We start from the raw sequence: 144,179 nt of genomic DNA on the forward strand, positions 1-144,179 counted from the left end.
CCCGGACAGTTTTTTAAATCATGAATTGGTGAACTTCCTAGCCAGCAATTATTTTGGACTAGTTAACCTAATGTAGTAGGCATTAAAAAAAACACCCGCACAGAGTTCCCACATCCGGTTTTCAGTAGTGATGTGCAGTTCGCGAATGATTTGTTCTTTTTGAAAAACGATTTTCACTGATTCGGGAGTCAAGATGAGTTTTTCTGAGTGACTCGTTCATTTTATTAGTTCATTTGACCTGCTAGTACTGCCTGCCAGTGGTGCAAAAATATTTAAGTAAAAATAGTTTAAAGTACTACTTAAGTAATTTTTGGGGTAACTTTACTCATTCTATTTTGACAACTTTTACTTTTACCTCACTAAAGGAAATAATCAACTTTTTACTCCATACATTTTCCCTGCAACCAAAAGTACTCATTACATTTTGAATGCTTAGCAGGACAGGAAAATTGTCAAATTTAGGCACTTATCAAGAGAACATGTGGTCTGGCAGACTCACTAAACACAAATGCATCTTTCGTAAATAATGTCTTGAGTGTTGGAGTGTGCCCCTGGCTGTTCGTACATATTTTAAACAAGAAAATGGTGCCATCTGCTTTTAAATGATTTATAATTGTACTTTTACTTTTGATACTTAAGTATATTTTAGCAATTACATGTACTTTTGATACTTAGGTATATTTAAAACCAAATACTTTTAGACTTTTACTCAAGTAGTATTTTATTGGCTGACTACAATTTCCAAAAGCTAACCAAACAGAAACACCATTACTTTTACGAGATGTGTTTGTGCTGTCATATGCATTAGTAGCACCATTTATAATTTATTTACATTCATTTTTACTTGCACTTGTATTTTGACTTCTCCATATTGACGTTGAGATTTTAAGTTTTGGCTGACTTTTTGCAGATTTACAATCGTCGTGAATTGAATCATGGGGCGTTTCAGGGCCCGAAGTGAACATAATTGTACACTCGCAATCTCGATTAAAAACGAGGGCTGAGGGGCTTACGTTGCAAACTTCCCTTGTTTGGCTAATCGTTTGGACCGACGTCCAAGATGGTGATGGGGATTCCCCCAAGGGCATAAGATGAGGGTAAGTGGACGAGGCAGGCCCCCCCCCCCCAACTGTCTGTCATATGTGCACAGTAAAATAGATCATGAGCATAGAGAACAAACAGTTTAGAACTGATCATTTATCACATAGTACAAAACTGACAGTAATTAATTTTTTTTTAATGTTATGATTGACACAGCTTTGTAGAACGAAAACACAGTATACACAGCCTCTGCTCAACAAACTCAAGAACGAATGGTTGGGGGGGGGGGCCTGCAGCTCGCGAACGGATGTGCTTATCACCTCCACCACAGTCAAGCAAATACATTCCGGCAAGAGTCGTTCACAATCTAGTCTACAATCTACTCCGACCTCGTTTAAAATGTATCACTAAATACTAAACCAACGAAAGTACGGTATATTGTTTAATGCACATGTTTCAGTCACAAATGACCACTCCAATAAGCCCTCTGTGGTGAACGACATGTGAACGAGAGTCTCAGAATCATGACTCTTTCGAGTTTTCAGTTCATCGGTCGCCGGTAGGGGGTCCTGCATGCTCTGGGCATTAGTAAGTAACTCAAATGAAAGAAATGAGAAGAAAGATTCATTCTTTTGACTGAGCGAGCCGAACTTCCCATCACTAGTTTTCAGCGGAAAAGGAAGCTAGGTTGAAGATAGCTGTATCCCTGAAAACCCGGATATGCTTCCCAGTCGAAAGAGTTTCCTCGTATTATTATGACATTGTGAAGTTTTGCTTTGTTTTGGATTTCGGTAGTTTTTTGGGGGCTGTTCGTATACACAAAATGTTCTCTTAAGGCAAGTTTGAAGATTGGTAGCCAAAGTCTAAGCCCCTTCATCGGTGATTGGTCAACAGGAATACTCCTAGTAGAAGTGGAAACATTAAGTGTTTGCTGTCATTCAACGAGAGATGACTAGTTTTCATACACATTTTTTCACTTACGAAATATTGCACCAAACATCTTAGCTACAGTGACTTCCGAAAGTATTCATACCCCTTGAATTATTTCACGTTGTTGAGTTACATCCTGAATTCAAAATGGATTACATTGATTACATTTCTCACCCATCTATACACAATATCCGATAATGACAAAGTGAAAACATGTATTTAGAAGTTTTTGCAAATGTATTGAAAATGAAATACAGAAATATCTCATTTACATAATGATAGGTGAGAATTGTCTGTTAATTGAAAGATTAGAATATTCCGCCCTGAAACATAGAATTGTATGGAATGGATTAGAATGTATGAAATCATAATCAATAAATGTGTAGTCCTAGTCAGAATTAGGGTAAAACAATATGCCTTTATGGTATTTTAAACACAGACTGTCTGAGCTTGGTGCCGACCTGACTAGAGATTTGGGAGAGAACGGGGAGTACGTCTCAAGGACAAAGTCACTATCTCTGTCGGCTGGGAAGTGAGACAGACAGTGTGTGCGTAGCAGGACATGTATGTACGTCTGTTTGTGTGTGTGTGTGCGTGTGTGTGTGTGTGTGTGTGTGTGTGTGTGTGTGTGTGTGTGTGTGTGTGTGTGTGTGTGTGTGTGTGTGTGTGTGTGTGTGTGTGTGCGTATGGCTGTGTGTATGTGTGGGCGTGAGAAGTCAGTATAAAATGAATTGATTTGTATTCTTGACTTCAGAACGTTCTCTGAATAAACTGTACTAACCTTTTGTATAAGCTGAGTCTTTGACTAATTATTATTATACCCATGGTCTTACAAACCTTGGGAATTGGTCAGAGCTATTGATTGATTGTTATTATCATTGGGATTGGAAATTCTCTTATCACATAAGTATTCACACCCCTGAGCCAACATATGTTAGAATCACCTTTGGCAGCGATCAACAATTACAGCTGTGAGTTTCTCTGGGTATGTCTCTAAGAGCTTTGCACATCTGAATTGTACAATTTGCACATTATTCTTCAAGCTCTGTCAAGTTGGTTGTTGATCATTACTAGACAGACATTTTCAAGCCTTGCCATAGATTTTCAAGCCGATTGAAGTTAAAACTGTAACTAAGCCACTCCGGAACATTCAATGTCGTCTTGGTAAGAAACTCCAGTGTATATTTGGCCTTGTGTTTTAGGTTATTGTCCTGCTGAAAGGTGAATTTACATTTACATTTACATTTACATTTAAGTCATTTAGCAGACGCTCTTATCCAGAGCGACTTACAAATTGGTGCGTTCACCTTAAGACATCCAGTGGAACAGCCACTTTACAATAGTGCATCTAAATCTTTTAAGGGGGGGTGAGAAGGATTACTTTATCCTATCCTAGGTATTCCTGAAAGAGGTGGGGTTTCAGGTGTCTCCGGAAGGTGGTGATTGACTCCGCTGTCCTGGCGTTGTGAGGGAGTTTGTTCCACCATTGGGGGGCCAGAGCAGCGAACAGTTTTGACTGGGCTGCGCGGGAACTGTACTTCCTCAGTGGTAGGGCGGCGAGCAGGCCAGAGGTGGATGAACGCAGTGCCCTTGTTTGGGTGTAGGGCCTGATCAGAGCCTGGAGGTACTGAGGTGCCGTTCCCCTCACAGCTCCGTAGGCAAGCACCATGGTCTTGTAGCGGATGCGAGCTTCAACTGGAAGCCAGTGGAGAGAGCGGAGGAGCGGGGTGACGTGAGAGAACTTGGGAAGGTTGAACACCAGACGGGCAGCGGCGTTCTGGATGAGTTGTAGGGGTTTAATGGCACAGGCAGGGAGCCCAGCCAACAGCGAGTTGCAGTAATCCAGACGGGAGATGACAAGTGCCTGGATTAGGACCTGCGCTGCTTCCTGTGTGAGGCAGGGTCGTACTCTGCGGATGTTGTAGAGCATGAACCTACAAGAACGGGCCACCGCCTTGATGTTAGTTGAGAACGACAGGGTGTTGTCCAGGATCACGCCAAGGTTCTTAGCGCTCTGGGAGGAGGACACAATGGAGTTGTCAACCGTGATGGCGAGATCATGGAATGGGCAGTCCTTCCCGGGAGGAAGAGCAGCTCCGTCTTGCCGAGGTTCAGCTTGAGGTGGTGATCCGTCATCCACACTGATATGTCTGCCAGACATGCAGAGATGCGATTCGCCACCTGGTCATCAGAAGGGGGAAAGGAGAAGATTAATTGTGTGTCGTCTGCATAGCAATGATAGGAGAGACCATGTGAGGTTATGACAGAGCCAAGTGACTTGGTGTATAGCGAGAATAGGAGAGGGCCTAGAACAGAGCCCTGGGGGACGCCAGTGGTGAGAGCGCGTGGTGAGGAGACAGATTCTCGCCACGCCACCTGGTAGGAGCGACCTGTCAGGTAGGACGCAATCCAAGCGTGGGCCGCGCCGGAGATGCCCAACTCGGAGAGGGTGGAGAGGAGGATCTGATGGTTCACAGTATCGAAGGCAGCCGATAGGTCTAGAAGGATGAGAGCAGAGGAGAGAGAGTTAGCTTTAGCAGTGCGGAGGGCCTCCGTGATACAGAGAAGAGCAGTCTCAGTTGAATGACTAGTCTTGAAACCTGACTGATTTGGATCAAGAAGGTCATTCTAATTTGTCTCCTAGTGTCTGTTGCAGAACACACTGAATCAGGTTTTCCTCAAGGATTTTGCCTGTGCTTAGCTCTATTCCGTTTATTTTAATTTTATGATGACAATCATACCCATAACATGATGCAGCCACCAATAACATGCTTGAAAATATGAAGAGTGGTTCTCAGTGATGTGCCGTGTTGGATTTGCCACAAACATAACGCTTTGTATTCAGGACATGAAGTTAATTTCTTTGCCATATTTGTTTATCAAACACAGTACAGAATGAAGATAGACACTTCCTCGTCAATATAAATCCTGATCATGCTTGTAGGCAAAGTTGGCTAGCTAAGCTCATGCGTAGAAACACATCATCGGGTCTAACAAACTGCGCATGTGCAGGCCGTCGAATCAAAGGCACTCCTTTGTTTTTGACAAAAAATGAAAACATGTCAGTTTGTAACTTTCACGAGGTTGGAGTAATAACATGTTCAAGTACTTAACTAGTTGCTCCTACCCTCTACTTTTTTGAACATTTTGTTAAAAATCGCGCAACATTTCAGCGCCCTGCTACTCATGCCAGGAATATAGTACGTTCATATGGTTAGAATGTGTGTATAGGAAACCCTCGGACGTTTTTAAAACTGGTTAAATCACGACTGTGGCTATTACATAACGTGCGTTACATCGGAAAGCGCAGGAAAACCTGATCACAGAAAATGGAAATAAATATCCTTGCGCCACTTCCAGCAATTGTTAACAGTGAGCCGAATTAGATAAGACCGAGCATTCAACTCCCACAGCATCCCCATGTAGTCGAGTATCTTGTGAATTTAATCATCTTTGATTCTTGGTTGAACCGAAAGAGGGGCACCGCTTACCTCCGGTCTCCGCCCAGATCATTCCGGAAGAGCTCTCTCCTGAAATTTTTTCCAAGACGACAGCTAATGATATATACATCGCCTACGGATGATTTTTATCGCTTATTAACGTTTACTAATACCTAAAGTAGCATTACAAACGTATTTCGAAGTGTTTTGTGAAAGTTTATCGTCTACTTTTTTGAATTTTAAAAATGACGTTACGTTGTGAAATCGCTGTTTTTTTCGTTTATCACACAGTCTACATATAACGATATCTTGGCTTTATATGGCCCGATTTAATCGAAATAAAGACCCAATAGTGTTTATGGGACATCTAGGAGTGCCAACAAAGAAGATGGTGAAAGGTAATGACTGTTTTCTATTTTATTGTGCGGTTTGTGTAACGCCGAAATGCTAATTATTTTGTTTACGTCCCCTGCTGTGCTTTTCTGTTGTAGTGTATTGGTGCATGCTATCAGATAATAGCTTCTCATGCTGTCGCCGAAAAGCATTTTAAAAATCGGACTTGTTGCCTGGATTCACAACGAGTGTAGCTTTAATTTGATACCCTGCATGTGTATTTTAATGAACTTTTGAGTTTTAACTAATACTATTAGCATTTAGCGTAGCGCATTTGCATTTCCAGAGCTCTAGTTGGGACGCAAGCGTCCCAGGTAGAGGTAAGAGGTTAAGACATTGTCTTGAATATAGGTTGTAGCTTTAGATTTGGAGAACATTTGTGAAGATTTATTCACTTCTCTTCTTGACTTATTAAACCCCAAACCCTGGCCTGGTCTGCTTGGTCTGGGTTTATTTTAGTGCCTTATTTCAAACAGGATACATGCTGGGGCGCAGCAATAACAACTATTTCAGGGATACAGCTATCGTCAACCTAGCTTCCTTTTCCGTTAAACTCTTCCAAATATCAGAGACCCTCCAGGCACTTATTGATTCCCTCCAACCACGGCCCAATCCTAACCCAGGAGGAGCCAATGCCCAAAACTCATCGCCCAGTGCTACAGTCGTTGCCGTAGAACCCAAGATCCCAGCCCCGGAGCGGTATGACGGCCACCCGGGAGGATGTAAGGGTTTCCTCACTCAGTGCTCTCTGGGGTTCGAGCTACAGTCCTCCTCATTCCACACCGATCGGGCCATGTTCATCTACATCATCTCTCTAGTCTCGGGCAAGGCCCTGGCGTGGGCAACGACGGTGTGGGAGCAGCAGCCACCATCCTGCAGCTCCAAATAAGCCTTCACTGTAGAGCTGCGACAAGTCTTCAACCACACAGTTGGCGGACAAGAAGTGGGTAGCCGACTGTTCAACCTCCACCATGGGGCCAGACCAGCGTCTAACTTCATCAAGAATTAACTGGCCACTCGGGAACTTGGAGAGGACCTCGAGTCCCTGATAACACTGGCTAGAGTTGACAAGAAACACTGCAACATCAGAATTGACGTTACACCCCGCAACCCTCCATTGGGACAACCGTCAGCACCACATTCAAGCCTTCCTGGACTCCGGGGCCGCAGATAATTTAATTGACCAAGACTTCGCCAGAGAATTACAAATCCCCTGCGTGAAATGTCCCATCCCTCTGCAGATTCAAGCCCTCGATGGATGTCCTATCAGCTCCGGCCAGGTGGAATATCAGACCAAGCCCATTCTACTGCAGGTTGGGGTGAACCACTCAGAGACCCTTAGTTCTCTTTTGATCACTGCTCCCGAGAATCCACTTATCCTAGGGTACCCCTGGCTAGTGCTACATAACTCACTATTCTCCTGGTCCACATAAGACCTACTAGACTCGGGTAAGAACTGCCAGACGAAATGCCAAAGACCTCCACCAAGAGCCTTGCTGTGTTCTCCAGGCATCCATTGAAGACCAAGACATTTCCGCTCTCCTTCCTGAGTACTTCGACCTCCGGGAGGCCTTCAGTAAGAGGAAATCCGCCACCCTCCCTCCTCATCATCCATACGACTGCGCCATAGAACTCCTTCCCGGCTCCACCCCTCCCTGGGGCCGTCTGTACTCCCTTTCGACCCCTGAAGCAGCAGTCAATTACAATTACATTCGGGAGTCGCAGGAGGCAGGTTTTATTCGCTTCTCTACATCCCCAGCTGGTGCAGGCTTCCTCTCTGTGGGGAAAAAGGATGGAGGTCTGCTTTCCTGCATCAATTACAGAGGGCTGAACAGGATTGCGATTAAGAATCGTTACCCCCTACCCCTGATGTCCGTCGCCTTGGAGTTGGCCCATGTGGCACAATTCTCCACCAAACTGGACCTCCACAATGCTTACAATCTGGTGAGAATCAGGGAGGGAGATGAATGGAAGACTGCCATTAACACCCAGAGTGGCCGTAGCCATGAAATGCTTTGAAAGGCTGGTCATGGCTCACATCACCACCATTATCCCAGAAACACTAGACCCTCTCCAATTTGCGTACCGCCCCAACAGATCCACAGATGATGCAATCTCTAATGCACTCCACACTGCCCTTTCCCACCTGGACAAAAGGAACACCTACGTGAGAATGCTATTAATTGACTACAGCTCAGCGTTCAACACCATAGTGCCCTCAAAGCTCATCACAAAGCTAAGGATCCTGGGACTGAACACCTCCCTCTGCAACTGGATCCTGGACTTCCTGACGGGCTGCCCCCAGGTGGTGAGGGTAGGTAGCAACACATCTGCCATGCTGATCCTCAACACTGGAGCCCCTCAGGGGTGCGTGCTCAGGCCCCTCCTGTACTCCTTGTTCACCCACGACTGCATGGCCAGGCACGACTCCAACACCATCATTAAGTTTGCAGACGAAACAACAGTGGTAGGCCTGATCACCAACAACGCGGAGAAAGCCTATAGGGAGGAGGTCAGAGACTGGGTCAGGTGGTGCCATAATAACAACCTATCCCTCAACGTAATCAAGACAAAGGAGATGATTGTGGACTACAGGAAAAGGAGGACCGAGCACGCCCCCATCCTCATCGACGGGGCTGTAGTGGAGCAGGTTGAGATATTCAAGATCCTTGGTGTCCACAAATCTAACAAACTAGAATGGTCTCAATACACCAAGACAGTCTTGTAGAAGGCACGACAAAACCTAATTGTCAAAGACCCCAGCCACGCAAGTCATAGACTGTTCTCTCTGCTCTATCGCATGGCAAGAGGTACCGGAGCGCCAAGCCATAAGACTCCTGAACGGGTAAACAAATGGCTACCCGGACTATTTTCATTATGTCCCGCCACTCATACCCCCCCACTGCCAACCCCTCTTTTACCCTGCTTCTACTCTCTGTTTATCATCTATGCATAGTCACTTTAACTACACCTACATGTACATATTACCTCAATTAGCCCAATTAACCGGTGTCCCCACACATTGGCTACCGGATATTTATATTGTGTCCCACCACCCCCCCACGCGCCATCCCCCTCTTTTACGCTGCTGCCACTCTCTGTTTCTGATCTATGCATTGTCACTTTAACTATACCTACAGTTGAAGTCGGAAGCCTACATAAACCTTAGCCAAATACATTTAAACTCAGTTTTTCACAATTCCTGACATTTAATCCTTGTAAAAATTCCCTGTCTTAGGTCAGTTAGCGTCACCTCTTTATTTTAAGAATGTCAAATGTCAGAATAATAGTAGAGAGAATGATTTATTTCAGGTTTTATTTCTTTCATCACATTCCCAGTGGGTCGGAAGTTTACATACACTCAATTAGTATTTGGTAGCATTGCCTTTAAATTGTTTAACTTGGGTCAAACATTTCGGTAGCCTTCCACAAGCTTGCCACAATAAGTTGGGTGAATTTTGCCCCATTCCTCCTGACAGAGCTGGTGTAACTGAGTCAGGTTTGTAGGCCTCCTTGCTCACCCACACATTTTCTATTAGATTGAGGTCAAGGCCTTGTGATAGCCACTCCAATACCTTGATTTTGTTGTCCTTAAGCCATTTTGCCACAACTTTGGAAGTAAGCTTGGGATCTTGTCCATTTGGAAGACCCATTGGTGACCAAGCTTTAACTTCCTGACTGATGTCTTGAGATGTTGCTTCAATATATCAACATAATTTTCCCTCCTCTTGATGACATCCATTTTGTGAAGTGCACCAGTCCTTCCTGCAGCAAAGCACCCCCACAACATGATGCTGCCACCCCCGTGCATCACGGTTGGGATGGTGTCTTCAGCTTGCAAGCCTCACCCTTTTTCCTCCAAACATTATTTTTGTTTCATCATTTCTACAAAAAGTATGCTCTTTGCCCCCATGTGCAGTTGCAAACCGTAGTCTGGCTTTTTTATGGCAGTTTTGGAGCAGTGGCTCCTCCTTGCCGAGCGGCCTTTCAGGTTATGTCGATATAGGACTCGTTTTACTGTGAATATAGATACTTTTGGCTCAGAACAGGGCAGTACGGCTTGCCCTTGGACGTACACAAAGAGCTAATATTAATAATATGCATGTCAATCTCTCCTGGCTGAAAGTGGAGGAGAGATTGACTTCATCACTACTTTTATTTATGATAGGTATTGACATGTTGAATGCAGCACTACATAGAGCCATGACTACATGGAACTCTATTCCACATCAAGTAACTGACGCAAGCAGTGAAATTAGATGTAAAAAACAGATTAAAAAAATACCTTATGGAACAGCGGGGACTGTGAGGCAACACACACATTGGCACAGACAGACAGACAGACACACACACACACACACACACACACACACACACACACACACACACACACACACACACACACACACACACTATACATACACATGGATTTAGTGCTGTAGTGGTGGAGTAGGGGCCTGAGGGCACACAGTGTGTTGTGAAATCTGTGAATGTATTGTAATGTTTTTAAAATTGTATAAACTGCCTTAATTTTGCTGGACCCCAGGAAGAGTAGCTGCTGCTTTGGCAGCAGCTAATGGGAATCCATAATAAATACAAATACAAATACCTCGAGACTTCGCACACTAGCTGTTATTGACAAATAGACACACACACAAACACCTCGTCTTACCAGACATAACAGTTCTGTCCTGCCAATACACAGAAAATCCAGCGAGCTGTATATTATCCATGTCGTCATTCAGCCACGACTCGGTGAAACATAAGATATAACAGTTTTTAATGTCCCGTTGGTAGCATTGTCTCGAACGGGGATCATCCAGTTTATTCTCTAGAGATTGCACGTTGGCCAATAGAACGGATGGTAGAGGTGGGACACCCACTCGCCGACAAATTCTCCCAAGGCACCCTGATCTCAGCCCCCTGTATTTCCGTCTGTTCTTCACGGGAATGACGAGGATTTGTGCCTGGTCTCGGAGAAGCAGCACATCCTTTGCGTCGAACTCATAAAAAAAGAATCTTCATCCAGTTCAAGGTGAGTAATCACTGTTCTGAAAAACACACAAAATAGCACAGTTGGTTAGGATCTCCTATAACGGCCGCCATCTCCTCCTGCTCCATTATACATTACGAGTTGCATTTATATTTTTGTTTAGTGTAGTTAACTTGGTTTTATATTCAGTGACATCTTGGACATCAGTGTCATTTAATAATGTGCACGGGTGTGAGTTGAGTGAATCTCAATGCAAGTATACTCATTAGAAAAAAACATTAGCAACCCTAATGCAATATTATCTTCACTGTGAAGCACAAGGGTAGAGCAGCAGACCAAACAATATGAGACCCTATACCTTCGGACAACTATTACTGGTCAGTGTCAACTTAATTCATTAACAGGTACTGAGGAGATTAATTCTGATACTTGTTATTTGTGTCAGATATTTCCATTTTGGGATAGTTGTTCACTGAAATGCTAGCACTAGTTGCTCACATTGGCTACAATGCAAACAAACGTCTATTGCTCTCTGTGGAATGCGAATGGATTGCGTTATCACGTGATGTTGCCTTTGAATCCTGTCTCAAATGGCAGTTACCTACTGGGAAGGTGCTAGCTACTGACTAAGGTAACTGCCTTTGGAGGCAGGTAGGCAGCGAGCAACTGCCTTTGGATTGGGACACAGTCTCTATCATACAGTAGGTGGACATTATATGACAGCCATGACAGCACAGGAGGGACCTGGGGGCTTTCATGTGCAGCAGATGTGTGACGACGTGGCCGTAAGTGTGTCGTGATGGTGTTGATGAGGGGGAGGAGGAGGGGGATTTGGAGATGGAGGATATTTGGGCTGCTATGGTAGGTGACCCCTTTGATCAGGTCCACCCGCCCCGAGGCGAGCACACACGGATACCCGCCCAGCAAGCAGGCACACACACACACCACAGACACACACACACACTGGAAAGACAGGAACATTATGAAGGTAGTCCTAACCACATACCATCTGCCCTTTCTCTCATTGATTTCACTGATGTGTGTGTGTGTGTGTGTGTGTATGAGTGAGTGAGTGTGTGTGTGTTTAGACTATATAAGGTAAGTGTGTGTGAAGTGGATTGAGGTGAGAGTTGGGGCAGATGAGGAAAGGGTGGAGTAAAACAAATTGGTAGTCAGAGGTCTTAGCTGGCATTTTGTTCTCTCCCTCCAGTACTTCCCCGTCCTCCAGCACTCTAGTCATGCCCATAGGAGGATCTGGCATGGAGCAGACAGGCTGCTACACTCCTAGTCACCAATCACATAGATAGAACACATCAATAATTCACTAATTCAGGGGAGGGTGTTTTTCCCTTACGTTACAATCTGACACACACACGCATTCATGCACACATGCGCATGCACACACAGACACACAGGCGTGCGCACACACACACCCTCACACGTCCAAAAAGCTATTTGATTGCTTTTGCAATTTTAGTACATTCGAAAGTTTCCGTGGAATCCTTTTTCCAGACATGAATAATTTTGGGATTCTAAGACTATCCATTTTCAAGGTTTGATGCAGTACGTGGGATACGCTGCCGTTCAGCGACGGATGGTTAGTAAATTATTCCATTCAATTATCGGAGACTTTTCCCAATAAAAATACCATCTGGGTGCTTAAAATAGATGAATTTAAAGCCATACTAAATGATTAAACCATTCCCGGTGAACGAGTCCCCGTCCCCCTTTAAAAGAGGCAGACTTATGAAGTGTGTTACAAAGCTGGGAACACAGACGTACCTGACGTCAGAGCCCATGCCCCTCTGGAACACTGCGACAGGACTCCCACCATGGAGAGAGGGGGGAGGATCACCTGTCTGACCCCCCCCACACCATCCTCCCAGCCCAAATGGTTTATTCATATGCCAGCCTTACAGCATGAGAACAGACAAAGGGCAGGGTAACTTTTGAGGTACTGGTACACGTTTAAAAAAACGAGGGTTCCTCAAGAGTTCTTTAGGAAGGGTGAAGGTTCTATGTGAAACCTTACGGACCCAAATAAACATTTGAGCCCTTCATTGGTTCTTTGTAGTTCAAAGAAAGGGTTATTTCCTCTTTTAGTGGTAATTGAAATGTAGGGGCGGTAGCTATTTAGAATATTTGGCGGCGTGGTTTGTGAACAGCTCTTTTTGTGCAACTGTGAGTGAGAGTGTAATTACAGTTGATCTAATCTGTTGTGTATTGCTATTACATGTTATACAGTATATGACTATGGCAAGTGAGGTGTATTGTGAAAGTCACGTATGGCCTTGTGTCAATTGAAAATGTTTGACTACGTCAGTAGTTCTCAATTCTCTCCTCGGGGACGCCCAGCCGTTCCAGAGCCAGCACACCTGATTCAACTTGTTAATAAATGGAATGGAATTTAAACAATATAATATGGCTATTATATCAGAATAATCAAAACATGTATGGTTCTACGAATAACCTTTTGAGAAAGGTTTTTTTATAGAACCTTTCTCAATCTCCATAAAGGTTCTACAAAGAACCATTAAAAAGGGTTAAAACCACAGTGGAACTTTTATAGTGCTATATAGAAACAAATGTTTATGGTTCTTTATAGAACCTTAGGAAATTGTTCTTTATAGCACAAATCCTCACACACAGGTAGACCTATCAAAACAGCAAAGTATTTCTCATACTATCGACACACAGCACAAATCCAGGAATGTATGGCTGCATCTCATTCAGCAGACACTGCTCACCTCCAAACACAGTACTTTAGGGGCTACCACACATGCAGACACACACACACACACACATAGACGCTGTGCCTGTGCCAAAACTCTGGTAGATTTCATCATATAGCTTGTTCTCCATCTTATTTTTAATTAGTGAGCAAACACGTTTTCTAGCACTTTTATTTCAATGACTGATCAAAAAGAATTATAATATGCACCTCTCTTGTCTCTATCGCTCTCTCTTGATAGACTGATACCTGCAGACAGACAGACAGACAGACAGACAGACAGACAGACAGACAGACAGACAGACAGACAGACAGACAGACAGACAGACAGACAGACAGACAGACAGACAGACAGACAGACAGACAGACAGACAGACAGACAGACAGACCGCTTCCTCGAAGCCCCTCTGGAGTGACAACGAGCTCTATGTTTAGGAATCATCCCAGAGGTTTAGTCAGTGAGTACAGCTCTCATGTCACACACCTCTCAGCTGTAGCAGGCTCTGAACTGCAGGCTCCACGGCTGCAGGCTCAGGTGTCCCTGAACATGGCTACTCTACTAGAGGATCCTTCATTCATCTTCGTCTGCAGAGCGTGGAAATGACACACAAAAAAAACAAAGTACTTTTACCAGCTTCTCAGATTCAGGGGTCGAGACATCAAACAGATCATCAAAACACACTTTGAGAAGAAAAATTACTTTCTTTGTCTTTCGGGCAGATGATGACAACCATTTTTCAAATACTTAGTATAATGGAATTTATGAAAAGGCAATTTCACCCTTGGGTAGAAATGAGGCAGCCCAGTGAGGGGTATGTTTTTTTTTTTGTAGTGTTGATTTCCTGATCGTAAACACAGTGCTAGGGACTACAGTACATTGACATTACGCTGCGTCTCTAGTGTGTGTATGGCAATGTTTGCTGCAAGAATTTTTCTAAAGTTTAACTACTACCACAACTAGCGTGCGTGTGTGTGTGCATGTGTGTTCTTGTGTGTTTGTGAGTGTGCATTTGTGTGAGGTTGATACAACGGTAGGATTTTAACAGAAGTCAGACAAACTTTAGTTTATTTTCTTAATTGCAAAGTGACGATAGTAAGATGTATAAGCAGTCGGTGTTCCAAATAAGCAGTCGGTGTTCCAATTCATCCCAAAGGTGTTCGATGGAGATGAGTTCAGGGCTCTGTGCAGGCCGGTCAAGTTCTTCCACACCAATCTCGACAAACCGTTTCTGTGCACCGGGGCATTGTCATGTTGAAACAGGAAAGGACCTTACCCGAACTGTTGCCACAAAGTTGGAAGCACAGAATTGTCTAGAATGTCATTGTATGCTGTAGCGTTAAGATTTCCATTCACTGGAACTAAGGGGCCTAGCCCGAACCATGAAAAACAGCCCCAGACCATTATTCCTCCTCCACCAAACTTTACAGTTGGCACTATGCATTGGGGCAGGTAGCGTACTCCTGGCATCCGCCAAACCCAGATTAATCCGCCGGACTGCCAGATGGTGAAGTGTCATTCATCACTTCAGAGAAGGCGTTTCTCCCTGCTCCAATCCAATGATGGCGAGCTTTATACCAATCCAGCCGACATTTGGCATTACGACTAGTAACCTTAGGCTTGTGTGCAACTGCTCGGCCATGGAAACCCATTTCATGAAGCTCCCGACGAACAGTTATTGTGCCGTCTTTGCTTCCAAACACAGTCTGGAACTCAGTAATGAGTGTTGCAACCGAGGACATGCGATTTTGTTTACGCGCTACTTGCTTCAGCACTCATTGGTACCGTTCTGTGAGCTTGTGTGGCCTACCACTTCACAGATGAGCCATTGTTGCTCCTAGACGTTTCCAATTCACAATAACAACACATACAGTTCACTAGGAGCAGCCCTAGCAGGGCAGAAATGTGATGAAATGACTTGCTGGAAAGGTGGCATCCTATGACGGTGCCACGTTGAATGTCACTGAGTAAGGTCATTCTACTGCCAATGTTTGTCTATGGAGAATGCATGGTTGTGTGCTCGATTTTATACACCTGTCATCAACGGGTGTGAATGAAATAGCCAAATCCACTAATTTGGGGTGTCCACATTCTTTTTTATATATAGTGTAACTGCGTTTGTCCAATATAAACTCTTGTTTTCATTGAAAAACATTTTCTGTTTGGAGTAAACGTTTTTTGTTTAAAAACATTTCTCAACAGACAAAACGTTTTACAACAGAATTGGCCTAATGAATACATCACAGGCACCTCTTAGCGCACGGATCCCGTTACAGGGATTAAAATCGATAACATCCGGTGAAGCTGACAAAATTGTAATATTAAACATTCATGAACTTACAAGTGTCTTACATCATTTTAAAGCTTAACTTCTTGTTAATCCAACCATGTCGTCAGATTTCAAAAAGGCTTGGTGGCGAAAGCATACCATGCGATTATCTGAGGACAGCGCCCCGCATACACCAGCATTAAAAACATTTTCCAAACCAGCAGAGGCGTCACAAAAATCATAAATAGCGATAAAATAAATCACTTACCTTTGAAGATCTTCCTCTGTTTGCAATCCCAAGGGTACCAGCTACACAACAAATGGTTGTTTTGTTCGATAAAGTGCCTTCTTTATATCCCAAAAAAGTCAGTTTAGTTGGCACGTTTGATTCAGTAATCCACCCATTCCACTCGTTCAACATGCAGACTAAGGAATCCGAAAAGTTACCAATAAACTTCATCCAAACATGTCAAACAATGTTTCTAAACAATCCTCAGGTACCCTAATATGTAAATAAACTATAAAATTTAAGACGGAATGTAGTATGTTCAATATCGGAGATAAATAACGAGGTGCACGCCCTCATCCACGCAAGACCATAGTCAAAATGAGAGCCACCGTGAAAAACTACAAATACTAATTCATTTTTCAAAAACAAGCCTGAAACCCTTTCTAAACACTGTTGACATCTAGTGGAAGCCATAGGAATTTCAATCTGAGAGCTATTTGTTTGTATATCCCATAGACAAGCATTGGACTGTGACCTAAAAAAACCCATTCTGGATGGATTTTTTCCTTGGGTTGTCGCCTGCCATATCAGTTCTGTTATACTCACATACATTATTTTAACAGTTTTAGAAACGTAAGAGTGTTCTCTATCCATTGCTACCAATTATATGCATATCCTAGCTTCTGGGCCTGAGTAACAGGCAGTTTACTTTGGGCAAGTCAGTCATCCGAACTTCCAAATACCGCCCCCTAGCCTTAAGAAGTTTTAAGGGCTTGTAAGTAAGCATTTCACGACAAGGTCTACGTACACCTGTTCTGTTGTATTCGGCGCATGTTGTACTTCACACATGTCCCCTCTCACCCTCAGACACACTCAGAGAGTGGGGTCACAGCCATTATTGATGGCGACCCTGGAGCAATTAGGATTTTTTATCTAAATGACTCAGGGATTTGAACCAGCGATCTTTCAAGGTACTGGCCCAATGCTCTCAACCACCCTGGAATGTGGGGTTGGTTGTCACTATTAACATTGACACTGCTAGTATACAATACATTCCTAAGCTCTTTTGTGCTTGTGCCATAAAGAGCTCCCTTCGTTGCCTCTCTCTCACACAAACACGCATACACACACATTTACTCAAAATGTCATATGTTATTATCAAGGCATAAAATGCTGACATTTGTTAGGAAGAGGGGTGGCAGAGTAGGCAGGGTAGCCTAGTGGTTAGAGCGTTGGACTAGTAACCGGAAGGTTGCAAGTTCAAACCCCCGAGCTGACAAGGTACAAATCTGTCGTTCTGCCCCTGAACAGGCAGTTAACCCACTGTTCCTAGGCCGTCATTGAAAATAAGAATTTGTTCTTAACTGACTTGCCTGGTTAAATAAAGGTAAAAAAAACAAACATGCAATAGTTGTCACAAGTGGACAGAGTGTGTATGATGGCTAATTAACTCAATTTTGGCAATAAAATATGAGGATTAAAAGGGACCCCATTTCAACCTAATACCTTGGTCTTTCTCCTAATACTGAAAAGAGTCTTGTAGACTTGGACGGTGTCCAGATTGTCATGCCTTCAGACCAACCTTGTGCCATACCGGGATATTTGGTGATACCGGCACAGAACACAAGAGGAGCTGTTGTCAAACCCAACTGATACTCTGCAATCCGAAGGTTAGCAATGATAAGAAGTACATGTAAAATCCTATAGAGAATGATAACTAAATGCAAACATTTTGTACAGTTTCTGACCTAAACTATACAAGTATACAAGTAACTAAAGAATGCTAGCCACATTTTGCTGCATGCACAAAACAAATATTAGTCAGCGAGGTTCTTGATCCAGGAGGGGATTCTCTGCTGTTACCAAGCTAATGCTTGATTTTGGAAGAAGCTAACCACTTAGCTAGATAGCTAACTAGCTACTAAATTAGCAAACTAAATGCACAACTTCAGAGCATTCAACACCTTTCAGACAGTTAACTTAATATTTATAAGATATCTAGCTGGCAAACATTTAATTGTGAATTCTAAACCTTAACTACCGGGCATGCTACACGACAGTGAATGACTCACAAGGCTCTCGTCATTGTGTGCTTGTAAACAAACACAAACATGACAATGAATGGGGACTACAGATTGCTTCATAATAATGTGATTTCTAAAATGAAGAATGCAATGTTATTTACTTAAAAAGTAGCTATAACAAATGTATTAACAAACGTCAAATAAATAGTTTCAATCCCTTGGTCTCCTCTATACATGATCACGCACGACTTCAGACTATACCGGAGTGGAGCGCCAAGTCTAAGTCCAAAAGGCTCATTAACAGCTTCTACCCCAAAGCTGTAATACTGCTGAGCAATTAATAAAATGGTTGCCCGGACTATTTGCATTGACCTCCCGTTTTGTTTACGCTGCTGCTATTCGCTGCTTATTATCTATGTCTAGTCACTTTACCCCTACCTACATGTACATATTATCTAATTACCTTGACTAACCTGTAACCCCACACATTGACTCGGTACCGGCACACCCTGTATATAACCTTGTGAATGTTATTTTATTGTGTTCATTCTTTATTTAGTAAATATTTTCTTAACTATTATTTTTATAAAAACTGCATTGTTAGTTCATTCTTAAGCCTATGCATCCCGCTGGTGGGACAACTTCCGATGAAACTGGAGAGCGCGCAATTCAAATAAATAATCCTAAAAATTATGCTTAAACGCTTAAATGATTGTTAATCAAACTGCACTGCACTATTTTCAGTAGATATTACAGCGAAAACATGCCATGCGATAGTTTGAGGACGGCGCCCCACATCACAATATTTTAAAACCGGCACAGGTTTTATAAATTCACAAATAGCGATTAAATATTCACTTACTTTTTGAAAATCTTCCTCTGATTTGTCATCCAAAGGGTCCCAGCTATAACCCGTAGTGTTGTTTTGTTAGATAAAATCCTTCTTTATATCCCAAAAAGTCAGTTTAGTTGGCGCCATCAATTTGAGTAAGCCACTCGTTCAACCTGCAGAAAAAGGAATCCGAACCCCTAAACTTTGTTTCAACAAGTCAAAATATATTTTCTATTTACTCCTACGATACCCTAAAATGTAATCAAACTGTAATATTTCTTACAGAAAGAACTATGTTCAATAGGAAATTTTAGCAGGTGCATCCTGTCTTCATGGCTCGCACAAACACAAATTTCCAAGACTGTGTCCCTGTACTAAAACCAATATTTCTTATTCGTTTTTGAAGTTACAAGCCTGAATCCTTGAACATAGACTGCTGACACTCTGTGGAGGCCATAGGAATTGCATCCAGGGAGCTAATTCTCAGTAGGACCTTATACTTGCCATTCTAAGAGGATGGTCTCTCAAAAAAGAAAACATTCTGGATGGTTTTTCTTTGGATTTTCTCCTACATTACTTTAACATTTCTACAATCTCAAAGTGTTTTCTTTCCAATGGGACCAATTATATGCCTATCCTGGCTTCATGGCCTGAGCAACAGGCAGTTTACTTTGGGCACGTCATTCAGACAGGAAGTGGAGAAAAAAGGGACCTAGCCCTAAGAAGTTTTTAAGGGCTTGTAAGTAAGCATTTCACAGTAAAATCTACACCAGTTGTATTCGGCGCATGTGACACATAACATTTGATTTGATTAGATTGGACAATGTGATGGAGGACATATGATGGTCATCAAAGCTATCAATGCTAAGTCAAACGACACCGCTGGTTCTGCTCACACTGCCCTACCCTGTGCTCTGACCTCTTTCTCCCCTCTCTCTCCAGATAAAATCTCGCGTCTTGTGACGGCCGGCCGCCCAACAACCTGCCCGCTTGACCCTATTCCCTCCTCTCTTCTCCAGACCATTTCCGGAGACCTTCTCCCTTACCTCACCTCGCTCATCAACTCATCCCTGACCGCTGGCTACGTCCCTTCTGTCTTCAAGAGAGGGAGAGTTGCACCCCTTCTGAAAAAACCTACACTCGATCCCTCCGATGTCAACAACTACAGACCAGTATCCCTTCTTTCTTTTCTCTCCAAAACTCTTGAACGTGCCATCCTTGGCCAGCTCTCCCGCTATCTCTCTCAGAATGACCTTCTTGATCCAAATCAGTCAGGTTTCAAGACTAGTCATTCAACTGAGACTGCTCTTCTCTGTATCACGGAGGCCCTCCGCACTGCTAAAGCTAACTCTCTCTCCTCTGCTCTCATCCTTCTAGACCTATCGGCTGCCTTCGATACTGTGAACCATCAGATCCTCCTCTCCACCCTCTCCGAGTTGGGCATCTCCGGCGCGGCCCACGCTTGGATTGTGTCCTACCTGACAGGTCGCTCCTACCAGGTGGCGTGGCGAGAATCTGTCTCCTCACCACGCGCTCTCACCACTGGCGTCCCCCAGGGCTCTGTTCTAGGCCCTCTCCTATTCTCGCTATACACCAAGTTACTTGGCTCTGTCATAACCTCACATGGTCTCTCCTATCATTGCTATGCAGACGACACACAATTAATCTTCTCCTTTCCCCCTTCTGATGACCAGGTGGCGAATCGCTTCTCTGCATGTCTGGCAGACATATCAGTGTGGATGACGGATCACCACCTCAAGCTGAACCTCGGCAAGACGGAGCTGCTCTTCCTCCCGGGGAAGGACTGCCCGTTCCATGATCTCGCCATCACGGTTGACAACTCCATTGTGTCCTCCTCCCAGAGCGCTAAGAACCTTGGCGTGATCCTGGACAACACCCTGTCGTTCTCAACTAACATCAAGGCGGTGGCCCGTTCTTGTAGGTTCATGCTCTACAACATCCGCAGAGTACGACCCTGCCTCACACAGGAAGCAGCGCAGGTCCTAATCCAGGCACTTGTCATCTCCCGTCTGGATTACTGCAACTCGCTGTTGGCTGGGCTCCCTGCCTGTGCCATTAAACCCCTACAACTCATCCAGAACGCCGCAGCCCGTCTGGTGTTCAACCTTCCCAAGTTCTCTCACGTCACCCCGCTCCTCCGCTCTCTCCACTGGCTTCCAGTTGAAGCTCGCATCCGCTACAAGACCATGGTGCTTGCCTACGGAGCTGTGAGGGGAACGGCACCTCAGTACCTCCAGGCTCTGATCAGGCCCTACACCCAAACAAGGGCACTGCGTTCATCCACCTCTGGCCTGCTCGCCTCCCTACCACTGAGGAAGTACAGTTCCCGCGCAGCCCAGTCAAAACTGTTCGCTGCTCTGGCCCCCCAATGGTGGAACAAACTCCCTCACGACGCCAGGACAGCGGAGTCAATCACCACCTTCCGGAGACACCTGAAACCCCACCTCTTTCAGGAATACCTAGGATAGGATAAAGTAATCCTTCTCATCCCCCCTTAAAATATTTAGATGCACTATTGTAAAGTGGCTGTTCCACTGGATGTCTTAAGGTGAACGCACCAATTTGTAAGTCGCTCTGGATAAGAGCGTCTGCTAAATGACTTAAATGTAAATGTAAATGTAAATCAAAGTGTATCACCTACATAGCTATTCACTGACTGCACAGAGAAAGGATTAGTCATGCTGTGCTGGATCCATAGATTTGCATGTCTTTAGACTTAGGACCTTGACACAATAATAAAGAAAAGCTTCCCCTTGTCCTACCTGCTAGATATTTTTTTTCTACTTCTTACATAATTCAGAGGAGGCCTCGATTTCCCCCACTCAGTGTTCATGGGCACAGAGGTTGTAGAAATCAATGGTTGATCATTATGTCTCTGCCCTTCAATAGTTTATTCAAAATACCTGAATAAACTATGATTGGAGAGACAGCATCTAAAATGGAACATTAATTGAATTATATGAGTTTTTCATCCAGCCATTTATAAGCGAGCGCATCTCCATGGATCGAGATGAAAAGCCTTGTAGTGAAGGACAATATTGACAATATTCATTTCCGCCCCTGTTGCATTTCAAGTCGTTGCGTTCTTACATGGACATGCTTAATGCAATCCTAAACTCATTTAATGTCTTCTGTTCAATCAATGTCACCCCTGCATAAAGACACTGTGGCAGAATCTGGCGTAATAGTTACTCTTTCCAATGGCGGGGGTTGAGGCCCGTTTCAGCCACTTTCCTGTCTGTGCCCCTCTACTGTCTACCTCCCCTCTACATTTTCCCACAGTTCTTTCAAAAAAATACACTAATTAGATCGGATCTCCTATCTCCTTAAAAAAAACATGCCAGGAGGAATTACTCATCTCTTTCTGTTATTTATGTACAAAAATGAGGTCATGGCCACTCATTCCAAAAACACTGAGTTTAAACTGCTCCTACGTCCTTCAACTGTAAAACAGCATGGGAATATATAACTCAAACCGTATTGACGAGTTGTGTAGGCCTACAGTGTTACAAGGGTTATTAGCAGAAATAAGAGTTTGAAGTTGCATTCAAATTTAACCTGCCCAAAACCTTCACATTTCATAATTTGAACTCCGTAAACTCTTGGTGAGTTTTTCATCATTGATATTTTACACTCTCTTGCAAATGGGTTTCATAATCAGTTGCCTGGCTATATGTTTTCACAGGGAGAAGTGGGTTGTGGCTGAATACAAAGTAAACATTTTTTATTTGGCAGGGTTCCATTGTGCTACATAGCTTCATATCCTATTGATTCATAACACACTGATCATTACAAACAAACTCACTTACACCCAGGGTTGGGTAGGTTACTTTTTAAATGTAATCCGTTACTAGTTACCTGTCTAAAATTGTAATCAGTAACGTAACTTTTGGATTACCTAAACTCATTAACGTAATCTGATTACTTTGGGATTACTTCACCCGTAAAACACATAAGAAGAAAAATGGATTATTACCAGTTTAACAACATTTATTGCAGGATGTTTGGGTGTCACGTTGAATAATACAGACACTTATTTGGGTTGAAAACACATTTGACCAGCAGGAAAACTGCAGTGTAGCTTTATTGGTTTGGGCAGCATGTTACTCTGAAAGCTAGCTAGCTAACTAAGTTAGCAACAACCCTGACAGTGAGCATTTGTTTTGTTGGGTTACAGAGTGCAATTATCTTTCAATTGTTTTTTTAAAACTGTGGATTCAGCTTGCTAGCAAGGCTATTTAGCCCAGTGAATTTTATCCAACTATCTACAAATGATTTATCTTAGTTAAAATAGATTTCATTAGCAAAATTGTTAACAAATTAGCACAATATCATACTTGCTATGATATCTTGCTAACTATAGTAGCTAGCAAATGACAGAACAACCTTAAGTGAGCAGCATACCACATAGCGTAGGAGAGTTGGCAAGCAAACTAAACAGGCTAGCAAGCTAGCATTCTGACTAACTAGCTAGCTAGTACTCTCTGAAATCTCCGGTCTATGCTGGAACATTGGTAAAATTGTGAAGACAATTTGTCTGTCTCAATTTGTCTGTCGAGAGAGACTAGCTAGTTAAGCAAGCTAATGCGCCACACCTGCCAATCGTCATCTTTACCTCAAAGTGTTTCTTCAGGTTCAAAGTTGAGCCTCTGCATGTCGACAGCAGCTTTACCGTGGGCAAACATAGTTTCCATGGAACTGTTACATTCCCGCTCTTTTCAACAGAACACAAATTGTTACTTGAAAAGCCATCCAAAAAATGCACTGTGTTGGTGCGCTTTACCTTTTTCTTTTGTGCATGTTGCACAGGCAGGAAGATCAAAGTAGCATTTTTTCGGTTAATGACTGACATTAATATAAAAGGTAATTATTGTTTCATGGACATTTCTTTTCTGCAAACATCCCTTCTAAATATGAAAGTAATCCTCGAAGTAATTGTCTACTTTTTCAACAGTATCGGTAATCTGATTACAATATTTTTGCTGGTAACGTAACTGATTACAGTTACAGTTTTTTTTATAATCCATTACATGTAACGGATTACACTCCCCAACTGTGGTTACACCATGATAAAATGTGGTACGAGCTAAACTGGCAAGCCATGCCAGCAGCAACTTCTCAAGTTTGTAACTGTGCCATGATTGGATATCCCTCAAATGTAATGTTCTTTTTTTTCTTAGTATGCAAAATATATTATTTCACCCTCTTGTTTGCCTGAATGATTTATGATATATACCAATGATGAATAGGGATAGTTGAACTTGAGTCAAATGTGACTGCAGTATGGTCACCCCAATCTGCAGGTGTCCCAACCTTAAATTGAGAACACATGGTTTGAATATGAACAAGAAACTTCACCCTGAAGAAGTTTGAAATATCCCGCATAAACTCACTCGGGCTAGAACTGTGTGTATGAATGTCTTGACACATATTGCAGCTAGCTCCGAGTTATGCATAGCGTTGTGTGTTTGCTACACTTGATTACTTTACTAATAGAATGAGGATGTCTATGGATGACGTGGCTGTCAGTCTTTCTCACCAGCTATATCCTACGTCTCCAATTCCTGTATTACACTATGCTTAACTTATTGGATATGCCGAGGAAAACCCACATTGTAGGAGTTGATTGGGTGAGCTTATGGTGTTCTGTTAGATAAGCCAACCAATGGGGTTAGGTAGACTTTCCAAGGGTAAGCATTGTTTAGTTATCTTCTATGACGAGGTAAGGATAAGTGGGCTTATTCTTCAAATGGGTTTGTTTACATCATGTTTAGAGTAAAACGAGCCAGATTGGGTAAGTGGAATTAATCAAGTTCAAATGAGGTCGGTCTGACAAGCCTGTGGGTTGATAAAGTCTAAACTCAGGTCAGTTACATTTAAGCAATGAAGATTGGACCATCATATGTCTGAGGGTTAGAGCGAAACAAAACTGAAGCTGGTGGCCCATCTGTGAGGCTGAACTGAGGTCAGTTACTGTTAGTAGTAGACCGTGCGCCATCTCTCTCCAGGAGTCTGTGGACCACCTCAGGGCGCGTCAGATCCCCTCTAGCCCTCTCTGTTCTGGCAGAGGAGAGGAGAAGGGTCAGCGCTTAGTGCTCCACTGGGGCAGTAATCTACTGAGACCAGACCCCAGTTGCAACCACTCACACACACATATACACACACGCGCACATGCACGCCCACACACACATTCAGAAAGTAAAGAGAATGAGAGAAGAAGGGGAAGAATAGAGGAGGATAGGATAAGGATGTTAGAACAGGTCATAAAAAAGAGAGTGATGACATTGGAGGCTGAATGAAATCATAAGACATGAGTAGAGATCATCGGAGAGGTGGGAATAGTTGAGGTGAGAAGAGAGAAAACACTAAAACAAGAGTTGAATCCAAAACGCTATATATCCAGTTTCAGAAATGTTGGTAAATTAGCTTTCATTGTTTATAGAACTCATGAAAGAGATTGGTGTGTTTTTTTAACTATCTAGTCATGGCATGGGGTTGTTCAGTGAAATACATGTATTTGTTTGAAATCTATCACTTAATGTTTTCATTTCAGAGAGTCAAACAATAATGTTGCCAAACGCTACATATCTACCTTACTTTTAGAGAAATAAGTAGTACTGCTGGGTTTTACACAGTCAAATGTAACAAATAACTATAGTACCAGTCAAAAGTTTGGACACACCTACACATTAAAGGGTTTTTCTTTATTTGTACTATTTTCTACATTGTAGACTAATAGTGAAGACATCAAAACTTTGAAATAACACATATGGAATCATTTAGTAAACAGAAAAGTGTTAAACAAATCAAAATATATCTTATATTTGAGCTTCTTAAAAGTAGCCACCCTTTGTCTTGATGACAGCTTTGCACACTCTGGTATTCGCTCAACCAGCTTCATGAGGTAGTCACCTGGAATGAATTTCAATTAACAGGTGTGACTTGTTAAAAGTTCATTTGTGGAATTTCTTTCCTTCCTAATGCGTTTGAGCATTTCAGTTGTGTTGTGACAAGGTAGGGTTGGTATACAGAAGATAGCCCTATTTGGTAAAAGACAAAGTCCATTTTATGGCAAGAACAGCTCAAATAAGCAAAGAGAAACAAGAGTCCATCATTACTTTAAGACATGCAGGTCAGTCAATCTGGAACATTTCAAGAACTTTGCAGTTGCAAAAACCATCAAGAGCTATGATGAAACTGGCTCTCACGAGGACCGCCATAGGAAAGGAAGCCCCAGAGTTACCTCTGCTGCAGAGGATAAGTTCATTACAGTTAACTGCACCTCAGATTGCAGCCCAAATAAATTATTCACAGAGTTCAAGTAACAGACGCATCTCAACATAAATTGTTTAGAGGAGACTGCGTGAATCAGGCCTTCATGATCAAATTGCTGCAAAGAAACCACTACCGAAGGACACCAAAAATAAGAAGAGACTTGCTTGGGCCAAGAAACACGAGCAATGGACATTAGACCGATGGAAATCTATCCTTTAGTCTAAATCCAAATTTGAGGTTTTCGGGTTCCAACCGCCGTGTCTTTGTGAGATACGGAGTAGGTGAACGGATGATCTCTGCATGTGTGGTGTTGTGAAGGATGGAGGAAGAGATGTGTTGTTGTGGGGATGCTTTGCTGGTGACACTGTCTGTGATTTATTTAGAATTCAAGGCATACTTAACCAGCATGGCTGCCACAGCATTCTGCATCAATACGCCATCCCATCTGGTTTGTACTAAGTTGGACTATCATTTGTTTTTCAACAGGACAATGACCACAAACACACCTCCAGGCTATGTAAGGACTATTTGACCAAAGAGAGTGATGGAGTGCTGCATCAGATGACCTGGCCTCCACAATCGCCCGACCTCAACCCAATTGAGATGGTTGGAATTAGTTGGATCGCAGAGCGAAGGAAAATCAGCCAACAAGTCCTAAGCATATGTGGGAATTCCTTCAAGACTGTTGGAAAAACATTCCTCATGAAGCTGGTTGAGAGAATGTCAAGAGAGTGCAAAGCTGTCATCAAGATGGGGGCTGTAGTGAATCAATGTTTGTGGTCAGAGAATGCCTGGTCAGCTGTTAGAGACCACTTGAATGGAACCTTGGGAGAGGTGAGTGCTGAGAGGGGGAAACGTCCCAGGAAACGTTACAGCTGCACTCTGGATGTGGGTTGCCAATCCACCACCGCTCTCACCAATCCACCACCGCTCTCACCTTGTATGGATCCATCTGTATATGTCCTGCAGCAATGACGTATCCTAGGAAGGAGTTGGTGGAGTAATGGAATTCACACTTCTCCACTTTAACGAAAAGCTGGTTCTCCAGGAGACGCTGAAGGACCTATTGGATGTGGAGGACGTGCTCTTGAGCTGAACAGGAAAAGACAAGGATGTCGCCAAGGTAGACAAACATGAACCGGTTCAGCATGTCCTGTAGCACATTGTTGACCAGGGCCTGGAACGCTGCAAGAGCATTGGTCAGTTCGAATTGCATCACCAAGTACTCATAGTGCCCGCCAGCTGTGTTAAAGGCTGTCTTCCACTCGTCTCCTTCCCGTATCTGAACTAAATGGTAGGCGTTCTGAAGGTCCAACTTTGAAAAGATGGTCGCTCCCTGAAGGGTTTGAAAGCCGAGGAGATGAGTGGTAGAGGGTAACGTTTTCATTAAGGCCCCTATAGTCGATACATGGGTTTTGTCCTTTTTCTCCACAAAGAAGAACCGGGAGAGGAAGATGGATGAACACTCCCTGCATTGAGAGAGTCCTCCATGGCCTTGATTTCTGGACCCGACAGGGAGTAAAGCCACCCCCGAGGTGGTGTAGTGCACAGTCAATGGCACAGTCATAGGGTTAATGCGGAGGGAGAGACATAGTGCAAAGACCTCTTGGAGGGCCAGGTACTCTGCGGGAATGGCGGAGAGATCCGAGGCTTCTCCCAAGCCTGCAGGAAGATGTCACTGGCAAGCTGTGCCGATTTAAGACACTATGCATGGGAGAACGGGAGGAGGCCCAAGCTACTAACCTCAGATTTTCTCGGTAAGGTGAAATTTGGGAACTTCCGTGATTCCTCGGAGGTGGGAGCAGTGAACAAGCGAGTGTGACAGGGAACATACCTCCTCTCCCTTCTACGTTACAGTAGCTGTCCATCGATCTGTACGATCAAGGCTGTTTAGGGAGCCGAGGTCCATGGGAAGCTCATTCCCCTTAAACAATGGATATACTGTATAGCATTCTGCAAAAAAAATACACATAGAAAATTAATGATATGAATGATGCATCTGAGAACAGTAATATTTTACACACACATGAAGGTACCCCAAAAGCAATAATTTCTATAAAAAAAAAAAAAAAATGTCAAAAATTGGTGTATATAGCATTTTGGAAATAAACTCTTCAATATCAACAAGCTGGGCTATTGCACCCAATCCAGACCGCCCACGTTGCATGTGCAAGTGTTGCAAAATAAATGTACAAGTACATGTTATTCAATTGTTTTCAGGAGCATACAAACCAACGTGTGTATTCGAAAGACGAATGAGGAAAGATGAATCATAGATAACTCATTTTAATCTAACTAGGTTTCTCCTTTTATAGTTTCTCCCTTTCTAGAAGCACCGAGAGAATCATTTTAAGGTCACATGAATTGAACATTTGAATAACTCTGCCATTTTTGTGTAGTTTAGAGTGTGTAGTCTTAGAGTGGTTATCTTAATTTACCGAGGTTAGCTAGCCAGCTATTTGCTATTTATTTCCTTAACGTAGGAGACACTGCTAGCTAGCCAACAGCTAGCCAACGTCTACCGAATAGAACTTCCTCACTCAACAACCCGGTCGCATTCCGCTTCGCTCCACAGGTAGTATCACATTTTCATTTCATTTCATTACAGTACAACGGTTTGATTTGTTTGATCGTAGCTAGCTACATAGCTAGCTACATAGCCGTCTTTGTATCAAAGATAATTGTGTAGTCTAGAGCGATTTTCTAGGTTAGCTAGCCAGCTATTGTCGTTCTTTTAACGCAACGTAACGTAATCAACACTGCTAGCTAGCCAGCTAGCCCCCGAATAGCAGCACTGTAGAAACTATCACACTCAACGGAACGACTTGATTAGTGTAGTGTCAACAACGCAGCCACTGCCAGCTAGCCTACAAAGTCAACAACGCAGCCACTGCCAGCTAGCCTACTTCAGCAGTACTGTATCATTTTAATCATTTTAGTCAATAAGATTCTTGCTACGTAAGCTTAACTTTCTGAACATTCGAGACGTGTAGTCCACTTGTCATTCCAATCTTCTTTGCATTAGCGTAGCCTCTTCTGTAGCCTGTCAACTATGTGTCTGTCTATCCCTGTTCTCTCCTCTCTGCACAGACCATACAAACGCTCCACACCACGTGGCCGCGGCCACCCTAATCTGGTGGTCCCAGCGCGCACGACCCACGTGGAGTTCCAGGTCTCCGGTAGCCTCTGGAACTGCCGATCTGCGGCCAACAAGGCAGAGTTCATCTCAGCCTATGCCTCCCTCCAGTCCCTCGACTTCTTGGCACTGACGGAAACATGGATCACCACAGATAACACTGCTACTCCTACTGCTCTCTCTTCGTCCGCCCACGTGTTCTCGCACACCCCGAGAGCTTCTGGTCAGCGGGGTGGTGGCACCGGGATCCTCATCTCTCCCAAGTGGTCATTCTCTCTTTCTCCCCTTACTCATCTGTCTATCGCCTCCTTTGAATTCCATGCTGTCACAGTTACCAGCCCTTTCAAGCTTAACATCCTTATCATTTATCGCCCTCCAGGTTCCTCGGAGAGTTCATCAATGAGCTTGATGCCTTGATAAGCTCCTTTCCTGAGGACGGCTCACCTCTCACAGTTCTGGGCGACTTTAACCTCCCCACGTCTACCTTTGACTCATTCCTCTCTGCCTCCTTCTTTCCACTCCTCTCCTCTTTTGACCTCACCCTCTCACCTTCCCCCCACTCACAAGGCAGGCAATATGCTCGACCTCATCTTTACTAGATGCTGTTCTTCCACTAACCTCACTGCAACTCCCCTCCAAGTCTCCGACCACTACCTTGTATCCTTTTCCCTCTCGCTCTCATCCAACACTTCCCACACTGCCCCTACTTGGATGGTATCGCGCCGTCCCAACCTTCGCTCTCTCTCCCCCGCTACTCTCTCCTCTTCCATCCTATCATCTCTTCCCTCTGCTCAAACCTTCTCCAACCTATCTCCTGATTCTGCCTCCTCAACCCTCCTCTCCTCCCTTTCTGCATCCTTTGACTCTCTATGTCCCCTATCCTCCAGGTCGGCTCGGTCCTCCCCTCCCGCTCCGTGGCTCGACGACTCATTGCGAGCTCACAGAACAGGGCTCCGGGCAGCCGAGCGGAAATGGAGGAAAACTCGCCTCCCTGTGGACCTGGCATCCTTTCACTCCCTCCTCTCTACATTTTCCTCTTCTGTCTCTGCTGCTAAAGCCACTTTCTACCACTCTAAATTCCAAGCATCTGCCTCTAACCCTAGGAAGCTCTTTGCCACCTTCTCCTCCCTCCTGAATCCTCCTCCCCCTCCCCCCTCCTCCCTCTCTGCAGATGACTTCGTCAACCATTTTGAAAAGAAGGTCGACGACATCCGATCCTCGTTTGCTAAGTCAAACGACACCGCTGGTTCTGCTCACACTGCCCTACCCTGTGCTCTGACCTCTTTCTCCCCTCTCTCTCCAGATGAAATCTCGCGTCTTGTGACGGCCGGCCGCCCAACAACCTGCCCGCTTGACCCTATCCCCTCCTCTCTTCTCCAGACCATTTCCGGAGACCTTCTCCCTTACCTCACCTCGCTCATCAACTCATCCCTGACCGCTGGCTACGTCCCTTCCGTCTTCAAGAGAGCGAGAGTTGCACCCTTCTGAAAAAACCTACACTCGATCCCTCCGATGTCAACAACTACAGACCAGTATCCCTTCTTTCTTTTCTCTCCAAAACTCTTGAACGTGCCATCCTTGGCCAGCTCTCCCGCTATCTCTCTCAGAATGACCTTCTTGATCCAAATCAGTCAGGTTTCAAGACTAGTCATTCAACTGAGACTGCTCTTCTCTGTATCACGGAGGCGCTCCGCACTGCTAAAGCTAACTCTCTCTCCTCTGCTCTCATCCTTCTAGACCTATCGGCTGCCTTCGATACTGTGAACCATCAGATCCTCCTCTCCACCCTCTCCGAGTTGGGCATCTCCGGCGCGGCCCACGCTTGGATTGCGTCCTACCTGACAGGTCGCTCCTACCAGGTGGCGTGGCGAGAATCTGTCTCCTCACCACGCGCTCTCACCACTGGCGTCCCCCAGGGCTCTGTTCTAGGCCCTCTCCTATTCTCGCTATACACCAAGTCACTTGGCTCTGTCATAACCTCACATGGTCTCTCCTATCATTGCTATGCAGACGACACACAATTAATCTTCTCCTTTCCCCCTTCTGATGACCAGGTGGCGAATCGCATCTCTGCATGTCTGGCAGACATATCAGTGTGGATGACGGATCACCACCTCAAGCTGAACCTCGGCAAGACGGAGCTGCTCTTCCTCCCGGGGAAGGACTGCCCGTTCCATGATCTCGCCATCACGGTTGACAACTCCATCGTGTCCTCCTCCCAGAGCGCTAAGAACCTTGGCGTGATCCTGGACAACAACCTGTCGTTCTCAACTAACATCAAGGCGGTGGCCCGTTCCTGTAGGTTCATGCTCTACAACATCCGCAAAGTACGACCCTGCCTCACACAGGAAGCGGCGCAGGTCCTAATCCAGGCACTTGTCATCTCCCGTCTGGATTACTGCAACTCGCTGTTGGCTGGGCTCCCTGCCTGTGCCATTAAACCCCTACAACTCATCCAGAACGCCGCAGCCCGTCTGGTGTTCAACCTTCCCAAGTTCTCTCACGTCACCCCGCTCCTCCGCTCCCTCCACTGGCTTCCAGTTGAAGCTCGCATCCGCTACAAGACCATGGTGCTTGCCTACGGAGCTGTGAGGGGAACGGCACCTCAGTACCTCCAGGCTCTGATCAGGCCCTACACCCAAACAAGGGCACTGCGTTCATCCACCTCTGGCCTGCTCGCCTCCCTACCACTGAGGAAGTACAGTTCCCGCTCAGCCCAGTCAAAACTGTTCGCTGCTCTGGCCCCCCAATGGTGGAACAAACTCCCTCACGACGCCAGGACAGCGGAGTCAATCACCACCTTCCGGAGACACCTGAAACCCCACCTCTTTAAGGAATACTTAGGATAGGATAAAGTAATCCTTCTCACCCCCCCCCTTAAAAGATTTAGATGCACTATTGTAAAGTGGCTGTTCCACTGGATGTCATAAGGTGAACGCACCAATTTGTAAGTCGCTCTGGATAAGAGCGTTTGCTAAATGACTTAAATGTAAATGTAAATGTAAATTTTCAAAGTCATAAATACGTCTATTCAACCCACTGTCATTGTTAGAATTTCGATATCACAGTTTTAAGCAGTTTTAAGCAGTTTTAGGACATTGCATGGTTTACCTCCTGCCTTTCCTTCACCAGTTGGCCGCCATCTGACAATGGCCCATCGAAACTACACCTAAAGTATAGCCAAACAAGTTTCACATATGTGTTTATAATAAGAGATGTAGCCTGAAGACAAGATTACATTGACTGATGGGTGACGATATTATCAATCGGCTTGTGAATGAAGAAACTGCAGCGATGCATGTAATTGACAGAGCTTTACCAAAAAGCAATTTTGTTCAAATCATCCTTCATGCAGGTAAGACGTTTAGATTTCATAACCTATTGGAAAGAGCAGGTTCTAATGTTTCTGAAACACATACATATACCTAACAGGTCTTCAAATTAGGGCACGGGCTCTATTTAAGAATATCACTTTTTTGAAGAATACTATAGCCGCTACTCCATGCGTTCTACACTTGCTTGTTTTGTGGGTTTTCATTTTTACATATAGCCTACAGTCACAAACTAATGAATTGTAGTTTTTTTGTAATATTACCTAAGACATTTATAAACACAACCAAATTATACTTTTTTTGCAATAGCATATATGCCATTCGTTTATTAGACTGTTAAAATGCATTGGCTCAGAACAATGTCAGCTTTTCCAGTGTTAATAGTCGGAGTAGAGAAACACAATTTTGTATGACATAAAATTCCACCAAGATGCAGTTAAAAAAAGAGCATATACAGCTGAAATAACAACACAACATCTCCCGGGACAAATTAGCTAGGAAGGGCAAGCTAGCTTAATGTCCATGAATGATTCATGTGTGTTTCGACATGCCCCCAAATTGATAGAGTTGGTTCACATATTTTAACCTGCGTGTCATGATCGCATCTGGTGTGGGATGGACAAAATCAACATACACATGATGGCGCACGCGGTTGCATGCGCGTGACCAGTGTGGCCAGCATGTTGTTTTAACAATTGGTTTTGTCCTGAACTCAAGATGGACCACAGCAATAACAACCCAAAAAACAACTGAAGAAAACACAAACGCTGTGTGTGTGTTTGAATGTGTATGTGTGTGTTTGCATGCACGTGACCTAGCATGTCAGTATGCCTTTCGGGGCTCTATGAGTGTCTGAGTGCATTATGTTTTCTTGTAATGTACACCATACACTCCCTGAGTCAATATGTCACTGTGTAGACAGCCACTCCACTCTCTCATACATCTGAGGCTGGGCTACACTTAGCTGAAAATAGAAGGAGAAATGCAGAGTCGTTTGTTGAGATGAAACTCAAGTGTTGGCTACATGCATTGCTTATTGCTTTTTAATATGGCGGAGGCTGAATAGATAAAACATAAATCCGCCTGTCTGTAAAATAAACAGTCTGTTTCATAATGGCAGCTGTACACGTTTACACATACAAACTACAAAAAAGTGTAATACACAAAACTGCGGGGTTAATAATTAATTGACAAAATACATAAATAGAGAATCAGGATTTATTAATGAACAGAGGCTCAGTGTTAGATAAACAAATACATGGGATCCAGTGGATTGGTTTTACATGGACAGAGTTTTGGAGTGAGCGAGAGAGGGTGAGAGAGAGGGAGAGAGAGAGAGATCGAGAGGGGGAGGGATGGGGGGGTGTGGTACATGACAAGAAAGATATTAGATTGAGTTTATTCATAGATGTATTTGACTCGAGGAAAGTTTAGCGTTACACACAAGGCATGATATGTCTGTGGTTAGGCCCACATATTTCATAATAGTCCCTATTGTCCTGTAGTCTACATCTCTCAACGCTGAGGTATTGCTTTTTGTTGTGAATGTCATGACGCTTTTGTTGTTGTCTGAAATGAAAAATGACAATGTCTCGGTGTTCAACTATACAGCTGTCCTTCGATATAGCATCCATTCCTAAGGTGTTAATGACTGTGCTGTTTGAGATAATAAAAATGTATTGGCTGGCGAACTGGAGCACACCTCAACTCGATAAACATACAAAAGGAGAGATGGAGCGAAAGCGGGACTCAATTCCTGACAGAAAGAAAAACGAACAGGTCTGTGAGAGCTGGAATTCTTAATTGTTGGTAGGTGATCAAATACTTATGTCATGCAATAAAATGCAAATGAATTACTTAAAAATCATACAATGTGATTTTCTGGATTTTTGTTTTAGATTCCGTCTCTCACAGTTGAAGTGTACCTATGATAAAAAATTATAGACCTCTACATGCTTTGTAAGTAGGAAAACCTGCAAAATCAGCAGTGTATCAAATACTTGTTCTCCCCACTGTATATCCCTTGCTTGCTAGCAGTCAGGTCAAACAGTGAAGCTATAATAACAGCAATGAGGCTGCATTTGCATTTGTTTAAGCTGTTTTGGATACATCCATAACAATGAGCACTACCACGCAGCCGCGTCAACCCTCTGTCGGTGGCTGAGGCCAAGGCCATGGAGGAGTACATTCAGGAGGCTCTCCAGCAGGGTTTTGTCCGTTCATCCATCTTTTCTGCATAGGCAGGCTTCTTCTTCGTGACCAAGAAGAATGGGGGTCTGCGTCCCTGTATCGATTACAGAGGTCTCAATTCCATTACCTCTAAGTACCGCTACCCCCTTCCGATACAGGCCACCATCGAACAGCTCCGATGGGCCCGCTTTTTTATGAAGCTGGACTTGCGGAGTGCCTACAATCTTATTCGCATCCGAGAGGGGTATGAGTGGAGAACGGCCTTCAGCATGTCGCCTGGGCACTACGAGTACTTGGTGATGCCTTATGGACTATCCAATGCTCCATCAGTGTTTCAGGCGTTCGTGAACGAGGTGTTCCGGGACATGATCGGGTGCCAGGTGGCCGTGTATATCGACAACATCCTGGTCTATTCGGCCAAATTGGAAGATCGCATCGCTCACGTCCGAGTAGTCCTTAGACACCTCCTGGAGAAACAACTTTATGTTAATAAAGCTGAGAAGTGCCAGTTCCATCAGGTCAAGGTCTTCTTCTTGGGGTACCGGATCAGCCCACAGGTCATGGCCAGTCCCAACCACCATAAAGGATTTCCAATGGTTTTGGGGTTTGCCAACTTCTACTGCCGCTTCATCAAGATCTTCAGCTCCATCACCTCTCCCCTCACCTCAAGGGTGGTCCAAGTAAGTTGGTGTGGAGTCCTGCAGTGGATGAAGCCTTCCGCCAACTGAAGGGTCGTTTCACCTCCGCCCCATTGCTGTGACACCCAGATCATACACTACCCTTTGTGGTGGAGGTGGACGCCTCAGAAGTGGGTGTGGGAGCCACCCTGTCCCAATGTCAAGGTAACCCACAGAAATGGTATCTATGTGCATACTTATAATACTTATCAAAAAAAATGTCCCCTGTAGAGAGGAAATATGACGACTGCGACCGGGAGCTCCTGGCAGTAAAATTGGCATTAGAGGAGTGGATACACTGGCTGGAGGGCGCCAATGAGCCATTCCTTATTCTCACCGACTATCGGAACCTAGAGCACAAACAGAGAGCGAGGCGACTGAACCTGCGCCAAGCAAGGTGGGTCCTTATCTTCACCAGATTCCACTTCACCCAGACGTGGACATCCGCCAGGCTCTGAAGAGAGAACCCACGCCTGCTACCTGCACTCCAGAGCGCATCTACGTTCCCACGGAGGTAAGGGATCGCCTGTTGACACGCCTGCTACCTGCCCTCGCCGCTGGACAACCAGGTATCATCCACACTATCCAATCCCTCTCCGATAAAGTACCGGTGGCCCACCTTGGCACAGGATGTCTCCCGCTATATCAACTCCTGCTCGGTATGTGCCGAAACTAAATCTCCCCGGCATGCTCCAGCAGGGAAACTCCTTCCCCTTCCGGTGCCTCAGCGGCCTTGGTCACATCTGTCCATAGACTTTGTAACTAATCTCCCCCTTTCTGATGGTTTTGCCATTATTATGGCTGCTGTTGACATTATCTATATCCTGCTGTTTAATCTCTCTCCCGTCTACCTACCGCTCTTCAGGTTGCTGAGGCACTATTCCAGCAGATCTTCCGGCACTATGGCCTTCTGAAGGACATCGTTTCTGACTGTGGTTCCCAATTCACATTGTTGGTATGGAAAGCCTTTATGGAGAAGCTGGAGGCCATAGTCAGTGTCACATCTGGGTACCGGCCTCAGTCCAACGGGCATATGGAGAGGATCACCCAGGACCTGGGGAGGTTCCTAGGGAGTCACTGCCAGGACCAACAGGGGGAGAGGGCCCAATTCCTTCCCTGGGCGGAGTATGCCCAGAACTTACTTTGGCACTCCTCCACAGGGCTGGGCTGACTCCCTTCCAGTGTGTCCTGGGATACCAGGTGACCCTGGCTCCGTGGACTCCGAGCCAGACTGAGGCCCCTGCAGTGGACGAGTGGTTCTGGCTCGCAGAGGAGGTATGGAACGCCACCCACATGAGGTTCCAGCACGCTCCCATGTTCCATCCTAGTGATCACGTCTGGCTCTCCATCAGGAATCTCCCGCTCCACCTGCCTGAGTCCCCGGTTTGTGGGGCCATTCAAGGTCCTCCGGAGGGTCAATGAATTCCCAACGTTGTGGGGGTCGGCTCCAGTACGTGGTGGACTGGGAGGGGTACGATCCTGACGACCGCTCTTGGGTCCCATTGGCGGACATCCAGCCCGCTCCTCACCCTTGGACCGTCTTCCTGGCCGGTGTCGTCCTGCAGCTGGAATCGCGAGTCATGGGGGGGGTACTGTCACGCCTACTCCCTCTATCCAGCGCTCGACGTTGCCAGTCTACTAACCACCGGCCGTGGCAAACAATCATTACGCACACATCTGGTCATCATTATCTCCTTGATTACTCCCCCTTTATTTAGCCCTCAGTAGACAGCAGTCGCTAGGTGGTATTGTTTTCACTTTATGTCCACTTCTCATGTTATGTTCTTCTGCGTTGATTATTTTTTTAACTCATCTTCTGCACCTGCTTCCCAACTGCCGGGGTATTATGTTACAACAGTGGAGATCAAGTTAATTAATTGGCTGGCTGAGCTGATGGGACACTAGATGCACAGGCATTTCTCAAATGGAACAGAAAACAAGAGGCCAGTTTTTGCATCATAGGCTTACTCGTGCTAAGCAAGTTTTCTGTATGGCTTAGAATGCGTCTCAACCAATGACCATGCTTGTTTTGACCAACCCGTTGTAGAATACTCCATATCTAAGGGTCGCCTGTAGATTATTCTCATAAACTTACATTCTCCAGTCTCCACATTGTTGACATAGTGTATTACAAAGGTTACCGACTTCCTCACCTCTGAGGTCATTAGCCTAGGACTAACTGTAAAAACACCCCATCCCTTCAATTCAACCACACAGTGTTCACTGTAGGCTAAGCAACTAGGGCCCGTACTCATAATGCGTATCAGAGTAACAGCGCTGATCTAGAATATGAGGAATAAGATGACATGGACAACGGGGACCTGATCATAGATCAGCACTCCCACTCCGAGACACTTTATGAATATGGGCTCAGGTGTTATACGTCCAGAAACTCTGACCGAAGTAATGCATGTCTGTCCGATGGTTGTGCAGCTCATTGTGAGGAAACAGGCCTGAGATGGAAAGAATAGAAAACAGTGTAATACATGTGAGTATCCGTCAGTGGAATTAGAACTCAGTGGGAGATTACTCTGATCAGACCCCGGGGGGGGCTAAAGAAGGAACATAAAGCAGACTCATTCGCCTTTGGTTCAAAATTCCATTTCTCTCCGACTAAAGGACCGCTCATACCAGTGCTTAATCTAATGCATGGGAACCAATAGCGCAGTAGTAGATGACATGCCGTGAGCAAACTAGCCAAGTCCAACCACTCTTCGCTGTTCGATGGGGTCCTCTGAGGTTTAATTTGGCCATGTGAGAAACAGGTCCTGCTGTAACCCCTACATGAACTATAACCATTTAGTCACTTAACTTTTATCATTCCTTACAGATAGGCTGAAATGCTGAAAATTGACTGAGCCAGGAGAGTAATTTCCGTTCCGAAGTTTCCCCTGTCCCCTATATCACCTTCCAGGTATAGATCTGAGATATTGACAGTGCTGTAATTGCTGCTGTATATCTTCGGTTGGAATTTGACTACAGGGTTTAACTGTTCCTTCTCTCATGATGCACATTCTCAATCACAGACATTCGGCAGGAGAGAGAGATAGGCATAGAAAAGCAACTGAGGGGGAGAGAAAAGATGATGGAGGAGACATGAAAGCAGAGAGGTGATGCTTTAGAGGTGAAGAAAAAGGGAAAGAAATGCAGAGAAGCAAAGTCCAGCCTCCACAACACACACACACACACACAGAGAGAGAGAGAGAGAGAGAGAGAGAGAGAGAGAGAGAGAGAGAGAGAGAGAGAGATGGTGAGGATAGAGACCGAGGAAGGGTGGTGGACAGAAACAGAGAGACAGCGTCTTGAAAACACACAGAGATAAAATAGACCCATCCAACCCACACATATCATTATGCTTTCTATTCATCTACAGAGTAACAATTAGGTACTCTATTCAAGACACATGTACCACCTTCACGGTGACGTCAATAGATAATGCTCAAACACAAACAAAGAAGACATGATGATCTGGAAACAGGGTTGGAACCAGGCATTTATTTAAAACCAGGAAGTCTCATTGAGGTCAGAATACCTCTGTCTCAAGGGAGCATTGGCAGCTCAGGGCAGTTCACTAACTCCCCACTTATTCGACTAAAGTCCAAAAAACACATTCAAATCTGGGACCAGGCTAGGTAGAGTAGACTAAACAGACATGGCGGCTACAATATGTCCATTATGATCTGTACAGAGACCCAAGAGACAGAGAGACAGACGTATCCAGCCTGGATCCCTGCAGGGCCGTGTAAATCTGACCTGGTGTCAGGTGTTCACAGACGCTTTGTCTCTTTTGGTCATTGAGGCACTCTACAGACATACGCTTCTGCCATCTGCTGCAGGCCTGCCACTGCCCAAGGTTAAACCAAGTCTGTTTCTCACATTGTACTGCAGAATGACCGGAAAATAAAAGATATGAGAGAAAAGAAAAATGAGACAGAGAGGGAGTGTGAAATAGAAAAGTGGAGAAGAGACAACCTCTCCTTCCATTGCGGTTTATCAAGCCTTTTATCTTCTTTAAAACTGCTATGTGTGTGTGTGTGTGTGTGTGTGTGTGTGTGTGTGTGTGTGTGTGTGTGGTTTCAGTGGACCTCGGCTCTGTAAAGACTGTCTACATAGAAAGTATCCCACATGCTTCTATTAGTTCCAACATACAGTTTAATCTGTTGAGTGTAGGGGGCATTATTTTGATGTTTGGATGAAAAACGTACCCAAATTAAACTGCCTATTTCTCCGGCCCAGATGATGTTGTGGGATCTTGTTTGTGTGTAGTTGCTTTCTGCACTGCATATAGCTTTATGTTCGTTTATGTTCATTTTCTTATTTTGTTGTTTTTCGGTGTCATTTTGAATAAAGAGAAAATGTACGCCTACCACGCGCACCTTGGTCTCATTCTAACGACGGACATAACAGCGAGGTTGTTCATAGTCTGGCTGAGACCTAACTCGAAGTCCTTCTGACATCAGAGTCTGGAAAAGCTCCATGATGTTGTAGGGAAGATATGTCAATAATAACTGTTGGATTTTCAAATCCAAACAACATGAGGTCTCATCAATTGAGAGAACCAATCAAAGTTCTGCCCATTTCTGTGCAAATACTGCATTTACTCCTGTGGCTTGGGGTGAGGGTGAGAATGAGAGGTAAAGGGAGGGCTTTGATGTCTGCGATGCTTTGAAGCCTGTTACCTTTGTGATGTGCTTTAAACGCTTCTTTACCTGGACAGATTTCTTCCATCCCCCCACCACCTAACCCCATTACTAGACACCCTCTCCCCACAAGTCCCTCCCTCCCTCCACAACAACCACACTACCTATCAAGATTTGCTGTGCTTGTAAAGGTGTTCAGTCCATTTGTTATATTGCTGCAGAAATCTGGTATAGTTACAAAATAATGTCCGGCACAAGCTGCTGTTGCAAGCAAATCAATGTAAGCTAACCGTCTCTCTCTGTCTCTCTCTCTTCCCCTATTGTTTGATCTCGCTTTCTCTTTCCCTTTCTCATCCCCCCTCCAATCAACTTCCTCTTACTCCATCTCATCTCTCCTTCCCCCTATCCCCCTCTCTATTTACTCAGTGCCAGGCCTGTTCAGAAGAACAGGTCAAACTGACACATTTGGCATCAAACAGAACCAGTAACTCACTACTCAGTGCTCCCCGCAGTGTCTGCAGCACAGATGCCCGACACGTCGCCTCTCTCATCCCACGACCAAACACAACGTCACACCTGAGACACAGAGACCATAAAGAAGCCTCAGCTCCAGTAGATGGGGTGCTCTGTACAAAGTGTCCCTCCATGACAGGCTTCATGGCTGGGACTATTAAATATGCATGTGCTATCGGCTGGGAACTGCTGTGGCTCTCTTTTTCCCTTGGTCCTGGCTACCGCATCTCTCCTCTCCTATCATCACAAGGACCAGCCGCAGAGAGAGAGAGGGATGAACTCGCCCTTCCTTTCTTCTCCTTTATCTATCCCCCTTTCATTTAAACCTTTCTGTACTTACTCTTATTTTCTTGTCGCCTTTTGCTGCCTCAATTTTGAACTCCCACTACTCTTTCGCACATTTGCCATTTTAACTTAACCCCCCCCCCCACCCCCACACCTCCCATGCTGTCCTCTTGCTGCCTCTCATAAGACACCAGTCAGTCCAGAAGAAACAAGGCACGATAAGGAAGTTGACCGTGTGGATTGTTGACCTCTATTAACTCAGTGCTCTTTTCTGTTCTGGCCTGTACTGCAGGATGTTAACCTGATAGACAGATGTGATGTGCACCTCTCCAGGGCCTCTGCAGGTACTGAGTTGAGCAAATTTGCAAATGAATTACAATCGGGACAGGTGTAGGACAGCTGTCCATGCCTGTGAATTTTTGTTAGCAAATAGCACACTTTGCTGCCCTTGATAAGTGCTTTAAGTGTGAAACCTAATAACCTTTTCAAAATCATATTCAAATGTGTGAGAGCGAGAGAAACAGATGCTGATGTGTTCAACAGAGAGGAGAGAGGAAACGGTGCAGACACTTATGAAGGGTAAACAGAGACGCTCCAGAGATTAAGAGCAAACCCAATGTGACAGAGTGCTGAGAGAATCACCAACATGACACAGGATTATGTCCGTCTGACAGATGACTGAAGCAGGACGCCCATTGGGGTGAAGTCCGCGGGACTGACGGACAGTTAATATGACTGATGGATCAATTCAATTACTCTGTTTCTTTAAAAATGACGAGGTAGAACTAACACGAGGTCCTTCGTCTGTGACCCTCAAACATGCACCAAACACAGACAGAGCGGGGCAAGGAAACGCTGATGTTATGTTCATTTATGTTCCCCATTATTGCATGACTTTAACTGCTGCCTGATGCCGAGTTGATGCCTAATCAGTTGCTATTATGCTGCAGAATTATCCCAGTCATAGGTCTAGAATCATTTTCTAACTAATACAAGTCGTAATAATGTTTGGAAATACAGCATGCACAGATCCATTCACCTGCCTGGTCAAAAAGATGCACAGTGTGTGCCGACCGACTGCATTATACAGGGGAAATCACCTGCCTGATCAGAAAGATGCAAAGTGTGTACCTACTGTACCTACTGCGTTATACAGGGGGAAATAACTGTGACCTTGAACATGTTACCTCCTCTAATAGCCCCTTATTTTCACCAATCTCCACTAAAGGATCTCACCCATGCAGCCCTCTCTGCGGTGTGAGAGCCACATGGACGTTTCAACAGCATTAGTTTTCCTCACTAAAATAGAGCTGCCATTGTTGTCTTTCACCGCGAGCAGCCTCAGCAGGCCTAGTCAAACCCAGCCTGAACCTACCTGCCTAATGTATCTCACAACTCTTTCTCTCGTATGACATATGAGTGGGGAAGGAAAAGGCGAGCGAGAGCAGACATTTTCAGGGCCCATTGTTTTTGTGTGTTACATTGGGGTTTGATCACGGGATGTTGCAGAGATTGGGACTATGACTAATTCAGACGGCTTGCTTCAGCTCAGCTATTTCGGCCGTAAGAATTCATTTGAAGCATTACTGTATTGTGTAGGGAGAGTGTGACAGCCTGTACCTGGACTGTGTGGAAAGACGAATTGCTGTGTAAGAATAACCGTTTTAAAAACACCTTATCTTGTAAGTATGAGGGTTTATTTGTTCCATTTGAATGTATTGAAATAACTCTGTGTGTGTGTGTGTGTGTGTGTGTGTGTGTGTGTGTGTGTGTGTGTGTGTGTGTGTGTGTGTGTGTGTGTGTGTGTGTCCTTGCACGCTCTTGCATATATACACGCACAGATTTTTTTCTCCGTTCGCATCACTCCACCATCTCACCATTGTGATTACCTGACAGTGTCTGGAGGAAAAATGAGCAGAAACCCACATCCTTTCTGCAGCAGCAATCTGGGAGAGCCCAAATCTGAGGAAGTAGTGCTCTGCTGTGCTGTTGCAGCCGGTAATAAATTGGCTGTTTATTACGTTACAGGAAATTAAACAGTTGCCCAGGAAAGGCTGCACATTCAATTTAAGCCCCCGAAGAGAGGCAGAAGATTAAAGGACCAATAAAGTCCCTCCTCTCTTCTCCTCTCTTCTCCTCTAGCCCTTCAAAGGGCGGAGTGATTCCTAAGAAAAATCCTTGCGTCGCCGATTGCCTTTCCTCTCTCCTTTTTTTTGAAATGTCAAATCGTCTCTCATCTTAATCCTCATTAATAGCAGTGATCTTCTGCTGCAGTCTGATCTGCTGCAATGTCATAAAGCAGCCTGCAGAAACACTTAGACAGGACCAGCGTGCTGCTGCTGTGTTGCACCTTTACATACCTCCTGTAGAAGAACAAACACTAAAACAAACAAGTGTTTTCTAGTGACAACTGGTCAACTGGCTACAATAGTCTACTCTACTGACATCAAGTCAAATCAGCCCAGTGGAAATGAATTCAATAACATGTTGATTTCATAATCTATCTAAATGATGACAACGAGCAGAAAAGGCCAGGAAAAACTCCTTTCTGTGTGTGTGTATATATATCACATCAATTACGTCTCAACACATGCAGGTCACACAGCTAGAGAGTTATCATGTGACAGATAAATGCAGATATGCAAATGTTTTGACAAGTTGTTTAGATGTCAGTAAGTTGGGACATTTCAAGGAGTATACACACAGGATATGTTCTCTCTACCTTTTAAACATTTTTTAAATTCAAACTGGAACTGAATACTGGAATGGAATATTCGAGGTAGGAGGACCACTAGTGGTGACATGAGATATTGCATGTGGATTTATGTCAACATTGCTTACCTTACATCAATTCCTCATTACAGGGTTTGTTTTAGCTGTGTGTTAGGTGTTATTAGGCCTTCAGAAAGTACTCACACCACTTGATGTTTTACACATGTTGCTCTGTTACTGCCTGAATTCAAGATGGATTCATTTGAGATTTTTTTTGTCACTGGCCACACAATACCCCATAAGGTCAAAGTGAAATTTGACAAATGAATAACAAATGAAAAGCCTTGGGTCAATAAGTATTCAACCCCTTTGTAATGGCAAGCCTAAATACGTTCAGGAGTTAACATTTGCTTAACAAGTCACATAATAAGTTGCATGGACTCACTCTGTGTGCAATAATAGCGTTTAACATGATACTTGAATGACTACCTCATCTCTGTACTCCACACATACAATTATCCGTAAAGTCCCTCAGTCGAGCAGTGAATTTCAAACACAGATTCTACCACAAAGGTCTGGGAGGTTTTCCAATGGCTTGCAAAGAAGGGCACCTATTAGTAGATGGCTAAAAAGACAAAAAGCACACATTGAATATCTCTTTGAACATGATGAAGTTATTAATTACACTTTGGATGGTGTATCAACACACCCAGTCACTACAAAGATACAGGCATCCTTCCTAACTCAGTTGCGGAGAGGAAGGAAACCGCTCAGGGATTTCACCATGAGGCCAATGATGACTTTAAAACAGTTACAAAGTTTAATGGCTGTGATTGGAGAAAACTAAGGATGGATCAACAACATTTTAGTTACTACACAATACTAGCATAATTGGCAGAGTGAAAAGAAGGAAGCCTGTCCTGAAATATTCCAAAACATTGTCGTGACGTGACTATCATTAATGTGATGACTGCTATTTATCAAATAATTACCTACTATATTTAATTATTACTTGATTAAATTAATCATGTAACATTTAACTCATTACGAATTTGGTTGGTTGAACAGTTGTTTACAGAATTACTATCTCCCGATTTAAACTCTAAAGATGATCTAACAGTCAATTATTAATTATTGCCTCAGTCTCATTCTGAACGTCACATAATCCTTGGATATCTGCACAAATCCTAACCTAAGTGATGAATCAGCTATACACAAATTTGCTTAATTATTTATTTACTAACTAACTAAATCATCACACAGAATATGTAAACACACACAGCATAGGTTATTGATTACATACATAATACAATGAAAACAGGTCCCTAGTGGACTAACAAAAGTATGACTGTTTGGTTACACAATGGAAAGGGAGGGCCTACTGGGAGAGGGAGAGACAAAGAGTCAACTTATCGTACATACATTTGGAAACTACGCTCACCGTAACCAGAATACTTTGCACCCTAACAACCGCTCATTCGGATTAGAAATGCAATATATATTTACGCGTAGCTGTCTTTCTCTGTCGTCTCTCTGTTGAAACCACTCGATCCGTCTATGGGTAGTGGTTCGATGTAAGTCTCTGGTTGTCCACCAGAGTCACATTGTTCTTATTAGTTGTAGGCTTCTTTTGTTCTGGAGTGTTCATTAGACAGATACTTCAGATGTATCAAATCAAATGTATTTCAAAGTGCTGTACAGAAACCCAGCCTAAAACCTCAAACAGCAAGCAATACATGTGTTGAAGCATGTTGGCTAGGAAAAACTAAATAGAAAGGCCAAAACCTAGGAAGAAACCTAGAGAGGAACCAGGCTATGAGGGGTGGCCAGTCCTCTTCTGGCTGTGCGGGGTGGAGATTATAACAGAACATGGCCAAGGTGTTCAAATGTTCATAAATGACCAGCATGGTCAAATAATAGGTCTGGGACAGGTAGCACGTACGGTGAACAGGTCAGCATTCCATAGCCACAGGCAGAACAGTTTAAACTGGAGCAGCAGCACGGCCAGGTGGACTGGGGACAGCAAGGAGTCATCATGCCAGGTAGTCCTGAGGCATGGTCCTAGGGATCAGGTCCTCCGAGAGAGAGAGAAACCAACCATTTTGGGTTGGATTTTCTTTGGATTTTCTCCTGCCATATCTATTGTGTTAAAGTCTACTACATTATTTTAACATTTCTACAAACTTCAGAGTGTTTTCTTTCCAATGATACCACTTATATGCATCTCCTGGATTCAGGGTCTGAGCAACAGGCAGTTTACGTCAGTCAGGCGGAAATTGAGAAAAATAGACCCTAGCCTGAAGAAAACTCCAAACTGGGAATGATGGGGAAAAAGGTTGCATCAGGTTGAAATGACAAGTAATTGGTATTGACATCACAGAGTGATTCCAAGGTTGATAGCAGAGGATTTGATTAGGTGTTTATCCTATGATATTAAAACAAGACATATTATCCAGATATTGCTGTGATTGATTACAATAACTGTGTATCTACTCTGCTCTCTCCCAGTATCTCAGATAATGAGTGTGTGTGTGAGAGAGAGTGAATGAGTGAGGAGAGTGAGAAGCTGATCTGTATCTGCTGAGCTGAGCCAGGCTCAGTGAAACGATAACCATAATCTCCACTGCCAGCAGGCCAGGGCAGCAAAACAGAGAGATAGAGACACACACTCAAGCCTCTCTGATTTCCACTTAGAAGTTAGTACCCTTCCCTCTGTTCCTCTCTCTACTACCTCACCTTTAGTCTGCTCTGTCACACACACACACACACACACACACACACACACACACACACACACACACACACACACACACACACACACACACACACACACACACACACACACACACACACACAGAGAAAGAGAGGGGAAAGAAATGCATGATTGTTCATTTGGTAATTTGTTTGACATCTAACAGTATAGTTGCATAATAGTAATAGCAGGGCCGGCCCGTCCATTAGGCAGGATATAGGCAGCCGACTATGGCTGCAATTTGACAAGGGTGGCATTTTCCAAGCTAAAATGACCAAGACGCACCTCCAACAAAAAATAAAACCTCACATAATTCTGCTCCAACACAATGACAATTTCTCTCAACCAGCGGCATATGGGACTTTTAGGTGAGGGCTGATGCCGTCCTGTGATAAGCCGTGCCCACTTTGTCAAAGGCAGGGGCCCAAAATATTTTGCTTGTCCATTCCCCGCGTGCCTTTCCAGGATGCCGTTGGAGAGACGCATCACTGCGGGCCTGCAGCCCTTCACCAACGTTCCATCAAATAATAATCAAACATAAATCATGTAGCAGATTTAGACTATGGTAGAAAGAATGTGTGGTCTTTTCTGTTTACTACAGGCTGGAGATAAAACATATGATACTGTAATGAGACTGATATTTTTTACAACATGCATGTTTCTCCAATCAAATAGTCTAACCAAATGCCCGATCAAGTAAAACGTGCTGATATGTTAAAAATTTGACAATTTCTAGTGAAATTAGAGGGTGCCCAATTCAAATAAAAAATCAAAAAAATTATGGATATTTAACATCTAGGTACATACAAGTGTCTTATATCGGTTTAAAGCTTAAATTGTTAATCTAACTGCATTGTCCAATTTACAATAGGCTTTACAGCGAAAGAATGCCATGCGATTGTTTGAGGACGGCGCCCCATATCAACATATTTTAAACCAGCATAGGCTTCATAAAATCACAAATAGCGATTATATAACTTTTTGAAAATCTTCCTCTGATTTGCAATCCAAAGGGTCCCAGCTACAACATGCATGGTCGTTTTGTTAGATAAAATCCTTCTTTATATCCCAAGAAGACACCATCGATTTGAGTTCAACATGCAGACAAAGGAATCCAAAAAGCTACCGCTAAACTTGGTTAAAACAAGTCAAACTAGGTTTCTATCTCATCTTCAGGTACCCTAAAATGTAATTAAACTATAATATTTCATACGGAAAGAAGTATGTTCAATAGAAAAGTAAAATTAGCAAGTACCATCCTCTTTGTCGCGCTCCCACAGAATGATTTCCAACTGTGACTCCCAGTACCAAAACTCAAAATTCTTCCTTGTTTTGGAAGAAACAAGCCTGAAACCTTGAACAACCTTGTGCTGTGAGACGCCTAAGACAGTGCTACAGGGAGACAGGACGGAGAGCTGATCATCCTCGCAGTGGCTGCCACGTGTAACAGCTGCACAGGATCGGTACATCCGAACATCACACCTGTGGGACAGCTACAGGAAGGCAACAATAACTGCCCGAGTTACACCAGGAATGCACAATCCCTCCATCAGTGCTCAAACTGTCCGCAATAGGCTGAGAGAGGACATCACCGGCTAGACAGGACTGGCAAAAAGTGCTCATCACTGACAAGTCACGGTTTTGTCTCACCAGGGGTGATGGTCGGATTCGCGATTATCGTCAAAGGAATGAGCATTACACCGAGGCCTGTCCTCTGGAGCGGGATCGATTTGTAGGTGGAGGGTCCGTCATGGTCAGGGGTGGTGTGTCACAGCAATGGAATTCTAAGCATCAGTGAATATATTCAATGTACAGGCTACAATGTGGGAATCTCATGCGTGGTAATAACTACAGTACATGTGTATATAGGACTTGCATCTTTGGCACAGTAAAGTTATCATATTCTACTCTATCCATAGGCTTCATTAATGCCATTCACACTTGAAGTTGATACAACAACTATGATAGCTGAGGTTCATAGGTTCTAAACTAATATTCAAACCAATCTAACATTTTAGGGTCCATACACAGATTGGCTACATACTGTAGCTAGCTACACATCCATAGGCATGCAGTTATGTTTATCCTCCACTACACAATAAGCAAGTAAATAGTTAGCTAGCTATGTTACTTCAGCTGCATTGCATGGCAAATATAAGCAAGGCAAGCTTAGACAACTGTACATTACATTTGCAGTAAATGCTTTAGCTAGCTAGATTCTTTACATCCACTGTTTCACAAGACGACAGACTGGTTTGCTGGTTTTCTCAGGAGTCCCTAAAACATTAAACAACACAAATTACAAATGAATTCTCTTGACACTAGCTAGCAGGCTAATGTTAGCTAGTCAGATAATTTGCTAAATAGCCATTTTCATAAATACATTTTATGACAAAAATATGCACAAACGTTTGTCTCTACATACTAACATACTAACATATATCTCTACAAACTAACATATTCCTGTCAATTGTAAAAAATAAAAAAAAAAATCTTGACTCGTTATGACATCATAACAACTTACATCTGGTTCCACCGTAATGTTTTGCCAGCCATCTTTGTTGAAGAACGCCACAAGGTAAGGGTGGCTCGCGTCAAAATTCGTCATTGGAACCACTCGATATGATTGGTCATATAAAAACATTGGGACCCAAATGCATAATGAGTGCTCTAACTCCCCTTGTGATGGTCTGAAGCAATGAAGCCATGGCACTGGGTACCTCTAAGTCCTGCGGTGCAAGCTCGCAACTTTTAAAAGAGGAGCCACTGCACATACAGTAGGCCAAGCACATGAATGGGCATTGATAAAATTCTATTGCAGGCTGACACTGTAGGCTACACCTCAGTAACCAAGTCTTTGGGACCTTTTTTTGTCCTGTCCGGACCGGCCCTTCTTTTTTGGTGCAGTCCGGACTGGCTTTGAACCAATCATAGATGTCTATGTTTGGTTCAGATTTAGTCCAGTCTTAATCTGCCTTGATTTATAGACGTCTATAAATGATCTGTCCAACTTTCATTCATAACAGAAAATGAACCTGATATCAACGTCTGGAAAAGACGTATTTTCAATGGCTGGAAAATGAGTATTTGTGACTCATTTCAGGAAACTAGGCATATGTTGAACATCTCTACTTCACAGGAGTGTCATTTGAAAGTAAACTTTAAAAAAACAGAATGCCTTTTTTTGGAACATGTGAACTTTCATGTGCCTTAATAACAAATGTGTATGCCATCTGTAAATGCAAATAAAATGGTTAAATTACAGGCCTAGTTGGTTTAGCCACGGGAAAAGTCAACAACCTTCCCGCTAGCCACGATTGGCTGAGATAATGACTGTGTTGGACATGCCGAGAGATGAGTTCAGATTGTTCTGCCATGTAGCACACTTCTGTCTATAGTATGAACTGGTCAGTATGTGTAGGTAATCCTTTTGTAACGCAGCTTTTTGTTGCTCTGCACTTTCTGGAGGGCCGAGTTTTGAAATCAGTATAATTAGAGTATGATTGCTAAAGAGATGGAGAGAATTATTGCATTCGATTGCAAATATGCAGTCAAAAAAAACACAGAAGGCTGTTGTATTAAACACCTGTGTGTTACAGTTTTCTTCCGTTGAAGGAGAGTCGGACCAAAATGCAGCGTGGTTAGTTCGATACATCTTAAATGACGAAAAAAACACGAACAATATAAAAACAACAAACGGAATGGCGGGCTGAAAAAGTCCTCCAAACTACAGCCTATCTGGTGACTGCAGCAAACATCAAATGCGAAAAACAGAACAATACAAAAACAACAAACGAACAATCTGGTGACTACAAACACAGCGAAAACAATCACCCACGAAACAAAGAATATGGCTGCCTAAATATGGTTCCCAATCAGAGACAACGATAATCACCTGCCTCTGATTAAGAACCGCCTCAGGCAACCATAGACTTTCCTAGACAACCCTACTCAGCCACAATCCCAATACCTACTAAAACCCCAATACAAAAACACACCACAAAATAAACCCATGTCACACCCTGGCCTGACCAAATAAATAAAGAAAACACAAAATACTAAGACCAAGGCGTGACAGAATCCCCCCCCCCCAAGGTGCGGACTCCCGGCCGCACACTTAAACCCATAGGGGAGGGTCCGGGTGGGTGTCTGTCCACGGTGGCGGCTCCAGCTCGGGACGTGGACCCCACTCCAACCAAGTCTTAGTCCCCCTGTAACGTGTCCTATGATTGGCGACCCTCGCCGCCAACCTTGGCCTAATAACCCTCACCAAGGACCCCACTGGACTGAGGGGCAGCTCGGGACTGAGGTAGAAGCTCGGGACTGAGGGGAAGCTCGGGACTGAGGGGAAGCTCGGAACTGAGGGGAAGCTCGGGACTGAGGGGAAGCTCGGGACTGAGTGGAAGCTCGTGACTGAGGGGAAGCTCGGGACTGAGGGGAAGCTCAGCCCTGAGGGGAAGCTCAGCCCTGAGAGGAAGCCCAGCACTGAGAGGAAGCCCAGTACAGCACAGGAAGCCTGGTGCGAGGAGCTGCCACCGGAGGACTGGTGTGTGGAGGTGGCACTGGATAGACCGGACCGTGCAGGCGCACTGGAGCTCTTGAGCACCGAGCCTGCCCAACCTTATCTGGCTCGATGCCCACTCTAGCCCGGCCAATACGAAGAGCTGGTATGTACCGCACCGGGCTATGCACCCGCACTGGAGACACCGTGCGTTCCATAGCATAACATGGTGCCTGCCCGGTCTCTTTAGCCCCCCGGTAAGCACAGGAAGTTAGCGCAGGTCTCCTACCTGGCGTAGCCATACTCCCTGTGAGCCTCCCCCCAATACATTTTTGGGGCTGACTCTCGGGCTTCCATCCGCGTCGCCGTGCTGCCTCTTCATACCAGCGCCTCTCCGCTTTCTTCGCCTCCAGTTCTTCTTTGGGGCGGCGATATTCTCCAGGCTGTGTCCAGGGTCCTTTTCCGTCCAATATCTCCTCCCACGTCCAGAAGTCCTGTGATCGCTGCTCCTCACGATAAACAGGGGGAGTTGGCTCAGGTTTGAACCCTGACTCTGCCACACTCTCCCTGAGCCCCCCCCCAAGACATTTTTGGGGCTGACTCTCGGTCTTCCGTCCGCACCGCCATGCTTGCTTCGCCAACTCCATTCTCCGATAACCTGCTTCGCACTGCTCCAGCGAATCCCAGGCGGGCTCCGGCACTCTCTCTGGGTCGACCGCCCACCTGTCTATTTCCTCCCAAGTCGTATACTCCAAACTTCGTAGCTCCTGCTGCCGCTGCCTGTCACCACGCCGCTTGGTCCTGGTGTGGTGGGTGATTCTGTTACGGTTTTCTTCCGTTGAAGGAGAGTCGGACCAAAATGCAGCGTGGTTAGTTCGATACATCTTAAATGACGAAAAAAACACGAACAATACAAAAACAACAAACGGAATGAAAACCTATACAGCCTATCTGGTGACTACAAACACAGATACAAACAACCGCCTCAGGCAACCATAGACTTTCCTAGACAACCCTACTCAGCCACAATCCCAATACCTACTAAAACCCCAATACAAAAACACACCACAAAATAAACCTATGTCACACCCTGGCCTCACCAAATAAAGAAAGAAAACACAAAATACTAAGACCAAGGCGTGACACTGTGTCCAGATTACATCTTCAAACTAAAGGCAACCGTGGCATCTGTGACAGAGAGGGAGAAGCGTCCATCCATGTATATGGGTAAGAGAGTCTAGCTAACTACATTTTCAGATATTACACTTCTAACTTTGTCAGAAAGTTGTTTTCATTTTGAGTTGTGTACTGTTAGCTAGCTAGCTAACGTTAACTGGCTGGCTAGTGTATGATCTGTGTAGTAATATTATTCATATCTCAGAGCCATTTGTATTGCTAGTTTTAGCCTAATGTTAGCAAACATACAAGTATTATACACCATTTTAAAGATAAAAGACCAATCTACTTTGCTGCTATCTGTTTGTAATGTTTTGTCTGCTGAGAGAGATGTCCTTACATAAACGCTTGGTTTGCTTTCGCCGTAAAGCTTTTTTGAAATCTGACACACCAGGTGGATTAACAACAAGCTAAGTTGTGTTTTGCTATATTGCACTTGTGATTTCATGAAAATTAAATATTTTTTGTAATTCAATTTGAATTTGGCGCTCTGCAATTCAGCGGATGTTGACGAAAATGATCCCGCTAACGGGATGGGTGCGCCAAGAAGTTAATCCAGCCACAGTATCTGATTTCAAAAGGCTTTACGGCGAAAGCACACGATTATGTTAGGTTAGCGCCTAGCCACAGAAAACCATACAGCCATTTTCCAACCAAGGAGAGGTGTCACAAAAGACAGAAATAGCATTAAAATGAATCACTAACCTTTGATGATCTTCACCGGATGGCACTCCCAGGACGCCATGTTAGACAATAAATATGTGTTTTGTTTGATAAAGTTCATCTTTATGTCCAAATACCTCCTTTTTGTTTGCGCATTTAGTCCAGTAATGCACAAGGCGCAGGCACTAGGTCCAGACGAAAAGTCAAAAAGTTCCATTTCAGTTCGTAGAAACATGTCAAACAATGTATATGATCAATCTTTAGGATGTTTTATCATAAATCTTCAATAATGATTCAACCGGACAATTCCTTTGTCTTTAGAAATGAAAGGGAACGGAGCTCGTGCCCACGGCCGCGGGGGATAAACAATTTATGGCTTTCTGCCAGACCCCTGATTGAAACAGCTCTTATTCGCTCCCCTTTCACAGTAGAAGCCTGAAACAACGTTCTAAAGACTGTTGACATCTAGTGGAAGCCTAGGAAGTGCAATATGACCCCATTTACACTGTATATTGGATAGGCAATCACTTGAAAAACTACAAACCTCAGATTTCCCACATCCTGGTTGGATTTTTTTCTCAGGTTTTCGCCTGCCATATGAGTTCTGTTATACTCACAGACATCATTCAAACAGTTTTAGAAACTTCAGAGTGTTGTCTATCCGAATCTACGAATCACATGCATATCTTAGCGTCTGGGCCTGAGTAGCAGGCAGTTTACTCTGGGCACCTTATTAATCCAAGCTACTCAATACTGCCCCCGTTCCCAAAGAAGTGTGAACTTGGAACGCTCGGATCAACCCTACTCCTCAGCCAGAGCATCCAGTGTGCTCTCTGAATACTCCAAGATCGAAACACTCTAAATTTACAAACGGACAATAGCAACTTTGCTTAACTTTCTTCATAAGTCTATAGTTAAGGAAAAAATTGCAGTTAAGAATACATTTCTTCTTAAGAAGGTTTTGTGAATCTGAGCCCTGGACTGCTTCTGCTTTTAATATCATTAGGATACATGTTTGTGAAACGCACGCACGCACACACACACGCACACACACACATGAATGTAAAAATCTCAATGCTGTGAACACCTACGGAGAGAGAGAATGATTTGCGTCAACCTGAAACACCATTTATTATGCTCTACCTTTCAGCCCAGACAAAGCCACTCGGCATGTCTCCATTCCCATACTCGCCCCACGCAAAACACCTCTCTGTTTCTCTCTGTTCTCTTCTCTGCCTCCACTCTCTCCACCTCTTCGCTAACATTTCTCTCCTTCTTCCCACTCCTCTTCCATCTCCTCTCTTTTCCCATGTATCTCCTTTCCTCTCCCTCCTTTTCAGCCTCTCCCTCCCATCTCTCCCTCTCCCTATTCTGCCTCAGCCTTCCTCCCTCTCCCTTTTATCCTTCCCCACTCCTCCCAACTCTCTCTTCTCCTTTCCCTATTCTCTCCCCTCTCCTGCGATGTAAAGAAAATGTCCGTCTCTCCATGGAGTGGCCCCTCCTATACTTTATCTGGCAGGTGAAAAAATAAACTGGCTATTCATCACCACTCTCAGCCAACTCCGACAGACCAAGGCAAAAAATAATAATAATGATGATGATGATATTGTTATTTCTGAGATAGAATAACAAGGAACTCATTCAATATCAATCTGTTTTTGTCTTGGCGGAGCCTGGCGGTGGGTACATGCAGAACCATATGAGATGAAGATGGGGAGAATGTGTGGAATTGAAAGGCTGGTCATGAATAAATATGACAGTACATTTTTCCTGCTCCTTATCGAGGTGGCCCAGGGAGAGGTACCGTAGAAAGGAAACACAGTGATTATGGGGAGCAGCACAGACAAGACAGCAGATGTCTTGTTGATGATAGAGCACACAGCCACATAAAGCCAACATACAAATCCCAGTGTGAAGAGCTAAACCACATAGCATTACAGTGCACTCACCGTAAACCACCCATTTTCGCTCATATTGCACGCTCATGATCATCTACAAACGCTCATTGTGACCCTATATATTCCTCAAGATTGCTGTGGATCGCCGGATTACATATTTTCCGAACTCTGTTCAAACAACTTTATGTGGAATGTATTCGAGGTTACAGTTGCTCGTGAAAGTCAACACACCATTTGCACAGTCTCCACATTTTGTTGCCTTCAAATTTTTATCTCAAAAGGGATTCAAATAGATTTTTTTTCAGACAGATCTACACAAAACTACCCCACATTTCCAAAGTGAAAAAAAAGTATATGAAATATTCCTACTAAAAGAAAGAAAACCCTTAAATTATGCATAACAACTTATCTGAACATACTATGTATAGGTGTACATTTATATAGATGCCCAGGTATTGAATCGTAATGTGAACATGATTTATATAATTTCCTAACCTGTGGAGATCGCTAGCTGTTTCTAACGACTTGTGCTTTGTGAATAGGAATGATCGCTTAAATAAGAGAGAGAGGGAGAGAGAGAGAGAGAAGGATGGATGGATGGATGGATGGAGAGAGAGAGGCTGTGTTTGTTGGTTGAATTGTTTAATATAATAATGGTGTTTAATGCTCAGACAGGGCCTTTCAGGGGCACGGTAAAGGCCCCCCCTGTTGGGCCTCGCGGTATACGATCCTCTCAGTGCTGCACACCTCTTACCTAATCAGCTCCCCATGCCCCTTTCTCCCTCCCTCCCGTCCTCTTTTATTCCCCCTCTTGCTTTGTTTTTGTTGTTGCCTTTTTCCCTTCCTTTTTCTCTCTCAGGTGATTAAACAAAAGCTTACAAATTGCTGTCCTTAGCCAGGAGCAGCGCAGGGAGGGCTACACAGCAGTCAGTCACTATTGTTGGTGGGAGGGAGAGGAAGAGAGAGGGAGAGGGAGGAGAGGGGGTGGATGTTGGATGTGTTGTATGTACAGTGGGGAAAAAAGTATTTGATCCCCTGCTGATTTTGTACGTTTGCCCACTGACAAAGAAATGATCCGTCTATTATTTTAATGGTAGGTTTATTTGAACAGTGACAGAGACAGAATAACAACAAAACAATCCAGAACAATGCATGTCAAAAATGTTAGAAATTGATTTGCATTTTAATGAGGGAAGTAATACTTGACCCCCTCTCAATCAGAAAGATTTCTGGCTCCCAGGTGTCTTTTATACAGGTAACGAGCTGAGATTAGGAGCACACTCTTAAAGGGAGTGTTCCTAATCTCAGTTTGTTACCTGTATAAAATACACCTGTCCACAGAAGCAATCAATCAATCAGATTCCAAACTCTCCACTATGGCCAAGACCAAAGAGCTCTCCAAGGATGTCAGGGACAAGATTGTAGACCTACACAAGGCTGGAATGGGCAACAAGACCATCACCAAGCAGCTTGGTGAGAAGGTGACAACAGTTGGTGCGATTATTTGCAAATGGAAGAAACACAAAATAACTGTCAATCTCCCTCGGCCTGGGGCTCCATGCAAGATCTCACCTCGTGGAGTTGCAATGATCATGAGAACGGTGAGGAATCAGCCCAGAACTACACGGGAGGATCTTGTCAATGATCTCAAGGCAGCTGGGACCGTAGTCACCAAGAAAACAATTGGTAACACACTACGCCGTGAAGGACTGAAGTCCTGCAGCGCCTGCAAGTTCCCCCTGCTCAAGAAAGCACATATACATGCCCATCTGAAGTTTGCCAATGAACATCTGAATGATTCAGGGGACAACTGGGTGAAAGTGTTGTGGTCATATGAGACCATAATTGAGCTCTTTGGCATCAACTCAACTCACCGTGTTTGGAGGAGGAGGAATGCTGCCTGTGACCCCAAGAACACCATCCCCACCGTCAAACATGGAGGTGGAAACATTATGCTTTGGGGTGTTTTTCTGCTAAGGGGACAGGACAACTTCACCGCATCAAAGGAACGATGGACGGGGACATGTACCGTCAAATCTTGGGTGAGAACCTCCTTCCCTCAGCCAGGGCATTGAAAATGGGTCGTGGATGGGTATTTCAGCATGACAATGACCCAAAACACATGGCCAAGGCAACAAAGGAGTGGCACAAGAAGAAGCACATTAAGGTCCTCAAGTGGCCTAGCCAGTCTCCAGAAAATCTGTGGAGGGAGCTGAAGGTTCGAGTTGCCAAACGTCAACCTAGAAACATTAATGTCTTGGAGAAGATCTGCAAAGAGAAGTGAGACGAAATCCCTCCTGAGATGTGTGCAAACCCGGTGGCCAACTACAAGAAACGTCTGACCTCTGGGATTGCAAACAAGGGTTTTGCCACCAAGTACTAAGTCATGTTTTGCTGAGGGGTCAAATACTTATTTCCCTCATTAAAATGCAAATCAATTTATAACATTTTTGACATGTGTTTTTCTGGATTTTGTTGTTGTTATTCTGTCTCTCACTGTTCAAATAAACCTACCATTAAAATTATAGACTGATCATTTCTTTGTCAGTGGGAAAACATACAAAATCAGCAGGGCATCAAATACTTTTTTCCCTCACTGTATAGATTCCAATCCAAGAGTGGTAAAGAATGGGGAATGTTCACTTTTGCAAACAACTCCAGCTTTGCTTTTTACTTCAATCCATCTGTGGTTCTGAATGTCATTGCTTGTTTTTGCTGGTCTAATTGCTATTGATAGATACAGTGAAGTCGGAAGTGTACATACACCTTTACATTCGCCAAATACATTTAAACTCAGTTTTTCACTATTCCTGACAATTAATCCTAGTAACAATTCCCTGTCTTAGGTTAGTTAGGATCACCACTTTATTTCAAGAATGTGAAATGTCAGAATAATAGTAGAGAGAATTATTTAATTCCGCATTTATTTATTTCATCACATTCCCAGTGGGTCAGAAGTTTACATACACTCAATTAGTATTTGGTAGCATTGCCTTTAAATAGTTTAATATGGGTCAAATGTTTCGGGTAGCCTTCCACAAGCTTCCCACAATAAGTTGGGTAAATTTTTGCCCATTCTTCCAGACAGAGCTGGTTTTCCATGAGTAATGTTTGTAGGCCACCTTGCTCGCACATGCCTTTTCAGTTCTGCCAACACATTTTCTATGGGATTGAGGTCAGGGCTTTGTGATGACCACTCCAATACCTTGACGTTGTCGCCCTTAAGCCATTTTGCCACAACTTTGGAAGTATGCTTGGGGTCATTGCCTATTTGGAAGACCAATTTGCGACCAAGCTTTAACTTCCTGACTGATGTCTTGAGATGCTGCTTCAATATACCCACATAAGTTTCCTGCCTCATGATGCCATCTATTTTGTGAAGTGCACCTGTCCCTCCTGCAGCAAAGCACCCCCACAACATGATGCTGTCACCCCCGTGCTTCACAGTTGGGATGGTATTCTTTGGCTTGCAAGGCTCCCCATTATTGCCAAACAGTTATATTTTTGTTTCATCAGACCAGAGGACATTTCTCCAAAAAGTACGATCTTTGTCCCCATGTGTAGTTGCAAACCGTAGTCTGGCTTTTTTTATGGTGGTTTTGGAGCAGTGGCTTCTTCCTTGCTGAGCTGACATTCAGGTTATTGTCACGCCCTGACCTTAGAGAACCTTTTATTTCTCTATTTTGGTTAGGTCAGGGTGTGACTAGGGTGGGTAGAATATGTTTTTATTTTCTATGTTGGCCTGGTATGGTTCCCAATCAGAGGCAGCTGTCTATCGTTGTCTCTGATTGGGGATCATATTTAGGCAGCCTTTTCCCACCTGTTGTTTGTGGGAAAACATCTTGTTTTTGTATTGTAGCCTTTTGCACTACAAAGCTGCACGTTCGTTTTGTTACTCTTTATTGTTTAGTTGCTGGTTCACATTAATAAAAATGATGACCGCCTTCCACGCTGCACCTTGGTCCAATCCTTCGTTACAGTTATGTCGATATAGGGACTTGTTTTACTGTGGATATAGATACTTTTGCACTGGTTTCCTCCAGCATCTTCACAAGGTCCTTTGCTGTTGATCTGGGATAGATTTGTACTTTTCACACCAAAGTACATTCATCTCTTGGAGACAGAACGCATCTCCTTCCTGAGCGGTATGACGGCTGCGTGGTCCCATGGTGTTTATACTTGCATACTATTGTTTGTACAGATGACGGTGGTACCTTGAGGCATTTGGAAATTGCTCTCAAGAATGAACCAGACTTGTGGAGGTCTACGATTGATTTATTTTTATTTTCCCATGATGTCAAGGAAAGAGGCACTGGGTTTGAAGGTAGGCCTTGAAATACATCCACAGGTACACCGCCAATCGACTCAAATGATGTCAATTACCCTAACCGAAGCTTCTAAAGCCATGACATCATTTTATGGAATTTTCCAATCTGTTTAAAATCACAGTCAACTCAGTGTATGTAAACTTCTGACCCACTGGAATTGTGATACAGTGAATTATAAGTGAAATAATCTGCACGTAAACAATTATTGGAAAAATGACTTGTGTCATGCACAAAGTAGATGTCCTAACCGACTTGCCAAAACTATAGTTTGTTAACAAGAAATGTGTGGAGTGGTTGACAAGCGAGTTTCAATGACTCCAACCTAAGTGTATGTAAACCTCCGACTTCAACTGTATACAGCTTTGCGTTATTTGATGGGTATAGGGACAATGACCAATTTAGCCTGGCTGTGCTCTGAGGTGAGCACTGGTGAAGTGCTCTCTTTGTCCGGCTGTCCAGTCCTGTATCGCTGAAGTTGGCAGTGCATCTAACGTTATCCTTTCATTGCACTGACTGGCGGTAGCCTTCTGTCCCTGGTCCTGGATCAATGGTTACGGTGTGTGCTGTTTTAATGAGTGCATCCTGAGCTACCAGTCTTTGTGGGTCTTCTCTTCAACATCACGTGCTTCTTGTGTGCAAATGACAACTGTTGTGTACACTGAGTGTACAAAACCTCAGGAACACCTGTTCTTTCCATGACATGACAGACCAGGTGAATCCAGGTTAAAGCTATTATCCCTTACTGATGTAACTTGTTAAATCCACTTCAATCAGTGTAGATGAAGGGGAGGAGACAGGTTGAAGAAGGATTTTTTAAAGCCTTGAGACAATTGAGACATGGATTGTTTATGTGTGCCATTCAGAGGGAGAATGGGCAAGACAAAATATTTAAATGTCTTTGAACGGGGTATAGTAGTAGGTGCCAGGCGCACTTGTTTGAGTGTGTCAAGAATTGCAATGCTTCTGTTTTTTTTTCTTTTTTCCACTCAACAGTTTCCTGTGTGTATCAAGAATGGTCCACCACCCAAAGGACATGCAGCCAACTTGACAAAATGGTGGGAAGTGTTGGAGTCAAAATAGGCCCGCATCCATGTGGAACCCCTTCGATGCCTTGTAAAGTCCAACCCGTGAAGAGTTGAGGCTGTTCTAAGAGGCAAAAGGGGGGTGCAACTCAATATTAAGAAGCTGTTCCTAATGTTTTATACACTCAGTGCACATGGCTGCATTTCAGATAGGCCTACATTTTTTAAAACATTTCTTGTATTTAACCTTTATTTAACTAGGCAAGTCAGTTAAGAACTAATTCTTTTTTTACAATGGCAGCCTACCAAAAGGCAGAAGGCCTCCTGCAGGAACGGGGGCTGGGATAGAAATGTGCTCAAATAAAATATATAGGACAAAACACACATCACAACAAGAAAAACACCACAATACTACATAAAGAGAGACCTAAGAAAACAACATAGCATGGCAACACAAACATGTTGTATCTTGGACCAATACCGTGTGTAGTCTAGTAACAGAAGGTTAACTTTCACTCTCGTTATTAATTGGTATTACACGGTCATTGTGTGATTGGCTACTGTAAAAGTGATGTCAATGTTATAAAAACGACACAGGCTACTTTCTGCCTCCTCCTCCCCGAATTACCAACTGATGAATTGGTTTACAATTTCCATCATAGTCATAAAAACCAAAACATTCCTCTTTTAGGGTTTATTGACTCCTGTCAGAAATGTAAAAACCAGCAACCCTGAAAATGTTTACAAAGCTTTTGCAATACAGAAAAATATTTACTGTGTGTGTGTGTGTGCGTTGCTAAATGAGCATTTACTCTTACTAGCAGCAGATTCAAATGTAGGAAATTTCACATCAGCTATGACTATAGAATATGCACTTAGTTTGATTTATTGTAGTTTGCTTTTCTGAAACTCTTCCACACAGAAAATACTGCACATCTGGAGAAGTGGTATCTTGGATACTCTCATTGCGAAGTGTCACAAATTCAACAGAAATGTAGCCTATAGTTCACATTTATGAAGTTTAAGCTATGACGCCTGTAACAATCTTTGTAAGCTAGTGGTGCTTACCCTGTCGAGCTGATCTGTGCGTGTTGGTAGGCACAAATGATGTATATGCCTTTGGAAACTACAGCTGCATTTCAGATACATATGCCCCAGCATATATTTCTTGTGCTATTATACTATATAGCGACGGCTGTTGATGTGTACGGCTACATTTCAGATACATTAAGTACAACATTAGTAGGACCTATCTACTACTTTGTGTTATTAGTTCTGTAAAGGAACACTACTTGTCCCCCCCCCCCATGGATTTAAAATGCCCCCTCAGGCATGTTATCCCGGTGCCAGGCCTAGGCAGATTCGATAGAAACATGCAGAGCGTTCAGTGACAAAAGTGTGGGCAATCCTGTGAGGATGATTAGTAAAAATGTGGTCCCCAATGCAACGTGGTTAAGGCATGTGGAGAGGTTGTGTTTTGCTGTAGCAGGCAACTTGGGCATTTCAATTCCACTTATAACCGAGCATTGTAATTCTTTGGGGGAATTGATGGTGGAATGTATGAGACATTGGTTATTGTAATCTTTAGTTAACAAAATCACATCATTATGAATAAATCAGTACTTACTGAGTACACATGGCCCAAGAGAACATGGCAGTGCAAGGAGATCAGGTTTAGAATGTACAGCTCTCTGTAAGACTCTACAGATGTAGGATTTTAATTTGACCAGTTTCTCACAGCAGGAAAATAATCTTGCAGTAATAGGGAATATGAATTATTGTGTGGATTATAATTCATGGGGTTGATACATTTTCAGTTAGGGCCAATCACTTGAATTTCAAATGACAAACTTTAGAAGCCTTTTAAACTTTTAAACCTGACATACACAACAAGTTGGCATTTCCTGCAACAACAAGGCAATCTGTATCTCTCTCCCCCTCCTCCTCCTTTCATTTTCTCTCTCAGGAGCAAGAGGACGATAACCTGAGACCTCTCTGAGTGCCCTCTACCAGGTCCTCCATCCTGGCCTCTCCCCTGAAGGTCCCAGGCAGTGGACATGAAAGAGGGCTGTAACCCCATCAGAGGGGTTAAACGGGGGGATGTGCAGGGGCAGATTGAGTCACTATACTGGATATAATGACAAGGTGCTTGTGTCTCCGCGCTAACAATGTGATTTGTTGTACACAGAGCAGAATGGCGGGCTGTCAAGCTCCCGTCGATTCCTTTTCTTTGGATTGGAGGATACATCAGGTTATTTGAATACTTTATTGGAGAGGAGAGAGTATTTCATGGAGAGGGAGATGCTAGCCTCATGAATATGCATAGACTAGGTACAGGTACAAATCCGATTCTAAAGGTTTTTCTCTCAAAGTTACCAGGATGTCACGTGATTCACACTTATATCAGTAACAACATACGGAGTACGAAACTTCGAAAGCTTCAAAAATGCTTCACGCTTCAAATAATTGGTATCGTGACTAAATTTGACACCCTCTCATTTCCCCCGATACAAAAACTCCTCACTTGGTTGATAAGATCTGCTTAACAAATTTAGGCTGGTGTAAACTCTCTCGCTTCGCTTCTTCCTCGCTGACTGAGGCCAGCACATGTAGGTGAAAGATGAGGGTATTGTGTAAGGTTAGTCTATCAACCAGTCAATTACTCAAGTGCACAGGCAATCTGAAAGGACCCGATGCTGGAGATGAAAAGCAGGTACGGGGAGTTGAACATTTAATGCGGGAACAGACAGGTGATAAGACAGGAACAGCGTCAGCACACGGGTAACAACGACTAACAAGCATTAATGCAGCAGTGGGGAACAGAGCTGGGGAACTGACAAATATAGGGGAGGTAATAAACAGGGGATTGAGTCCAGGTGAGTCCAATAATTGCTGATGCGCATGACGGGGGAAGGCAGGTGTGCGTATTGATGGTGGCAGGGAGTGCGTAATGCCAGGGAGCCTGGCGCCTTCGAGCGCCAGGGAGGGGGAGCGGGGGCAGGTGTGACACAATCAAATAAGATACGAAAGGTGCTTTTCTTAAGGCCAACCAACACCCCAGAGGAAAGAGCAGAGAGAAGTGAAACATCGGGGAATAAGGAAAAATGTTCCCGTCAATTCCCAATTAGGAAACTGACGTATCTTTAATCATTCAAGCCATGTATCATCTTTGGCGGGATGCTTGGAGAAGTCATGTCATAAGAGGCCTCCGAATCTGAGCACAACCGGCTTGTTAATGTAAAGGTTAACACATTTAAATCAGTATTCATTTTTCCTTACGCTAAATAACCTCTCTGGTGCCAGCCAGCAAAGACTGACAGGTAAGCCCTTATCATTACAGCTTAGCTTAAATGGATTGTGAGTAACATATTACCACCCTGAAATGTAACCCTTTACACTCATGGGAATTGGATAAATTGAAAATGTTTCCTACAGAAGAAATATGAAAAGGATATGCATAACCATGGTAGCAATTGAAAGGGAACCGTTTGGAGATAAAGGGAGACATTACACTGTGGAATGTATGTGCATTTTACATTAATTGCACTGGTTAGCGCCAAAATCGGCCATTCACAACCTGTAAATGGGTACAGGTGTAAAGGGCGACATGGGTAGTGAGAGGACGCTTCTGGTAATAAAGCGCTTGTCTAAGTGCACCTGTTATATCTGTTTCATCCATTTGTATCTACTTTGAATAGGAGAGATATTCCCCCATCCCATGCCTCACTCCTGTGGAAGTGCGAAGTGAGATTCTATACATCGTTAATGCCCTCACTCCCAATTAGAGAGCAGACGAGCTGGATCACACCGGATAGATAGGATCTTTCTCTATTTTGCTCTTTCTCTCTTTCTCTCACTGATAGAGAGAAACTCAAGAATGAGTACCAGTATCAACAAGCCGAGATACACTGCGTTCCTGCCTGGCCTATAGGATGTGCACTGGAGTAGGGGGGGGATGCACACATTTAAAGGTGTAAAGGAGAGACTGGTAACAACAAGACAACAACCTCTGGCACACAAGAGTAAAAGTAGAGAATGCCATTGTTTATACTCCTAAATTGAAAAGTCATCCAACAAGACATTTTGGGGGTTTGAAGTGCAATCTTTGAATCTAATCTTGTGGATTTGAGCAGCCGTGGATGTATGTAACCAAGTGTGTGATGCACACATTGAGAACTGTTAGTGATGGGTTGTTCTCTAAGAGCCGGCTCTTGTAGGTGAACGTTGGTAGCCGGTTCGCGTATCAGAAGAGACAAATCTATTTATATATATTTAAAATATTTTAAAAATTGAGATATGAATAATCAAAAGATTTAAAAAATGAATAGAATTAACTCATTCAAAGAACGAAAAAATAAATAACATAATATCGGCCTAAATGCTCAAGCGCGCACACATTCGTTCTGACGGTCTGCTCAGACGAACAGCTTCACCTGTTGTTCCTGTCAATCAGACACGCAGTGTCAACCAATGAATCAAAGATGCGTGAGGGAGGGCCGAGCCAACTCACTCACGGTCACACACTAGTCACAGCCGAGGAGAAAGAGAGAAGACGGACAGCTGTGAAATGACAGCTGGAAAATGAGTCGGAAGCACTGTAGTATTTGGATGCATTTTATTAATGAGCGCAGTGCAGAATTTGCCAAAACAAAATCTCACATAAAGCTTCTACTCACAACCTACACCGGCATATGCGAACTGTGCACCCAACTGTGAAGCTAGCTGTAGTGAAGCTTCAAGAAACTAGCGGGCCTGCTAGTGATTGTGGTGGAACCAGCACCTCCACCCGTGGAGATGTATCCACTCAGTCAACTAGACCTACTCCGCAACCCACAGCAACACAGTCTTCTATGGAACAGTTAATGCCAAAGTCTATGTCTGTAGCAAAACAAGGCCAAATTGACATTGCATTGGCTAAAATGATTGCCACTGATTTCCAGCTATTTTCGATCGTGGAGGACAGAGGTTTTAGAAATGATAGCAATAGTCTAAATCCAATGTTCACAATTCCAAGCAGGAAAACCCTTTCAAAATCACTTATTCTACAACTGTACGAGAGCACTCAGGCTTCAGTGTGAGAGAGAGTCCAAAAAGCTACTGCAGTTTGCCTTACCACTGACTGCTGGACATCAAGGGTAACCACTTCTTACATGTCGGTTACATGTCACTTCATTGAAGATTTTTCAATGTCTAGCTGTCTTCTGGACTGCTTTGAGTTCAGCGACAGAAACACCTCAGAGAACTTGGCAGAGGAACTGTTGAGAGTGGCCAGAGAATGGCAAGCAGACGGAAAAATGGTCTGTTGTGTTTAGCGACAATGTAGCTAACATAAACAAAGCCATGAAAATGTAAAAATGGACCCCTCATCTATGTCTTGCCCACACAATCAACCTGATTGTAAGAGATGCTCTGAAGGTGATGAAGCCCACTGTGGACAAAGTGAAAGCAGCCGTGGAATACTCCCACAGGAGCACAGTAGGTGCCGAAAAAGTCTACACATCGTCAGATGGGGATGCCTGAGCTGAGGCCTAAACAAGACTGCACTACAAGGTGGAATTCAACGTTTTATATGTTGAAGTGGATTCTTGAGTCAAAGGATGCCAGCATCTCTACCCTGGCCATTGTCAATGCACCTGTTGATGCGCTGACCCAAGAGGAATGGGAGGTGGTGGAGGAGGTGTGAAGAGTCCTGGAACCCTTTGAGCAGGTCACTGTGGAGATCAGTGGAGGTACAGTAAGCGGTTTTTACTACTAAATTATTTAATCCAGTATTATATATGTATATGAGCAGTAGATGAGAATGTAGTATCAGTAGACAAAACATGAACCTGAACTAATAAGTTACTGTTCTCTCTTTTCAGCTATGTGACGGCCTCCAAAATGATACTCTGTAAGGGTCTGCAGCGAATCACAGCCAGCCACCAGAGAGAAGCAAATGTAACCACAGGACATGTGACAGAGTTGATGGACACCCCATATTAATCAATGGACAGAAAGTTCCACAGAATGGAATATAATCACGTGCTATCAGAAACCGCTGCACTTGACCCCAGGTTTAAGAAGTTAGCCTTCAGTGATGCCAGAGCGATTGATGAGGCTCTTCAAAGAATAACCTCAGCAGTAGGGAGGGATAGCCCCAGCATTCAGCTGGCTCAGGCACCAGGGCAACAGGAAGAAGAGTGATCAGATGGAGCAGAAGAACCAGCAGTAGTGCCACAAACGTCTGCTGTTTGGATGCTGTTTGACGAGAGAACAACTGGGGATGCAGCACGAAGGAATCCCTCAGCAGATGCCATAACGGAGGTCCAATCCTATTTGGAGGAGCCCCTTCACCAAAGATCTAGAGATCCTCTGAGCTGGTGGAAGAACAAGGCCTCTGTCTACCCACGGCTTACTAAAGTCATGACAGGGAGACTGCATAGTGGCCACTTCCGTTCCCTCTGAGAGAGTCTTCTCGAAAATGGGACAAATAATTACTGAGAGAAGAAACCGCATCAGCCCCTGGAAAGTGAGGCAGCTTGCATTTCTGAATGTCTCTCATAAAAGCTAAATAAAGTCAGCATTGCTGTGTGCTGCTGGTTATAACATGGCAATAAGGAAGAGAGAAAAAAGGGACCGGTTTAATGTTTTAAGTGGGATGCTGCAGTTTTGCACGTTGTTATTTATTTTTCTTTGATATGGTGCAATATTATATTATGCTCTTCAGATTGTATTAGTTTTGAATGGTTAGATTTATATGCACTTTGTTTATATACATTAAAATGTTATACTTCAAATGCAAATGTTTAATAACATCCTTTTTCATAACAAACCAATGCATTTTTAAATACATTGTGGTTAAGGTAGAGTATGATTTCATTAAATAATTTTAATAGAATTGTTTTAACACCAATCATAGTCAAACTATCGCAAACTGTTTGACTTGAAAAAATACAAAACATGTTTTTCTTAGAGAGACGATTGGGAGCCAAAAGAGACGGTTCTTTTTGGTGAGCTGAAAATGAGCTGAAAAGAGACAGAATGAGCCATCACCAAGAACTGACACCGTGGGGTGCACATCTTCCCACTGGACTGCAGGAACACCCTTTCTATTCACAGTGACAGTCATGTCTCACTGTAGCCTACAGAACAGAATAACCCCCCACCCCCACCCCCACCCCACCCCAGATTCTCTCGTCTGCAGCTCCCTAGACTCCCAGTCAGATTGCTGATCAATCATCACCGGTGCATGGATCCATTTATGAGTTTCGCACCGTTTGGCAGCAACTCCATGGCACATGCCACTGAAGGAAAACGGAGAGGACAGAGAAGATGAAACGGAAGAAAAGTTGCGGGGAACTCAGTGCTGTCACCATCCCAGCAGTGTCTCCTATGACAGGCTCATCTCACCACAGGCGTGAAAGGCCAAGACACAGAGAGAGCGAGAGAGAGAGAGAGAAAGGAAGGAAGAGAGAGAGAGTCTGACAGTGTCCCAAAAATTTCACATAGTCTTAATAATTTATATATATATATTTTGCGCACTTCTCTTCAGTCTCGTCTCAGTGGAGCAGATGTGGAGAGATGGAGCAATATGGCTAGAGACGGAATGAGATATCCGCTGGACTTTATTTGAACATAATGGAAGTGCTTGGCGAAGTCAGGGGAGGTGGATCAGATTACTCGGAGCCGTGTGACTTAAACAACTCTTGCCCCAAGGCTTCTTCCAACGATTCTGTGCTGCTGTACAGGCCACCAGGGATATAAGGTAGAATGCCTCCACATTCTGTTGTTTGTACACTGCACTGCTACCCGTTGTGGTGCACTGCACTGCATAGTCAGAACAAAGAACAGAGAAGCAAATATAGAAAGAAGCTCGAGTACAGAAGTGCGAGAGTAGAAACCTAAAAACAAAACCTAAAACCCTGGCCTTTGTCCGATAATTTTTAAAGACCACTTCAGATTTTAATTGATCACCGAGGGCTTACTTACAAAACAAGATGCCTCTTTTCTGCCAGCGATTTCTCTGCACTTAATCCCAAGTCAGTTTTTGCACTTTTTATTTTATTTTTGCCTTTCACTGTAAATCCAGGTCAGTTGGTCCTCAATTGACCAAAGCTGGTTAAATAAAGTGAAGAAGAAAGAATGTGTCACGCCCTGGCCTTAGTATTCTGTGTTTTCGGTATTATTTTGGTTAGGCCAGGGTGTGACATGGGGATTTATGTGGTTTGTTTTGTCTGGGGTTGTTTGTAGGTATGGAATTGTGGTTAGAGTAGTACTCTAGGTAAGTCTATGGTTGCCTAGAGTGGTTCTCAATCAGAGGCAGGTGTTTATCGTTGTCTCTGATTGGGAACCATATTTAGGCAGCCATATTCTTTAGGTCTTTTGTGGGTGATTGTTCCTGTCTTTGTGTTTGTTGCACCAGAGAGGACTGTTTCGGTTTTTCACGTTTATTGTTTTGTATTATGTTCATGTTTGAGTTTTTTCTTTATTAAAGAACATGAACACCAACTACGCCGCATTTTGGTCCGATCCTTGCTACCATTACAGAATGTATGAAAGTTGAGGTTAAAGGCTAAAGTGAGATTCATATTTTTTTTTTTGGTATCCAGGGCCATATATGAAGCAACACCAAGCTTTTAATGAGGACAGGAGCATGGTGACTTCCCTTTCATCGACATTGGTCGGGGATCAAATGGAGGAGACAGAATGTCTTTTTCCATCCTCACAGTCACCTACAGATGTCGGATTTTAATTTGACCCCTTTCGTTGCAGGAGGAAAATAATCCTGCAGCAGGAGGATTTGAATAGCTGAATCATTATTTAGAATCGTCGCTAGGGGGGCAGCTGGAAGTAGTGTTGTATACAATGCACACCGTACCTACATTGTACCTCATGTAGGCTACATGCGATATGGTGACCAAGCCTGGGCCTACATTAGGCACAGAAATGAATTGCACTCATTTGAATGTTTTCAAAAAGTATCTCAGCTGAATGCTTTCGAAAAGTGTCTCAGCTGAACAAAATCTTCTTTGGATAGGCTCAAATGGATAAACATATTGACAGCTTTATAAAATAACATTTTGAAGGGAATCTTCGGGATTTTGGGAATGAGGCCCTTTATCTACTTTCCCAGAGTCAGAAGAACTCGTGGATACCCTTTTTATGTCCTGGCGTGCAGTTTTGATTTAGAATGGTTCGTTATCAAATGGGCTGGAACAGGGGCAGGGGAAAGAAGGAAGACATGTTATCCGTATGCACTCAAATCGCAAATAGAGGTCGTTTCCCTGCTGTTAGTTTTTCAATCAAGCCAGCCGGGTAAACTACTAATGGTTTTATGGTGGTGCAATGCTTAATATTACCAGCTGAGAAATAAATATAGTAGCAGGCAGGGATCCTCCTCTTTTTAGCGGCATGCAGAAATGTCTGGGCTTATAAGAACACTTATTTCAAACCACCGTTTGAGGAGCACGCAGCCTCTCGCTGTGCAACAGGTGATATTCTGCCCAAACTTTGTATGCCCTGGGCCTCCAGAGTGGCGCAGCGGTCTAAGGCACTGCATCACAGTGCTTGAGGCGTCACTACACACCCGGGTTAGATCCCATACTGTGTCACAGCCCGGCCGTGACAGGGAGACCCATGAGGCGGCGCACAATTGGAAATTGGTGCCTGCAAGTTGACTTCGGTTGCCAGCTGAACAGTGTTTTCTCTGACACATTTGTGCGGCTGGCTTCCGGGTTAAGCGAGCAGTGTGTCAAGAAGCAGGCTATTCAAAATCAAATACAAATTCACTATAATTGTACGCTAACTACGTAAGGCGCTGTGCTCAATCAGTGAACCAACAGCATCGCCTAGGCCTGCCTATAGACAATGTTCTCTCCCAGACTCATGGATAGAACTTTAGGAGAGAAGCATAAGGTAACCAGTCCATCCGGTATGAATAATAATACAGTCTAGACTCAAAGGCCATTACTACAATTTATTTTGAAGAGGAATTTCACCCTGGCTCTGCCACAGCATATAGTCATTGCTATATTAACAACGTTATGTTTTTTTGTCATAAACATCAATATTATCCAAACCACAAGCTAGAACAAGCACATTTTCATTTCCCTGGTAGAATCAGGGAGTTTTGACTCCCTGTGTATTCGTCTGCTCACAGCGAAACAACAAAGTCCAGAATCCAGATACCACCTTGCTAGATACATTGGACGTGCCCACAAACTTGGTAAATGGCAATGTTACTTCGAATGACCCAATACACAGTAATCTAAACTTCTCGAGGCAATTTTTGGGAAAATGTTTTCCACCAATGTTTGTCACCATGCCCGAGTGCTGTTCTGTCTGACTGTGCTAATTACAAAGAAGCGCGAAAATGAGTTATCTTTCACTGTTCTACCTGCATGAGATTTACCCCAATTCTGCCAGTGGTTTGCGATTATCAACAATGATGCTTATGGTGACCTGTCACGTTCTGACCTTTATTTCCTTTGTTTTGTCTTTATTTAGTATGGGGTGGGCAGTCTATGTTTGGTTTTCTATGTTTGGTTTCTGTTTCGGCCTAGTATGGTTCCCAATCAGAGGCAGGTGTCGTTACTTGTCTCTGATTGAGAATCATACTTATGTAGCCTGGGTTTCACTGTTGGTTTGTGGGTGTTTGTTTTCAGTCTCTGTGTGTTTGCACCAGACAGAACTGTTTCGGTTGTTTCTTTGTAGTTTTGAGTATTATTAAAAACCATGAACACTTACCACGCTGCAACCTTGGTCCTCACCTTCTTCCACCGACGACAGCCGGTACATGCCCAAAGATTATCAGAGGAATGTTCAGGCTGAACGGATGGGGAATCTATTTCGACGACAGCTGAGTAGTGATGCGATACCATAGTTTTCTCCCTCTATTGTCTTCTCCCTTTCTCCGTCCGTTTGAATTAAGAAAACGCCCCGTTATTCAAATAAATACTTTTTTACTCCATGAAGTACAGTAATCCACAGTGTACGCCGGAATCTTATCTATTTCAAGTTTTGCCTGCCATCCGTAAGCTGTTCACGTCTTAATGACCTTTCCACAGGTGCATGTTCATTAATTGTTTATGGGTCATTGAACAAGCACGGGAAACAGTGTGTACACCCTTTACAGTGAAGATCTGTGAAGCTATTTAGATTTTTACAAATTATCTTTGAAAGACAGGGTCCTGAAAAAGGGACATTTCTTTTTTTGCTGCGTTCATATAAAGTGTAATACTCCAAATAGAATACATTTGAACTCTATCTGACATTGCACAGGTGTTCATTTTTTAAGCCCATAATCATGTGTGTGAGGTGTATGATTTGTTTAAGACTACCAAAAATCACTCTGTGTGACCATGATTTAGCCCACGGCAGTAATTGATCTTCACCTGTCTATTTCATTGTGTTTGATTTTGAAACAACATCCACTCAGTTTCAACCTGCTGTTGAACTTCTTTCAAAAAATGTATCATCACAGTGAGGTCAAACAATGTAGCCTAACGTTAAGCTTTAAAAAATCGTGACACTGTTTTGATGAGAAGTGTTTGCTGTGATTTTCGATTTCATTTGCATTGATGTCAGAGTGGTTATAGGGACAACAGAGCCATGAGTACCAGGCCATTAGCGACCTAACGGTCGTTAGCGAATTGGGTTTACCAAAGCATGTCCAGAGTGCATAAGAGGAGATTACCATGACTCCAGTCACGTGGAATCTGTCTGCTGTCATGACTGTCGGCGTGGAGGTAATATGGTCACCGCAACATATTGTGTGTGCATGTGTCTGCCCTGTGTGTGTGTGCGAGTGAACATTCGGGGGTGCACATAGACACCCACAAACCTATCTCATACTTTGCAGATGGATGGGGGGGAAAACAGAGATTGCGAAAGTTCTGTGAGACACAGAACAGTTGGAGGAAACTGCAACATACAGATTAGAGAAAGACTGACAGAGAGAGAACAACAAAAATGCACCCGTGCACTAAAAGCTAACCACTAACACTTCATCAAATCCTTTCCATGAAGGTATCTCTCTAACACATTGTGGAGGAATTGCATTGCCCACATTGCCCACCATGCTATTCCCACATGTGAAACTGGTTCATTTTCAGCAACAGCCAAAGATGAGCTTTATCATGACCCCATTCAGAGGGCTTATCAATAAATCCTGGCTTCAAAAGAGAGAGGGTGAACAGAGCGGGCCAGAGAAATCTCCTCAAATAACTGTCGAGCACACAGAGAAACCAATGTCTTAATAAGACTGCTTATCACAGGAGAGAGACATAATTAGGAACAAGAATGGAACTCGCTTCAACATCAAATTAACTCGGAATGGATTTTTTAAAACCAAAATGGGAAAAAAATGAGCTTTTTCGACACAGAGTAATCATGAAACTATGAATCCTATGCACTCGCTTGGACAGAGTCTAGAATTGATAGGAGGGACCCAAAATGCTGGAGATACAGTAACCTTCTCCCCTTACCTTGCGTCCTTAAAACTTACTCAAAGAAGTGTAACTATTATCCATGCTTAATTAATTAAGCATGGCCAACATCACAGAAACATTAAACCCATCAATGAATAACATACCCACACAGTTTCTGACAATCATCAAGAGATCTGAGGACGGCTTATTTGAGGGAATCATGTTGCGTTTAGGAATCACAACCCCAGAAAAAGCTTGCATGAACCAACCATCAATGCCCTCGATTCCCCTCATTGTTCTGTCGTTTCCAATTGCTAACGAGTCTTCCTCATTGTTCCCCGCAATCATACAGCTAAACTTTTGTTTGTTTGCAATGAAGCATGGATTAATATTCATATGTACAGTGTCTTGCGAAAGTATTCACCCAGGTAGGGTTGTTGTGGTGTCATATTCTTTCCATTTTTTAATAATGGGTTTAATAATAATAAAGTTTCTGATAATTTTTTATAACCCAATCCTGATCTGTTCTTCTCCACAACTTTGTCCCTGACCTGTTTGGAGAGCAGGTCAGGGTCTTCATAGTGCCGTTTACTTGGTGGTGCCCCTTGCTTAGTGGTGTTGCAGACTCTGGGGTATTTCAGAACAGGTGTAGATGTACTGTGACCATGTGACAGATCATGTGACACTTAGATTGCACACAGGAGGACTTTATTTAACTAATTATGTAACTTCTGAAGGTAATTGGTTGCACCAGATCTTAATTTAGGGGCTTCAAAGCAAAGGGGTGAATACATTGCCCTTTTGCTATGAATGCATGCACCACTTTTCCGTTTTGTATTTTTTAAATTTCACTTCACCAATTTGGACTATTTTGTGTATGTACATTACATGAAATTCAAATACAAATCAATTTAAATTACAGGTTGTAATGCAACAAAATAGGAAAAAACGCCAAGGTAGATGAATACTTTTGCAAGGCACTGTAACTACCACATAAGCAAATTCACTTTGAAGCCTGCCTCTGTATCCAGAAGGCTGGTATGTAGTAATCGTTTTGCTTTCTCATTTGGATGTACTGTAGCTCCTTAGATGAAAGGTAAGGCGTCTGCTCGTCAGAAGGAATTTCAAGCAGGAGACAAACTGATTAAATGGAAAATATACTGTGTCTGTAAATCTGCCTCATTGTGAACAGGTGTTTCTGCTGAATGTGATTGATAAAAGGAAACTGTTCAAGTTTACTGTACTTAGTGTCGTGTTTAATATACAGTATACCCATGCTGGAGGATATGCAGTACATTAAACACACAACCTTAGGGGGTTAAGGCTGATTCTGACTCTAAATACGGATGTCTCTAATGATTTCAGCCAGTGTCACACTACAGTATATTCCATATTCCAAGTGGACAATAAAATGGTATTATGATTACAAATGATGGTTGTTAACAGAAACATTGAATCTTTATATTTGTTAAATGAACACTTAGAGGCACTTATTAATCTTGAAAATTATTTTAAAATATATTACAAAATGATTACCAAAACTTAGCCTTAGTCCTCTTCTTGTTGAGACCCAAAATGTGTTTTTGACTTGGTATATTTACATTCTAAGGCTCTCCTTGAAAAACTTTCACTACTCCTGAGACCTCAGACCATCAGAGAAGGAGACATGTGAGGTCAAAGATGCACACAGAGGAGCAGCTGTCTGATTGGCTACTTATCACCATGACATCTGGGCATTCCACTAAACAACGGCACTGTCAAGTCGATGTCTCGTCTACAGACTCCGGAAACGATACATACGAGGGGAGGAATAAAAATAATACCACTATTTGAGGTTGTTTTTCATTCTCAAATCATGGGCCACGTCTCCTCAGATATTTCCTTCACTCATTCATTGAGGTGTTTATTTATTTATGGCTCATGGCTAACCAACCAACAAGAGACGTCCCATCAGCCTCGTGGGTCCGCCTGTCACATTTACATATTTCTAATAGCTCATAACTCACACAGTCCTCGCTTGTCACCTCCCATCAAAAAGATGCAATGCTTCCTCTGACATCCATCAACTTTCCCTTCGAACTCCCTGGATTTGTGTCCCCATAACCCTGTTCCTCTTTTTCTTTAGCTCATCCCCATCTTTCAGGCTGATGAATTAGCGTACCAAATATCCTGATATCATCATTGGCTACCGTGCTATTTAAAGTCCTCCATAACCTCTGAGAAAGATGCATCCCTCTGAGTTAAAGATCATTCCTTGCAATAGATTAGAAATCAAACAGAGACAAGCCGGAGCAGAGGCACAGAGATGAGGTAGAGATACGGGTGGATATGAGAAAGCTGCTTGATAATAATGTCTGTGAATGTCAGGTGTATGAGTATGTGTGATTTGCCCTCACCCCAATGCAACAGTCTAAGCTGTTTATCAACCATGCCATGTACTGTAATGGCAGAGGAATTCTACAAACAGCGATGACGACGATTAAAACAACAACAGGTTATGTGTTTCTAATGAACACAATCATCCCACTGGGCACCTACATGCAAGGGGGCAGAGGAAGGAAGAAGCATATGACATAGTTGAGGGAGAGAGATGGAGAGAAAAGGATGAGAAGACACCGGATGAGAATAAATAGAGAAAGGGATGCAGCATGAGTAAAAGAGACAAAATACAATGTTAAAACCTCAGTTGAGATGAAATTGCTTCTCCTAGGCTGATGTATGAGATAATCTCTCCCTCTCAATTCCATTTCAATTTCAATTCAATTGAAGGGTTTTCTTGGCATGGGAAACATGTTAACATTGCCAAAGCAAGCGAACTAGATAATAAACAAAAGTGAAATTAACATTACACTCAAAGTTCCAAAAGATTAAAGACATTACAAATGTCATATTTTGTGCAAATAGTACAAAAGGGAAAATAAATAAACATAAATATGGGTTGTATTTACAGTGGTGTTTGTTCTTCACTGGTTGCCCTTTTCTTGTGGCAACGGGTCACACATCGTCACGTTCTGACCTTAGTTCCTTTGTTATGTCTTTGTTTTAGTGGGGTCAGGGCGTGAATCGGGTGGGTTGTCTATGTTCTTTTTTCTATAATTTTGGGATTTTCTGTGTTTGGCCTGGTATGGTTCTCAATCAGAGGCAGCTGTCAATCATTGTCCCTGATTGAAAATCATTCTTAGGTAGCCTGGTTTCACTTTTGAGTTGTGGGTGTTTATTTTCTGTTCTGTGTTTTGTTGCACCGTTCAGGACTGTTCGTTTGTTGTGTATTGTTTTTGTTTCAGTATTCATTCTTTATTAAATTACAATGAATACTTACCACGCTGCACCTTGGTCCTCTCTTTCTCCTGACGACAACCGTTACACACATCTTGCTGCTGTCATGGCACACTGTGGTATTTCCCCCAATAGATATGGAAGTTTATAAAAATTGGATTTTGTTTTCTAACTCTTTCTGTATTTGTGTAATCTGAGGGAAATATGTGCAGGAGGTTAGGAAGTGCAGCACAGTTTCCACCTCATTTTGTGAGCAGTGTGCACATAGCCTCTCTCTCGTATGTGTTCAGACTGTGAGATCAGAATGGAAACCTGTTGCCTTGGGAGAGACCTGATAGACCTGATGTATTGGTATGTTGGAGCACTATAAAAGCATTCAACAATTTTCTTTATAACCCACAGTCATTATAACCCACAGTCATACAGGCCTGTAAGACGACTATACTGTCAAAAGCCATTGACTGACTCTATGCCTATACTGTGTTTACCTGTTATATCCCTTTCATAGTTTTTTTTTTTTTGCCAGCTTTACCATAGTTTGGAAGAGTGCATATATTCGGATGACATTTTGTGACGTTTTTTTGTTCATTCTTTTGGACATTTCGGGCATACACATTTTTTTGGGAGGCTAGCCGAAGTAGGTAGCTGAAGACTTTGCCCTTTCATCACTGATTGGTCTACAGTTGGGATTTTTTTTTTTTTTTTTATTAATATCAAATCAATACATAAAGCACATGAGGGAACACAAGCATACATAGATTACAAACAATGGACAATTGCAGTGGACAATAACATAATGAAACTCAAAATATACCATTCCATTTGATTTAAAATACATTTTTATCATGGTATGTTTCTTAGGACCTTCCCAAATGAATTAATAAGGGCTTTATTTTTGATCGTGTATATTCAATGGATTTATTAAAATAGACTCCCGCCCACATCTGCATACCACTACTACCACTCCTCACCGGCATGCCGGCATAAAACGCAAATGCAGGCAATAATGTGATAAAAATAGGCCTGATTGTAAGGGGGGTCATAAACTACCAGCTCTCACAGTTTAACGTCAGAATTAGACATTCATCCATGTCTCTCAAATGTTAAATTTAGAAGTTGTTCGAAACGTAAAACGTTGAAGTGTTAAGTTTAGGCATCAACTCCACATTTTTAAGATTAGTGTTAAGTTCAGGCATTAGCTCCAAATTCTTAAAGTTCGGCATTAACTCCAAACGGTTAAGTTAAGGGTTAAGGTTTGGGATAGGCTCAAAACAAAAATATCTGAAACAACTTTCAATCGCTGGATTCGAACTTTCAACCTTTGGAGTCAGAGGCAGATGCTTAGCAAACTGAAACTTGAAGGTAACAGCTCTCACTGTTGCCCCCTAGTGGCCGGTTTCCAGGTCATCTCCCGACATCCTCAAACATGGATGGACGTCGAATACTGACTTGTATCACAGGTGACCTGGCTGCATGTAAACACTGCCCAGGCAAAATCCTATAAATCCTATGTGAAAGCAGTATTTGACTTATCAAGACATATGAGAGGCAAGCTGTCTCCTTTCCCTGCTAAAGTCTGTGTGATGGATGGCCCTCTATTCCTCATATTTACACCATTGTCCTTTTCAGAGGATGCTATTCATTATTTTGATGAGGACGCACGCCTACTCACACACGCCCACTCATACACTTGCACAGTCGCACACACACACACACACACACACATTTTTACCACACCCTATATACCAGCAAACCAAAGCCCTTATGTGTATGGTGTATGCAGACCTGCCACCCTCGCTCTCACACTTTGGCTGGCCTGTTGCCATGTATGTTCCCCACTTCCGCCTCCAGTCCAGAGGCTAAAACATACTTTGAACAGCCAAATGAATCCGGGAGGGAACAGCTTCCTGCCAGCTTTGATGTCCAGTCAATATTTACGACGCTTGATTGAGGCAAGAAGAAGCGCCAGCCGCTAGAGCCAGGTTACAGCAGCATCAGCGTTAAAGGCACAGTAGTGGCTGCTTCTGAAACACTGGGCAATCAGAGAGCAGCTGAATATGCAGGAAAATCAACCTTTAAGTGTTGATTAATTAATCATGTAAGTCACCCTGTAAGTGTTAATTAATTACAAATTATATGAGTTAAATAGAGAAGCCCTTCAGGTCATTTTCCCTCCACTTTATCACGAGCCACACGGGTGTTCTCTTTTTCAGGGTGGCGTCAAATAACACAAACTGTAGCTGTGCGTGTGTGTGCTGAAGCATGTGTGCCTGTGTGTGTGGGCGTACACATGTGTGTGTGAGTGGGCGTGTGTGACCTTATCAGAACAATGAATAGCTTCCACTGAAGAAGACAATGGGTGTAAATATGAGGTTTAATCATCACAGTGTAGCAGGAATAGAGGGTCATACATCACACAGACTTTGGCATGGACAGGACACAGCCTGTCTCTCACATGGCTTGGCAAGTCTAACAGAACTGAATTGTTTTATGACATTGTGCAGGTATCCTATGGAGTGCATTTGTTGTCATGACTCAACAAAGCACAGCACAGATTGAAGGGTTAACTTCCTGCTTTGACATCCTGGCATTGGCCGAGTGCGAAAACATACGGGTTAAGACAACGTCATCACAAATCTGGCACCAGCGTCGTTGCTACTAGCATAGCTGGTCCCATTGTGGCAAAGAGTTATGGGTAATTATAATCCAGATGTTTTAACCTTTGTCAGCTTCAACCTAGGCATGGGTACACTCAAAATGGCTGCCAATCCACTCATTACGCCATCATTGACTTGAATAGGGACGACAGTTCTATTCATTTTATTTTTGTGTTTACAGCACCTCTGTCCACCACCTGGGGATATAATAACTATTTCACACAGGATTCACGGTAGGATTCACGGTAGGATTCATGGTATGCTGCCTGTAAAAAAAAGAAGGGGGCAATGTTTTTTTGCCTCTTTCTTGTCAGCATTCGTTATTTATACATCTGTTTGTGTTTTTTTATCAGCTTTTTGTTTTTTTTGATAAGTCATTGAGTTGTCGATTGGATACAGTATATCTGGTTGTTTTTACCCACAGAGTTGCAGGACTGATTGCAGGTTGCCCTGTTTGGTCTGGCCAGCTGGCTAGCTACAACGTTTGCATTTAAAAGAAAAATCTCAGCATCAGCTGCTTTTTGATCAAGGAGGCCTGACTGCATAATGTAAATGGCAGAGAGCTCGTAGTGAGGATGACTACTTCTCTGGACTGATGTGTGGTGGGATTGTTTTTTTGCACTGTAGCAGCAGCAGAGGCATCACCCAAGTTGGTGCTACACGCTAGTTGTGGAGGAGTACGAAGTCCAGGCTAAAGAAAGGCTGAGCTGAGAACGACATCAGGGCCAGTAAAGCCAAATCCATCACCAAAACCAGGCTACAGATCGAGAGGCTGAAGATAACGTCAGAGCCAGCAAGCCAACCGCAAAACCATCATCTGGCATCCACTGCATCATCATCATCTGGCATCACAATCATCTAGCTCAGTTTAGGAGTCTGAGATTGCTGATCTACTGAGGGAGTCCTGCTCAAAGGTCTAAGCTATGATAATGTCATCCTGTCCTTTTTTAAAATGTGTTATACGGTGACTTCAGAAACTATTCACACCCCTGGACTTTTTCCACATTTTGTTGTGTTACAGCCTGTATTTAAAATGGATTACAATTTAGATGTTTTGGTCACTGGCCTACACACAATACCCCATAATGTCAAAGTGGAATGATGTTTTTCAAATAAAAAAAAAACGATGCTTGAAGAAATGGAATGGAGCTAAGCTCAGCCAAAGTCCTAGAGGCAAACCTGGTTCAGTCTGCTTTCCACCAGACACTGGGAGATCAATTCACCTTTCAGCAGGACAATAACCTAAAACACATGGCCAAATCTACACATGGGTTGCTTACCAAGAAGACAGTGAAGAATTTTGAAAATAAGGGGCAAATATTGTACAATCCAGGTGTGCAAAGATTGAAGAGACTTACCCAGAATGACTCAAAGCTGTAATACTACCAAAGGGGATTCTAACAAGTATTGACTCAGGGATGTGAATACCTAGAGAGTGAACATTATATATAGGAAGGGTTACATTGAGAAAATGGACTGCTCTGAAATGGAAATGGATGGCTCTCCCTTCAGCAAAATACAACGCATTCAGAAGGTATTCAAAACCCTTTCCTATTTTTGCTTTGTCATTATTGTGTGTAGATTGATGAAACCATTTTGAATAAGGCTGTAATGGAACAAAATGAGGAAAAAGTCAATAAAAATCCATTATAGTAGTAATTAGCAAGCTATCAAATTTCATCTCCGGTCCCCTTTTCAGACTCAACAGAACATACGCTATAGGTTAGTCCGCGCGCAATATAGTGCATTGTTTTGGACTACTTTAGGCCTAATGAAATATTTTGGAAGAAGCTTTTGACTCTTCTCCTGAACTGCCACCATAGCCCTGCACAGCACAGCCTTTGGTTTGGCAGCTCAGAAAAACATTTTGATCAGCAAGAGCAGAGCAGGGGCTCAGGGTTGGAATATCCATTGCAGTGTGTAATGCAATGGTTAGAAATATAACTTTGCTCTGTGCTAGGCTGTGGATCATTTGATTGAGACTACACTAAATAGCACTTGATATTGCACACCCAGCGGAGAATCAGAGGTAAGAGCCGGCATCGGGCACACATCAATATGTAGCCTAATAAGCAACTAATTCAAAAAATGTCAAAAATGACAAATTTATAAAATTACAAATTACATGACCCTCCCCTGGACTAGATTTAAAATAATACTAAACCCTCCCCTTGACTGAAATTGAAAAAGCATGACCCACCCCCATTTCCCTCCAGGTAACCATTCTGTACATTTTGGTCCATCCCTTATGTAAATGAGATATTTTTGTATTCAATAAATGTGCAAAAAATTCTAAAAACATGTTTTCACTTTTTCATTATGGGGTATTGTGTGTAGATTGGTGAGAAAATAAATGTAGAAGTCAGGGGGTATGAATACTTTCTGAAGGAAATGCATGTATAACCCAATGCCTAATAAGCTAGGTCTACCGTGCAGCCAGGCCTACTGTGTTAATAACTTATAATGGCGCCGGAGGCGATGGCTGCCGTTTTACGGGCTCCTAACAAACTGTGATATTTAGTTAGTTTTTTCGCATTGTTAGTAGCACATTTTGTACATGCTGTTGCTGCTACCATCTCTTTTGACCGAAAATAGCTTCTGGACATCAAAACAACGATTACTTTCCTCGAAACTGGACAAAGATTTATTCTTTAATGACTTTGACACAAAGGTATATACTCCTTTGTTGAGACAAGGCCCAAATGCCTGTCATCCGTGTGAAGAAAAGACGGAGAAAAGGGGGGAGGAGAACAGGGAGCCTTGTAAGAATTTACCGACGAGTAAGTAAACCACCTCTACCTTCCGTATTATTGGCCAACGTGCAATCATCGGAAAACAAACTAGAAGATCTACGATTAAGACTATCAATGGGATACTAAAACTGTAATATCTTGTGTTTCACCGAGACGAGGCTAAACGACGACACAGATAATATAGAGCTAGCTGGCTTCTCTGTGCATCGGCAGGACAGAGCAGCTAGGTCTGGAAAGACGACAGGCTGGAGTGTGTGTCTATTTGTCAATAACTGCTGGAGCGCGATGTCTAATATTAAAGATGTCGAGAGAAATTGCTCGCCTGAGGTAGAATACCTCATGATAAGCTGTAGACCACACTATTGACCAAGAGAGTTCTCATCTGTATTATTCATAGCCATCTATTTACCACCACAAACCAATGCTGGCACTAAGACAGCACTCAACGAGCTATATAAGGGCATAAGCAAACAAGAAAATGCTCATTCAGAAGCGGAAATCCTAGTGGCCAGGAACTTTAATGCTGGCAAACTTAAATCCATTTTACCTCATTTCTACCAGCATATCACATGTGGAACCATGTCACATGTGCAGCTAACCACCTTTACTCCACACACAGAGAAGCATACAAAGCTCTCCCTTGCCGTCCATTTGGCAAATCTGACCATAATTCTATCCTCCCGATTCCTGCTTACAAGCAAAAACTAAAGGAGGAAGTACCAGTGACTCGCTCAAAACGGAAGTCGTCAGATGGCGTGGATGCTACGCCACAGGACTGTTTTGCTAGCACAGGCTGGAATATGGATTCATCCAATGGCATTAAGGATTATACCACCTCATCAATACGTTCGTCAACAAAGTCGTCCACACAGTGACCGTACGTACATATCCCAACCAGAAGCCGTCGATTACAGGCAACACCGAGCTAAAGGCTAGAGCTGCCGCTTTCAAGGAGCGGCATACTAATCTGGACACTTATAAGAAATGCTCTCAGATGAACCATCAAACAGGCAAAGCGTCAATACTGGAATAAGATTTAATCCATCTACACTGACTCTGACGCTCATCGGATGTGGCAGGGCATGAAAACTATTACGGACTACAAAAGGAAACCCAGCCACGAGTTGCCCAGTGACACAAGCCTACCAGATGAGCTAAATGCCTTATATGCTTGCTTGGAGGCCAGGAACACTGAACCATGCATGAGAGCACAAGCTGTTCCGGACGACTGTGTGACCCTCTCCATAGCCGTCATTTAAACAGTTGAATATTCACAAAGCTGCGGTGCCAGACAGATTACCAGGAAATGTAGTCAAAGCATGCACAGACCAATTGGCAATTTTCAACCTCTACCTGACCGAGTCTGTAATACCTACATGTTTCAAACAGACCACCATTGTCCCTGTGCCCAAGAAAGAAAAGGTAACCTGCATAAATAATTATCGCCCCGTAGCACTCACGTTGGTAGCCATGAAATGAAGGCTCACATCAACACCATTATGCCGGAAACCCTAGACCCACTCCAATTCGCATACCGCCCCAACAGATCCACAGATGATGCAATCTCAATTGTATTCCACACTGCCCTTTCCCACCTGGACAAATGCAACACCTATGTGAGAATGCTGTTAATTGATTACAACTCAGCGTTCCACACCGTCTGCAACTGGATCCTGGACTTCCTGACGGGCCGCCCCCCAGGTGGTAAGGGTAGGCTACAACACATCTGCCATGCTGATCCTCAACACTGGGGCCCCCTGTTCACCCAAGACTGTATGACCAAACACGACTCCAACACCATCATTACGTTTGCTGATGACACAACAGTGGTAGGCCTGATCACCGACAGCAATGAGACAGCCTATAGGGAGGAGGTCAGAGACCTGGCATTGTGGTGCCGGGACAACAAACTCTCCCCCAATGTGAGCAAGACAAAGTAGCTGATTGTGGGCTATAGGAAAGGGGAGGGCCGAACAGACCCCATTAAACATTGACGGGACTGAAGAGGAGCTGGTTGAGAGTTTCAAGTTTCTTGGTGTCCACATCACCAATGAACTATTATGGTCCAAACACACCAAGACAGTTGTGAAGAGGTTACAACAACACCTTTTCCCCTTCAGGAGACTGAAAAGATTTATCATGGGTCCCCAAATCCTCAAAAAGTTCTACAGCTGCACCATCGAGAGCATCGTGCTTGGCATTTGACCTTAAGGCACTACAGAGGGTAGTAAGTACAGCCCAGTACATCACTGGGGCCAAGCTTCCTAACATCCAGGACCTTTACACTAGGAGGTGTCAGAGGAAGGCCCAAAATATTGTAAAAGACTCCAGTCACCCAAGTCATAGACTGTTCTCTCTGCTACCGCACGGCAAGCGGTACCGGAGCGGCAGGTCTAGGACCAAAAGGCTCCTTAACAGCTTCTATCCCCAAGCAATAAGACTGCTGAACAATTAATCAAATGGCCATCCAGACTATTTGCATTGACACCTCCCCTTTGACACCCAAACACTGCTTTTTTTTTACACAGCTGCTACTCGCTGTTTATTATCTATGCACAGCCACTTTACAAATTACCTCGACTAATCTGTACCCTGGCACATTGACACGATACCGGTACCACCTTTTATATTTTACATAGCCTTGTTATTGTTATGCAATTTTATTGTGTTACTTTTTGATTTGATTAGATTTTTTTAACTTTCGTTTATTTAGTAAATATTTTCTTAATTATATTTCTTGAACTGCATTGTTGGTTAAGGGTTTGTAAGTAAGCATTTCACGGTAAGGTCTACTACACATGTTGATTTGCATGTGACAAATAACATTGCTTTGATTTGACTTCGATTTGATATACGTTTAGATATATTTTATTCATTTATTTAATTAAGAGGACCACAATGCAAATACGTTTTTTTCAAACTTTTTTTGTGTCATCCTCAATGATTTTAAATGCGTTATCCACATACGTGGTTGTATTGTGTTTGAAATTTCGGTTCTTCACATTCACAACAGTAAGTTAACTATTTTTTATCTCATTATACTTGTAAATAATTAGTAGGTAATCAACTAGTAATGTGTTAATTGTCCTCTTATGATGAATAAAAAGTTTACTACAGTTAAACTCAAAACATTGTCAGATATGTTCTGGTAATTATGAGCTTGCTAGCCAGCTAGATAACAGGCTAGCAAATGAACCAAAACATTGTCTAGAAAGTTGCTTTTAGTTGCCTGGTTTTCTGGATGACATATCCTGAATACATGTTTAAACGGATGTTTTTTTTTACGCAGAAAAAAAGAGCAAGTAACGTTGCTATTTTGTCCAGGCTGCTTCGTTTTTTTTTATTTTTATATCAGACAGCAATACAATGTTCATGATTTAATGTGTGCAAAAGCCGGTATGATGAAAAGCAACGTTTTATACTGAGGCATTGGCGGGACTTTTAAACATAATACCGCTGTCATGAATATCTCCCTTGGCGGAAATAAAAGTAGTTGCTTTGATACCGGTTTCACCTTTCAGATATAAAGAAAAGGCGGTAGAAAGAAGACGGCATGGTAAAGTTGTCCGATTTTTGTCTTGGTGTAAAAGGGAAGTAAATAAATATCTATTTATTTTTCAGAAGCCCTCTCTCGCCCTCCTTCCTTCCCTACGTGGCACCTCGGATTGTGCTTTGATGGGAGATAGTGTAATAGTGCGCTGCGGCAGAGTAGCCCTGCTAGCTGAACCCCCCTATTTGAAGCTTGACAGGAGTGAGTTATGAGCTACGCTTACTGTGGCTTTAATCTATCACATCCACGCAAACATTGTTTGACCTTAATTTCTGCAGCGTAATGCAGGGCATTTGTCAGTTATGTTTCCTTATTCTCTCTCGCTCTCTGAAATTCTGGTGACAGGCTCAGGTTGCCACAGGTACAGGGATGGTTGCCACAGTAACTGCCTACTTACTGTGGGCCATGGCCTGCTGTTGGTCTAGTAAAGAGCACTCATTCGTGGGTTAGACAGGTACATAGCTGGAGACAGAGAGACAGGGGGGCAATTTGGTGTGAGTGTGTGTGTGTGCGTCAGTTAGACTTTCATACAGTTATGTTGGAAAGGAATTAGGCCTGTGTTGAAAGGAATCGTACTGCCTAGTGCAGAGCAACAACTGTTTCAATATCATTGAGTAAAGTAATGATATTGAAATAGTTGTTTCTCTGCACTAGGCAACATAGGCCTAAATCTTTTCCAACATAACTGTATGAAAGTCTAACTGACGCACACACGTAATGGCTTTACGTGGCCTCTACACATCTGATGAGCAGAGCTTTTGAACAAATTGCAATAGAAGAACAAATAGCAGACCACATTTCATTAGAATATCTACATTTCTCTACAGTATATACCAGTATTTCTCAAAAGATGTCTCTATCATGTCTTGATACACCAAGAATATGGTCAAAACAGGATCACAAACAATAGAGAGCCAGGGAAAAACTGTGGTCTGTTTTCATTCTTTCAACCACACACTATGTGAGAGTGCACAAGGGAGAGGAAATTGACGGCAATCGGCAAAAATAACGGTGATTTGAAACGAAAGCCTATTTGAGGGTGAAATTGCCATAGGGGAAATTGCAGTTACTCCAAAACCCAATAAACAGTCACACACCTGGTCTTTTACATGCAAGCTGCGCAATACGGTGCGATCAATGTCCCCCTCTGCACCCGAAAGGAGATTGTTTGGAGTTCTGTTTTGCAACAAAATGGGAAAAGTAGAAGGTTAATGGTTTTAATAATTTCCGAATACTTTGGGAGGAAATTGCCTACCAGTTCAATCTGCCCCGACTGGTTCTGTTGCTCTAACAAAATGTACAATTCTCTATGAAGCGTAGGTAAGCATGTCGTTTCTTGAGAATAAAGAGAACAAAAACTAAAGAAAGGGAAAATGAAAAAAAAGTAATAAACAGACAACAAAAACAATTAAAATGTGCCACACAGTCGAACTAGCAAGCGTGACCTGATGCTGATAAGGCAAATGGATTACAGCGTAAGCATTTCATACTAGATAAAACAAGAAATATTTGAGGGTGCATTGGAGGTTGTAGCTCCAGAATAAATATATTTGACTTTTGCAATATGTTATTTTTTTGACACCACTTTGTGTAGTTTGTTGCAGATGTATAAAAGCTCCATTCTTAGCAACTGATTACGTCTCTTCTTCCCTCCTCCCTCTTTCTCCACCTCCACCTCTCTACCACTCTACCTGTAACGCTAATAATTAGCGTAGCCAGGACAGGCTTCAGCACAGAGACATTAATAGAGTTTGAAACAGCATTCTGCGCTGAGCTGGCGTACCCGACCGGCTCTCAATGCTCCCTCTGGGGAGAACACGCTGTCTCAACGTAATCAAGGCTTGACATAAGTGAACTAAAATCAGCTTCCTCCATTTTTCATGTCGCCAGGATGGGGGCGTTATTAGATTAGTCATCTTTTCTGCGGAGTCCTCACAAACCGCTGCCCAGGTCTGTCTAATACGGGACCCCTTGTCTGACTCAGTACCCTGTAGCCGAGGAAACTTATCTACGTGTATAATGCTATCTAAGTAAGCCACAACACCAAAGTTCCTGTGGTATTGTTCTCCAGTTCTGCTCTCCCTCTTGGATGTGTTGTACTTGCTATGGTCCCCATTGATTCACTCACTCACTCACTCACTCACTCACTCACTCCAGTACAAGCTATTGAGGCACATAGTTTAATAACACGTATGTACTCTCAGTCTCCCCCCAAATTTATTATACCTACTACAGTATTTGTATGTGAGGGCAGCATGGGCTATTATTGATGGACTTTCCTCCTTGGTTCATGATAAAGCCAAGTTTATGACATCTTGTCTTTATCCATCCATTCACGATCACCCCAACCAGCCTGAGATGTACCACTGTACCATGTGCTACATTTTACGATTCATCAAGCACAACAGCCCCTTTTACAGGCTAACTTTAAAGACATGTGGGCTCACCCTACCCACTCACCCTCCTTGAGAGGGTAAATCCTGTATAAACCCTGCACTTCCTTTGTTTAAAATCCAGTTGCCTGCCAGCTTATCGGCATCAATCAGACACCATTAGCGGTGACAGGGAAGTTTGGGGCCCGCATATGATCTATTGTAATTCATGTGTTTCTACTCTCGCTCAGCGGAAGGGCCAACAACTCATTCTGTTCACCGAGGAAGGAACATTGACGCGATGTTAATCATCGGAGCCGTTCATTTTCCTGAGAACTCCAAGATCCGGGAGGCTGGAGGAATGATCGAGCGCTGCTAGACCCACTCCACAGCCTCATAATCGTAATATTAATTGTCCATGGACGACCCTTTGATATCAATCTCTTCCGATTACACTTTAATAATAAAGGCGCAATGCAGCTGTTTTTTAAAATCTCAATATCAAATCATTTCTGCTTAACAATTAAGTAAATAACTGTGATTTTTTTTCAATTAAAATGGTCAAAAATAGTTTTTGAACTCTCTTTATATTATTGGTCTGTTCATTAAACACATTTACCTGCTGGTGATGTCATCAGGCATGCCAAAACTCCATCCCACCAAAACAGGCTGAAATTTCAGGCAGTCTTTTTAAACAGCTTTTATTATTCCAACCTCATAGTGTAGAAATATATACACACAGTTTATTAGGTACACCCCCCCCCCCCCCCACCCCCCCCCGTTCACGAAAATGGTTGGCTCCTACAGGTGTGAGTCACTTGGCTGTTGCTTGCTATATAAAGCTGGCAGACAGGAATCAAGGCATTCCTTCACTGTTCGATTGAATGTTAAAATAGGCAAAACGAGTGACCTTAGAGTCTTTGAATCTGATATGATCATCGGTTCCTGGTGCGCCAGTTCCAGTATCTCAGAAGCAACCGGCCCTCTGGGGTTTTCACGCATGACAAACAAAAAAACATCCAGTCAGCGGAGGTTGAAGGAGAATGGCAAGAATCATGCACGGACCACAAACAGGCAAATAACGGGGCAGTACAACAGTGGTGTGCAGAACGGCATCTTGGAACGCACAACTCGATGGTCCTTGTCACGGATGGGCTATTGCGCCAGATTACCTCACCAGATTCCACCCCTATCAGCTAAAACCAAGAAGAAGCGGCTCCAGGGGGCACGCAATCACCAAAACTGGACAAATGAGGAGTGGAAAAAGATTGCCTGGTCCGACGAATCCTGCTTTCTGTTGCGCCATGCTGATGGCAGATTTGGTGTCAGCAGCATGAGTCCATGGCCCCATCTTGCCTGGTGTCAACGATACAGGCTGGTGGCGGTGGTGTAATGTTTTTTTTTCTGGCACTTACTAGGTCCCTTGATACCAATTGAGCAACGTTTCCATGCCCTGAAGAATTCAGGCTGTTCTGGAGGCAAAGGGGGTCCCGACCCGGCTGGCCACTGAGTGTTTTTTTTTAAACTTAGGAAAATCATGTTTTATACCGCTCTGGGCCTTTAAATAAACAATTACCTCCTGGCAGTGGGCCTGCAGTGATCTCCATCATGTTGTAACTGTATTGGTCTCCTCAGGGGACAGCTCTGCACAGCCTAGTGGAATCACTGAGGAGAGGCAGTTTAGATGTTACTATTGGAAGAACCTGTGAAATTGATGGGCCTTTGAAGATCCAGAAATATACAGCATTATTCCGATTGAAGTTATTTCAGTTTTAAGTTTAGGCTTTCATGGGTTTGTTTCCATATTGACGAAGCATTTACAAAAGGCCGTCTGTGTGTGTGTGTGTGTGTGAGCGCGCACATGTGTCTGGGTGATTCCAGTATGATGAAGAAAGCTGTAGCTACCTGTGATGGCGACAGGCGTGCCTGTGCATAACACACTCGTGCTCAAGTCCGAGCCCCATTCCCTTGTGCACCCTTGACTTAAATATGACTTGCCCTAGGGGTGAGTGATATGGTCCAATTTTTAAAAAACAAGAGGCTATATACCGTATCTCGACGCTTACTTTTTTTCTCTCTAAATACGCTTTGTTGTGCAATTAAAGGTCAATACACCGGATTTAAAACAGTCTGCAATAATCAAATGAGTTCAGGACAAGTCAAATGAAAGCTTTTCACAACAATTGGAACCAATAAAAGTAGACCCAAGTCAGCCATGTATTTAAATGACATTTTATCAAAACAGTTCAACCTGCTTTTTTGAAGTAATCACTGATCTGACAAGGTTAAAATGGTGAAGGCAATATGCTACAGTGAAAACTTCTGTTCTTATCATGCAGCCAATTGCAGATCAGTCACTAGCCCACCTGGAGAGTTAAGAACTAGGAAGGAAGTATTGGTCGCAGTGGTGTTTTAAAAGTCAGATATTGGAGACGAGGCCCAAACCGAAACGAGTAGATTAGCGATCTCACTGGCTACCAAAACACAGAAAACAAAACAGCCAAGTAACATGAGAAATGTTCGATAGTTTGAGTAGAGTAGGCCTAGCATCAAGTACATTTGATAAACCTTTCTCAAGTTTGTGAGATAGAACCAACCTCTCAGCACTTCCTCACAGCCCCATATGCGTTGTCTGCTGTTGATGGAGCTAATTGAGACAGTGCCCAACTTGATACATTAGTTGATATGATGTGTTGATGGACCATTTTTTAGGTGATTAGGCCTGTCAAAATTGAAAATGTTTTGCCGAAATTATTTATTTGGGGAAAACATAGAGTGACGCATCCAAAGGCCCATGGGCCTGTTTATTTATTTTTGTAATAGACTAGGCTATACCCTTTCCTCTGTTGACATAATCTATACGTTTTCTCTATTTATTTATTTTACCCTTATTTTACCAGGTAAGTTGACTGAGAACACTCATTTACATTAACAAACTGGGGAATATAAATAGTTACAGGGGAGAGGATGGGGGCTGAATAAGCCCATTGGAAGCTGGAGATCATTAGGTGGCCATGATGGTATGAAGGCCAGATTGGGAATTTAGCCACCTCTATTTGCCTGTTGCAGTGGGGAATGGCCTTCTTGCTAAGATGGGTAGGACCAGTTAAGTTCAAAGTAAAAACGTGCCACCAGGGAGCCAGCCTACACTGAGTGTACTGTACAAAACATAGACTGACTAGGTGAATCCAGGTGAAAGCTATGATCCCTTGTTGATGTCACTTGTTACATCCATTTAAATCAGTGCAGATGAAGAGGGGGAGACAGGTTAAAGAAAGATTTTTAAGCCTTGAGACGATTGACAATTGCCATTCAGAGGTTAAATGGGAAAAACAAAAGATTTAAGTGCCTTTTTACAGGGTATGGTAGTAGGTGCCAGGCACCAGTTTAAGTGTGTCAAGAACTTCAGACCTGCTGGGTTTTTCCCTCTCAACAGTTTATCAAGAATTGTCCACCACCCAAAGGACATCCTGCCAACTTGACACAACTATGGGAAGCATTGGAGTCAACATCCATGTGTAACACTTTCGACACCTTGTCGAGTCCATGCTCCGATGAATTAAGGTTGTTCTGAGGGCAATTGGGGGTACAATTCAATGTTAGGAAGGTGTTCCTAATGTTTTGTACACTCAGTATAGTTGCCAAAAATTACCGTTAAAAAAATGGAAAGCTGGTGCTGAGAAATAAAATAAAGCTCTCAAGGTTGGTGCAGCAAAATGTGGCCTACCAAATATCAAACAAAAGTCATGTTGTAAAATGTATTCTGTTGCGAGGGAGAAGCCGTTAAATGAGCAGAGTCAAATACTGATGATGAGGAGGACCAGAAACGTGATTCTAAGCACACAGACAGTTCAACTGCAACGAAAGGAATTGGGGATGCATTTGAGGTAGAAAACAGAGAGACACAAGGAATGTCAGGCATTCATTTGCAATACATGTATCCTAGTTTAAGCTAGAACATACTGTAGATTAGCTAAATGTAGGCCTATTGAATTTATTCAAATGAATTCCTTTGCACAAGTTTCTCATATGACAGGAAAAGAATGCATCAGAAAGCAGGTTAAAGGTCACAGGTTTATTTGGCAAAAGCAATTTCCATCAATTGAATTGTTTGCATCTTTTGTTGAATATACTACCACCCCTCCCCTGATTGGAATAAACTGATGGACAACAATACTTGTAGTTCAATAATTATACATATAATCCTCATTTCCTCAAGTGCTGGATTTTCACCCACAGCAGCGGTGAAATTTAGCTTAGTCTGTGAACCCTATGAACTCCACAGACTAACCCATCTTTCCCAGTATAATACCATTTTTGCTACTTCCTTTTGCAATACATCCCTCCATTGTACTGTGATGTCTTGCAAGGGTCTCGAACTTCCCTATTTGTAATTTCTACCGATATTGGGCTCCCAATCTCTGTAGCCGATGTGAGTAGAACCTTCAGGCATGTTAACCCTCACAAGGCTGCCAGCCCAGACGGCATCCCAAGCCGCGTCCTCAGAGCATGCGCATACCAACTGGCTGGAGTGTTTACGGACATCTTCAACCTCTCACTACCAAGTTAACTGAACTCTGTCATCATGAAGTGCTTTGAAAGGCTAGTCAAGGACCATCATCCCGCCATAGTCAACACCCTCAATGCACAAAAATGTGCATTCCACCCCTACAGATCGACGGATGACGCAATCGCCGTTGCACTGCACACTACCCTATCCCACCTGGACAAGAGGAATCCCAACAGTATGTGAGAATGCTGTTCATCGACTACTGCTCAGCTTTTAAAACCATAATACCCTCCAAGCTTGCCACCAAGTTCAGGGCCAAGAGTCAGAACTCCTCCATGTGGAACAGGATACTGGACTATCTGACGGGCCGATCCCAGGTGGTGAGAGTAGGTAACAACATCTCCGCCATGCTGCTCCTCAACATGGGGGCCCCCCAGGGGTGTGTGCTCAGCCCCTTCCTGTACTCCTTGTTCACTCATGACTTCGTGGCCATGCATGACTCCAACTCAATCATCAAGTTTGTTTGCACAACAGTAGTAGGCCTGATTACTAACAACGACGAGACAGCCTACAGGGAGGAGGTTAGAGCCCTGGCGGAGTGGTGCCAGGAAAATAACATCTCCCTCAATGTCAACAAAACTAAGGAGCTTATCGTGGACTACAGGAGACAGAAGAGAGAGCACGCCCCCAGCCTCATCGACGGGGCCGCAGTGGTTAGGATCAAAAGTTTCTCTGCATGCACATCACTGTCACCACAGGACAATGTGGTGAAAAAGGCGCAACAGCACCTCTACAACCTCAGGCAGCTGAAGAAATTTATGGCGCCGCATAATGGCGCCGAATAGGATGGAATTATATATTTCTATTTTTAGAGGGAGAGAAATCAAAACCATACAGTCATGGATCTCCCAGTTGAGGCCTGCACACGTATTGAATCAGCATCTATAGCAACACGGCTTGCACTGCGATGCAATGTCTTAGACCACTGCGCCACTAAGGCGCTGTACAATGTGACTGGTCGGGAGTAGGCTACAGTACTACAGAGACACAGTAGCACCTTGGGACCCAAAAGCATAATCAGTGCTCTAACTCCCCCTTGCGCTGGTCTGGAGCAATGAAGTAGTGACGCAGGGTACCGTACTAAACCACAAATTACCTCTAAGTCCCGCAGCATATTCACAAAACTTTTAGTGGAGCAACCACTATATGTGACAATGCTATTCATTGACTACAGCTCAGCATTCAACACCATAGTGCCCACGATGCTCATCACTAAGCTAAGGACCCTGGGACTAAACACCTCCCTCCAATTGGATCCTAGACTTCCTGACGGGTCTCCCCCAGGTGGTAAGGGTAGGCAACAACACATCTGCCACGCTGATCCTCAATACCGGTTCTCCTCAGGGGTGCGTAATTCGTCCTCTCCTGTACTCCCTGTTCACCCACGACTGCCTGGCCAAGCACGACTCTCTGGTCTGTGACACCATCATTAAGTTTGCTAATGACACAATAGTGTCGACATCGATGATACAGCCAATAGGGAGGAAGTCAGAGACCTGTCAGTGTGGTGCCAGGCCAACAACCTCTCCCTCAATGTGAGTAAGTGAGTAAGACAAAGGAGATGATCGTGGACTATAGGAAAAGGAGGGCCGAACAGGCCCCAATTTACATCTACGGGGCTGAAAGTTGAGAGTTGAAAGTTTCAAGCTCCTAGTGTCCACATCACCAACAAACTATGATGGTCCAACACACAAAGACAGTCATGAAGAGGGCACGACAACACTTTTTTCCCCTCAGGAGACTGAAACGATTTGGCATGGGGTCCCCAGATCCACAAAAACTTCTACAGCTGCACCATCGAGAGCTGGTTACATCGCCGCATGGTATGGAAACTGTTCAGTATCTGACCGTAAGGCGCTACAGAGGGTAGTGCGTACGGCCCAATACATCACTGGGGCAAAGCTTCCTCCTATCCAGGACCTATATACCAGGCAGTGTCAGAGGAAGGCCCAAAATTATGTCAAAGACTCCAGTCATCCAAGTCATTGACTGTTCTCTCTGCTACCGCACGGCAAACTGTACCGGAGTGCCAAGTCAAGATCCAAAAGGCTTCTTCCAAGCTATCAGAATGCTGAAAAATTAATCAAATGGCCACACAGACTATTTTATTTACATTGACCCCCCCACCCCCTTTATTTTTACACTGCTGCTGTTTTTACACTGCTTGCTGTTAATAATCTATGCATAGTCACTTTACCCCTATCAACATGTACAAATTACCTCGACTAACCTGTACCCCCGCACATTTACTTGGTACCAGGCCCCCTGTACATAGCCTTGTTAAGTAATTCTGTTGTGTTACTATTCACTTTTACTTTATTCTATTTCTTGAACGGCTTGTAAGTAAGCATTTTACGGTAAGGTCTACTACACCTGTTGTATTCGGCGCACGTGACAAATAAAGTTTGATTTTATTTGAAGACCCTAACGAACTTCTACAGATGCACCATTGAGAGCTCTCAATGGTCTCAATGGTGCATCACTGCCTGGTGTCGGGCTGCATCACTGCCTGGTACGGTATCTGCTCTGCCCTCAACCATATGGCTCTCCAGAGAGTGGTGCAGGCAGCCCAACGTATCACTAGGGGCACCCTGCCTGCCCTCCAGGACATCTACAGCACCTGGTGTCAACGGAATTCCACGAAGATCATTAAGGACCTCTGCCACTTAAGTCACGGACTGGTCAATTGGCTACTGTCCGACAGTACAGGTGCATCAGAGCTAAGACCAAGAGACAGAAAACTGCTTCTATTACCAGGCCATCAGACTGTTGAACAGCCATCCCTAGTCGTCTACCAGGTGACGCACACTCATTCAAACAAAACACACACAAGCTATCACACATACACACACACACTCACACACACACACACACACACACACTCACACACAGCCAATGCTGCTGTCCCATGCTATGGAGACATTGAACCACTGGTCACATCCCATTTCACACTGTGTATTTAAATACTGTATCCCCAACATAGCTTATTCTAATATTCCTACGACTGTGCATTGAATTTTATTTACACTGTTTATACACGGCACATGTTTATTTCTACACTGGATTCTTGACATAGCTTACTCTAATATATCTATTGCTGCATATATTATTTATTAACTGATCTTGTGTAGATCCTGTGTAAATTATCCCGGTGTACATACAAATAGATTGCATTTGATTACTGCTACAGTGATATTTGGGTTGTTAATCAGATTCGTCCCGCCGTTCTGTGATTATTTGTCTTTTTTCTCCCCCTTACATTTGAATTGTTTGACATTTTACTGCATTGTTAGGAGCTAGTAACACAAGCATTTCACTGCACCCGCTAAACACCTGCTAAACTGTGTACGACCAATAAACTTTGATTTGATTCGTTTTTTTTCCAGATCCCCTAAAGATACAGTTTGCAAGTCCATCTGAACCCTGATATTATGACATAACAACCATTCTGTGATCTGACTCCAAAAGCGAGCCACCGATGGACAGTACCAGAAAAGATGCTCTATTGATTCTGCTTCCTCAAGTCTGCACAGGGCTGACTATTCTTCACAAGGCTGACTTTTCAAAGCCCCGTATTGAGCATTCATTTTGCAGTAAATATTTTATATAATAGCTTACATTTTATGTATCAGTTCATTGACCTGAGGCAAGGGTATAGGGACATCAAAGACCTGTTCCCAACTGACTTGAATGTTATGTGGCATTGCTGTCAAACCTTTCGACTTTCAGTGAAACTGAGAATGTTTTAAATTTATGCTAATCATTTTTAAACATTCATGTTTTTTAATGGGTGGCAGACAGACTAATTATTTCATTTCTTCTTTAAGTAATTGCCTCTTCCAATTATTGTGGCAGAGCCGCAATGATTTCTTATAATTTTGTAGTGTGCATACACCTCCATACACTGTTGTTAGTTACTTGTGTGACATAATTTAACCTAGCTAGTAGCTATGTTTCCATGTCAACATTTAGAACGTTTGCATAGAAAACAGATGAAACAATTGCCTGCTACAGTGCGTTTCCATCGAACTACTTGGTGTCGATAAAAACTGCTGGAAGTCACACCAACAACAAAAAATCTAATTTAGCCTGCAGTCCAAACATGTTATTTTTACCCCCTCAAACATCGCGCTAGCCACTTTCCCTCAGTGGAATCTCCATCGAAACCGGATGCAGTTCGTTTGCCATCTTAAGTGGAAGTCCAATTCACAAACGTTTCCCCCTCGGCCCTTGACTTACCTCAAGGGAGCTAGTGAAGAACTTTGATCACTTGTGAGGTTGATATGCTCCACAATTCAACGCAAACTGTAGTCACGTCCCACTGCTGAAAAAAAAAAAAGATTTTTTTTTCACACTACCACATTGTACATGAGGATATAATGCATGGCTCTCTAGGAAATGAATAGTTACCTAGCTACACTTCAGACCCTCACCCATAGTTTGCTCCCTATCCTCCCTCGGTGGGGTGAGTCAGACTGCTGGGATGGAACACGGAGAGCTTGGGGGTGTGGAATTAAGATCTTTGCAGTCAATCAGACTTGATTTATTTCCCAAATGAGCCACATATCCCACATCTCAACGTGTGATAGTAGAACACTGAAACCCTTCCTCTACTCCAGGAGACGTAGTAACACCAGGAATGATAAAAAACTTGGCAAAGGGGTTTGAATTTGAGTGATCTTTTAGAGATACTGAATCCTTTTTCAATTTTAAAAGGGGTGGAGGAATATGAGGTGATTTAAAAAGCTACCAGGTCTTTGAGATTCACTATAAATCCAGGTAGTTTGAGATTGAACGGCATACCATCCATATTTGGGAATACAGCTTGCACAGGACAGGCATGGCAGGTTCTTTGTGTCAGCCCGACAAAACGGTTCTCTTCTTTTAACTTATTTAACCGATCTATATCCTCTCACTCATATCGTAGCTCTCACACAGTCCAGCCCTTTGAACATTGAAATGACCCCAGGTCTGTACAGGGCCTGAAAGTAATACAGCCGATACAACCGACTACAAAAGAAACCCATGAAAGATGAATTGATGCCTCTATCCATCTCCTTTGGGTTCCAGAAACAGAACTGGTACAGGGGAATCCTTGGAATCAACTTCGCATCCAGATGGTTTCGTTTGTCTTTCATCCCAGGCCTTGTTTTCACGGGGAAAATCGGAATGTAGAACACCCCCTAACTTTGAAGCTTCAAGTTTTGTTTCAGTTTGTTAACTCATTTGACTGTCGGCAATCTGAAAGTGGGACACGAGCACACAGAGTAGATTTCTTAAACAGGTGATGTTTACCGTTGGTACTTTGCATTCTGATATCACTGCAATCATTTCAGATGGATGGAATCTAATGGGGCACAAGCACAGGCCTTTTAGTCAGAGCCAAATGAAATGGTAGATTGAAGGGTCAATCATATTTGCGTCTGTTATCGATCACCCGCTCAGGTCACGGTCAGTCTTTTATCAGGCTGGTTATCTAATGGCAATACGACTCTGTGGCTTAACCTTGCAGCAGCAGCAACAAGAAGCAGCTCACTCATTTCCACTTTGATAAAAGCCCATTTCCATGGCCGACATCCCTGTTCCTCCCACGCCTTACTCCCCGCCACAGCTGCTGCCATTAACACCATAACACATTACCCAACATAGACCATTAGCGTAGTATAAAAGCCAGGCACATTAGGCACGGCAGAGTTCATTTGTTGATTTGCCAACCCCTCCTACTCACCTTCTATCCGCACGTGACCTCGGGTGTCAATCATTAGGCAGGTACATTAATATCCCATGCAGCCAATCAGATTGTAACCTTTAAATCACCCCAGGCGTGCCCTGTCATTGAATCCACCAATAAAGTTGCTCAATATATACACCCCCCCCCGACTCATGAATAAATAAGATTATGACCTTATCCTTCCCTGTTCGGCCGACATTCCAACATTTTGTCTCTGTGCCAAAATGTGTTCCATCGTTCCGATTTCAGAGCAACCAAAACCACACTGTTGTCCTTGTCTATTCATAAAGGATGGGTTTATGCAGTAAAATAAGACCTTAAAAATAAGACCCTAATGCAACTCGCACCTACACGGAACACAGATTCCATCCTTGTAAATACAGAGGACAGAGAGAGAGAAAAAAATCAAAAGAGCTGGGCCAGCCTCCCCTTGGTGGGTGCTGACCACAGATTAGAGTTATTACTGTTATTTACAAGGGTTAAGTGGTGAGAGCCACACACCCACACTACGTCAACTCTGACCATACAGGTCAGGAGTCATTTTTGACATTATCAATCTGAGCTGTGAGGTGAAGGGAGAGTGTGTGTGTGTGTGTGTGTGTGTGTGTGTGTGTGTGTAGTCACAGCCATAGACACCATGGTCACTGATTATAGGTTCTACTGTGTGGTTCGATGAGGAGCGACTGAACACTGTACTCTCTTTCTCTCGCTCTCGCTCTCTCTCTCTCTCTCTCTCTCTCTCTCTCTCTCTCTCTCTCTCTCTCTTTCTCTCTCTCTCTCTCTGTCTGGGCTCAGTGATTGTCGTTCGTTCTCAGAGGTGTGCAATAAACAGAGTCAGCCTGTAGATCCAGGTGAGGTGTGTGTGCTCTCGTGCATGAGTGTCTGTGTGTGCCTGCGTGTGTGCGCACATCATCTGTCTGGGAACAAACCTACTTTCGCATGACGCAAACCCCTGTGCTGTTTTTCCCTTGTCCCCTACAGCTCTTCCAGACAGTGGGACGTGAGGCGGTCTCCCCAGGTGCCATTGGCAGACTAATGAGATGGCACCAGGCCTGTGTATGGCTCATTGGCCTGATGCACATTACTGTGTGTAAGTATTTCTTCATCCCACTATAGCCGGCCATGCAGCAGATCGTCGACCTGTAGCTGAACATCGTGATGAATAGCAACAATACCCAAATTGACGGGGATGCTGTGTGTGTCATTTATTAAGGCAACCCTATGTTAACAGTTACCAGACATTAGTCGTGAAGCAATATCTCACAGTGTGGGGGGAAATGTAAAAGAATAACTGAACCATTGGATGGTTCAACACGTTTTCCATAGTTTGCTCTGGTAAAATAGTGACGTCATAGCTACTGATTTGTCAAATGTTCAATCAGGGTATATTTCTCTGCAACTTTGAGTGAGGTGACCTACATACCCAACCTACTGCTTTTTGCTGCTGAATGGGAATTCTCTCTCTCTCGCTATATATATAAGGCTCTGGACATTCCCATTCTATGACCAGTACAAGCCCAATTAAAAAGCTGATACACACTGCAACAGTTCCAAAGTCTGAATTGAATGAATTCAGAGTAAATGATTGTCATGGTGCCAATTTCACTTTTGGTCTTACTTCAAGCACACAGGAGATGACACATTTTTTTAATCATAAGATTAGTGTAATAATGTAATATGGTAATTCAATATAAATATGTGTGAGATGGTTAATAACAAGGCTGAGTATCATATCAATCCGACACAACAGATTCTCAGTGCGGCTTCCAAATTAATCAAAAGAAATGAGGTAAAAATCTCTCCCAGTACTATTCAACTTCACATTTCTCTAAATTTGAAGTTGGACTTCTCTCTTAATTACAGAACAGGAACTTGAAGCTGGATCCTTGGCCCAGTCGGCAGGGAAAGCGGGCCAGTGGGGAAGCGGTATGAGCGGAAAATTGGAACACAAGAGCAGGCAGGTGGTTCAGCGCAGGACGCCCAGCGAGGCTTCGGGGAGGTAATTAATTAACAACAATAAAAAGGTCCAGACAGGGACCTCAAGGGGCCCCCCATGCCTCCTCAGATCTCAGGCCAGGGGGTTGGAGGGCTGTGGTGGGCTTAAGTGAGACGAGGAGCGCACATCTGACTATCGCCCCCCTGACTCCTGCACTGTTGGAATCAAACATTTGATTAAGACCAATTGAAATACTGTCAGTGTTTTTAAATTAGGCATAATAGCATCTGGAAACCTCTGTGTTAGATGTCTTACTAATTCCAATACCCCATGATATTAAACCGCAGTCAACTAGTCTCTTTGGGTAACGTACAATGAGAAAGGACAAACACATGCATAACATGACTATGATATCTTGTGGAAATGTATTGATTATGTAAATAAAACACATTTACATGCATAGGTTTAATAACAACCTATCTATGTAAAAATATTTTCAGAATAAAATCTAAGGAAATAAACTGAAATAATGGCAACAGGAAAAGGAAATAAAATAAGTCATGATCTACAGCAATCCTTTATGGGGACCACAAAAAAATATGAAATAATTAGGATGATTAATAAGTGACAACAAACAACAGGTATACACTGAACAAAAATATAAATGCAACATGCAACAATTTCAAAGATTTTACTGAGTTACAATTCAAATAAGGAAATCAGTCAATTTAAATAAATAAATGTTCCCTTAATTTATGGATTTCACATGACTGGGAATACAGATATGCATTTGTTGGTCACAGATACCTTAAAAAAAGTTAGGGGAGTGGATCATTAAACTAGTCAGTATTTGGTGTGACCACCATTTGCCTCATCCAGCACGACACATCTCCTTCGCACAGAGATGATCAGGCTGTTGGCTGTTGGCTGTGGCCTGTGGAATATTGTCCCACTCCTCTTCAATGGCTGTGCGAAGTTGCTAGACATTGGCGGGAACTGGAACAAGCTGTTGTACAAATTGATCCAGAGCATCACAAACATGCTCAATGGGTGACATGTCTGGTGAGTATGCAGACCATGGAAGAACTGGGACATTTTCAGCTTCAAGGAATTGTGAACAGATCCTTGCGACATGACTCTAGCCACTTTAATAATGGAAAAACGTATGTAATAAATGTATCACTAGCCACTTTATATAATGTTTACATACCCTACATTACTCATCTCATATGTATATACTGTACTCTATACCATCTACTGCATCTTGCCAATGCCGTTCGGCCATCACTCATTCATATATTTTTATGTACATATTCTTATTCATTCCATTAGATTCCTTTACATTAATTCCTTTACATTCATTCCTGTTGTGAAATTGTTAGGTTAGATTACTTGTTAGATATTACTGCATGGTCGGAAGTAGAAGCACAAGCATTTCGCTACACTCGCATTAATATCTTCTAACCATGTGTATGTGACAAATAAAATTGATTTCATTTGGGTCTGTGCATTAATGGCACGACAATGGGCCTCAGGATCTCGTCACGATATCTCTGTGCATTCAAATTTGCCATCGATAAAATGCAATTGTGTTTGTTGTCTGTAGCTTATGCCTGCCCATACCATAACCCCACCGCCACCATGGGGTAATCTGTTCACAACGTTGACATCAGCAAACCACTCGCCCATGCAACACCGTACACGCTGTCTGCCATCTGCCCGGTACAGTTGAAACCAAGATTCATCCGTGAAGAGGACACTTCTCCAGCATGCCAGTGGCCATCGAAGGGGAGCATTTGCCATCTGAAGTCGGTTCCGACCCCGAATTGCGGTCAGGTTAAGACCCTGGTGAGGACGACGAGCACGCAGATGAGCTTCCTTGAGATGGTATCTGAAAGTTTGTGCATAAATTCTTTGGTTGTGCAAACACAAAGTCTCATCAGCTGTCCGGGTGGCTAGTCTCAGACGATCCCACAGGTGAAGAAGCCGGATGTGGAGGTCCTGGGCAGGTATGGTTAAGTGTGGTCTGCGGTTGTGAGGTCGGTTGGACAAACTGACAAATTCTCTAAAACGATGTTGGGGGCAGCTTATGGTAGCAAAGTAAACATTAAATTATCTGGCAACAGCTCTAGTGGACATTCCTGCAGTCAGCACGGCATTTGCACAGTCCCTCAAAACTTGAGACATCCGTGGCATTGGGTTGTGTGACAAAACTGCACATTTTAGAGGGGCCTTTTATTGTCCCCGGCACAAGGTGCACCTGTGTAATGATCAGGCTGTTTAATCAGCTTCGTGATATGCCACACCTGTCAAGTGGATGGATTATCTTGGCAAATGAGAAATGCTCACTAACAGAGATGTAAACAAATTTGTGCACAACATTTGTGTGTATGGAACATTTCTGGGATCTTTTATTTTCAGCTCACGAAACATGGGACCGACACTTTTCACGTTGCATATTTTCTTTATTCAGTGTATAACAATAACTTTATCCCATTACTCAAAAACATGAAAGCAGATCTAATTAAATGGAACAATTTTCCAATAAATCTAACAGGTAGAATAAACCTCTTCGGAATGGCATGGCTCCCAAAGTTATTAAACTTATTTTCAGTAACACCAATCACCTCACCGTTCTAAAGGCATAGAAACCGTGAATGACTTGGTAATATGATTTTTTTTTTCAATTCCATGACAGAATTTAAAAAAAATTGGACTGACCAATGTAGACATTTTCAAATACATGCAACTTTAAAGTTTTATGTCATGAAATGTTCCTCTAAAATCTTTTTGAGTCAGGAAAGGACTCATATAATAGGTAAGATATACAAAACATTGCAGACAGCCTATTCAACTGAAAATCTCGTAGAAAAAAAAAATATATATATAATATATATACTATTATATATACTATATATATACTATTGGAACCAAGACCTAAAAATAACTGATATTGGCACAAGATGGAGTGTTGGAACATTAACGAATTTACAGTAAACAAAAATGTAGGCTTAATCCAGTATAAACGAATGTACAGAACGTATTATACAAGAGACAACATTTACAAAGTGTAAAACAATGACTCAATGATTCATGCCTTCTGAGAATGATATAAAGTCCAAAATGTATGGGTGGGGTTAGAAAACTAGGTGTATAGTCACAATGTGTCAGTGATGTCATTTCTAGGCGAGAGTATCTTCTGGCGTCATGCTTGACTCCCTGGTACTTGTTTAGTAACAGTATTCATCGTTCACTTTGATTTGTTAGTTCTTTGTCTGTTTTTCATTATGCGTTTGTTTTTGTCTACTTTTTGAGCTGTTGTTTTTGGTCCACTTTTAGGCCAACTAGAGTTGTGACTTTTACAATCTTGGCTTACTTGTGCTAGCTAATTGGCAGTTAGCCTACCTCAGAGTCTGGACTGCACTGCTGTGATCACCTCCAACTGCCTGGACTCTTCCTCTGATCGCTGGCCTCCTGGTTCCCTGACCCACCTCTGCATTATTGCCTTGGGCATTTATCTATTTTAGATTTCCCTTGCAATACCTCCCTTTGGAATACCTATCGGATTACCCTCTGACTCTTCCCGCCTCCCCCCTGCTTATTCGCTGGCTAGCTCTACGGCCTCTGCCCTGAATCGCTTCTCTCCCTGGCTCTCGCTCTGGTATCCCAGCCTCCTCTCTTTGGCATGGGCCCCAGCTGTCAATCTCATTGAGTTAGTCTTCAGATGTGTGTTTGACTATGGGTTCCAGTGCTAGCTGGATTAATGTTGACAAGTTGGGGTCTGGCTTGCTGCTTTGTCGACCGTGGCGGTTTCTGTGTGGATTTATCTGATATTTTTTGTGGATCTAAATTGCTATAATGCTACTGCCCAATGGCTCCTCTATGTTCCTCCTGTTTGCGCTCTGCCCATGGTTACTATCGTTATCCCCTTCCTGTTTTCTCCAGACCAAATACTACTCCCCCCTTGATCTTCGTCACGTAAATAATAACTATTGGCTCTCCTCTGATGTACCTATCCCTGCCCGCTCATCATGCATCCTACATAGCTGCCGCTACCTGCTTCGTGGATCACGTCTGTCAACTATACTACTGGTCCAAACACACCAAGACAGTCGGGAAGAGGGCACGACAATGCCTATTCCCTCTCATGAAACTGAAAAGATTTGGTATGGGTCCCCAGATCCTCAAAAAGTTCTACAGGTGCACCATCGAGAGCATCCTAACTGGTTGCATCACCGCCTGGTATTAAGAAGGAAATTCCACTATTTAACAAGACACACCTGTTAATTGAAATGCTTTCTAGGTGACTACCTCATGAAGCTGGTTGAGAGAATGCTTAGTGTGCAAAGCTGTAATCAAGGCAAATAGTGTCTCTCTCAAATATATGTTGATTTGTTTAATACTTTTTTGGTTACTACATGATACCACAGTGGTGGAAAAAGTACTCAATTGTCATACTTGAGTAAAAGTAAATGTTATACATTAAATTCCTTATAATAAGCAGTGGTGGGTGTACTTAAGTATAAAAAGTAAAAGTATGAAATGTAAGAGCCGTAAATCCAAAAAGCAAATCAGACAGACCTATAATTTGGTTTGAGCTTTTCTGAAAGGCAACAAACAGTCTTACAGACGCAAGAAGCTCAGATCATAAAATGTGGATTCTCAAACAGGCAACAGATCGTGACATGTGGCTGAAGCGCTTCTTCAGTCCCAGTTGTAGCACATCCACCAGAGGTTTACAGTACTTCAGGGACAACTTGATTCGGTCAAGTTTTGTGATCAGCAGGTTGGAAGTAGCCACCCCATCTGGTTTCAGCCTGCAGGATATTGATGGCCTTTGCGACTGGGCTCATGGTGGCAGCATACTCTGTGAGGAAGGCGGGTTCAGCTGGATTGAACCTATGAATTTTTTTTATATATATATATAATAATACTGTGTTTCCTAACCCTATACAAAGGGGACCATGAACCATTTCACCTGATTTAGCTACAGTAATCAATGGCTGGATGAGTAGTTGACTAAATGGATCAATGATAGTGAATGGCTACAACATGTGAAACAGTTATAGGTCCCCAAGCAAAGGGTCAGGAAACACTGCAACATATTTAGACAACATTCAAGACCTTGAATTATGACGAAATAATAAATAATCCATACATTGGAACCTCGAAGTCTGTGCGGAGAACTCTGACGACTGCCACTCCTCTGTCTTTGATGATCCTCAGGAGTCTTTCTACAGCCATGAACCAGGAGTTCCACCTTGTAGCATTCGTGGGACAGCAGCTGGAGGTAACAGGCATCTTCAACCTTTTCGGCTGCAAGTGTGGATCTTCTGCATTTGTTCCAAAGTCTTTGGCACTTGCCAAATGTTGAACAGGACACTTTTTTGTAAGCCTCACTGAATGTTGCTTTCAGGGCATCGACTGTAGATACCAAGTTGAGTAGGCAGAAAGCACAGCGCTGGTGCTTCGGCAGCTGGTACTCAAAACCATCATCTTCATTCAGGATCATTGTCACGTCAACAAACTCCACCAACTTCACAAACTTCCTGTACTGGCTGAGCTGCTTCAAAAACGTGGAAAGCTTTCAAGAAGTTAGAGCCATTGTCTGTGGTTGTTCTCACAATCTTAATCCGGATTTCAAACTCCACATGGGTGTCATTTAGGGCACCTGCTAACACATGAAAGGTGTGCGATCTTCTCAACCGTTTACAGGCCAGGGCTGCAGAGCATTTGTTGAGAATGTTGGTGTTACAGTGGGCTGCAACACCAATGAAGCTCCGTCTTCTTGCAGACCAGCAGTCGTTGGTGGTGGTGGCGATGTGGTCAACTCCTCTCATGGAGTCACCTTCTTCATTTCGTTGGAGGCTTCATCAATCCTGGAGCCCAGTGGGAGCCTTGATAAGATCTTCTTCAGATGGTGTACACGCTTTCTCTGAAATAAGAAAAGGAAAAGAGAAAGACAGTTACTTAGCTAGATAACTACCAACACCAAATACTTAAGGTATAGTATCCTAATTGTAAAGCTATAAACAACATTAGTTAAGTGAGAGTTTGTGACCACCATTTAATATTACAATGAGAAAAAGCGTAATGGTAATTGATCTAACTAGTAAGGTTACGTGAATAACTTTATCAACACACGGAATAAAATGGCTAGCTGACTGGTCAAGCTAGACCAGGCGTTTAGAGAAAAAGGTATTATAGCTTTATTGCTCGTGTCTGTTTAGTTAGATTGCATTAGCTAACAAAGCGTCCGAATCTTTAGCAAGCTAAAGTAGGTAGCTACTAGCTAGTGAGCTATTTAGGTATAGGATTAGTAACACTGCTTGTTGCATTAGCGAATGTGGGCTAGCCAGGTTAGCTAATGTTAGCTATCATGCTAATTAGCATGCTAATGTTATTCTAGCTAGCTAGCAAACCAACAGTAGATTTACCTTTTAGGTTCGACGGCGAGTTCTTGAACGCTAGTATTTCATGAACTTTGGTAAACATAACATACATTCCATCCGGTAGGATGAATCCTTCATCCAGAGGAAATAAAACAACATGTATTTTAGATACAGCCAAGGCTGTTCGTCCTCATCAGGCGGTGGTGGAAGAGCGATGTCGGACATGATTGTGCGATTTCGGACATGCAAAGTGCTGCTGAGTGGATGACTGTTTTGCAAGTGACAGGCTCCCGGTGGGTGGGATTTACACGTTAGGACCCTTGGATTTGCCCAAATTGATGATGATTGGATTAGCTCTGCATGTCGTCGCCTGCTGCTTAGCAAAACAAGTACACCCATGAGTGTTTCGACTCGTCGATGTTGCTTGCATCTTTTTTCCAACATGATTCGTTTTTTTCTCCCAGCTTCAGATTCATTTGATTTTATAGCGAGTAACGGTGTCAGGGGAAATGTATCCGAGTAAACTATACTTATTTTTTTACATTTTATGAAATGATGTAAAAGTCGACAGAAATATAAGTAGGACAGATACCCCCCAAAAACGTATTTGTTACTTTACACAACTGTGATTCCATGTGTTATTTCATAGTTTTGATGTCTTCACTATTATTCTACAATGTAGAAATTAGTACAAATAAAGAAAAAACCTTGAATGAATAGGTGTCCAAACTTTTGACTGAGACTGTATATATAATATATACAGTGACCCTGTATCAAACTGTTTATTATATACCAGTTCATCTTATGGAGGAACACCAGCATGAATGCATGATACAGGGTGCAGTGCACAATGTACAATGGTCCTGGGACAGGCTGAGTGGAAGATCTTTCCTTCTCTCTGTCACAAGGTGCCAACGTTGACATCAGTGTGTGACTGGGAACAGATCATTATTATCCCCTCAGAGACAAAAAGAAGAGAGAGAGAAAGACAGAGAGAGAATGAGAGAGAGGTGAGGTTGATCTGACACAGAGACATGACACTGACTACTTGTTATTGATGTGGAGGCAGAATAATGTGTGTGAGAGAGCCAGCATAGAACATCCATACACTCCAGGATGCAGCCCTGTCCTATGCTGCTGTCACTTTGTTGTCTCTCAACTTCTCAAACTGAGACTGAACGTATCCATATCCCTGCTCAAGATTTAGAGCCAGAACACAGCTTATATCCCACTCATTGCAGAATAAACTGTATATACAGTTCATGCAATGTAACTATTGAAACGCATCAAATCACATTTTATTTGTCACATGCACCAAATACAACAGGTGTGCACGTTACAGTGAAATGCATACTTACAAGCCCTTGACCAACAATGCAGTGTTAAGAAAGTATTTACTAAAATAAACGGAAGTTAAAATAAATAAATAAATAAATAAATAACAATAATAATAATTGAACAAAAATAAATCATTATGGAGTGACAATATATAGCAGCGAGGCTATATACAGGGGGTACCAGTACAGAGTCAATGTGACTGGACAATAAACAGAGAATTGCCGCAGCTTAAAAATCGGGGGGGGACACAATGCAAATAGTCTGGAAAGCCATTTGATTAGCTGTTCAGGAGTCTTATGGCTTGGGGATAGAATCTGTTAGGAAGCCTTTTGGACCTAGACTTGGTGCTCTGGGTACCACTTGCTATGTGGTAGCAGAGAGAACAGTCTATGCCTAGGGTTGCTGAAGTCTTTGGCCATTTTTGGGCCTTCCTCTGACACCGCCTGGTATAGAGGTCCTGGATGGCAGGAAGCTTGGTACCAGTGATGTACTGGGCCGTATGCACCACCGTCTGTAGTGCCTTGCGGTTGGAGGCCGAGCAGTTGCCATACCAGGCAGTGATGCAACCAGTTAGGATGCTCTCGATGGTGCAGCTGTAGAACTTTTTGAGGATCTGAAGACCCATGCCAAATCTTTTCAGTCTCCTGAAGGGGAATAAGTGTTGTCGTGTCCTCTTCACAACTGTCTTGGTGTGTTTGGACTATGAAAGTTTGTTGATGATGTGGACACCAAGGAACTTGAAACTCTCAACCTGCTCCCCTACAAACCCGTCGATGAGAATGGGGGCGTGCTCGGTCCTCCTATATTTCTTTAGTCCACAATCAGCTCCTTTGTCTTGATCACGTTGAGGGAGAGATTTTTTTTTACTGGCACCACACTGTCAGGTCTCTGACCTCTTCATACTACAGACACAGAGTTTGACTGCTGGTCTATGAAGTATTTCATGGACGTATGAACAGCAACGGCTCCCATCGTTTGGCAAGAAGAAACTATTCAGGGGTGAACACTTTGGTGCCAAATATGTTGTAGAGACTTGGCTCAGGACTTACCTTTGAAAAATGTTAACAAATATACCCTTCTCTGCCTCCTGACCATCCCCACCCGGCCACATGAAAACTAAAATAAATGACAATGTGAAGCCAAAATTTAGTAGGGTTGACCACAGGCTGAGCCATCCATATTGACCAATAATGTATGCACTGTATGGAGAGAATGACATGGCCCTGCACAAGGGGGCTGGAGCTGTTTTATTGGCTCCCTCATACTCAATTTCCATTTAATTTGTAAGCTGGCTTCCTGAGTCTATGTCTGGCAGCCAAGGTGTAAATCTGGCCTTATCTGGCCCCGGCATGCATAGCTCATCTCCACACACACTGTGCCAACAACAGATCTATTCATGGCCACCACGTTCTTGGCTGCCCGTGTATTAGAGAATACAACGCAAGGCGAGATAATTTCAATGCGGTGTCATCTATGCAGCTTCGAGAGGGGAGGAGACGGGGGGGGGGGGTTTGTTCTCTATGCCGAACGACCCTTGACACGAACCCCTCTGCATGGTGTTATTGGACAGACAAGACTAGAATATGATGTTCCCTGGGATACGTCTGTGGGAAATGACATGCATTCATATCCTGCTACTGTGGGTGGCTTCACATGTCAACACGAGCTAGGTGAGGGATGACCAGAATTCCCTGAGATGTGACCCTACAGGTGAGGGTGTGTGTTGATGCTTGGCAGGCGGGAAACCATTCTTCCAATTGGGCTAATTGAAGAAGACAGGGCTGAGCAGAAGATGTTGAACACATTAGAATGAAGGAGGTCAGGATAGATGGGTAAAATGGCTGGATAAATATGCCTAGGAGGAAGTGGACAGACATTTCACAGTGGACATTTCTTATTCTACAGACAGCTCATCATTAGGTGATTCTATATCCTCTGAGATAATGAAATCGGTTGAGTTTTCTTCACAAACAATTGTTGGAGAGTGTCTCGACTTCTGGAGCGGTTAGGTGCTTTGGGAGATGTTCTGGCGAGACCTGTTCCATTGCATCATTACTCATGTTCTCCATGACACGTCTGTCTGTAGGACACATTCACACCACCACTATCATTAACACAAAGTTCTCCCCTCCAAAAAAGGTTTACTAAAGGTTTCGTTTGAACATTTTTAAAAGAGTAAACTGAACTTTCATGGCCACATATGTTCAGTATCAATTTCCTAAGCAATCAGCCTGGCCCAGGAATTTTACCATCATCAGAAATGGAAATTAGAACGTTAAAAGCCCAATGCAACTTTTTTATATATCTATTCAATTTTTATGGGTAACAATTAAGTACCTTTCTGTAATAGTGTTCCATTCAAATTGAGCAAAAAACTATTTCTCAAACTACAATTTTGCTAGTACTGTCTGGGAGTGGTCTGAGTGGTAAGGGTGAGTGCACCTGAAAACTAGCTGTTTTTTGGCAGAAAGGTTTGAAACTCTTTGTTATTGGTTTATTATCTTATTATCTAGCACCTGGTGATGTCACCAGGCAACCTGACACTCCACCCATGCAAAACCTGAGGATTAGAAGGGTCTTTGTGGGTTGTATTTTCAACTAGCAACTCTCAGGGAATTACTGATGTTTCTAAAATCGCACTTTGACAGTGTTAGTTTCATCAGCTATTGTACAACATGATACGTAACACAGGGAAAAACTGCATTTTCACGGCACACTGGGCTTTTAATAATCAACGCTGTAAGCAGTGTGCTCCTAATAATGAAGCTAAAACAATAATAGTTCACTTTGCGTGTCATTGGACGTGAGGACATCCATGGGGCGGCGGCACACGCTCCCGCCGAGTGCAGCAGGGAGTCGGGATTGCGAGGTGTTAGGGAGACCGTTGAGGTGGAACAAGGCGGATTGGACCAGAGGTAGAGCGCTCACCAAATGCAAGTGCATTTATTAACAAGTGCTAGAGTTCCATAATTCATAAGATGTATGTACACTATCTACAAATATATACAAAATGTACACATTTTTTAAAAAATGCCTCAAAGTATTCTCTTGCCTGGCATGACCCTTTCGAGTTCCATATTTTTAAGTGACGTGCGCACAGTTTTGCCACAGGAGGGATGTGTCCCGCCGAGGCGAGGTAAGGGGTGTGTATGTTTATGAGGCACGCGCTGTCTCCAGTGCTCAGGCCATTTGAAAGTGAGAGGGGAAATGTAGGCCAGTGGATGAGGATTAAGGGCTTGTCCCTCCTGTATCCTTCTTAATGAGGCTCACTGTGCCAGGAGAGGAGTACAGTGTGGAGTAGGGATGCTCCGCGGCACAGCCGCAGAGCCTTGCTACCACTCCCCACTCGGATAAACCCTCTTCAGCCCATCAAGGGGCTGGCAGGGGAGGCTGGGGAACAAACACTGAGATGAGAGAGACATCAGACAAGTCAGGTAATTAGGACTTCTCTCCAGAAGAGAGGTAGGAGAAGGGAGGATAGCATGGCTAAACACCTCCTCTCCTTTTCTTCCCCAAGTCCTTGAGGGTCATGCTTGTTTTTGCCTTGATATTTGTGTTAATGACTGAGCTCCGTGTCTATCGCCCAGAGGGGACTGCTGTGTGTGTCTGAGGGAAAGCAGCTAGCGGTGAGGGCAAAGCAGCGTTTTGTTTTTGTTTTTCCCCAGCAGCTGGAGGCGATGACGGGGAACACAATAACAATGTTCATGCTCTGTGTGAATACATAAGCACTCACTCATCTCCAAATCACAGAGTCACATAAACATCAAGCCTAGTCATCAACACACACCTGCTGTGACGTGGAGCATATGAAACGCCATATCATTACTGGGAATGGTGAGTCTCTCTTATTGTACTGACTGTACAAATGAGGTGGCTAATGTCGTACAATAATGGACTGGGTTTAATTGCTACCAGTAAATATACAACCTAATGGCCACTTATGAACGTTCAAAAAATATCAAGTGCACCATTTTGACTACAATCACTCTTTCTCTCCTGATCACTCCAATTGGTTTGACATTGGTGCCCAGTACAAATACTCCCGTCCCCCATTTCTCAACACCCCCTCAACCCCTACCTCCACTCTCCCCTTGGTCTGTACACCTCCAACCACCCGCCACCCCCGTCCAATCCACCTCCCATTCCGTGCACAGCCCCTTACCCTGCCCCTCATCCCCCATTCTTCCCCAGTCCAGATGCTCCATGTATTAATGGAACTGCTGAAATATTAACACCTGCGTGCCTCTCTCTCTCTCGCTCCGAGCCTCTCGGTCCCCTCTGCAGATGTGGCCTGTCAATCTGCATGAAGAGGAACATGGCCGGCTAATCAGAATGACGGCGTGCTACGCTAGCCTTGCTCCCCGCTATCCTTGCTGACCGCTAGCCTTGCTCCCCGTGAGCGTGGTCTTTTAAAGAGGCCTTTATCTTTATTTATTTATTTTGCTCACTGCCTCTGTATGGGTTTTATATGCCTGTCTCCCTAGATCCCCATCCAGGCTCAGTCAACCAGGCACACTACCTGTGTACATAATAGCATCATAAAGCCTGTTTATGGCTGTTATGTTGCAGAGATTATTGGAAACGTGAAAGCTGTTAAACGGATTGTGTCATGAACACAATAGTGAGGGAGAAGGGGGTGGGGGAAAAAATGACCAAATTTGAGGAGTCCGATGGGGAGCGTAACATAGCAGACCTGACCAAGCACTCTAAATAACATGATTCATATTTTATAGTCCAAAACACATCTTTAATGCATCATCCTGTATGTGGTATATGAAACTATTCTTGAATCTATGGACGGGTGGAAATCAGTCGCTTGGAGAACCAGGGCAGGTCAGTTAGAACAATCGTGTAACATTTTACAACCTCTCAATGTAAATTACAGGTTGGTTATATACATTATATTAGTTATACAGTGATTGGCTTTATTGGTGTGGCTAGGAGATGTAGGAGGCGGTGTTGGAATTCTATGCACTGACAAAGCAAACTTTTAAACTCTGCTTAAAGGGACGAAGGTTTGATGCATTCACCTTGTCTCCCCTCCAGTGTCTGAGCTTTGCTGAATGGAGAAGAGGGATGGTGGATATATGCGAAGTCACATAAAAAAATATTTAAAAAATAGTGGAGACCTTTAAAAGGTGAGTTTCACCTATTGTTCCTCAGTCAGATTCAGCCCTTTAAGTGTCTCACCTCTAAGGAGCTAGCCTGGTTGCCGTCTCTGATCAGCTGTGACATTCTACTCCTTCCCACTATTGTCATTTGCCAAATGACAGGGGTGGCAAGGAGTGGAATGTTAGCTAAAAAGACCGCTACCCACACTACTAAGGAGCTATCCTAGGGCCCAACCTCACCTCACCTTGGCGAGAAATGGCAAGAAAACACTGGAGAGTATTACATTAACGCCGTGGCCCACAATAGCTCAGTCTGTAAAAGGGAAGGACTGATAGCTAAAAGCTAAAGCTCTAAAAACACTATGAGTGAGGAGGAAAGCGGAACAATGACCATCTGTTGAGCTTGCCACAGCCGTAGGGAGATCGATTGGTGAATATTTCATTAGAGGCTGAGCTAAATCCTCTCCAAATCAACACATACATACACTGTATCTCCCTGGAGGGGTTTCGCTACCATATGTGCATGTTTATTCATACAGGGGGCCATGTTGTCTGAGAGAGTGATGGATATAGGTAATTACTTTCCTCTGATCCCGTTTAGCCCGCGCGCCGGCAAAGCTCGTAATTGCGGGCGAACACAGGGAGCAAATCGAGTTAATCTAGAGTAAATTGATAAAGATGCTAAACAATGCACCCCGCATACGAAGTGCGCTGGGGTTATCAGTGGCAGGTGTTGGAGTGCTTGACGACACTGTACGTCGGAGCAGGGCGGTTTGATTGGGGGGGTTTCACACGGTGAGATGGTCTACTGTGATGAGGGATAATTAATACCTTCTAATCTTCATCTGCTCTAGCAACAACAGGAGGAGCAGGGAAGTCCAATAAGATTCCGTCAGTTTATCTCTGTTCCTCTTTCTCCCATCTCGCTATCTGTCTCTGTGGGCGCTATGTCTTCCTCAACTTTGATCTATCCCTGTCCGTTTCTAAGCTTTACCTCAGCTAGATAAAATGCTGTGTGCGATGACGTAGTGCAGACGAATTTGGCAGCCGAGCATCGATCATCCTACTACCTGCATTCAAATAATTACCCTCAATGTTTATTGGATTTTTGCATCAAGCTCAGAACGTAACCTCTATGAAGTTCATCGTAGCTTACTTCATCTGCCTAGAATCTTTCCCATTGTAACGTAGAGAGTCAGCGAGGATGTGCCGTTAGGGAGTTTTATGACAAAGAACATGGGACGATACAAAACAAGAGAAGAGCCGCATCTAACTTGGAAACATTAATAATATTGCCTGGTGGGTGATAACAAAGGAGTGCTAGATAAAGGGAAGCAATCAGGGTAGCGATGGAGTCCAGGTGTGCCTCATGATGGGGCGCAGGTGTGCGTAATGAGGGCTGCAGCATATCAACGCTTGACTCCAAGTTTACATCGACAGGATGGCATTATACGCTTCCACCGCAACTTTTTATAATTACACTGAAAAATGTAAACGCAAGGTGTAAAGGGTTGGTCCCATGTTTTATGAGCTGAAATAAAAGATCCCGTACATTTTCCATACACACAAAAAGCTTATTTCTCTCAAATGTTGTGCACACATTTGTTTACTTTCCTGTTAGTGAGCATTTCTCCTTTGCCAAGATAATACATCCACCTGACAGGTGTGGCATATCAAGAAGCTGTTTAAACATCATGATCCTTACACAGGTGCACCTTGTGCTGGGGACAATAAAAGGCCACTCTAAAATGTGCAGTTTTGTCACACAACACAATACCACAGATGTCTCAAGTTTTGAGGGACCATGCAATTGGCATGCTGACTGCAGGAATGTCCACCAGCGCTGTTGCCAGATAATTGACTGTTCATTTCTCTAACATGTCTCTACCATGCCACCTCAAATGTTGTTTTAGAGAATTTGGACCACGTGTATGGCGTCCTATGGACAAGTGGTTTGCTGATGTCAACGTTAACAGAGTGCCCTATGGTGACAGTAGGGTTATGAAATGAGCAGGCATAAGCTACGGACAACGAACACAATTGGATTTTATCGATGACAATTTGAATGCACAGAAATACCATGATTGAGGTCCTGAGGCCCATTGTGGGGCCCATTTTTTAAAAAGGTATCTGTGACCAACAGATGCACATCTGTATTCCTGTAATGTGAAATCCAAAGATTACAGCATAACGAATTGATTTAAATTGACCGATTTCCTCACGTGAACTGTAATTCAGTCAAATCTTAGAAATTGTTGCATGTTGCATTTCTATTTTTGTTCAGCATAATTTTGCAGACACAACAAGATTCTATCACGTCGAACGAACAAATTGTGTTTCCATCAGTGTCTCTTATTTTACACAGGATGACTTTACTCGCGTGAAGACTGTGGATGGAAACGTGGTTATTGTAATCATCTGTCATATGGAGTAGCATCTAGCCTGTGTTGTAGCGACTATTTTCTCCGTACAGATTTTCATTGCCATCCACACGCAGACACCCTTACTCACACACTGAAGAGTGGGCTGTCACACAATAGACTTAAGATGTCCGCTCATTTATTTTATTTTTAAAAGCTTCAGCATCCTACACTGGCTCCAGTATGTCCAGGCCTGACAAACTTTTTTTTAACTCACTGCCAGCAGATTATGACAGGCACTAAGTGAAACGTTCCCAGGTATCATAGGCTTTAAGGTATCATACTGATACACATTTAGCTGATTATAGTGGGGCGTGTTTTAAACATGTCCAGGACAGCAGTGACCTCTCCCTGCTGTAACCCCCATCGCAGAGGGAAGAGGAAACTGTGAGTTTGACATTAACACTTAGAATGAAGAAAACATTATTCGGCCGTTAAAATATACCAAGCTAATAATGTAATATCATTTCCTTCCTCTATCTACTATCTCTGTGGAAGACAGCGATTTCCACAGGAGAAGCTTCGCATGTGATCTTTTGCAACCCCTCCTTTCTCCCCACTCGTTATCTTCCGTTGTTCCTCTTCTGTCTTTCTTTCTCTCCCCATCTCCCATTTTCTCTCTCTCTCTCTCTCTCTCTCCTCTCTCTCTCCTCTCTCTCTCCCCTCTCTCTCTCTCTCTCCCTCTCCCCTCTCCCCTCTCCCCCTCTTTGCACATGACTATTTATAAAGCCGGCTGGTTAGGCCTGCATCATGCCCTCTAGAATCTGGAGTTCCAGACTTAGGCACCCCAAGGCAAAAGTTGACTGCCATAAGCACACTGCCGATCTGCAACTGATATTAATATTTGAATAAGTGAATACGTAAATATATGAAGCAGTGCAATCAGAATCATAGCTCTCCAAATAAATATGGGAGAAGAAGGTGTGCTTAAAATTAGAATATGGAAGCTTAGAATACGGAGTGTGAGATGTGTTACAGTCACGTTGAGATAACAATGCCTAGTTGAAATGATGTTTGCATAATGCACCGACACACACGCAAACAGACGCGTATTATACAAACCCTTCCGTATCCACGGAGAATGGCTAAGCCTGCAGTTTTCCTGGGGGAACGACTCCCTCTCCAGTGTCTAATGATAACACAGCCTTGGAAGTCATGTTTGAAATGGCCGACTTAAATGACTGTCTGCCCCCCTATTGAAATGCTTGCCCACTGTGTGCTTTTCTCACAGACGAAGTTGTTCTATTTGATCTACCCTGGTGGCAGCAGTCGTCTGCCAGGTTTAGCACGCAGACAGGCGCACCGAGAAATGCAGGGGTGGTCCAAAAAAAAGGTCCTTCTGTCGTGTGAAAAGAAATCATCTGTTTTGCACATCACAGAGGCTTACATTTTGTTTGTAAGGCGGTTTGCAGAGATAACTTTGTGTGTGTGTGTGTGTGTGCATACATGCCTGTGCGTATGCTTGTGTTGTGTGCATACAGGAGACCTGCTGACGGATGAGAGCTAGGAAGGCATTTTTAATTACCACTAACTCCCCCAGTCCATGCTGATAGCGTCAGAGAGGACCTGACTTGCCCCCTCCCTCTGATCAGCCTCATCAGCTGTCTGCTTAGCCCTCAATTTATCTCTTTTTAAAAAATTATTTAGAGAGCCTTTGTACACACACATTCCCCAGGGAGGCCCCCCTTTGAGCATTTAAGCGTAGTTCCTTGCTAAAGTACCGTAGAAACTTTTCCCTGTTTCTTCTTTTTTTACCTCATTTTTGTTGTTGTTGTGTATAGCTTGGACACGCAGCAGCATGCTGATTCAGAGTACATTTTCTTCACTATGATAGAGCGTTTCTTAAAGAAGTGGTAAAAATGACTAAGGGCAGTGTTTGGTGTTGGCTTGATTGATTTTGTGTTTACATCCCATTGGTGCTCAAAACAGTCGAGCTGAAATAACGAATCGTCCTAATGAGAGGCCAATTAGACAAAATGACAGCTCGTTCTGTTGTGCTAGCATTGATCATATAAATAGTGGCAATGTACTTGATTTTCTCTTTCACAACGTATTTCTCATTAAGAGCACTATAACCAGAGATCAAAAACCCTGATTTGCTCCCTGATGAGCTTGCTCTTTTAATCCTCTTCCAATGAAAGAATCATCTTTTATCCAAACATAAACCACGCAGCGCTAACAGGGCTGACTTTTTACACGGGCACACTTTCCACACCACCTAATAACCAAGGTCAGACACCCGGGTAGGGTTACCTAACGAAGGCCCTTAGGGCCCACTGTTGGGCAGGGCTATGTGACACCACCTTGGGGTGAGAAATCAGAGCTTCCCCCTGACTAACCCACACTATGGGCGTAAAAGTGTAACAGAGGAGGTGTGACACCGCGCACCCCCCCCATCTCCGAGAACCCGAGAGGAGCTGAGGGCCCTCACACACACACACACACACACACACACACACACACAAATGCAGAGAGCAGACAGAGAAATACTACCCATGACCCATTGGCACAGAGGGAATCAACGTCATGTCCTTTACTGAGGCGGCTGCATGGAGGGGCAAAAAAAACACCACCTACAGCATTGCATTGTCCCAAATAGTGTATGATGGAAATAATCTTTGAGGCCAAAAACATGAAGTCTTGTCTTTGAAATGCAAGTGTGTCAAGCTTAACACACCGAGAATATAATAGGAAATACGGTCCAATACCTGGGAAATATATAGTGGAAGGTAAATGCATATAAATGTCGTTTGCGCAGCTTTTTGTTTGTGAATTTTTAGTTTGTGAACGATCATTTACCCACTTATTATTGTGTTTCCCCACGGTTGGTTACTCTGCGAATGAGTGGAATCATGATTCAGTTATGCTTGTTATGTTTGCTTGCTCCCCCAGGATTTGCCTTGCTAGCAGCATATTCACCATTACTCTGTCCAATGTCAAACTCCACCCACGACACAGAAGTGAAACCAACTACTACAGCCCAGACCAGCGCTGGAAAGTAACAGAGAGACGCCGTTGACAGTGGCCTTGCGAGATGCCGGAAATAAGGCAATTTCTTTTTTACGTCCCTCGTCTCCTGCCTTGTCAACAGACATCCCCCAAAGAAGTCAGTCGGGAGGATAGAGTGGTTGTGAATGGCGGCAAGTAGTGAGGATGCAGTGATGGAGGATATGGAGACAAGGTTGGGGAAACAACAGCTGGACGGAATGGAATCAGGGTGGAAGCAGAAGTGATAGTAGATTCTGATTGAGCATTGAGCAACTTTGGTGAGAGTGAGTGGCAACAAATAATAGAGCCAAAAGAGTAAAAGTGAATGATATTCAGATTCTTGTTGGAGTGCGATTTCTTAATAATGATATGTACTCGTCAGATCCATTTGATGTCAAATAAATGATAAATGATGCATTCGGAAAGGTGGAATTAGTCAGTTACCAGAAGTGGCTTTGTTTCTTGCATTACATTTCTTGCATCACAGAAGAGCAGAAGGGAGAAAGCTTTGTGGCTCCATAAGTTGGTAACATCTCAGGGGGAGAGCTTTGATTTTGATTCAACTTGTGATATCAGGAGTACTGCTGGACATTGATTCCAGGAGTGGTTAAATCACGGAGCCTGAACTGTGTAGTGGATGGAAAGAAGGAAGAAAGTCCGTCGGTTTTACTGATGTGTGCTGAAGAGTGTCTGCCTAAACATGCAAAGATATGTTGTAAGAATAGCAAATAAACCTTTCAAATTGCAAAAATCAACATGTAGTTGAAGAATCTGATGAATCTGATGATGTAGGTGGAAATCACATTGCTGAATTCCCCGGAGTGCCCTTCTTCGGGTAAAGGAGTTTGAAGTTGCAAGGATCTGAGGTGTACAACAGGTCTCCTACAGGGACACGGGGAAACAGTTGAAGGAGCAAGTGGAGATGAGGAAGCTCTGGCTGTGGATGACCCTTGTTCAGAATGTTGCATAGCAGTTGAGGGGGATACTGATACATGTGACAATAAAAACTTATTTTCTTTTTTTTCTTATTTTATAAAGAAGGTGGATTTTGGGGCAACTTTTTTTGGAATACATGTGGGGGCAATGTTTTGCAAACTCCGACCCAACTTTGCTATTTTGTGATTCTTTTGGCATTTATTTTTACTTTATTTTCCCAAAATGTGTCTGCTGTCATTTCTTATGACCGACAACAACTTCTGAACATCAGATCGGCAGTTACTTACCTCAATTCCGGCTTTAACTTCGACTTTGACTTATCTGCACTCTGCTCTTTCCGCAATTCCAACCCAAATTTCGGGGTATCCAAGAGGAAATGCCATGTTACAGAGGCAAATTAAATGGAGTCCTGGCGAGATTAAGGCAAAGGGAAAACTGGCCATCTCTTCCCTCCATTCTATTATCACTTGATAGTAAGATGGATGACCTCTGATCGCAGATTTGTGCCAACGGGACTCTCGTAACTGCAATATTCTCAGCTTTTCTAAAACATCGCTTTCAGACAAGAAACGCCCCATGGCTATCCAATTCGGTGGATTATACATTCACCATTCCATTCGACAGGACAGTGGACTCAAGGAAATCGAGAGGGGAGGGGTTTGACTCTTCATCAACTACAAATGGCGAGCTGACTCGAGAGCAGTGGAAGTCTTGACCCATTGTTCACCGATCTTGGAATACCTGATGGTCAAATGCTGACCCTTCTGCCTCCCGGGGGAGTTTTCAGCTGTTTTGATGGACAAGAAAAATAACAAGCTGGCACTTAACGAACTGTACGTTAAATAAACAAACAGGAACATGTGCACACAGAGGCTGCTTTTCTTGTTGCAGATGATTTTAATTCCAAGTGATTAAGACATGTGATGCCCAACTTCCATCAAAACTTCTCCTTCACCACTTCATGACTCCCTACACCTGCTTCCTTTTTACAAGCAGAAGCTCAAACAGGAAGTACCTGTGACTTGCTCCATTGAGAAATGGTCATCAGAAGATGAGATTATGCTACAGGACTTCTTTGCTAGCCTGATTGGACGAGCTAACCTCCTCCGTCACCGCCTTCGTTAGGAAATGCATCAGCGACGTTGTCCCCACATTGAAGGTTGGCTGCTTCCCCAATCAAAAGCCCTGGATTAACACTGATGTTGGCACTACGATTAAGGACTACCACACACAGGGCTATCACAGACAATCCTGAGGCTACAGCTGAGGTCAGAAAAAAGTACAAGAAGTCCATTTACAACCTCAGCAGTGATTAAACGAGCAAAAGGACAGCATAGGAAGAAGGTGGAATCATAATACACAGGATCTGATGCCCGCCGCATGTGGCAGGGGCTTACAGTCCATTATGGAGTACAAAGGAAGACCCAGCCGCCATATTCACAACGGTGCCTCTCTACCAGATGAACTCAATGCCTTTAATGCATGCTTCGACAAGAACAACACCGTGCCGCGCATGGGCCCCCACTGACCCAGAGGACAGGGGGATTTCGCTCTCCGAGGCTGACGTGAGTAAGGCCTTTAATCAGGTCAACACACGCAAGGCCGCAGGCCCGGATGCGATTCCAGGGCACATTCTCAGAGAATGCGCATACCGGCTGGCAGGCATATTCATGGTCATTTTCAACCTCTCCTTGCCCCATTCTGTAATCCCCAGACGTTCTAAACTGACCATCATCAATCCTGTTCCCAATAACTCTAAGGCTTCATGCCACAACGACTACTACCCTGTAGCACTCACATCCGTTTTCATGAATTGCACACATCAGCTCCGTCATCCCAGACAATCTAGACACACTCCTAATTTGCATACCGTATCGTGGACTACATGAAAAGGGGGTGGGGAGGGGGACTTAAAATGGTCCACACACATGCACACAGTCGGGAAGAAAGCGCGACAGCGTCTCTTCCCCCTCAGGAGGTTGAAATGGTTTGGCACGGGCCCTCAAATTCTCAAAAAGTTCCACAGCTGCGCAATTGAGAGCATCTTGACTGGCTGCATCACTGTCTGGTATGGCAACAGCACCGCCCTTCGATCGCGTGGTGCTAAAGAGTGTGGCTGACAGCCCAGTACATCACTGGGGCCGAGATCTCTGCCATACAGGATCTCTGTATCAGGCGGTGTGAAGGCCAATAAAATCATTAATAAAGACTCCCACCACCCAAGCCATAGACTATTATTTCTGCTTCCCTACCGCAAACGGTTCCGGTGCATGAAGTCTGACCAACAGGCTCCTGAACAGCTTCTATCCCTAAACCATAGGACTGCTACAAAGCAAACAAAATGGGCTACATGGACTATTTCAGTTGACCCTTGTATTCTATTTAAAATTTTTGCACTGTCTCTATGCACACTCACAGGACACTACACACACTGACACTCACTTCATTTTCTCACACACACATAACATGGACAAACACGCACACACAAACACTCACATTCTGACCGGTTGCATCACTACCTGGTATGACAACTGCTCGGCATCTGACCGTAAGGCGGGAAGTTAATATTACAGTGGTCACCTAAGAGAATCTTGGTGAGTGGTCAGTGGTGAGTCAGACAGTGGTAAGGCTGACAGTGGTGAGTCAGACAGTGGTGAGGCTGACAGTGGTGAGTCAGACAGTGGTGAGGCTGACAGTGGTGAGGCTGACAGTGGTGAGTCAGACAGTGGTGAGTCAGACAGTGGTGAGTCTGACAGTGGTGAGGCTGACAGTGGTGAGGCTGACAGTGGTGAGGCTGACAGTGGTGAGGCTGACAGTGGTGAGTCAGACAGTGGTGAGTCAGACAGTGGTGAGTCAGACAGTGGTGAGGCAGACAGTGGTGAGGCTGACAGTGGTGAGTCAGACAGTGGTGAGTCAGACAGTGGTGAGTCAGACAGTGGTGAGTCAGACAGTGGTGAGGCTGACAGTGGTGAGGCTGACAGTGGTGAGGCTGACAGTGGTGAGGCTGACAGCGGTGAGTCAGAGGGTGGTGAGGCTGACAGTGGTGAGGCTGACAGTGGTGAGTCAGACAGTGGTGAGGCTGACAGGGGTGAGGCTGAGGCAGGCTGCACTGCAGGAGGAGGCAGAGGAGACACACTGTTAATAGTACAGTGGTCCCCAAACTCAGGGTCGGACACCCATGTGGGGTCCCTGAAATTAAAATTGGGTCCACTGAGAGAATCTGTAATCTTATCAAACACAATAACTTGTTTATCTTTAAATGGGTATAGAATACGACATTTTAGAGTCAACTAAGGGCCTTTTACATGGGTGCACTTGAACATTTTACAGTACAGAAAACTGAATTGCAGTGCAGCACACATGAGATACTAAGAACATGAATGTTATTAAAAAGATAACACATTTCAACATACTGTAAACATCTCTGCATCCTATTTTTCTGGACTTTTCTAGCGTCCAGTCCAAACTATTTTGGGAGGGCAACCTGGTGTCCATTTTGTGTCATTTTTAACTACAGGGAATTATATTAGACGTTCCCTATAGACCTGCATGAAAACGCAATCAAAAAATACACTTCCAAAAATGTCACGTTTTGGTTTATATTGGTGGTTGTACGTCTTAACTTGATCTCCCAAAAGTGTTTTTTTTACCACTACGTCACTACTGGGTATACATTTCTTACCCATCTAAAACAGAGTGGTTTTCAATGGCTTAGGTTGTGTATTTTATTCATGTATGTGGACACACTTAGTATTGTAAAACAACGAGGACATCACATGGATCTTCATGTAAACAGACAAACTTGATCCATCCATCCATCCCACATATGCAGTCGAGTGGGTTGAAAGCAAACCCCACAATTCCATATTTCACTAACCTGTTGCGTGGGCTATTTCTCAAGTGAAAATAATGTGAGTGTTGAATCACAACAGACACTTCACTGAAGAATCCCGTCAATAGTTCCCACTCCTACTAGGAGTAGTATTGTTGACCAATCACTTGTTGACCAATCACTGATGCAGGGGTGTAGACTTTGTATACCTTAACTTCCACTGAAACGAACAAGAGAGTCACAAAATCTCGTCATAATATACAGTTGAAGTCGAAAGTTTACATACACCTTAGCCAAATACATTTAAACTCAGTTCCACAATTCCTGACATTTAATCCTAGTAACAATTCCCTGTTTTAGGTCAGTTAGGATCATCACCTTATTTTAAGAATGTGAAATGTCAGAGAAGGATTTATTTCAGCTTTTATTTCTTTCATCACATTCCCAGTGGGTCAGAAGTTTACATACACTCAATTAGTATTTGGTAGCATTGCCTTTAAATTGATTACCTTGGGTCAAACGTTTCGGGTAGCCTTCCACAAGCTTCCCACAATGAGTTGGGTGAATTTTGGCCCATTCCTCCTGACAGAGCTGGTGTAACTGAGTCAAGTTTGTAGGCCTCCTTGACCACACAAACTTTTTCAGTTCTGCCCACACATTTTCTATGGGGTTGAGGTCAGGGATTTGTGATGGCCACTCCAATACCTTGACTTTGTTGAACCTTAAGCCCTTTTTCCACAACTTTGAAAGTATGCTTGGGGTCATTGTCTATTTGGAAGACCCATTTACGACCAAGCTTTAACTGCCTGACTGATGTCTTGAGATGTTGCTTCAATATATCCACATCATTTTCCTTCCTCAAGATGCCATCTATTTTGTGAAGTGCACCAGTCCCTCCTGCAGCAAAGCACCCCGAGAACATGATGCTGCCACCCCCGTGCTTCACGTTTGGGATGGTGATCTTCGGCTTGCAAGCCTCCCCTTTTCCTTCAAACATAACGATGGTCATTATGTCCAAACAGTTCTATTTGTGTTTCATCAGAACAGAGGACATTTCTCCAAGAAGTACAATCTTTGTCACCATGTGCATTTGCAACCCGTAGTCTGGCTTTTTTATGGCGGTTTTGGAGCAGTGGTTTCTTCCTTGCTGAGCGGGCTTTCAGGTTATGTTGATATATGACTGGTTTTACTGTGGATATAGATACTTTTGTACCTGTTTCCTCCAGCATCTTCATAAGGTCCTTTGCTGTTGATCTGGGAATGATTTTCACTTTTCGCACCAAAGTACGTTAATCTCTAGGAGACAGAACGCATCTCCTTCCTGAGTGGTATGATGGCTGCATGGTCGGATGGTGTTTATACTTGTGTACTATTGTTTGTACAGATGAACGTGGTACCTTCAGGCGCTTGGATGAACCAGACTTGTGGATGAACCAGACTTGTGGACATCTACAATTATTTTTCTGAGTTCTTGGTTGATTTCTATTGAATTTCCCATGATGTCAAGAGAAGAGGCACTGAGTTTGAAGGTAGGCCTTGAAATACATCCACAGGTACACCTCCAATTGACTGAAATTATGTAAATTAGCCTATCAGAAGCTTTGAAAGCCATGACATCATTTTCTGGAATTTTCCAATCTGTTTAAAGCACAGTCAACTTAGTGTATGTAAACTTCTGACCCACTGGAATTGTGATAATCTGTCTGTAAACATTTGTTGGAAATATTACTTGTGTCATGCACAAAGTAGATGTCCTAACCGACTTGCCAAAACTATAGTTTGTTAACAAGAAATGTTTGGAGTGGTTGGAAATGAGTTTTAATGACTCCAACCTAAGTGTATGTAAACTCCCGACTTCAACTGTATGCGCTAACCGGCGTGCCGGAATTTCGATTAGGAAACATGGAACAGCCTTAAGACTCACTTGTTGCTCCAGATGAAGACACGGCGACCTCCACACACTCCCTATTGATTTAAAAGGCCCACCCATCAATCTGATGGAGATACAGGAGATGGGGGTGCCATGCTTCAGATCACAGGTGATTAAGTCAATGTAATGATGTGAACACGGCTATAGTGCAGGGGTTAGGGTGCCATAAACCGGAGAATATCTCTCAGATAGCACCAGTCAAACTCCCATGGTTTTTGATTGATAGCCTGGATGTGTGTAATACTCATCTCATTTGCCCCCAGCCTCCAGGTCTAACTAATCCACATCTGTGGTGGGTTTCAGATGAATTCTCCCAGTTATTGCAATGGATTTTTATATAGGCCTTAGGTTTAATCAGTGAGCCAATCAAAAGAAGGCCTTTTACGTTGACTTGGGGTGACATTTTTTGTAAAAATTATCAATGTACTGCTTTTCATCATCCGAGGATCTGACAGTATTGTGTGAGTGTAACTCCCCGCCTCGACCGCCAAAACGTGTGATTTTTATTCAACACAGTCTCAATCTTTAGGAGTTGGATATACTATATAGGATGATTCAATCGATATGAAGAGTTCACCTCAAAATACTAAATGAGTGTCCAGTGTAAATAGTGCATAGCTTGAATATCATGCGACCGTAATGGCTTTTTACACTCTGCCTGAAAGCAAAGCCGCACGGCTGACAATTTACCTCTCTTAATGCTGTTTACAAAACGCCTAACAAGTGTTAAATGTGTAGCACTAATCAGGTAAACAGGGAAACGGATGCGTTGTGCGTGACACTGTAATCCATCATAGAAATCCATCAGCGGGATTCTCCTCCAATCGTATTACCTCCTTTCAACGTTTCCATGCAGTCAGAAAAGACTGCCACTTCTGCACGCTCGAAAAGCATTTGGAGAAAAAAAACACAAAAAAAACAGAAAGCGTAGAAGAAAGAAAAGAAGAAAAAAAACAGAGGTAGATGCTTTCATTTTGAAGCCTGAATCCTCCATCAAAACCCCGGCATGTCCCTGATGCATGAATAATACAGTAATAAGAAACATAGCCTGGCCATTTCATATTCATAACAATCTGAGCTGGGTATGTAAGCACCTTTTGGATTTTATGCATCTAAAATTATACTTTTCCTTCCAGATTCTCTCTTTCTTTCTCTGGCGAGGAGGATATATTCACTCGCCTGTCTGTTTCGTGCTGTCTCTGGCAGAGATTACAGTGCGGGGAATGAGCCCAGTAAAGGGTGTGACAATGGACCAAATGGCAACCTGGAGCAGCCTTATTACCATATGTTCCTGGAGGAATGTCCAATTGAATTCTATCTCAATGGAATGCGGTTTTAAGTTAGGTTATTCATTGGCCTGATATACGATACACAGGCTACAGTCACGCTGCACTGAGCATCACAACAGATAGATGTAGTCAGAGTTTCCCACAACACCAGCAAGCTGCATGGGGATGGAGCTGGTTACAAAAAGGGTCACTGAGGCACAACAAGCTAAGACTACCCCATCACTCCACAATCTCCCCAAATTCCCTAGTCTGCAACATCCCTAATATACAACATCCCTAGTCTACAACATCCCTAAACTGAAACATCCCTACTCTACAACATCCCTAGTCTAAAACATCCCTAGTCTACAACATCCCTAGTCTAAAACATCCCTAGTCATTTACATTACATTTAAGTCATTTAGCAGACGCTCTTATCCAGAGCGACTTACAAATTGGTGCTTTCACCTTATGACATCCAGTGGAACAGCCACTTTACAATAGTGCATCTAGGTCTTTTAAGGGGGGGGGGGGGGTCTAAAATATCCCTAGTCTACAGCATCCCTAGTCTACAACATCCCTAGTCTACAACATCCCTAGTCTACAACATCCCTTATATAATTTCTTCCCAGGGATAGATGGGGTTAGGGGAATGTTGTGTCCATTTCCATGTTGGTCAGATATATGAAATATTTAAATACTTTCATTATAGTTACGGTAACTGAAGATCTTAGATTACAGTGATATATCAGGTGAAATGTTCTATGTCGGCTATGAGTGGCTGGCCAGTGAATCATGTGGTGGTGAGTAAGAGGACGGTGGGACATCGTGGAGCACTGGGTGATGAATCTGTGGCCTGGATCCTGTGAGGTCACCCAGATGGCACTAAGAGCGATGAGAGGCCTTGTCCCCGATCCATCAGGGGCCGAGGGGTGTAGAAAATAGCTATTTCATCTTCACATCTACCCCCCCACGGAGTCAACTGACCGCTCATCAGACACATTGACTGCCATTTAACACTGTGGTCATGGGCAAGGTCATAGTCATACTGTATGGGCGCAGGGGTGTGTGTGTGTGTGTGTGTGTGTGTGTGTGTGTGTGTGTGTGTGTGTGTGTGTGTGTGTGTGTGTGTGTGTGTGTGTGCACGTCTGTGTCTGTGTGTGAGCATTTCTGTCTGCTACTAGACCCACCACAGAGACCAAAGCAGCCTAGGAGCTGAAACTTCCCATATCTCCCAGGTGCCATAAATCAGAACACTATCTGACCCTGGAGGACTGATGTCATCCTACAGAGCACAGCCTCAACCTGGGCACACTCAAGGTTTTAGAGATGGGTTAGCCAGGGGATAGCTAGCTAGGGGATCTTGGGGAGTGGCTGGGCCCATTAGACTTAGATCTCTGACAGGCGTTAGTCTCAGGAGAGAGCTGTGGCAAAGCTGTGCTCTGTCCTTTAGTCTAGTGTACACATCAGTCTTCACCACTGTCTGGACAATCTGAAATCCTGTCTGTTTGTCTCTGTGAGTCTTATATTTCAACCTTGTCATATGAAAACGTGTGACACAGTCAAGGAATTGCACGGTGTGAAGGATATGAACAGACCAAACCCAAACATGGATGGTCAGGCTTTGACTTGTGTCATCTATACAATGGTGTTTCAAGTCAACCTAGAGAGCACTTTGTCCATCAGTCTGAGGGACATTCTCAGTGGAGAAGGGGGTTATATTCAGACCCACTCTATAAGGAACAACTTGATTCACACAAAAACACATGTGTACATACACACACACACACACACACACACACTCACAAAGATCTGGAGATCACCCTAACCGCTAGTGATCCTAGCTTTACTCTTCAGTATCAGCTCCATGATCATGTCCCTTGAACACAGCGAGAGCTCAGAACTCCCCCTATGCCTGTAGACAGGGCTGAGTGCAGGCAGATTTTTTCAATAGACATGCATCACATTAACCAGCTTGATAATATCTCATTTCCAATTAAATGTATTTATCTCAACTTTGAATAGAATAAGAATGAAGTTACAGGCTGTTCATCTATCCTCATATCTATCCCATTTAAAAAGGACTGAAGACAGAAGATCATTTGATCATTTGCTGTAACATGTATAAATTAAATTAAATAGCCGAGTACACACACCAAGACTCAAATGTTATTGCACAGAAAAACGTGGACAGTCGAGTGTATTGCAAATTCAAAACCGCTGGACAGCAACACATCTCCTCAAATCAAATCGTATTGGTCACATACACGTGATTAGCAGATGTTATTGTGGGTGTAGCGAAAATGCTTGCGCTTCTAGCTCCGACAGTGCAGTAGTATCTAGCAAGTAATATTTAACAAATTACACAACATACTGTATACCCAATACACACATCTCAGTAGGAATGAATTAAGACTATATACGAGCGATGTCAGAGCAGAACGGACTAAGATACCGTAGAATAGTATTGAATACAGTATATACATATGAGATGAGTAATGCCAGATATGTAAACATTAAAGTGACTAGTGTTCCATTCCTTAAAGTGGCCAGTGATTCCTAGTCTATGCCTATAGGCAGCAGCCTCTAATGTGCTAGTGATGGCTATTTCACAGTCTGATGGCCTTGAGATAGAAGCTGTTTTTCAGTCTCTCGGTCCCAGCTTTGATGCACTTGTACTGACCTCGCCTTCTGGATGATAGCGGGGTGAACAGGCAGTGGCTCGGGTGGTTGATGTCCTTGATAATCTTGTTGGCCTTCCTGTGACATCGGGTGCTGTAGGTGTCCTGGAGGGAAGGTTTGCCCCAGGTAATGCGTTGGGCATACCGCACCATCCTCTGGAGAGCCTTGCGGTTGCGGGCGATGCAGTTGCCGTACCAGGCGGTGATACAGCTCGACAGGATGCTTTCAATTGTGCATCTGTAAAAATCTGTGATGGTTTCAGGTGACAAGCCACGTTTCTTTAGCCTCCTGAGTTTGAAGAGGCTCTGTTGCGCATTCTTCACCACACTGTCTGTGTGGGTGTTCCATTTCAGTGTGTCTGTGATGTGTACACCAAGGAACTTGAAGCTTTCCACCTTCTCCACTGCGGTCCCGTCAATGTAGATAGGGGGGTTGCACCCTCTGCTGTTTCCTGAAGTCCACGATCATCTCCTTTGTTTTTTTTTTACGTTGAGTGAAGTTGTTTTTCACCACACTCCCAGAGCCATCACCTCCTCCCTGTAGGAGCTAATCAAGCCTACTACTGTTGTGTCGTCTGCAAACTTGATTATTGATTTAGAGGCGTGCTTGGCCATGCAGTCATGGGTGAACAAGGAGTACAGGAAGGGGCTGAGCACGCACCCTTGTGGCACCCAATGTTGAGGATCAGCAGAGCAGAGGTGATGCTTCACCACCTAGGGACGGCCCATCAGGAAGTCCAGGACCCAGTTGCACAGGGCGGGGTTCAGACACAGGGCCTCGAGCTTAATGATGAGCTTGGAGGGTGCTATGGTGTTGAATGCTGAGTTATAGTCAATAAATAACATTCTTACATAGGTATTCTTCTCATCCAGATGGGATAGTGCAGTGTGCAGATTAATGGCGATTGTATCGTCTGTGGATCTATTGGGGTGTTAAGCAAATTGAAGTGGGTCTAGGGTGGCAGGTAAGGTAGAGGTGAGGTAAGGTAGAGGTGATATGATCCTAGTCTCTCAAAGCACTTCATGATGACAGAGGTGAGTGCTACGGAGTGGTAGTTGTTTGGTTCAGTTACCTTTGCCTTCTTGGGTAAAGGAACAATGGTGGTAATCTTGAAGCATGTGGGGATAGCTGACTGGGATAGGGAGAGATTGAATACGCCCGTAAACACACCAGCCAGCTGGTCAGTGGCACTGTTTTATCCTCAAAGCGTGCGAAGAATGTGTTTAGCCTGTCCAGAAGCAAGACGTCGGTCTCAGTGACGTGGCCGGTTTTCCTATTGTAGTCCGTGATTGTCTGTAGTCCCTGCCACATACGTCTCATGTCTGAGCGATTGAATTGGGACTCTACTTTATCTCTATACTGACGTTTAGCTTATTACCAGCAATATTACCAGTCGACTGGCCGTTGTTAAATGCTATGGTTTGTGCTTTCAGTTTTGCACGAATGCTACCATCTATCCACGGTTTCTGGTTAGGGTAGGTTTTAATAGTCACAGTGGGTACTACATCTTCTATACACTTCGTTATGAACTCAGTCACTGTATCCATGTATACGTCTAGATTATTTTTGCACGCTACCCAGAACATGTCCCAGTCCACGTGATCAAAACAATCCTGAAGTGTGGATTCCGATTGGTCAGACCAGCGTTGAATAGTACGAAGCACGGGCACTACCTGTTTGAGTTTTTGCCTAGGGAGGAGCAAGATGGAGTCGTGGACAGATTTGCCGAAAGGAGGACGTGGGAGGGCCTTGTAAGCATCCCGGAAGTTTGAATAGCAATGGTCGAGAGTCTTAGTAGCACGAGTAGGACAGTCAATATGTTGATAGAATTTCGGCAGCATAGTCCTCAGATTTGCTTCCTTAAAATCCCCAACTACAATAAATGCAGCCTCAGGATATGTGGTTTACAGTTTGCAAGTCCAGTGAAGTTCTTTGTGGGCTGTCGAGGTTTCGGCTTGAGGTGGGATGTAAACGGCTGTGGCAATGGTGGAGGAGAATTATCTTGAGAGATAACATGGTCGGTATTTAATTGTGAGGTATACTAGGTCGGGTGAACAAAATGACTTGAGTTCCTGTATGTTCCTAGAATTACACCAAGAGTCGTTAATCATGAAACACACACCCCCGCCCTTCTGCTTCCCGGAGAGATATTTATTCCTTCTGTGCGATGTACTGAGAATCCTGCTGGCTTTACTGACTCCAACAGAGTATCCCGAGAGAGCCATGTTTCCGTGAAACAAAGTACGTTACAGGCCCCGATGTCTCTCTGGAAAGAAATCCTTACTCTAAGCTCATCAACTTTGTTATCCAAAGACTGAAATATACTCAGAAGCGGTGGGTGGTGTGCGCGCCTCCTTAGTCGAACCAGCAGGCCTCCTCAAATGCCTCTCCTCCACCGGTGATGTTTTGGGTCGGCCTCTTGCTCTTGATCTGGTGAGTTACCGCCGCTCTAATATCCAATAGTCCTTCCCGGCTGTATGTAATGACACAAAACATTACCTGAGCTAATAATGTAAAAAATAGGTTATAAAAAACGAAATACTGCAAAGTTTAAGAGCTGGTCGCGATGCTGCCATCTCCCTCGGCGCCATCAGTAAAGCACTGGTCTCAGAGCATTTTGTATTATTCTGTACGCAAAGCCGAGACACTCCATTTATTATGGTACGTTACGTTTCGTATGGTATGTATTAATTTGTGGATGTCCATCACCTATTTCATATGCTATGTAACAAATTACAATTGTACAATTCGTACAATATGTTATGAATTTGCAAAATGTATGATATGTTTCGAATTCTAGCTAGGGGGCTAGGTGGCTAATGTTAGCTAGCTCACTATCGTTAGCTAGACTAGGGGTTAAGATTAGGGTTAGGGGAAGGGTTAGCTAAAAGGGTTTAGGTTAGGGTTCAGCAAAGGGTTAGTTAGAAGGGTTAGGGTTAGGATTAGCTAACATGCTAAGTAGTTGCAAAGTAGCTAAAAAGTAGTAAGTAGTTGAAAACTTGCTAATTAGCTAAAATGTTAAAATTCTCCATCATGATATTCAAACTAGCAATCTTTGGGTTACTAGACATTCATGTTATACACCCACCCATCCACTCTGATCAACCACCTTCCTTCCGTTTTTGCTTTAAGAAACAATCTGTCTTATGTAACCATACCAAACGTAACATATCACACTAAATGGAGTGTCTCAAATTTACATGCAGAATAATACCAAATGCTCTGACCGGAAGGCCTGATTAACATGATCAATAATGCAGCCACATCCCGAGTCCCTGGTGCCGACACATTAAAACCTCTTAAGGTATAGGGGGCAGCATTTTCACTTTTGGATAAATAGCGTGCCCAATTTCAACTTCCTGCTACTCATGCCAGGAATATAAGATATGCATATTATTAGTAGATGTGGATAGAAAACTCTCTGAAGTTTCTAAAACTGTTTGAATCATGTCTGTGAGTATAACAGAACTTCTGTCGCAGGCAAAACCCAGAGGACTAACTGTTCAGAATTATTTTTATTTTTTGCCTCTGACTGTTCCCTGTTTTGTCTTTGCCAAGGGATATTTCATAGGAACCTGTTATCAGTTCCTACCACTTCCACTGGATGTCACCAGTCTTTGGAATTTGGTTGAGGTTATTCATTTGTGTAACGAAGAAGAAGGACATTCTGGAACAACATTACACTGTTGAGAGTTGCGCAAGGCGTAACAAGGAGCATGGTTTGTTTACTTCCTGTATTGAACACAGACAGCCCCGTCTACAATTTGATCGATTATTAATGTTTAAAAATACCTAAAGTTGTATTACAAAAGTAGTTTGAAATATTTTGACAAAGTTTATAGGCAACTTTTGAAACGTTGTGTTTTTACAAGCTGTTTTTTTCTGGATCAAACGCGCTTTATAAATGGACATTTTAGGTATATATGGACGGAATTAAATTGAAAAAAGGAACAATTGTGATGTTTTTGGGACATATTGGAGTGCCAACAAAAGAATCTCGTCAAAGGTAAGGCATGTTTTATATTTTATTTCAGCGTTTTGTGTAGCGCCTGCAGGGTTGAAATATGCTACTCTCTTTGTTGACATTGTGCTATCATCAGATAATAGCTTCTTATGCTTTCGCCGAAAAGCTTTTTAAAATCTGACATGCTGGCTGGATTCACAACGAGTGTAGCTTTAATTGAGTATCTTAAATGTGTGATTTAATGAAAGTTGGATTTTTATATCATTTTTTAAATTTGCCGCGCTGCATTTTCCCTGATTTTTTTCCCAAGTGGGACGCAACCGTCCCCTATACCATATTAAATGTCTTAGTATTTAGTTTAAAAGCTCTGACGGAGGCCAAGAGAACATTGAACACTTGTCAATGAGAAAACAGAAATCCACTTTTGGTGAAAAAAATACTTCTGTTTTCAAAGATGCAGCCTACAATGCAAAAGGGTACCTTGATCATTTTAAAAAGAACAAAATCTACTCAGCCTACAAGTGTTGTCAAAACCAAAATTAGTATGACATCCGGTCATTTAAAGTATACTTGTAACGAGTGCGTTGAGAGTGAGTGTTTTAATAAATAAAAGACTGACGTGCCCGAAGTAAGCTGCCTGTTACTCAGGCCCTGAAGCCAAAATGTTGTATGAGACTATAACACAATAGATATGGTTGGAGAAAATACAAAGAAAAACCAACCAGAATTTTTTTTTGAGAGCCCATGCTCTTACAATGGAAAGTATAGGGGCATATCCAAATCCAGCTCCCAGATTGCAATTCCTATGCCTTCCAATAGATGTGTCAACAGTCTTTGTTCAAGGTTTCAGGCTTGTTTCTTCCAAAACGAGGAAGAATAATGAGTTTTAGTTCTGGGATACAGACTTGGAAATTTGTGTATGCGTGCGTGACAAGGAGAATGCACACTTGCTAATATCGCTTTCCTATTGAACATACTTCTTTCCGTACAAAATATCATAGTTTAATTACATTTTAGGGTATCTGAGGATTTAATAGAAATGTATTTGGACTTGTTTTAACAAAGTTTAGCGGTAGCTTTTTGGATTCCTTTCTCTGCATGTTGAATGAGTGGATTACTCAAATTGATGGCGCAAACTAAACTGACTTTCTGGGATATAAAGAATGATTTTATCTAACAAACAACACTACATGTTGTAGCTGGGACCCTTTTAGATGACAAATCAGAGGAAGATTTTCAAAAAGTAAGTAAGTGGAAAAAGTATTGTGATGTGGGGTACTGTCCTCAAACAATCGCATGGCATGCTTTCGCTGTAAAGCTTACTGTAAATCGAACAGTGCAGTTGGATTAACAAGAATTTAAGCTTTTAACCAATATAAGACACTTGTATGTACCTAAATGTTTAATATCCGTCATTTTTATGATTTATTTGAATTGCGCGCGCCCTCCAGTTTCACCAGAAGTTGTCCCGCTAGCGGGAGGCCTAGGCTTAAGAAGTTTTAAAGTATACTTGTAACGAGTGCGCTGAGAGTGAGTGTTTTAATAAATAAAAGAAACAATGAACATGAAACACAAACAATGCACCGACATGAGTCAATAACACCTGAAGAAAGAACCAAGGGGAGTGACAGATATAGGGAAGATAATCAAGGTGTCATGAGACGCAAGACGATGTTGACAGGTGTGCAGGATAGTCAGCAGCCTGATGACCTAGAGGCCGGAGAGGGAGTATACATGACAGTACCCCCTCCCCCACAGGCGGCTTCAGCTGCAGGACGCCGTCAAAGGCCCTCTCGCTCTCATCCAACACTTCCCACACTGCCCCTATTCGGATGGTATCGCGCCGTCCCAACCTTCGCTCTCTCTCCCCCGCTACTCTCTCCTCTTCCATCCTATCATCTCTTCCCTCTGCTCAAACCTTCTCCAACCTATCTCCTGATTCTGCCTCCTCAACCCTCCTCTCCTCCCTTTCTGCATCCTTTGACTCTCTATGTCCCCTATCCTCCAGGCCGGCTCGGTCCTCCCCTCCCGCTCTGTGGCTCGACGACTCATTGCGAGCTCACAGAACAGGGCTCCGGGCAGCCGAGCGGAAATGGAGGAAAACTCGCCTCCCTGCGGACCTGACATCCTTTCACTCCCTCCTCTCTACATTTTCCTCTTCTCTCTCTGCTGCTAAAGCCACCTTCTACCACTCTAAATTCCAAGCATCTGCCTCTAACCCTAGGAAGCTCTTTGCAACCTTCTCCTCCCTCCTGAATCCTCCTCCCCCTCCCCCCCCCCCGCAGATGACTTCGTCAACCATTTTGAAAAGAAGGTCGACGACATCCGATCCTCGTTTGCTAAGTCAAACGACACCGCTGGTTCTGCTCACACTGCCCTACCCTGTGCTCTGACCTCTTTCTCCCCTCTCTCTCCAGATGAAATCTCGCGTCTTGTGACGGCCGGCCGCCCAACAACCTGCCCGCTTGACCCTATCCCCTCCTCTCTTCTCCAGACCATTTCCGGAGACCTTCTCCCTTACCTCACCTCGCTCATCAACTCATCCCTGACCGCTGGCTACGTCCCTTCCGTCTTCAAGAGAGCGAGAGTTCTGCACCCTTCTGAAAAAACCTACACTCGATCCCTCCGATGTCAACAACTACAGACCAGTATCCCTTCTTTCTTTTCTCTCCAAAACTCTTGAACGTGCCGTCCTTGGCCAGCTCTCCCGCTATCTCTCAGAATGACCTTCTTGATCCAAATCAGTCAGGTTTCAAGACTAGTCATTCAACTGAGACTGCTCTTCTCTGTATCACGGAGGCGCTCCGCACTGCTAAAGCTAACTCTCTCTCCTCTGCTCTCATCCTTCTAGACCTATCGGCTGCCTTCGATACTGTGAACCATCAGATCCTCCTCTCCACCCTCTTCGAGTTGGGCATCTCCGGCGCGGCCCACGCTTGGATTGCGTCCTACCTGACAGGTCGCTCCTACCAGGTGGCGTGGCGAGAATCCGTCTCCACACCACGTGCTCTCACCACTGGTGTCCCCAGGGCTCTGTTCTAGGCCCTCTCCTATTCTCGCTATACACCAAGTCACTTGGCTCTGTCATAACCTCACATGGTCTCTCCTATCATTGCTATGCAGACGACACACAATTAATCTTCTCCTTTCCCCCTTCTGATGACCAGGTGGCGAATCGCATCTCTGCATGTCTGGCAGACATATCAGTGTGGATGACGGATCACCACCTCAAGCTGAACCTCGGCAAGACGGAGCTGCTCTTCCTCCCGGGAAGGACTGCCCGTTCCATGATCTCGCCATCACGGTTGACAACTCCACTGTGTCCTCCTCCCAGAGCGCTAAGAACCTTGGCGTGATCCTGGACAACACCCTGTCGTTCTCAACTAACATCAAGGCGGTGGCCCGTTCCTGTAGGTTCATGCTCTACAACATCCGCAGAGTACGACCCTGCCTCACACAGGAAGCGGCGCAGGTCCTAATCCAGGCACTTGTCATCTCCCGTCTGGATTACTGCAACTCGCTGTTGGCTGGGCTCCCTGCCTGTGCCATTAAACCCCTACAACTCATCCAGAACGCCGCAGCCCGTCTGGTGTTCAACCTTCCCAAGTTCTCTCACGTCACCCCGCTCCTCCGCTCTCTCCACTGGCTTCCAGTTGAAGCTCGCATCCGCTACAAGACCATGGTGCTTGCCTACGGAGCTGTGAGGGGAACGGCACCTCAGTACCTCCAGGCTCTGATCAGGCCCTACACCCAAACAAGGGCACTGCGTTCATCCACCTCTGGCCTGCTCGCCTCCCTACCACTGAGGAAGTACAGTTCCCGCTCAGCCCAGTCAAAACTGTTCGCTGCTCTGGCCCCCAATGGTGGAACAAACTCCCTCACGACGCCAGGACAGCGAGTCAATCACCACCTTCCGGAGACACCTGAAACCCCACCTCTTTAAGGAATACCTAGGATAGGATGAAGTAATCCCTCTCACCCCCCCTTAAAAGATTTAGATGCACTACTGTTCCACTGGATGTCATAAGGTGAATGCACCAATTTGTAAGTCGCTCTGGATAAGAGCATCTGCTAAATGACTTAAATGTAAATGTAAATGTAAAGGGGATGAACCCGGGGATCAGGAGAGGACCCGTTACCTCTGCTGATGCGCGAGAACCTGTCACGCCAGCTGAGGCACAGCAACCTGTCGAGTCAGCTGGGGCACATGAACCTGACAGGTCAATTGAGGCAGGGGAGCCTGGTGATCCGGCTGAGGCATAAGAACCAGACGAGCCGGTGGAAGCAGGGGAGCCTGGCGATTCGGTGGAGGCATGAACGCCCGATGAGCCGGCTGAGGCAGGGGAGCCTGGTGATCCAGCTAAGGCATGAAAGCCTGACAAGTCGGCTGAGGCAGGGTAACCTGACAATCCGTCTAAGGCACGAAAGCCCGACGAGCCGGCTGACGCAGGGGAGCCTGGCGATCTGGCTGAGGCATGAGAGCCTGTAGCAGTTCCCGGAGCAGACGTCATTACTCAAATACAAAAAATGTGTTTTTTAAAACACTCACTGACGCTTCCCTTAGGTGAGGTGTTATTCTGTAACGTGTGCGCCGGGAGTCATTAAGCAAGTTCAGGGAGTGCGTCATTTAATAAACAAATGAACAAAACACGAACAACCCACAGACAGGAAACTGAAACAGAAACAATGACACCTGGGAAGGAACCAAAGGGAGTGACATATATAGGGCAGGTAATCAATGAGGTGATGGAGTCCAGGTGACTCTGATGACTCGCAGGTGCACGTAACGATGGTGACAGGTGTGCGCCATAACGAGTAGCCTGGTGATTTGGAAGCTGGAGCGGGAGCACATGTGACAACACTAGATTTGTAAAAATATGACATTCTATTAAACATAGTTTATTTTGCTATTCAAACAGCCTACTATTTAGGACGCAAGTATAGGGTATTCGGACACAGCCTATGAGTGTATTACATATTATTTGATGTATTATTTCATGTGTATTTAGAGTGCATACATGAGGGGTCGTGTGTGAATATGTCGAGAAATGAAATGAGTAAAATAATTCAATAAGGAAACAAAGCACAAGGAAACAAAACAAAAAGACTAACAACCGCAAAGTCTATCCCATCTCGTTCTGGTTGTGGCACAGGGTGACACATTTAGCTGCCAGCTTAGCTGACTGCTGCTCCTCTCCAAGCAGGATGGGGAGTTTATGTACACCTGGGATCTGTCTAAAGTTTGGTATATATTGTTCAAAAATGGGTAGTACGTTTCCGTTATTTTGTGATATTTTAGGCAGGAACAAAGGAAGTACTACTCAGTTTCTACCTCCTGTAAATCACAATACCTGCATAGTCTCTGATCTCTTGGGAGTCAGGATTTAAGGGGCCTTCTTTTTTCAATATCTCGACTGTGCTTGCTCAGTCTGCATTCTGAGAGGGTGTCTCTTCCTTTTACATCTTGGAGGCTCAGTCATTCTGCCAATGTACATTTGGGATTTAGGGACAGATAACAATCAAGTTTATTTAGCAATTTCGTTTAGTTTGTCTAATTTTCAATGCAGTTGTTTTTCAATTTGGAGTCAATTTCTTTCATTTTGGTTATAGCAATTAAACTGTCTTCTGGTTGGTCTTTGGTTTCGATGCAGAGAGCTCTCTCTCTCTCTCTTTCGCTCTCTATCTCTTTCAGGGCCCAAGCTAGCGAAACAAACCCTCCTCAACACAAAACCCCTAAGGGCAGAAGCATAGAAACAAAGACAAAACTCAACTTTGAAGTATGTGAAAGCAGACATATCGGCCCTGCATCCTCTGGTTGTGTCAGGGTTAGGACTGGAGAAGTTTAAACAAAATTCCTATGGAGCACAATCAAAAGCACACAAATCACGTTGGTGGTGGAGTTCAGGGTTGAGTTGTTGTCTCTTTCAGATGTTAGAGGGAAAATCATCTGCATTACAAATAGCAGGTTAGAGAAATATCAAAAAGGGAAACAAATGTGTAGCCAGCATCCAGCTAGAACATGAAAGCAAACAAGCTTAGAAGAATGTACAAAGAATTGCTTGAGGATATTGCCAGTACAGCCATTAATGTTTGTATTGACCATTAGGAATAGGAACACCCACAAGGTTATTGGAGTATGTCTAATGTTCTTGTTCACATTGTTCCTCTCTACAATTGTGATCTCATCTTCACTCGAAGGACAGTAAAGAGTAAGAGAAGTAACATGATTGCTTTTTGGTCTCTCTTTTTGTCAATCTCTTTCTCTCCCTCTCTTCACTGCCTTCGTCTCTATAGATGTGGATGATAAGCGAGGAGAGGGCTCTGAAAAGACCTGAACAAGACACCCACTTTGTGTGTCTCCAATGTATCTCTCTCCCCCATCTCCTCTGTTTCCTGTCTCTTTGTTATCCTGGAACATACACTGCATGACCAAAAGTATGTGGACACTTGCTCATGGACATCTCATTCTAAAATCATGGGCATTAATCTGGAGTTTGTCCCCCTTTTCTGCTATAACAGCCTCCACTCTTCTGGGAAGGCTTTCCACTAGATGTTGGAACGTTGCTGCGGGTACTTGCTTCCATTCAGCCTCAAGAGCGTTAGTGAGGTCGAGCACTGATGTTGGGAATTCAGGCCTGGCTCGCAGTTGGCGTTCCAATTCATCCCAAAGGTGTTCGATGGACTTGAGGTCAGGGCTCTGTGCAGGCCAGTCAAGTTCTTCCACACCGATTTTACAAACCATTTCTGCATTGTCATGCTAAAATAGGAAAGGGCCTTCACCAAACTTTTGCCACAAACTTGGATACAGTGAATTGTCTAGAATGTCATTATATGCTGTTGCATTAAAAGATTTCCCTTCACTGGAACTAAGGGGCCTAGCCCAAACCATGATAAACAGCACCAGACCATTACTCCTTCTCCACCAAACTTTAGAGTTGGCACTATGCTTTGGGGCAGGTAGCATTTTCCTGGTATCCTCCAAACCCAGATTTGTCCGTCGGACTGCCAGATGGTGAAGCGTGATTCATCACTGCAGAGAACGTGCTCCAGAGTCCAGCTTTACACCACTCCAACTGACACTTGGCATTGCGCATGGTGATCTTAGGCTTGTGTGCGGCTGCTCGGCCATGGAAACCCATTTAATGAAGATTCCGATTGAATGCACCGGTCAGCAATGCATGTGGCTGAAATAGACTAATCCACTCATTTGAAGGGGTCCACAAACGTTTGTATACCTCAGGAGCTGGCCGATCGATAGACAGCAACATCCTTTCAATGAGATCTCCCACGTGCTATATGAGAAAGAGAACGCTGCGCAGTCAGACTGATAACCCTCTCCCTCTGTTTCTTTTGATTCCTCGCCTCTCTCCTCCTTTCTCCCTTTCTATATATACAATCTCCCCATTCCCTTTGTTTTTCTGTTTGTTGCTGTGCAGGGCCTGGCGAAGTGAGGGAAGGGAAGGGGAGGATGATAGGAGGGAGATAGAGGCGCTGGTCATAGGTTACAGATGTGGACTTGTTTGAAGATCTATGGGAAGGGATGGTGAAGGGTAGGGATTAATATTTTCCAGAATATCTTCCAAGTTTTAATACCGGGAATAATGTATATTTATTTAGAGAGTCCCGGGAAATGGGAAGTGCCTATTTAAATAGTTTAAAACCAATATGTGGTCACTATGTCAGGATTCTCCTCAAATAAGAGGGATGCTGTGCCACTTTGTCGGCTTGGCTGCGCCACGATGTAAAGATTTCTGAACTTAAACTGATATTTAGTAAGGATAGAGTAACGACATGTGTCTTTGATCTCCAATGACATTGTTGTGAATTGCAAAACAGGCCTTTCATAAATTCAGAGCGTTATCATGTTCCTCAATAATTCAGTGCATTTCAGCAGTAGGCTATCTCAACACAGAGTGCACTTAGGGCGCACAGCGCGCACCCCGAGTATAGTGTTGTCGAATCATACACATTTTGTAATGGCAGTCAAACAAATGTCAACTGACCAAAGTTGCTAACCTTGCTTGATAACAGACTCCAACGAATGACAGAATATCTCCTATATTTTGCCAAATCGCGTTGATGATTACACAGAGTTGATCAGCTCATGAATAACAGAGAGATGAAGAGTGGAAATATCAAGGTATCTTAACGGGAACCAACCCTGTTTAAAATATATATCTACTCTCATACACTTTGTTCAGCACACATTCAATACCAGAGCTCCCATATGGGCAGCAAAGTAGGAGACAGTGCAGAGAAGCTGGGGAAATGTTACTGCGTTATTTTGACATGCATAGGTGAGAGACATGCTTTGACAATGCAACCTCTAAATTACAGAATAAATGTAGGGATTTTCACACTAGACGTGTTTTCAGTGGGATTGGGACTGTATAGGAAAATATAGCCAAGGCTCTAGGAAGGGACATGATAGAATTTTCCCTCATGCCTCTCGGAATTGTTAACAGAATTCATGTCTGTGACAGAGATTGCCTATGTAGTGAATTGTGCAAAGGCCTATTAAGTTTGTGACTGTCTGAAGAGTCACAATGACAACTTAAAGAGGCACACGTTCTTTTACAGGCTTAAAACCTCTTGCTTCTACTCGGGACGCTTGCGTCCCAACTAGAGCTCTGGAAATGCAAATGCGCTACGCTAAATGCTAATAGTATTAGTTAAAACTCAAACGTTCATTAAAATACACATGCAGGGTATCGAATTAAAGCTACACTCGTTGTGAATCCAGGCAACAAGTCAGATTTTTAAAATGCTTTTCGGCGAAAGCATGAGAAGCTATTATCTGATAGCATGAAACAATACACTACAACACAAAAGATCCACAGGGGACGTAAACAAAATAATTAGCATTTCGGCGTTACACAAACCGCACAATAAAATAGAAAACATTCATTACCTTTCACCATCTTCTTTGTTGGCACTCCTAGATGTCCCATAAACACTATTGGGTCTTTATTTCGATTAAATCAGTCCATATAAAGCCTAGATATCGTTATATGTAGACTGTGTGATAAACAAAAAAAACATTGTTTCAAAACGTAACGTCATTTTTTAAAATTCAAAAAGTCGACAATAAACTTTCACAAAACACTTCGAAATACTTTTGTAATGCAACTTTAGGTATTAGTAAACGTTAATAAGCGATAAAATTCATCAGGAGGCGATGTAAAGATCATTAGCTGTCCGTCTGGAAAAATGTCCGGCTAGAAACTCAACGAAAATATCCGGTCCTAGACCTGAAGAAATATGGTGCCTTGCATGTGTTTGACCAAGAAAAAACTCGAAGGCAAATGACAAGACTCTAGACACCATGTGGAAGCTGTAGGTACTGCAACCTCAGTCAATTAATTGTGGTTCACCTTTATCAATGGGTTCAAGTAGCGCATGGATATATTTTTCCATTTTCAGTGATCAGTTTTTCCTGTGCTTTTCGATGTAAATGCCATTCTGGTAAAGCCACAGCAGTGATTTAACCAGTTTTATAAACGTCTGAGTGTTTTCTATCCACACAGACTAAGCAAATGCATATACTATATTCCTGGCATGAGTAGCAGGGCGCTGAAATGTTGCGCGATTTTTAACAGAATGTTCAAAAAAGTAGAGGGTAGAGGGAAGAGGGGTTTCCTGTGGGATTTATTAAGTGCATTCGGACAGTGTCAGTGAACCTGGCAAGGTCACCCATGACACTAGTCAGTATTTGACATCCATCCCATGTCTGAGAACGTTGGGTAATGACATGGAAACCGGCCACTAGGGGCAAAAGTGAGCGCTGTTACCTTCAAGTATGTTTCGGTTTTGCTAGGGCGTTGTGGACGGGGGATGTTGGATGGGCGTAAACATCTGCCTCTAGATTCCAAAGGTTGCAAATTCAAATCCAGCGATAGAAAGTTTGTATTTTTAATTTTTTAAGCCTATCCCAAAACTTAACCCGTACCCATTCAGAGGTAATGCCTAGCCTTAAGATTTCAGAGTTAATGCCTAAACTTAACCTTAAACACTTTGAAATTTGACGTTTGCAACAACTTCGAAATTTGACATTTGAGAAACATAGATGAATGTCTAATTCTGATGTGAGACTGTGAGAGCTAGTTGAGTTGTGTGTGCTTTGAATTTTTTAAGACTTTGTGTGAAGTGAACACGCTAGGTTAAAGGATTCCATGGGACAACCTGTTCGGATAATGTGCAATTACGTTTTTTGCTAACATGATGCTGTGCATGTTATGTATTTTGAAATTTTATTAGAGCTGACATTGAGGAACATTTTTCAAATTTCCTGGGTCTTGCCATAAAAAATTTGTGGGAAATGTGAAGATTGTTACCGGGACAGTCCTGGGATCCCAGTTACCCATGTTAATCCCTAGTGAGGGGTCTCCAACAAACCACATGTAAATTGCCTCAGAGTAGAGCAGGGAAGCTACAGAATCAGACGCAGCAGGGGAACAGGGAGCAGGCGGAGAGGCAGGCAGTGAGACACTGTGGGCCCTGTGGCTGGGCAGCCTGGCAGTAAAAACCCCTGAGCAAGGCAATAGCTGTTAAATAAAGCAAGAGGTGGTCAATACTCTGGCCTTCCACATGTCTGCCGCTGCCGTCTCTCTGGAGCCTATCTATCTACAGTATCTATCTATCACTCACGGTCCATTCTGTCTGTCTATCGCTCTTTCTTAATCTGTATCACTCTCTCTCTCTTCACAGGTTTATTTGTTTTGTGTGTGTGTGTGTATGCACTAATGTGTGTGTGTTTGTGTGTGTGTGTGTGTGCATGCAATGTGTGTGTTTTTTTTTTGCTCTGAGTGCTTGTCTGCTTCTAGCTGTAGTCTAGTTTGCCAAATAAAGAGTAGCCTAGTAGTAATGCAGATTGGTAATGAAATGTACAGGTGAGAGGTATCACTGGAGACTGTGTCAGCATTTTCCCTCACATAAATCCATAACAGCCATTATTAAACACCATGGGGGGGTGGACGAAATTGTAAAGCACTTACCAAATCTGCTTTGCTGTTGTTTAAGTGGGCAGGTGTGATTTCCAACTGAGCAACACATGCAGTGTCCACAGCAAGTAAGATGCTGATCTAATTTACCAATCATGGCTAATAGTGATGAAAGGCACATCTCAGAAAGCAACATACAATGAAGTGTACAGTAGATTATTAGTAATTTAACTAGGCAAGTCAGTTAATTAAGAACAAATTCTTATTTTCAATGACAGCCTACCAGAGAACAGTGGGTTTACTGCCTTGTTCAGGGGCAGAACGACAGAATGTCAGCTCGGGGATTTGATCTTGCAACCTTTCTGTTACTAGTCCAATGCTCTAATCACTAGGCTACCTGCCACCCCATGTAATGGAATGCAAAATCATGTCATGTGCATGTGCCCTCAACTCATGAAACATCCGCTGGATTGTGTGTGCGTGTGTGTGCGTGTTTCTGTGTGTGTGTTTCTGTGTGTGTGTGTGTGTTTCTGTGTGTGTGTGTGTGTGTGTGTGTGTGTGTGTGTGTGTGTGTGTGTGTGTGTGTTTCTGTGTTTGTACGTGCGTGCCTGACAGCATTCACGTTTGTGTTTGTGGGTTTTAGGTGATTGGGACACACCTTGTAAGTACCTGCACTATAACCGGAGTGGACATGTTCATCAATGACGCCATAATGTGATGGGGACAGTTGGAAGAAGTGGAGGTAGGCTAACGTCACATCGTTCGCTGCACAGGTTTGTTTATAATTGTGCAATTAACGTTAGGGAAATGCAGTCCGGAGACAGGGGGAATAGCCTCTCTCAGAGGGATTTAAGGGCTACTTTGCCGTGGTATAAAGAAGAGAAGGAAAGAAGGTAATGGGGGAAGAGAAATAATAAATGAGAGTGTTCTTCTCTGACAGAATGTTCAGTTTCATTTCGAAGGAAATGATGACGGCGATGACAACGACCGCAATAGCAGACCAAAGCTTTTGCTCCTATTGCATTACTTTAGATTTATTCAATTCCTATTCTGAGGTCATGAAAGGTGTCGCTGGTGGTATACCTGGTACCGTTCATTGGGTTGTAATAATGAAGCCGTTCTTGG

This window comes from Oncorhynchus nerka, linkage group LG7 (assembly GCF_034236695.1).
Source record: "Oncorhynchus nerka isolate Pitt River linkage group LG7, Oner_Uvic_2.0, whole genome shotgun sequence".
In the NCBI taxonomy this organism is placed as follows: Eukaryota; Metazoa; Chordata; class Actinopteri; order Salmoniformes; family Salmonidae; genus Oncorhynchus; species Oncorhynchus nerka.